This window comes from Cibotium barometz, chromosome 3 (genome assembly GCF_041138505.1).
Source record: "Cibotium barometz isolate CiBa-2024 chromosome 3, ASM4113850v1, whole genome shotgun sequence".
Classification (NCBI taxonomy): Eukaryota; Viridiplantae; Streptophyta; class Polypodiopsida; order Cyatheales; family Cibotiaceae; genus Cibotium; species Cibotium barometz.
This window is the reverse complement of record NC_141048.1, coordinates 44,546,211-44,690,389: the sequence shown is the minus strand read 5'-3', so window position 1 is coordinate 44,690,389 and position 144,179 is coordinate 44,546,211. Positions and strand designations below refer to the sequence as shown.

Below are 144,179 nucleotides of genomic sequence, written 5' to 3'. Positions count from 1 at the left end.
GTAAAGGGAAGCCCATACATAAGAGTGCAACTATTTTTGGCATGAGGGCTATTTTTATGAAGAAAGACATAAATACCCAAGAAGTGGGAGGATGCCGACACTTCTTGGGTGGGGATTGCACTGTGTTGAAGGTGATGTCTACTCTATCTCTTGTTTTTATTTTAATTTGTGCTCTATCTTGTCAATTTGAATTCAATCCTATGGTTTAGTCTTTGTTGTATATGTGAGTTTTGAATTATTCTTCATTGAGGTCCCATGCCATTTTATGATTTCACTTAAACAAAACATGGGTATTTGAGAAAGTTAAGTAAAGGTATTTCAAAATACAGAAGTATCCTTGCATGAATTAAAGCTTTTTGATGATGCAGTAAACCAAAGTGATGAGGTTGATATACTATTTTTATTATTTCACTAATGGGTATTTCATAAAGTTAAGTAAAGGTATTTCAAATGGAGAAGTATCCTTGCATGAATGAATTAAAGCTTTTTGGTGATGCAACCAACATGCGTACCAAGGGGAAAACTCAAAGCTTGTAAAATTAGATCTTTAATTTTATAAAGACAATGCCATCATAGATAGCTCAAAGGAAGATGTTTCATCTATATCATCCAAGGATGTAAGCAAGGATGTTCCAGATATGGTGGTGTTGACACTCATGAAGAGTAGTTGAACCCCAAACCATGAATTTTCTTTTTGAATATGTCAATAGTGACTTTTCGAAAGCATCCAGCTTTGGTCAATGTAAAATTATAGACCAAAATATCAACCTCACTAAGAACTAAAGTAGTAGTTCTAGGAGAGTTCTTCCTGAGGAATTCACTTTCCTTAGAAAGGGGACATCCCCTGTGTGCATGAAACTCATAAAAACCCCCTATTTAAGTTTCTCTAAAAAATAAACTATACCCCTTTCTAAGCACATGAGTCCCAATTATGAAATTCAAGTACCCCCTATTTAAGGTTTAAAAATCAAATAGGAGATATTGATGTTATACATGTGACAAGTTGCAGCCCATGTTAGTAGCATGAATGTAAGTGCTAGAAGCACAAAGACCTATGTGTACTCTCCAAAAATTGTTCCATGTGTGGTTAGCTTAAAAGAGTAGTAAACTACTCAAGTTTTCAAACTACACCACTAATCACATATTGTAGACTACAAGAAGAAACAAAAACCCTACTTTCATTCTCCCCTACTACCTTGTCCTCCCCCCCTCCCAGACCACCATAAATCCCCCTCACTCCACCTAGCTTATAAGCTTAAGCCCTCCCTTCAAAAAACCCACCCCCCTTACACTCACATTGTAAAATCCCTTTTTCTTTGCTCATGTGAGAACCTCTTCTTAGACTTATATATATACCCCACACACACACCTTTGGAGGAGACAAGTAGCCGCCTACCGATCCACCACCTTGGTTCTTTGTTGGCCAATTGGTCCTTCTCCTTATGTGATGGCGAGCTCAACTCAACCCCCTTGTGCTTCAATGTTGGACCCCCTTCGTCACATGGAATTGGCTGGACCCCTCTTGCACGATGTTGTCAAGCCAACCACCACAGCTGCTTTGTTGTTTTTTTTCTCCACCGGCCAACTACCGTGAATGCGAGCCTTATCTTTTTCCTCCCCACCGGCCAGCCATGTTATCCAGCCATGTCTTCTTCCTCTATGTGGGCGTTGACTCTCTCTCATGCATGTTGAGATATCGAGCTCATCTAGTGAGGCGGTGGACACTGATGACCCGCCTGGGGGATAGGCCCTACACTTACACCCACTGGCATGGTTGGTGAGATCTTGGGTGGCCAGTGGGATGACAGGCTGTGTGATAGCCATTCTAGAGACTGACATAGTTATAGCGCCAGCTCATTTTAGTCGAGTTCACACTATAGAGAACCTGTGTATGTATGTGGTTGAGTACCTTTAATATTGTGTGTACTCTTATTCTTGTATATGGGGTGTTGAGTGTTGAGTGAAGAAAGAGAAGAAGATTTTCAGCCTCTCACCTTGTGTGTTCTCTATTAGGGTTTTGTGAGTGTGTGTGTGTGCTTGCAAGAGCTCAATCTCTCTTTCCCCCTGCATATTTTCATGGTATCAGAGCCTGATTCGTGCTAAGGGCTGAGCTGCAAGCAAGAGAACCACAGGAAGCGGTACGAGGGTAAGAGATTCAACTACTCTTCCCTATTTGTGTTGGTGACTACACCCTTGTCGGGAGCTCTATGGGAGGCACCGGCAACGATCTCTGATTGAGGAGCTTTCTTCGCGGGAGTAAAGCTATAGGGCAACTGTGTTGTCCTATTGGACGAAATTTTTGGGCCGAAAACGCGTTTCGGGCGCGTCTAGACCTCCGTTTTTCAGAAAGCATGCGATTTCGAGCACTGCGGGTAAGTCATCGATTCTCTGCAGAACTCTGTTTTAAGAACTGTAGGAAGACAGATTGACTGTGTAGACACTGTGGGTCCTGCAAAGAGGTCTACAGTTGCCATTGGGTGTATGTATGCACATTGAAGTCACTGATTGTGACATTTGAGAGTACTACAGTACAGCTGCAGAAAATACAGCAGTTGTGCAGGAAAACCCAGAGTGCAGTTTCTGGTAAAATTGTGTGTTTGGCAAGATGTCTAATGATGGCATACCACAAATTGTGGCTGAGAAGCTGGATAAGAATAACTTCCATGCTTGGAGGTTCAAGTTGACGAATTTCCTGATGGGAAAAGGCTATTGGGACTGCATAGAAGGTGAGCATGAAGAGGCACCGGAGATACCGGATATAAATCCGACTGCTCTGCAAATGTGAAAGAGTTTAAAGACTGGAACAAAGGAGCCAGGAAAGTCATGTATTGGCTCTCCATTAGTATACAGGACACCATGATTGGGCACATTCAGGATGCTAAGTCCCCCAAGGAGGCGTGGGACACCTTGGTAAAGCTTTATGAAACAAATACCAAGGCACGTAAGATACAGTTGAAGAATGAACTTCATACTGTGGAGAAAAAGAGTATGTCTGTGAATGACTATGCGTTGAAGATAAAGGGCATTGTGGAATCCCTTGCATCTATTGGTGTGTCAGTAGATGATGATGATAAGGTGGAGGTCTGTCTACGTGGTCTCGGGCCACAATACAAGGCGTTCAAGACGTCTATTCAGACTCGGGAAAACATTCCCAACTTTACAGATTTGGTGTCTATGCTAATTATCGAAGAGAAGAACTTGGGTGAAGACCAACAGTCTTCACAAAGCAAAAACAGTTCAGAGCAACAAGCCTTCTACACGAGTTCAGGAAGAGGACGAGGTAGAGGAGGCCGTGGACGCGGTCAAGGAGGTGGCCGAATAGGTAATCAGAATTATGGCCAACAGCAGCAGCAACAACAACAGTCTCAGAATCAACAACAACAACAACAACACGTAGGTGGAAGAGGCAAATTCAGAGGCAGGGGGAGTCAAAGAGGACGTGGAAATTGGCAAAGGCAGTATAATGATGCACGTGAATGCTATTATTATGGTAAGCCTGGACATGTGCAGTCAGAATGTTATAAGAAGCAGGCTCACATGCAAAATGGAAAAGTGCAGAAAAACAACTATGCATCCTCAAGCAGAAATAATGAGGATAATGAAAGGTTGTTTGTTATGCAGCATGTCGTGAATGCCATGTCTGAAAATGTTGATGCAGCACAAAAAGATAATGTATGGTATGTGGATTCAGGTGCTTCGAACCACATGACGAGTCATGGGGAGTGGTTCAAGGAGATGAAAAACCCAGAAAGACCAGGTTTTGTGGAAACAGGGGAGACACTGCTCATCCAATTGCCCATGTTGAAGATGTGCCATTGTCTATGCAGGATGGCAAAGTGAAGTACCTTGCAGCAGATGTACTTCACGTTCTAAACATAACAAAGAATCTGGTTTCAGTTGGCCAGATGATTGAGCAGGGTTTGCAGGTTCGGTTTAACCCTGATGGATGTTATGTTGAAGATTTTAAAGACAAGTGCAGGTTGGTTGCAAAAGGCAACAGAGTGGGCAGAATGTTTACATTAAATGTAGACATGCCTGAAATGAGTGCTGTGATGTTTGCAAATGGTTCAGGAATTGTTGCAGACACAGACATTTGGCATAAAAGGATTGGACATGTAAATGTGCAGAGATTGAAGTCTATGCAGACAAAAGGAATTGTGACAGGGCTGCCAAAATTTAAAGTGGAAGGTATGCAGAAAATATGTGAAGCATGCCAATTTGGGAAGCAAACAAAGCATGTGTTTCCACGTAACAGATATGTGAGCAGAAATGCACTAGATGTTGTGCATTCAGATGTATGGGGTCCTACGAAGACCATATCTATGGGAGGCTGCAAGTATTATGTGACTTTCATTGATGACCACACAAGGAAAGTGTGGGTATATTTCATGAAGGAGAAGAGTGAGGTGTTCACTCATTTTCAGAATTTCAGAGTTTTGGTTGAAAAGCAAACAGGGAAATATGTAAAGTGCCTAAGGTCAGATGGAGGGGGAGAGTACTTCTCCAATGAGTTCTCTGAATTTCTGAAGAAGAATGGTATTCGGAGACAGTTTACATGCAGATACACTCCGTAGCAAAATGGAGTTTTTGAGCGGAAAAACAGGCACATTGCTGAGATTACGCGAGCATTGATGGAAGAGAAGAATATGCCGCATTGCTATTGGGCTGAGGCTGTTTCTACAGCAGTATACATCATGAACAGGACTCCAACTGCAGCCATACATGATGTAACTCCAAAGGAGAGGTTTACTGAAAGAAAACCAGAATTGTCTCATCTGAAAGTCTTTGGATGCCTTGCATATGTGCATGTGCCAGATGAGCTGAGAACTAAGCTGGATCCAAAAGCTGAAAAATGTGAGTTTATTGGATACTCCCTTGAGCAAAAGGGATACAGGTGTTATAACCCTGCTACACGTGAGTTGAGGGTAAGCAGGGATGTTGTCTTTGATGAGATGAGCAGCTAGTATGCTGCTGAAAAAGAAGCTGTTGGGCCTGATGTGAGTGGAAGTGTGGTTGCACAGAATGCAGGTCAGCAATCACAGTCTTTGAGTGGACCAGGAGAGTCCTCATCTAGTGGGTCTATTGATAGACCATGGAGTGGCAGGCTGCATCATAATACCAGTCCTACAAATGTGATTAGTACATCGCGTAAAGGAAAAGAGAAAGTGGTTGAGCCCCTTGGTATTCCTGACATTTCTGCAGGGCATTCTCATGTTGATGGAGAGTCTAGTGGCTCGGATATGAGCCTTGATGAGGAGCTTGGGATCCCAGCTATGAGAACACCTGGTGTAAAGAAGGCTATGGAAGCCATGAATGAAAAGCTACGAAGATCAGGGAGAGTGAAGAACCCTGTGCAGAGATTTACATATGATGGTTATGTGGCACATCACTATGCATATATGGCAAAGGTTGTGCAGGTTGTTGAGCCCACATGCATTGATGAGGCTGTTGGAAATGTGTATTGGGAGAAAGCCATGGATGAGGAGATGGATGCACTATGTGGAAATGAAACTTGGGATTTAGTGCAATTGCCTGAAGGCAAGAAAGCCATTGGATGCAAGTGGGTGTCACATCATATCACATCCATTTCACATCACATCTCATCCATAAACATCTGTCCCGATTCACATCACATTACATCACATCCATTTCACATCACATCACATCACATCCATTCACATCACATCTCATCGATTCACATCTATCCCGATTCACATCACATCACATCACATCTCATTCATTCACATCTACCTCGATCCACATCACATCTCATCACATCCATTTCACATCACATCACATTCATTCACATCACATCTCATCCATTCACATATATCCCGATTCACATCACATCAGATCTCATTCATTCACATCTACCCCGATCCACATCACATGCATTTCACATCACATCACATTCATTCACATCACATCTCATCCATTCACATTTATCCCGATTCTTATCACATTACATCACATCCATTTCACATCACATCACATCACATCCATTCACATCACATCTCATCCATTCACATCTATCCTAATTCACATCACATCACATCACATCTCATTCATTCACATCTACCCCGATCCACATCACATCACATCCTATCACATCCACATCCACATTGACATCCATTTACATCACATCACATCCTTTCACATGTCTTCACATCTCATTCTAATATGTTCATTCACATTCACATCCACATCCATTTACATCACCTCACATCATATCACATCCACTCACATCTTATTACATCGCATTCACATCTTATTCACATTTAGTAAGATTTTCTATTTTTCGATATCGATGGGACTTTTCTAAATTTCTGCCAATTACTTGGCCTAGTTAAAGGTACTTTTTCTCGACGGATATTTTCATATTCTTTCTCAAATTTCTCAAGTGAAATATATTCAATATTTTTCTTTTGAGTAAAAGATTCATGGGATTTACAAAAATCAATTCTACCCATATTTTTCAATAATGCTCAAAATTCCACTTTTGATAAATACTCATAATTTGAATTATGCTAAAAATTCCTCTTTTTTCGATTTAATTTTCTTGGATCTCAATTATCATGGGAATTCCTCTTTTTGCATTTAAATGATTGAATTCAAAATGTCATGGGAATTCTTCTTTTATCATAAAATAAATTTATCTAAAATTTCTCTTTTCTTTAATAAAAATATCCATTATTTTAAATATGTCAAGAATTCCACTTTTACCATTTAAATGATTGAATTCTAAATGTCATGGGAATTCCTCTTTTATCATTTAAAAATTTCTGGATACTTATTCTTAACTGTCAGATGATTCAAACCTCTGCAGTCCACACAAAGTCTAAGCATTCCATCTTTCTTTTTCTGAAAGAGAACTGGTGCACCCCAAGGTGAAACACTGGGTCTTACAAACTCTTGTTCTAACAGCTGCCCTAAGCTATTCCTTGAGTTTGATGGCTTCAGGAACTGGCATTTTGTACGTGCACAGGGCTACTGGCTGAGCTCCGGGGGTTAATTCTATCACATGACCTACTTCCCGAATTGGAGGCATTTCAGTTAGTTCTGCTGGGAATAGATCATCAAATTCACTTAACCATTCTGGTTCTTTAGCCTTAAGCTTTGAGTCTACTGGGTTCATTTTGACAACATAAACTTGCTGCTTCTTCCTAAGTCCTTTCAGCAACCTGGAAGCTTTTACTAACTAAAGGTTTTGGAGATCTGGAAACTCCAGTTCCTTGAACTTTGTTCCCATGAAGGTCATGGAAGGAAATGGTTCCATTATGACAGTGTATGTCAGCTTGATTTTTGTGGAGCCAATCCATCCCAAGGATCCCATCAAAAACTCCCAGAGGTAAGACTTTGAACTGACAGTCAGTTACATTACCATCTAGTTTGAACTGTGGATAAGATCTGTCTCATGGTGAGTGAAAAGAGTCTTCCCACTGGCCAATTCAACTTGCATAGGTTTCCTTGATTTTTGTTCTAGGACTAGCTTATGCAAGCATCCAGGGGAAATGAATGAATGAGAACTACGTGAATCAATCAAAAGCTTAAAAGGCTTACCCTGATATTCTGCTGGAGTATGGATGACTGAGAACTGACAGCGGTTAGGTCCTTGGTTTTCAATTGCAACAAAGATCTACCCTCTTTCCTCTTCTACTACGTCTGAAATTGTGACTGCTCTGGCTACTGCAGTCTGAGGTGGAACTCTATCTCTTTGGTTGCCCTAGTTCTGGGAAGGAGTTCTGAGGTTACTCTAGACAGAGGCAGATGGCTGAGCTGGAGTTCTTCTGGGGTTACCCTAGCTTGGACGAGACGGACCTTGATTGGACTGGTATGAAGGGGTTGGTCTCTAAATTCGGGGTCCTTGACTTCCCTGTCCCCTTGACACGGCAGGAGTCGGGTAGTCTTTCAGTTGGTGACCAAAACCTTGGCATCCAAAACATCGGTTTTCACTTCTGAGTTCATCCTTCTGATTTCTTGAAAGAGGGGGGGCTCTTGAGAAAGTATTCTGGGGGAAGGGTCTTCCTTCACTTCGGAATCTTCCTGCATCCTGATTCTAATTCGGGCCTTACTGCCTCTTCAAAAGTTTGAAGTACTTCCCTGGGCTTGGAATCTTTTAAAGTTAGAGGATGCAAGCTTTGGTGAGACCTTTACTACAAAGGCTTTGGCAAAATCCTTTGCCATTCTTACTGCTTCAGCCATGGACACCAAATTTCTCTAAGGTTTCTCGAAAAGTTCATATTTTGACACAGTTAGAGTTTCTACACCCTAGTTTGCGAGAATCTAGCTATCACTTGCTTCCGAGAGAAACAACGACTTAAACTGCGATTTAAGTACAGTTATTTCAGCTGTTAGAATGGAGGAAAAGCGCGACAAAATGGAAACAAACATCAATCAAAATATATATTCCAGAGTAGGTAGGTGTATTACGCTTTTTCACGTACCTTCTTTAAAGAAATTATTTTAAAATCTTTAGATGCTTTTAGATCTCAAGGAATCCCTGCATGTAGCAGCCATATGACGCGAATAGGTTAATCCTCGATATTTCAAGACAGAATACCTCGTCATTTTGATTCCCAAAACAAATTTAGCTTCGATAGCCAAAAGACGCGATATTCTATTTTGAAATCCCTTACTTTTTCATTTTCGCGTCAAATGGCTACATACACATATATCTGTGTGTGTATATATATATATATATGTGTGTATATATATATATATAAGTGTGTGTGTGTTTGTGTGTTTGTGTGTGTGTGTGTGTGTGTGTGTGTGTGTATTGGTATATCTATGTAGTTGTAAATTTGTGTATATGCATAGATACGCCTCTACAAGATTTCGCATGTGCACATAAACTATATTCAAGTTTGCTTTTGATAGTCAAAAGACACGATATTCTGATTTCAAAGCTCTTATTTTTGTATCTTCGCGTCAAATGGCTACTTGTTTTCTCTCTCTCTCTCTCTCTCTCTCTCTCTCTCTCTCTCTCTCTCTCTCTCTCTCTGTCTCTCTCTCTCTCTCTCTCTCTCTCTCTCTCTCTCTCTCACACACACACACACACACACACACACACACACACACACATAGATCGACACATAGCTATTTTGTAATCGATTTTTATAAATTAATCATGTATCTATTTCTTATAATGCAGGGTATTTAAAAGAAAGTCTTCTGAAATGGATGTAGAGTATTGCTTTAGAAGACGGAAAGATGTATTGGGATAAGCAGCCAAGGGAATCAAATATTTTGAAAAAGAGGTTGATCGATTTTTCATCAAGTTCAGTTGTTTCTTCAAGTGACGCTCCTCTTATAGTACAGAGTGAAGTACTCAACCAATTGCAGCAATGTCTTTCGTATTTGATTTTCGAGCATGTCAAGAGTTTTGCAGGTCTTATACTTTATAGTGTGTATATAGTGAGTCTGCAGAATTAAGAATGGTCTTCCAGTGTTGTTCCAAAAATTTGTGCCTTTAAAGTAGAGGATCCTGATTTCAAGGAACAAATTAAGGCCAGCAGGGATTATGACAATAGTGCCGACAGCTTAGATTCTATGGTAGAAGCTATAATAAGGATATGCCAAACTTGTCCTTGATTCCTGTCATGGAAAGGAAGTCAATAAAAAGGGATGTTGATTTCTCTATAGGAACTCATAAGGAATAGGAGGTTGTAACAAGGATTTTGAAAGATCAGTCCACTATTATTTCATGAGAAATTGTTTGATTTCATCTACGCTTCTAGGGCTATTGGTTGATATTTTCAATAGGCCACTTGACATTTCGTTAATTTTGGTGCAGCATGCAGATTTTCTATAAAAGGAGAGGTTTGAAGCTTTTCTCAGGAAGGGGAGAGTCCCTATTTGTGGGAGAGCTTATGCACATTTAATGGATTTCTCTCCAAGTTCCAAGTACCTGAATCTTCTCCAAAAAAGGTATCCGCAATTTCCTTCTGACTACAAAGCGACATGCTCCGTACACCCCAGGCACTGTAGGCTACTGGAGGAATCGATCGGATTCCTATGCTTCCTTCACTGTCTATACACTATGCTCCCTTCATTAGGGAAAGAGGTGTTCTACGAGGAGAATGTTGATGAGGATGTGCCTGCAGATGAGACCAACCGGCCTAATGACAAAGACATAGAAGTTATTAATGAGGTCCAACTTGAACGGGAGGCAGAAGAAGTGAAGACCCTAGACCTGGTTCTTCTCAGGAGAGAGTCAAGGTTTGAAGATGCCAGATGATCTACAAGAGTTCAATGTTGAAGACAGCCAACTGATCCTGCCTGTACTCTTGGAGTTCAAAATTGGTGGGAATGTGTATCTGCTTTTGAGTGACATATAGAATACATTTAGGATACGTGAAGACTACGCTCTATCTGCCATAGCCTGTTTTTATGATGGAGATGAGGGATTTGTTTCAGAGGACTCTAGTGACAAAGAGGCCCTCGAGTTGAATTTTGATTTGGCAAAGACTGTCTAAGGAAGTGTTTCAATAAGGCAAGGCAATATAGGGATGATGGATTAGTCCTTGATGATGAATCAGTCTTTCAAAAAGTTTCAGGAGGATCACGGTTTTGATAAGCTAGAGGACTCTACACGAGGCTGGGTAGACAAGAAGATGCCGGCAAAAGAGAGCTCAATAGATCTCTAGATCAACAACACGTTTGTAGCAGATGAAAGCGCTCAGGTACTGGAATTCTCTCTCTCTCTCTCTCTCTCTCTCTCTCTCTCTCTCTCTCTCTCATATTTCTATGGTATTCAAATTTCTTGCAGACCTTTATGGAGGAGCCAGAGTAATTTTTACAGAGGCACAATCGGAGCTATCGTGGTAGAGATGCTGCATTATCTTACTACACCTGAAGAGATTATCAACTGCAAAGATTTTAATCTATAATAATTCTATGAGCCAACAGGGTGTCATAGCAAATTTCTTGTTCAAGACACTCTCTCTCTTTCTTGGCAGTACAATAATACCCAAAACATACGATAAGATAATTCTTGTAGAGAAAGTAAGTAAAGTAGATATTTTTGGATACTACCCTGGCTTAAGAGCTTCTAGGAGAGCTTACTTTCTTACATACACTGCTAATGCTTTATCCTTAGGTATAGAGAATCCTGAGGAGTTAGATGAGTATGGAAAACATTTTCTACTTAGATTCAAGCAACCAGCACACCGTGTTAGCAATAAATTACTCAGGGAGACAGAGAATCTTGAGATTGTATTCAAAAATTTCTTGTATCATTACATTTTATTAACCCAACGGTGATTTACATAAATCTTTTTTTCTCTCCATTTGTTTTGTGCTTGGATAGCACTTGAGTTTTTAAAAGCCTCAAATCTTTTCTGTTTCCTCTTTTCTATATCTCTAAGTGTCTGAAGCATCTTAGACGACTTTAAGGTTTCTTTCCTGTGTAGTTGTTGGAGTATTCTATGGTAGAACCATTAGAATACTTCATGCATGCTGTTTGCTTTTCTCCTTCCTCCACCATGTTGTGTATGCCTGAAATATGCATTTCGTTTCATATAGTGTGACTTTTCCATCCCTTGAGTGTTCCAAGTACTAGGGTTTTCATATTTTTGGATAAAAAATGGCATATGGTTGTAGAGAATATGTTGCATATCAACAAAGAGAGAATCAAATGTGCATCAATCAGTTGTGCATGTCAACTAAAAGAACATAATCATGAACCTTACCATGTAGTGTGTTATGTCGGAATCTATCCAAGCTATCTTCTCATGACTCTTTTGAAAGTTTGCAGGTTATCTTAAAAGCTCTTTTTATCTTGTTGTGTCCAGTTAACTTTGTCACACATTCTGAAAAGGACATCAATTGATCACCAAACCTCTGCCTTTACATGCCTTGATTCACTCTCTTGATCTTTCACTGCATTATGGATATTTTTCCATTGTTTGTACTTGATTCTTCTAATGTAGTTTGATTTATATATTTTTCTTGTCTTGGTGCTTTTGTGTTTCTCGCTGTGGAGGGGTTCTGATAGAAATCTTCTTGCTTTAACACCTCCAATTGATGGTTTCATTGGTACATCCTTCTCATTGTTTGACTTCTTAGTGTCTTTCAGAATAATACAAACATTCCCTCCATGTAGTCCACCCAATCTCAGACAGCTTCTTTTCTCTCTAGCACCTTCTTTATCTTCCAAACAAATCCAATGTAGAGAAACACCAATTTCTCAATGATACAGCACAATGCATGAGGGGTACAAATATGTACATTGATGAGAGGAATCTCAAATACAGGGCGAAAGTTCTCATCAATCAAATTTCGGTTTGGTGGTCTTCTCCACCACTTAGAGTCTAGCTCTTTTGCGAAATCCATGCAATAAAGACAGGGTGACCTTGCGTTAGCTCCCTTGTTGCAATTGAATAAGCACTTGAGTGTCATGAGGTCACTGCAAGATGCCATTGTACTTGGAAGTCTCCCTTGTTGTTGTCGACGCTAATGATTTTGTTTCCCTTCATCTGTTTGCTAATCAATTTAGGAATGGGTGTATGATGAAACACCCAAAACAATGTTTCATGGTCTTCTTTCTTGACCTGTAGTACAGATAAATAGATAATGTCAACTTTCTTCCTAAACAAGAGAAAAAAAAGTCTGTAGATAAATGCAATATGATTTACCTCAAATGATCCTAGCCACCATATATTTTTTTTAGATTGCACGTGCTAAAATATTGTGGATTATCATCCTTCATGCATTTATTGAGTGCTCTATTCATTAGTGTCATTGTCACTCTTTCTACCTTTTTCATTTTGATAATCTCACATTCATCAAGCTTGATGACAAATTGAAAGACACCCCCTAAGTGATGTCATAGAACTCTACCATTCTCTTTTGCAAAAGCTCCATATCTAGGAATATATTGTTGAATTGATTGTATTGAATGCTACCACTTTTTTCATTGAACTCCTCTTCAATGTGGTAGGGTTTATTGATTGTATTGAATGCTACCACTTTTTTCATTGAACTCCTCTTCAATGTGGTAGGGTTTATTGATGTATTGCAATACCTCTGCATTCAACTTGTCCCGAAATCTCTAGACATCTATAGGAGTTGGAAGTAGTTTCCCTTTGATTCCCTTGGCATCAAGAACTGAAGATAGTGACTTCTGAATAGCATTGTAAACTCTTTGACTGACTCCATTACTGTCCATAGCATCCTGTATTTTTGTTGTGGAGACTGCATTATTACTGACAAATTGTTCTACTATATCTCTTTTAACCACCTTGAACTTCTTTTCCTGCAACATTTCCTTTGCCATTCTTGATGTAAGTAGAGGTTTAAATTGCTTTGCTGGATGGATATTTGGATTAATATTTTCCTTGTCAGGACGCAGTACAACCCTGTAGTTACAACAATGATAATATTTGACATTAAGAACATAGTCAATGATAATTTCTAACACAATCATACCTTATTGTTTGGATTCTTTTCTTTAAGCCACCTAATGATAATTTCTAACACAATCATACCTTATTGTTTGGATTCTTTTCTTTAAGCCACCTAATGATAAGTTCTAACATCAAGAACACAAAATAAACAGAGCTTTAAATACATCTCGTACCTTATTGCTTGGATTCTTTTCTTTAGCCCACCCGAAACCAGGCTTCAGGTTTTCAAAGTTCTTGAGCTTTCTCTTCCTTTGTCGAAGTCCAACACTTGTTTCCTTTTGCCTCAACTGTTTTCGTAGTCTTGCAAGTTCAATATCATTTTTCTCCATTCTCAATTTTAGTGCCTTGCATTCTTCTGTTGAACAAAGAAGTTAAGCTGCTACTTGGTATTGAGAGTATTGCCTTTCACTATTTGCATAGGCAGCAATGGATTGACAGTATCCTAGCAATCCATTGACTCCATCTCCTATAAAACATAATAGAGTTGTGGGATTAGAGAATGGAGGATGGGAAGCCATTGTAGGGTTGATAGGATAGATTGATCTATCACACCAAAGATCTATGTGCTGCAAATCAGACCCTCTCATGTTTGCCTTATCATTTGATGAGAGCGTTGCAGATTGTTTTCTGTGCTTTTGAATGGGCTCATACTCACTATCAAGACCAATGTGGAGATGATATTTTCTGTTATTATCTACTTCATTAAACACGTTAGCAGAATGGTTGCTTACACTGTTGCTCTCCATGGACTACATGTAAGGGTGAAGATAGGGTGATAATATCTTGCTTATACTATCAAGGGGTTTATTAGAATTTCAATTCTAAGCGCGAAATGCTTCATTAAAGAGCCCTATCTTGGTGTATAAGATACGAAAATAACTACTTTATGACAAGCTGATAAGAATTGTATTAGAATAAGGTTATATTAGGATTCAAATTTATGAAAAGCTTGCAGTTATTCATAAATGCAAGAGTAGAATAATCACATCTTAAAATTCAGTTGTTTTATATTTGTACATTTTTTCTAGAGAGAGAAAATAGGAATTCGTGAATTTCTTAGAAGGCCCTACAAATTATCTCCAAAATGTCCTAATGTGTCCAATGCTCCTCTAGTTGGATTTGGTCAATCATTCATTGATATAGGTTTGGATAATTGTCTAAATCTATATACAATTCATAGCTCACACCTAATGGGGGTTTGTATAATGCTCCTCTCATTAGATTTAACTAATCATTCAATATAGAATTGGATAATTTTTCAAATCTATAGACAATTCAGAGCTCACTCATATTAGGGACTTGCCTAATGCTCTTCTCATAATATTTGGCCAACCATTCAATACATATTTAAATAATTATCTAAATATATCTATAGTTCATAGCTCACTCCTATTAGGGACTTACCTAATGCTCCTTAGACTACACCTCACCCCTATTAGAGACTTTCCTAATGCTAACCCTGACCAAGCACTTGACTAATTTATCCTCTCACTAAATTTGACCAACTGCTCAATGTTGATTTAGATAATTTTCCAAATCTATATAAAATTTATAACTCACTCATATTAGGGACTTGTCTATCCAATTCTCTTCTCATCACATTTGGCCAACCATTAAATGTAGGTTTGGCCAACCATTAAATGTAGGTTTGGCTAACCATTAAATTTAAATTTTGATAATTGTCCAACCCCTATTGGAGAATTACCTATTGCTCATATCTCTACATTTGGCCAACTATTCAAAACAAATTTTGATAATCCAAATCTATCTACAATTCATAGCTTACCCTAATTGGGGACTTGACTAATGCTTATCTCACTAGATTTGGCCAACTATTCAATACATATTTGGACAATTATCCAAAGTTATCTATAATTCATATCTCACTCCTATTGGGGACTTATCTCACTCCTATTGGGGACTTGTCTAATGCTCCTCTAACTACACCCACTAGTTTAGCCAACCATTCAATAAAGATTTCAACAATTGTCCAAATCTAACTACAATTCATAGCTCACTCCTATTGGGGACTCACCTAGATGCTTCTCTCACTAGATTTGACCAACCGTTCAATATAGATTTTAAAAATTTTCTAAATCTATATAGAATTCATAGCTCACTCCTATTAGGGACTTGCCTTGTATTCTTCTCACTAGATTTGGTGAACCGTTTAATACAGATTTGGATAATTGTCCAAATGAATCTAAAGTTCATATCTCAGTCCTATTGGTGGAGAATTGCCTAATGATCCTCTAACTATACCTCACCCCCATCAGAGAATTTTCAAATGATAACTCTAACCACATACTTAGTTATTGCTCCTCTAACTACTATATTCAACAAGCTGCTTAATGTAGATTTGGATAAATACCAGAATATATATAAACTTCATAGCTCACTCCTATAGGGACTTGCCTAATTATCTTCTCAATAAATTTGGCTAACCATTAAATTTAGATTTGGAGAATTGTCCAAATCTACGTACAATCCATACCTCACCCCTTTTGGGGACTTGCCTAATATTGCTATCACCACATTTGGCCAAACATTCAATATAGATTTGAAAAATCCAAATCTATCTACAATTCATAGCTTACTCTTATTGGGGACTTGCCTAATGCTCCTCTCACTAGACCTCACATCCCTATTGGGGGCTTGCCTAATGCTCCTCTCACTAGACCTCACATCCCTATTGGGGGCTTGCCTAATACTAACTATTATTGATGATTTTCCTAATACTTTTCTCACTATTTTCTATTCATAGCTCACCCCAATTGGAGACTTGCATCTCACTAGATGTGGCCAACCATTCAACATAGATTTAGATAAATCTATCTACAATTCATAGCTCACTCCTATATTAGGGACTTTGATAATGCTCCTCTCACTACACATCACCCCTATTGGATACTTGCCTAAGGCTTACCCTTTTTTTGGGACTTGCCTAATGACCATATCACTAGATTTGGCCAACCATTCAATATAGATTTGGACAATTGTCCAAATCTAACTATAATTCATAGGTCACTCCTATTAGGGACTCTCCTCTCACTAGATGTCGCCTCTATTGTAGATACTTACCTAGACTTTCCTAAGGCTAACCATTATTGGGGATTTGTCTAATGCTCCTCTCGCTAGATTTGACCAACTATTCAATACGGATTTGGACAATTGTCCAAATCTATATACAATTCATTGCTCACTCCTACTGGGGCCTCACTTAATGCTCCTCTCAGTAGATTTGACTAGCCATTCAATATAGATTTATACAATTCAAATAATCTATATACAATCCATATCTCAATCCTATTAGAGACTTCCCTAATGCTCTTCTCAATAGATTTGACCAACCATTCAATACACATTTGGTCAATTTTCCAAATCTATCTACAATTCATAGCTTACTCATATTGCCTAATGCTCCTTTGACTAGACCTCACCTCCATTGACCAGAACTTGTCTAATGCTCCTCTCACTAGATTTGACTAACCACTCAATGTAGATTTAGACAATTATCCAAATCTATATACAATTCATAGATCACTCCTATTAGGAACTTGCCTAATTCTCTTCGCAACAATTTTGGCCAGCCACCCATTAAATGTAGATTTGGATAATTGTCAATCTACCTACAATCCATACCTCACCCCTATTAAGGAATTACCTAATTCTCTTATCACTATATTTGGCCAACCATTTAATACAAATTTGGAAACTCCAAATCTATCTACAATTTATAGCTCACTCCTATGGGGGACGTACCTAATTCTCTTCTCACTAGAGCTGACCCCCCTATTGGAGACTTTCCTAATGTTAGCCCTTATTGGGGACTTGCCTAATGCTATCTACAATTTATAGCTCACTCCTATGGGGGACTTACCTAATTCTCTTCTCACTAGAGCTGACCCCCCTATTGGAGACTTTCCTAATGTTAGCCCTTATTGGGGACTTGCCTAATGCTCCTCTCACTAGATTTGACCAACTATTCAATATAGATTTGGACAATTATACAAATATATATACAATTCATAGATCACTCCCTCTCGTATCCCTCTAAACTGTTCAAAACTAAGTCCAATATTTTAACTTTATCACTCTAGAGTACTCAATCATGATTTGATTAATAGATTATTTTTTCTATGTAAATGTTAAATGATTAAAAAGTATAAAAATCTATAAAATTTATGGAACTAAGCAAGTTGACGACATCAAACTTGAATAGGTTCAAAATGTCAAAGAGGAAGACATCATCCACTATTTCTAAAAGGTCCAAGGAAAGCTCAAGGCTTGAGATTTTTGACGGCATTGATGACAAGGCATGGACTTCATATCTTGACTTCTACAATGAAGAGGGGAAACCAATGAAACATGTGTAATTGTTTGCATTGCAGCCCAAGAAAGAGGCATACAAAAAGCTTGGTTTAGCAGGCATTATCTGAGGGGATTGCAAGAAAAGAAGGAGTTCCAGGCATTATCTGAGGGGATTGCAAGAAAAGAAGGAGTTCCATGCATTCGTGTGGATATTAGATGTAACTCCAATAAATAATACTTATTGGATGCATCTTCTTATGATGATGCAAACATGAAGATCGATGGTGCTCAATCTATATTAACAATGGGTTGGTATATAGAGGAGGAGGATGATAAGCCTATGATAAAACAATACATAGATGGATGAATTTTACAAGGTCCAAGCCAATCTTTCAAAGGATGAGGCTAGAGGTGAAAAAACAATAGTGAAACAGAAAACACAAACATCATTTACTTTGGTAGTAAACACAACCAAAGGTTCTAAACACCATATTAGATAATTTGGGAAAAATCCCATTCCCATTTTAAAAATGGGATCATGGTGAACTTGTCCAAAATTTTGTCAAAACCCCCTCATGTGACATATCATTGGAAAGATCTTGAAGAGTAGAATCTAGATCTTCAATATCCGACAAATTTGGAGTTGCAATGTTTAAGATATATACAAAATTAAATGGAGTGATTGATTCCCAAAATATGAGATTTTTTCCAAATTATCTAATATTGAATTTCTGCCATTGTTCCATTCATGGATACTACTATTGTGGTGGAATATGATTAGACAAAAAAGAAGATTGCAAAAAAGAGTAGCGAAGACCATTTTGGGTTGGTCACGACGAGAAATACTACCCATTTGGATTATAAGATACTTTCCACATCTCGATGAGAAATCGTGTAAACTCTCAAAGACCCATGATAGCACCTTGTGTGTCTCCTTTGGGAACCTAAAATACTCCTAACCACCATATATCTTTCTCTGATTGAACATTAAACAATGGTTTAGTGTGTGAAATATTGTCATTCCCTTGCTCTTGAAAATCAATTGTGCTCTCTCCCTCATCATCACGCCCTTCTGCTGCAACAGTGGTAGCAGATGGAGACTTAAAGGCTACTGCCAATTGCGTGGTTCATGCGTGTGACACACATTCTCTCTAGCCTTCTTCCCTTCACAATCTGGCACTCGTCCAACTTCAGCACAAAGGAGACCTTGGAACCTATAAAACACAGAAATCAAACAAAATGTTAAGTTGTTCCTTGTAAATGAGCACAGACCTAATGCGTATAAGGTTACTTGTGTTATTTACATCTAGAAGGCAACCCATAGAACAATATCATTGACTTTTGTAGCTTTTACATTTCAACAAAAATGTTGTTGAATGAATTGAATTTGAATGAAACATTACCATTCACAGTCTTCTTCTTTCCCCATGCTGCAATGGTAAGTGTATCGTTGATGTGGTAGTAATCCCCAATCCTACATTTTACATCTTTGATGTGGTAGTAATCCCCAATCCTGCATTTTACATCTTCATTGCTCACTCCCTTTGCTAGAAGAACCCTCTTTGGTGGTGGGAAAAGGTTGTGCGTGATACCTTTCTTATGAAGGGTGTCTCCTAGAAATTGATGAAGAGCTTTGTAGCCCTTCGTGCTAATTCTTACCTCATCACATGTATTAACAACATCAACACTGCTGCTGATACTTTGAAAAACCTCTTGTATGATTTCATTGGAAACAACCATACGTATCTTCTTGCAATGGGGATACCTAATCATTTTAAGCACATGCTGCCTCGTCTTTGTGTGAAAGAGCACAAGAGCTCATTACAATCCCCAATTTGATCAGAACCTATGGCATCTTGAAGGAATACTCTAAAAACTAGAAAAATTACATTGATATTACACAAGTGCACACATGATTTACATCGGCATTTTGAATTGGAAGTGCTAGAGAATAAGAAAGAGGATCCATACTGTGTTGCTTGAATTCTCCGCTTTTCATGTGGGAGATGGTTTGCGTAAGCTTTTCCACACATGCCGCTCTCTCTTTATTTACACCCTGAAGCTCCTTGGTATTTGCTTGAGCCTGAAGTAGGCCTTGGTGTACACTATTAAGATTAACTTGGAGTGTATGCAACTATGATGACAAGTAGAAGACTCTACTAGTGTCAGTTATTGCTAATCTTGCAGTGGCCGAGCATCCCATTCTCACCATCTCCCACATACTGAATAAATGATGGTAAGTCTTTGAAAGTGGGTGGGTAATGCACTCTTGGGTCAGCTGGGTATAGATTCCCCCATCAAATAGATCCACATTAGTGTGACCCCCTTGTCTATATACCGTATGTTCCTCTCCTATTTTATGAGATGAACCTTGCCCGAAGTTGCATACTCTTCCAACACCCGCACATGCAAATCCACCTTGTGTCAATTCAATGGAACATTAGTGTTAGTTATTTCATGCAATGCCATGCTTAGAAGGAGTTGATAGTGGAAAAGAAGAGGGAGGCCCTAAGATCACAGGAGAGAGAGAGAGAGAGAGAGAGAGAGAGAGAGAGAGAGAGGGATAGGAGTTGAGATTAGAGGGAGTGAGTGCATGCCATAACCTTCCAAGGAGTTGAGATTAGAGAAAGGGAGGATGCAGTCACCTTGTGTCGATTAAATGGCACATTACTGTTAGTGATTGTTGAAATTTGAGCATAATGATGAGCTATGGTGGATCAAACACTAGAATCAACATCATTAACAAAGTGATTAGCAAATGATTAAGACGTAATTAGTGGATAATTAGCAAATAGATTAATGTAGGCATGGATACTCAAAAACCAGCAAATTCTCATTAGGGCTATGCCTCAATTTATAGAGTTTACATCAAGCATCAAATCCCATTGATTTCTCCATGATTCACTCCCAGAATATCTCCACCTCTCTCTCTCTCTCTCTCTCTCTCTCTCTCTCTCTCTCTATTATGAGCTTGGCGTGCATAGCCTTACTCTATCTCTCTCTCTACAATCCTCTCATCTTCTCTTAACTCTCCCAGATAGAGAGAGAGAGAGAGAGAGAGGAGAGAGTGTGTTTGCAAGCCATTAGCTCACAAAATAGAGAGAGAAAGGGAGAGTTAAGAGTAGATGAGAGGATTGTAGAGAGAGGGATAGAGTGAGGCTATGCACACCATGCTCACAATAGAGAGATGAGGAGAGAGAGAGAGAGAGAGAGAGAGAGAGAGAGAGTTGGTTCAATTTTGGGGGGTAAAGAGATTGAAAATTAAATTTTTGACATATATATGGGTTTGTGATAACTTTTAAAGCAAAAAAGTTCAAAAATGAGAGAAAAAAAATCACTATTTTTGGCCCCCCCTTAGTTGCAAGATTGATGATGTGGAAAGTGACAAGATATCTGTGATTTGGTTGATTTGGTGGGGGAAGTGGAGGCATTAAATGAAGGAGAAAAAGGTGGAGGCATTCAGTTGATGAGATAAAGTGGGTTTTAGGATGCAGCACGGGCTCGCAGTTGCTAGGACACCCATGCGTACGTTGAGGAAGATACAGATAAACTGAAAAGAATGACTTATGTGAACTGAATTTTGATATTGAATCTCATTGGTTGACTAGCTGGTCTTCAACGGAGAGTCCGGATGATATATTTTGTAAACAATGGACTCAATATTTTGGAGGATTATGATCAGTAATACTATGATTTCATGGAAAGATTATTTTAAAGACAGCCAAATCTATTATAATGGCAATTTCATATTGGGTGTGTAAGTGGTATGCCTACCTTAAATTTTGCTTGAGGCGTCGGCTAGGGGGCATGGGAACTCTTTTCCTCAGTACCCGGGCAAAACATAACCAAATTATTATAAAGGAATCCCACCAATACAGTGGTTGGGGGTGATTGGCTAACCCATGGGCTAGATCAGGGGATTCCTGCGATACAAATAGTTATTACGATTAAGTTACGTTAGTTAGATTAAGTCCTAGGAAGACCCTTGTTCTGTGGTGGGAAGGAATCAGCGCGGCGGCTGTGCCTTGTTAAAGGAGGAAAAAAGCGATGATTCTATGGACCAAGTGCAAGTTTCTTCTTTGATCTGACAATGTTAGAGTGTTTTAAATCATCTTGGGGTAAATTCTAAGTAGATTTAGAATGTAAAAATTGAGAAATGGTTAGCCATACACAAAGGAGGTTATGGTAAAATTTTCTTAAATTTTATGGAAATAAGTTTTATCTATATGGTATTCAAAAAGAGTAATCCCCTCCGTTTGTGTTATTTCATTTTATGCATAGAAAGATGCATAAAGGAATTTATTTTTATTTCAAAAGAGTTATTCTCATTAAATTTGATTTTATGCATAGAAGGATGCATAAAGGAATTTATTTTTATTTCAAAAGAGTTATTCTCATTAATTTTGATTTTATGCATAGAAGGATGCATAAAGGAATTTATTTTTATTTCAAAAGGGTTATTCTCATTAATTTTGATTTAAATCAGCAAAATTCAGATCAGGGTAGTCACCTTGAATGCCAAAATTTTCCAATTTCATGCAAAACAAATGAAAACAAAGCTAACATGTTTGATGTTGATTGTTTGCAACATTCTATTCCAACTCTCATGGCTGAAAATGACTTTGAAAGTGATCCCATGGATCAAAATGGGGATTCTTTGATAGTTGAGGTGGATCAAAACCAATTTTCCACACTCTTTAATCCATGTTTTAGCATGCAAAAGAATTTTTACAACAAGCAGTGCAAATCTCATTCAAAGAGGCTGCTGTGTCGGATTCTTGGTATGACCAATTATTGACATTTCTATCTGAAGGCATTATTCCAGGTGAGTTTACTGCAGATCAGAGGAGGAAGTTTGCTTTGAAGAGTAGACCTTTTTTGGTGATTAACAGGGACATTATATAGGAAGGGCATTGATCAAGTCATCAGAAAAAGGTGTGTTCCAGATTTTGAACAGAATGCTGTTATTCAAGAAGCACATTCTGGTGCAGCAGGTGGACATTTCTCAGGAGATATAACAGGAAAGAAAATTCTACAGGTTGGATTGTGGCGGCCCACAGTTTTGAAGGATGCACATGAGTATGCTAAGAGGTGTGTCATATGTCAGAAGACTGGTCAGCCAGATAATAAGGATAGAATGTCAGATCATCCTATTCTGCCACTAGAGCCCTTCCTAAAATGGGGGATGGATTTTGTGGGACCTGTTAAGCCTACAACAAGAAAAGGATGCAGGTATATTTTGGTTGCAACAGACTATTGTACTAAATGGGTAGAAGTTGTAGCTTTGAAGGATAATAAAGCTTCAAGTGTTACAAGGTTCTTGTATCACAACATAATGACCAGGTTTGGGTGTCTTGTGGAGCTTGTGAGTGATAGGGGATCTCATTTCTTAAATGAGGTGATAGATGAATTGACTAAAATCCATATGATTATGCACAAAAAGTCTACAGCTTACCATCCTCAGGCTAATGGGCAGGCTGAAAGTACTAACAAAACATTGGTTAGAATTTTGAAGAAGATAGTGGTAGACAATCATAAGGATTGGGATGACAAACTGGACTCAGCATTATGGTCTTTTAGAATAGCCTTTAAGGTAACAACAAGGATGACACCATTTAGATTGGTGTATGGATTAGAAGCTGTGGTGCCTATGGAGTTTGTGGTCCCAAGTCTTAGAATCACAGCTGAGAAGATGTCTCCTAAATTGTCAGTTCAGCACAGGAGTAAATATCTGATACAATTAGAAGAAGACAGGTTGGTCAGTTCATATATCACTGAGGTGATCCAGAAGAGACGACAACACCATATTGGGGAATATGGGAATTTCCCATAAGTTTGGGACATGTGGTCAAATCTTTGGATTAATCATAACTTGAACACCGTTACTCCAAATTGAGCGCTCTATAGCTCACTAGATTCCATTTTCCAAGCGCTTTCCAACAATAGGTCACATGATATGGTTTTGAAAAACTTATAGGCATGTTATCCAGGTCCCACCTTTTTAGCATTCAAAAAATGGGAGTTGGGAAATTCCCAAACTCACGAATATAGTGTTCGACATGCATGGGTAAGTATGAATGTCAAATTTAAAGTGTTTCAAGTTGGTGATGGTGTACAACTCTCAATTGGGACCTCATCCAGGGAAGTTGACGCTTAGATATTGTTTCCATATATATAGGCAGTGATGTGTGTGAACACACTTAGGACCGCCGGGGCACTTTTTCCCTCTTTAGGAGGTTTTTCCCCCCGGCTTGTATATACGCCCATCATTCTAGGGCTAACTTATCTTTTGTACATTGAAACAATCTAATACACTTTGTGTTGTGTGCATTCTTGCTTCTTCTTCTCCAAGCTTTGTGTGCTTTCTTGCAACCCTAATTCCAACAATTGGTATCAGAGTAGGCATCGGCTCCCAGGGCTACGCCGCCGGCACCCTTCGACTCACGTTCTCCGATTGAGGTGAGCTTTCACGAGCGTTGCTGGTCCCTATACTCTGCAAATAAGCCCAAAGGGCTTTGTGTTCTCAAAAATTGCATCTGAGGTCGTTTCAGGCTCCGTTTTTGCATTTCAAGTTCTGCACAGGTGTTTTTGTCATTTTGTGCAAAAATTTTGACAGTGCAGTTTTTTGCAAAATAGGCATACGTATTCTACTGTGGACCATGCTACATAGCACGAGTTGTTTTCTATTCAGTCTTTGCTTCATTACAGGTAGCTTTTGCATCAGTTTCAATCAGTGGCCATGGCTGTTAATAGCAATGATGTATTTCGCATGTTGTCTGCTGTGATGACAAACTGGATGGAGACAGCAACAACCCACGTTGGGCATACATGATGTAGCATGTTTTGGTTGCAAAAGGAGTGTGGAACATTGTGCAGGGTATGGATGTACGACCAGGTTCTGTGGATGTAGGATCTGTTGAGGATGTTGCAGGTTCTGGCAACTCTACTGTTGCTGCTGTTTTACCCACTACTGAACAAGCTCGTTGGGATGGTAAAGATACGCAGGCTCATGCCTTGATTACACTTTTGTCAAACGTAACATCATCCCACATATTCGTTCAGCTAAAACAGCAAAACAGGCTTGGGATATTCTAGCTGGTTTGTATGTAAGTCGTAACGAGGCAAAAATCTCTTACCTGCGTAAAGAGCTAGAATCAAAGATTATGCAAGAAGATGATGACATGAATGTTTTTCTTGCTAAGATTAAAGATCTCAAGGAATAGTTGATTTCTGCAGGTGAGATTATTCTTGATCATTCTCTTGTGCAGACTGTTCTTGATGCTTTACCTGAGTCATATCACACTTTTGCTTCCACGTGGAGACTTGTTACTGAGGACAGACCTGATGTTGTCAAGTATGATAATTTAGTCAACAAGCTCTTGCAAGAAGCGCAGTCCAGGCAAAACAGGGCTAGGCAGCATGTAGTTGATCAGGCATTTATTGCTTCCCAGCAGAGAAGAAGTGGTAAGGCAGCCCCTTCCACTGTTTCTTCTCCTATTAATAGGTCTGCAACTTCTTCTCCTTCCATAGGTAGCAACAATAAGTCTAAGAAGGCTCTTGATAAAGGCAAGAAAAAGATCAGGTGTAACTATTGTAAGGCAAATGATCATGTCATTAAGAATTGCCCTAAGCTAAAGGCTAAAGAGGCAAAGAAGAAAGAGTCAAATACAGCCACAATAGCGGATGCTTCTACAAATGTAGATTCTGCAAATGTTGTGCAGGATACAGAATGGGTGTTTAAGGAACCTTTATTGTGGCAGATGTCTTTGGAACAAGGGTAGAGAAGCCAATCAATGGTTTTAGGCTAAAGAAGTTTCAAGGAAAACCACCACATCTTGATTGGCCAGTTTCAGCTTTGGTGCATGCTGAGGAAGTTAGATCCAACTCACCAAAAGTTAACACAACACAGAGATGGAGGTTCTTAAGGCAGAACATAGGTGTTGAGATGATGCCAAGAAGCTTAATTGTTGGCACAGGGTGTTTTGATCAGTTGTTGTAGAGCTTGAAATTTGTTGAAGCTTTTGTCAGGGTTTGTTTGACTGAATTGTGCTATGTTGGAAGTTGCTTAGTTGGAATTTACTGGCTCGGAGTTTTTAAGTTGGGGATTGCATGCCCACTAAGAGTGATGATCAATACTTTATGGAGAGCACCTTCAATGCAGAAAGTGCAGGACTTGGAGAAGACCAAAGTTTCAAGACACAAGTTGCAGGTTTGCTGGCAGATCAATTGAGATAGTTGCAAACCAAGTGCCTGATGTAGAGATGCATGGTGCAGAGCAGATACAGGTTGCTTGAGCAGTTCAAGGAACCAGTTTCATTACAAAGTGTGGATGTAGCAGCAACAGACAAGCATGTTCAGGTTGCTGAATGTGATGTTATGAAGGAGGTGGACCAGACTATTTGATGAAGCAGTATGATTTTACTTTTGTCTGACATTTTGATCTGATCAAGGGGGGATATGTGGATCCGAGTCAGATTTCTTCGAAATCTACCACCGGGGCGTGCCATGTGTTGAAGGCATAGTTCTCTTAGGTTGAATGTTGCTTAGTCGGATATTTTGTAGTAAGTCATATGTGCTAAGTTGGATATGTAGTAAGTTGGATATGTGCTAAGTCGAAATTATGAGGTGGTAGGAATGTCTGATGAATGTCTTGGGATCTTGGGAGTTAACAATGTCTTGGGATCTTGGGAGTTACAATGTCTTGGGATCTTGGAAGTTAAGATATGTAACGGGTTATTCAAGAATAACGTTTTGGGGGAAAGAGTAACGTTTTTGCACAAGGTAGAAAAGAAGGGAAGCAATGTAATGTGAAGAGGGGAGAATGAAGCAGATTTTTAGGGTTTTATCTCTCTTGTGTGACTTTGCTCTATCGAATTTCTGTCTATGCATTAAGTTTCTGCTATGTCTGAATTTCTGTGTTCGCCCAATCAACATGTTTCTTGTGGAGAAATTGTGTCTGCTTGTTGTATTCGTGTTTGTGCATGATGAACCCCAAAAGTTGTAGTCTCAAAGAAAATTTTAGACCTATGGCTATATGAAGGGAATTTTATCATAGAAAGCCCAAAGGTAGATGCTTTATTTGCTTCATCCAAAGAGGAAAGAAATGATGATATAGTTAGTCATGGTGTGGAAACTATTCAAGAGAATCCAAACACCACTGACAATGTAATTTTTAGATGTAATTTGTATTCATGGACTTTTTTTAAATCTTATGTAGAAGTTTTTAAAATCTACCATGATCAATTGATACTTTGAACCATTGAATTATTGTTTGAAATATGGAATCAAGACTCATTTATTTGTTTGTTATATGATTACTCATACCTGAAATTTTGGGCCACTTCTTAAATTGATTATTTAATTGTTGAAAATGAGTTATTTTAGGCCTTTTAGAAATATGTTTTACTTTATGAGTAGAGGTTTTTCAAACTTACTTAAAAACACCTAATTTTAAAGGGAATATTTTTAAAATGCCAAACTTTTCTCCTTAATAGGTAATATTTTCCATTTGATCTGCATCAGTATCTTTACCTCATATTAAGGAACCTATGGAGTTTTTAACTCTTCTAATGTTTCATTGATTGGAGGAAAAATTATAATGATTTCATCACAACAAACATGCTCCAACACCCAAAATATAAATGATTGTGCAAGTACATGTGCATGCGGTAATAATGCTTTAGAAACTTACACAAGGGATCCTTTTGACAAAAATTGAGTGCATAAAATGAGTAATAGACTCATGTTTGAGACTTTGAAGTGTTTTTGTTAGGATGAAATTTTTAAAGCACAAAGTTTCTTAAAATCTCCCTGAACTTTATTTCAAATCAAGAACCATTTAATAAAAAAGTATTTAAAGAGAGTTAAATTAATGAAGGAATTAGGGGTTCATGACATCAAAGGACATGAAAATACCATGTACCTTTTAAATAACTCCATAATCACAAGTTAAAATCATGGGTTGCTAGCACTTCAAAGTTGTAAGTTTCTAGCACTTTTGAGTGCGGCACTACCAAGGTGGCTACGCACCATGCATGCCCCAAGATTCACTTAGCCCACACTTTGTTTTCATTTTCTTTTCCACCTAAATGCATGATTCCTTGAAAAAGTTAACTTTTTTAGGACACTAAATTGAGATAATTGTATACCCTCTTTCATGCCTACATATAGAAGAGTTCATACTCTATGTCATGTGCATGCATAAATAACACTTATTATGAGTAACATATGGCCTTATGACACATTGGTTCTATGCGTACAAATTATTATATGGATTTCAAGCTTCAGAAAAACTTATCATGTGCCCACATCTTATGTCTCACATGCACTTAAAAAATAAAATTCCATGATTTTTTTGAAATCCTATACTTTGAATGCATGCACACACACACAAAGCCATGCATGAATGCACAAAACGTACACACATATACGTATGCATGTGTAAATGCACACACATATGAATGCATATGTGCACATGCACACATGCACACACATGAAGTTAATAACTAGAATAGGTTAGTTATAAATTTGAAAAAGTAGCATCTAGAAGTGATTAATAGTTCAAGTAACATGTAGAAGGCATGCATGGACAACACAACATGCACACACACACACACACACACACACACACAAACCTATGCTTTTCACACTCACTAATAAATAATATTCCGTTGTCTCTATCTCCCACACACACACACACACACACACACACATGTTGAGAGATATAATCGTGGTGTTGTGTTGTGTGGGAAAGCACCCTAGAGGTGCAAGATATTGTGGTGAGATGGAATGCCACATATAATATTGTATGGTGTGTGAGTGTTGACCAAAAGAGTGGAAAAGGGAGTGCCACATGGATGATGATGTGTAAAGTGGGATAAGGCTAGAAAGCCTATATCATTGTATGGTTCATTGTGATATGCAAGTGAATAGAATTGAGTGTTGAGTGTGCAATCTCCCTCTCTCTCATGGAGTTTTTAGTGTGGTTTAATCCACCTTAATTATGTTGCTTATCCTTCACCATGATCAATCCCATTTTAGGTTTTTTAACATGGTATCAGAGCCAAATGGGCTCTTGGTCATGGTGATTATTATGTATAGTAGCTTATTTATGTGTTTCTTTGATTAAGCATTATTTTCAGCCTATTATATAAAAAAATTATGCACTCATATTATGATTTGGATTTGCATTTGTAAGGATTTGAGAGGAGATTTGTAACAAGGAGGTTGCAAGAAGCTACCCAAGAGAGTTGCAAATGGAGTTTTGCAACATGGAGAGCTTGCACTCATATTATGATTTGGATTTGCATTTGTAAGGATTTGAGAGGAGATTTGTAACAAGGAGGTTGCAAGAAGCTACCCAAGAGAGTTGCACTCATATTATGCACTCATATTATGATTTGGATTTGCATTTGTAAGGATTTGAGAGGAGATTTGTAACAAGGAGGTTGCAAGAAGCTACCCAAGAGAGTTGCAAATGGAGTTTTGCAACATGGAGAGCTTGCTCATCATCAAGGAAGCTGAAAATGGAGATTTCAGCATTATGAAGGCTATGGAGTCTTCATCATCGTCAAGGAGAAGCTGCCAAGGGATTGCTTGATGGGATGGAAGAATCCCAAGGTTCTTTGCTTCCAAGCAAAGAGTGGAGGAGGTGCATGCTTGTCAAGATGATGGCAAGTGAGATGGTGAACTCAATGGAGTTCACATGTGTGTGTATCAAGGAGAGGATGCACTTGTGAATGTTTGCTCAATGAAGGAGAGCAAAGAAGGGGATGGAAACCTTGGCAGTTTCCACATGTTTATGCACCTATGGTTTCATTTGAGAGACCATGTGAAGAAGCACCCTTGAATGGATGCATGCAAGGGAGAAGCATGCAGTTTTTTGGGCTCAATGAGAAGCTTATTATAGCCATATGGATGGCTGTGTAAACCTTAAGGAGGAGGTTTATTCATGTAAAAGGCTGAGGCGAGTTGAGGGCATCTACAATGCAGAGATGCCAATTTGAAAGAGGCATGATTTGCAAGGCAGGAAGCATCGAATGATTCAAAATGATGTGAGGAAGCACTAGCTGCACTAAAAGCGGCTAAGAGGAATCGGCCAGTTGTTGGGCTTTGAATCGACCAGTTGTTGGTCCAATGCACACCACAAGGAAGAAGTTGGTTGGGCAGCAGCAAGGATAACAAGGCACTGCCAGCAGGCGCGCTGGTGCACAGTGTGGAGAAAAAGGCCATAACAAGGCACTGTAGGCGGTGATAGTAGAAACGTTGCAGTAGGTAGTAACATATGGATAGTAGTAGGCACAGAATGAGTTGTGCGTTTCAACATAGCAGAGATCTTGTTGTAGAGCTCAACCTTCACAGGCAGTAGTGGATCAAGACCACAAAGACAGGAGCCAATGAAGATGACGACGACCTGTAGAGGTCACGAATCCCATAAAGCCTGCACGGGGATTTAGCATTGATGCGGCCCACATGCATGCAGTAAATGAGCCGCGCAGAACCGCCAAGTTCATTTTGTTTTTTTTTAAGAAAAAAAAAAGTAAAGCCCATTTTTATTGAGCCTTGACCCTTATTCAATTTAAGGGTTCATTCACACACACACCTCAATTTCTCAAACTTGCTCACATTATTAGCTTTGAAGATGTGAGAAGAAGCATTGAATTTAGTTCACACGCACCCAAAATTTTTCTACTCGGCTTTGGCCAAAAAGGCTTTGTAATTTTTTATTTCACCTAAATATGATGATGGACAATCGTCCACGAGCATGCGTGCTTAAAAACAACAAAATTTTGTAAATCACCCATGGTATGAGGGTAACCATGCCCGAGCTCACCGAGAAGCTCAAAATGGTTATTGTGATGTGTGCATAAGCGATGCACGTGTGAGGTGCATGCGCAGGGGTTGGTTCCCACCCGAACTTCTACGTTCAAATCGGACTCAGTGGTTCCGCTGTGAGCGAGTCGGCTCAAAATGGACTAGGTGTCTAAGATGGTAGACACGGGCACACATGTTTGGTTGATGGACACTCCAATGTCTCATTGAGGGGGAGTGTTGAGAGGTAGCGATTGTGTTTGTGCAATGCTACATTGATATGGGTGATGGATGATAGATGAGTTGTGGAACACCTCGATTAAGAGGGGGTGTTGAAAGAGAAGTAGCGATTGCGTTTGTGCAATGCTACATTGATATGGGTGATGGGTGAGTTGTGGAACACCTCGATTAAGAGGGGGTGTTGAGAGATATAATCGTGGTGTTGTGTTGTGTGGGAAAGCACCCTAGAGGTGCAAGATATTGTGGTGAGATGGAATGCCACATATAATATTGTATGGTGTGTGAGTGTTGACCAAAAGAGTGGAAAAGGGAGTGCCACATGGATGATGATGTGTAAAGTGGGATAAGGCTAGAAAGCCTATATCATTGTATGGTTCATTGTGATATGCAAGTGAATAGAATTGAGTGTTGAGTGTGCAATCTCCCTCTCTCTCTCATGGAGTTTTTAGTGTGGTTTAATCCACCTTAATTATGTTGCTTAATCTTTGTCCTTCACCACCATGATCAATCCCATTTTAGGATTGTTAACAACACACACACACACACACACACACACACACACACATGCAAACACGCAAACACCCTCTCTAGCACATCTTTGGTTAGATGCATCAATTAATGTTTGTAAATTGATTTACACCATGAACCTAAAATTTGGGACGACTGGCATATGATTACTCGTTAGTCTTCTCACCTAACCTCATGCATGTGAGACATTACACGATTGACAAAGGGTTGTTGGAAGATCAGGGTGTCCAGTTTATGCTGGACTGGGACAATGCTTGGAGAGAAAATTTGGGGGGGCAAGGTACTTCAAATGAGATCAAGCAACTAATAGAAAATACACATGTTCTCAAATTAACCCAGTATAACTTAAATTAATATAAATTAGTCTAATTAATCAAAATTAATAAAAAAATATGATGAAATGATTTTAAAAATGATCTTTCCATACTTAGAGCGATCCAAAATTTTTTCCATAAATGCACCATTATAAGTACACTAGTCCCTATAGGTTTTAGATTATTTACATCCAAATTATAATGTTACTAATTAGATTATTAATATTTATAGGCCTTCTGATAGCCTAGAAGAATTTTGAAAAAGAGATCATTATTTACATCCAAATTATAATTTTACTAATTAGATTATTAATATTTATAGGCCTTCTGATAGCCTAGAAGAATTTTGAAAAAGAGACCATTATTTACATCCAAATTATAATTTTACTAATTAGATTATTAATATTTATAGGCCTTCTGATAGCCTAGAAGAATTTTGAAAAAGAGATCATTAAAAATCCAACCATTTGATTTGAAATTTTGACTAACCACCACATTCTACTAATGTCTCACGATTAATGTCTCACGATGTACCACTCTTTTTATCCACAAGACTAAGCATTTTAATTGGTAGTTATTGTGGGTACAAAACGTGGCATGTATTATAACACTTTTAAGACCTTGAAATATTTAAAGAAAATAGACAAATAGCTTAAATTTCTCTCAAAAAAATTAATTTAAGCTCTATATTATGTGAAGATCTAAGGTCCAAAGTGGGAATCTCATATGAGTTTATATGTAAAAGATATTAGGATTTTATGGAATTAGTCCAAATTTGGGATAGGGTGTATACATTGACTTTGTACCTAAGGAAATGAGGACTTTCGACTATCTAATGCTTAATCAAATTATGAAACTATATTACCAACTTTGCATGTGATGTTCCAACAAAGGAACTTGAAAGGAAATTCCTTCATTAGCTAGGAGTGCTTGAGTGGACAAAAATGGGCACCCTAATCTTGCAACCACCCTAAAATGGTTATTTCCAACAAGCCCACTCTGGCCGCATTCTCTTTCTGGCTAGCCGGTGCTATAGGTGGCTCGTGTTCATGGCACTGCATATGTTATGGAGGTAGTTGACGATGAAAAAATCAAGGCTCTGCAGATACACTAGTGCAAGGTCTTAATATCACCTTTGGATACGTCCTCCAAGGTCCACCTATTTAAAGGAGCCAAGTGAGTGCTAAGACACTCACTTAGCCCGTTGATTGTCTTTTGGATGTTTGCCATGTCTCTAGTATTAGCATCGGCTGAGAGTTCCTCTTCTCAGGTAACTCTTGTTGATTTATCTTGCATAGCGATGGTACTCTGTGTCTATGGTAGACCTATGGTTGATGACTACATGGAAAATTGTAGTATGCTGACGCTTGTGTATGACTTGTATTATATTGTAGTATGCTGACGCTTGTGTATGACTTGTATTATATTATAGGATGATGAACCTCGGGAATCCTATACATAATACATATTCGACTCTGGATAATCTACATGCAGGTTTTTGAGATATTTCTCGGATCTTTTACCCCACAATCAATTCTGAATTTATTTTCAGATAAGAATATTGGTGTTTGGATTTTACTGATAATGTTAGGTTATGCACATTTTATGAGTTAACTACGTCGATATAGGAGTTTTGACTATGGTTTTTTTTAAATTTAACATAGATGTAAAGCATGGCTCTTAAATCCGCTTTTCTATGCATATTGATCCTAGATCACCAATGGTTAAGCAGGGCTAATAACACGAATTCGGGATTATAATTTCTGGTTATTTTTGGGTTGCATTAACCATGGAAGTAATATCATATTTTGGAACTATACAAACGGATTTCTATTTTTATTGGCAAGTTGAGGCTTATCGTTAAAAGCTAACTGTGGAACATCACTTTTGGTTGGGTATTATGGTGATAGCCAGGAAATGGACTGTGTACGGGTCTGCATGGTTGTGGCTAACACACTTAGCGGATTTTGAAAATTGGGCCGGTGATAAGCGGCACAATATTTGCATGGTTTAGGCTCTTAAATTTGGTTTTTTGTCTATCTTGATCCTAGATCATCGATGGTTAAGCAGGTTGATAACACGAATTTGGTATTATAATTTTTGGTTTTTCTGGGTTGCCTTAACCATGGAAGTAATATCATATTTTGGAACTATACAAACTGATTTCTGTTTTTATTAGCAAGTTGAGGCTTATCCTCAAAAGCTAATTGTGGAACACCACTTATGATTGGGTATTACGGTGATAACTAGCAAATGGCCTGTATATACGGGTCTGCATGGTTGTAGCTAACACACTCGATGGATTCTGAAAATTTTATCAGAACTTAAAGAAATCGTTACAATAATGTATAATCTCAGAATTTGACCCTCTGGTCTATTAAAAGCTAAATGGTTATTCTAGGATAGCTGTGAGGATTGCATGGTGGCCGCCCCACTAGAATGCATTTCATAAGACTACTGGGAAAAGATTATGTATTTTTACACATGCAATTTTCTGAAATTCTCCTAGGACTAGTCTAACTGGATGAACAATACTTGAACTACTATGATATTGTCTAGGGACTATCCTCTAAAATACCCAAATACTTACATCTTGATAGGATTTTTCCCTAGCATTATTAGTGTTATTCATTGATTCTTTCTAGGAATACTCAGATGATAATCATATTTGATAAGATACAATATTGTACCTCTCTAACTGAGATCACTGGGTGGCATCTTCCATATGGTAGATTACCCCCTTACTTTGGGATAATACTATATTCTAGATATATCAAAGGGAATGCTCCCATCACTACATAAACCATAGGCTATTTTGGGTGACATCTATAACATGTAATAAGACCTTTGACACCTACAAGACACATACGAGCTCTCTTTATTCGTCTGTTTGAATGGATGCAGGTAACATAATTTATTCTCTCAAAATATTTGCATGGTCTCATCAGGTTCTGCTTTTGGTCAAGCAAGCTTACCAGCTTTTGGATCAGGAAATAGTTCTTCCTTTGGGACACTGGAAGCCATTAGGAGACCTTTGGACATCTTTTGGGCCTTGTAAGGATTCCTATTTTTTAGGGATTAACGCTAATTTTGTGCTTTATTAAGGAGATAAGGTTAATCAAGAGGGCTACTTGGAGCCTATAATTTGAGCTTTCTAGCCCATAACTCCCCTACAAAAATAGGGTCTAATGTTGTCATTCTCTCTCCTCTTCTCTTTCTAGCAAACTCACAACTAAGGGGGGGCCCAAAATGGATAAAAAAAATTTCCCATTTTGTAAGTTTTATACTTTGAAACTGACCCCAGACCCATATATATGTAAAACATTCAATTTTTTTTCCCATTTTACAAGTTTTATACTTTGAAACTGACCCCAAACCCATATACGGGTAGTCACGGTCCTTGAAATTTTAAGGTAAATATCATCATGTCTAGGCCTCAAGCAAGTCAGGGATTCCATGTAATTGCGGTACTTCCATCTAAAGACCCAATTACTAATTTATGAATTTTAGTCAGAATATAAATTCGTATAAATTTCATCACGCAATTATAACCTTTTACTGCTACTTCATAAATTTTTGACATTTTTGGCTTCTCGCTTGATCCACATTAGCCAATTTGCTGTGATACCAGTTGTGAGATCCTTGTCCCCACTATGCAACAAATTCAAGGGTGCTAGCAGCGGAAGTAGCACTTCTTGCATGGAGTAGGGTCCCTCACTTGGGGCCTTGCCCACCACGGATATCCGAATAAGAGACTAATCCATCAGCTCTTCCAAAATCAAACCAGGAAAAACTTCCCTTGCTCGGAAAGCATGGGCGATTCCTCCAGGATAATTTTTCTCTAACGTAGTCAAAAGCCTTAACTAACTTAACTGATCTGACCAAGCCCGTAAGTCCCATTATATCACATCACATACTTTCTATTTACATCTTGATTCACATGACATCACATCTCATCTATTCATTCACATTTATCTGTTCACATTACATCTCATCACATCTATTCACCTCACATCTCTTCACCCCTATTCACATCACATCCATCCATCCATTCATGCACATCTATCTGTTCACATCACACATCTCATCACATCTATTTACCTCACATTTCACCACCTCTATTCACATCACATCTATTCATCCCTTCATTCACATCTATCTGATTCACATCTATCTGATTCACATCACACATCTCATCACATCTATTTATCTCACATCTCATCACCTCTATTCACATCATATCTATTCATCCCTTCACTCACATCTATCTGATTCACATCATTTAATAGAATTTAAGAGAATTTAAATTTTGATATAAAAATTCTTTATGCGTCTATTTATACATAAAAATCAACTTTAATGAGAATAACACTTTTGAAATAAAAATAAATCCTTTATGCATCTTTCTATGCATAAAATCAATTTTAATGAGAATAACACTTTTGAAATAAAAATAAATCCTTTATGCATCTTTTTATGCATAAAAATTAAATTCAATGAAAATAACTCTTTTATAATAAAAATTTCCATTATGCATCTTTCTATGCATAGAAATTAAATTCAATGAAAACAACACTTTTATAATAAAAATATTTTCATTATGCATCTTTCTATGCATAGAAATTAAATTCAATGAAAAAAACACTTTTATAATAAAAATATTTCCATTATGCATAGAATTAAATTCAATGAAAACAACATTTTTATAATAAAAATATTTCCATTATGCATCTTTCTATGCATAGAATTTAAATTCAATGAAAACAACACTTTTACAATAAAAATATTTCCATTATGCATGTTTCTATGCATAGAATTTAAATTCAATGAAAACAACACTTTTACAATAAAAATATTTCCATTATGCATGTTTCTATGCATAGAATTAAATTCAATGAAAACAAAACTTTTATAATAAAAATATTTCCATTATGCATCTTTCTATGCATAGAAATTAAAATCAATAAAAATAACACTTTTATAATAAAAATATTTCCATTATGCATCTTTTTATGCATAGAAATTAAATTCAATGAAAATAACACTTTTATAATAATAAAAATTTCTATTATGCATCTTTCCATGCATAGAAATTGAATCTAATGAAAATAACACTTTTATAATAAAAAAATTCAATATGCATCTTTCTATGCATAGAATTTAATTTCAATAATTAATATCAATGATATCCATGTATGTTCATAGGTGAATATGTACATGGAGTAAATAAAAATATTTCTTTTAGAATGCACAAACGCTGTAAATTACTCTATTAGAATAACATAAAGATAAACTTCATTTTCCACAAAATTTAAGAAAATTTTGCCATAACCTCCTTTGTATGGCTGACTATTTCTCAATTTTTACATTCTAATATCAATTTAAAATTAATCTCAATTTGAAGTAAAGTACTCTAATCTACTCAATTTTCACTTTCTAAAGAGTAAACAATAAGAAAAGTTTAAATCAATTTATTTGTTACTCATTTTAGAATAAAGAAAGGTTGAATTCTTAAGGAAGAGAAGGGGGTGGCCTTTACATCAAGGCATAACATCAAGATTCACTTTAATCAACTAGAAAAAGCAAAGTAAAAATTAGAAAACCATAGAATAGAAATTAAAAAAGTAGAATTTTTAGCTTCCATGGAGTTTTGTGAGCTTTCCTTTGGCTTGAGGGATTGAGGATTCTACTCTTGTTTGGATCAAGAGTGGCCACCAATTCTTTTGGAGATGATTTAGTCAAAAACAATTGAATTATCAAATGAATTCAATGTAATTTGGCGCTGGGAAGGAGTAGAGTAACAGTGCATAAACTTAACCTTTTACAAAGGGGGAGGCTTCTATTTATAGGAAAAAGTGAGCCTCTAACCAAGCAAACTGATTCTAGAATTTTCCAGATCAATTTGGTCAATTTTTGACCATTTTTAGGTCAGTTTAGCTTACTTTTTGGATCTAGTTGAAACAAGAGAGAGGCGAGATGAGGATTTTTATATCCAAAAATATCACAATTTTGAATAAACTCTCTCTAGACATTTTCTCTCTCCAGGCCAAAATAGATAGAAACAAGATCTGTTATTATTCTGAAAAGATGATTGATTACAGGGGAAGAAACTGGATATCTTGAGGGGCTGGGGAGGAATCTTACATCCTACCCCACTTAAAAAACGCGAGATGTCCTCATCTCACAGGTGGAGTATGATCTCTTTCATCATCTTCTTCTTCTTCAATCACTTCCAGCGTTACTGCCTTGGAAGTGGACGACCGATTTGGGAACATCTCTCTTTGACTTCCCCTATTATGAGGCGGAGGTCTTGCATTACTTTGGATTGAAACTGCGGGTTGGTTAGAGAGTCTACCTCTGGGATTTCCTTGATTTTGGCAGAAAGAAACCTGATTACTCTCTCAAAGGAAGGAGCTGGAGTCTAGAATCCTTATCCTTGATTTTCGTGCCCCGAAAACCTTGATCCAAAAGGAGTTGGGTAATCCATACTGTGATGTCCAAATTCTTGATAGTTATAGCATTTCACTCCCTTGTTCAAGGGTGGAACTTTTGAAGTTGAATACCAAGGGATTGAGTTTCGAGAAAAGGACATTTCTTCCATTCTGGAACTTCCCATATCCTGGGCTTGCCCCTGATATCTTTTAGGTGGCAGAAGGTTGGAATCACCTTCTGGAATTAAAAACCTTTTGAAAGGTGATGGTGCTAGCTTTGGCGGGACTTTGACATCAAAAGGTGTTGGCGAAATCCTTCGCCATCCGCACTGCTTCAGCCATGGAAATTGGTTTGCCATTCTTCACCAAGATATTCAAAGGTTCGGTCAATCCCCGAATGAACCTGGCCATCAGCTATTCTTCATCCAGCGGTGGTGATTATTTGAGGAGGAGAGCGAATGCTTGGTGATATAATTCAATAGTTCTGCTCCCCAAGGTTAACTCTAAGAATTCGTTCATCTTTGTTTTCAAAAAGCCGGGAGGACAGAACCTCGTCCTTAGGTAAATTTTGAGATCATTCCATGTCTGGGTATTCCGATCTAGACGGTTTGTCTCGCAGTGGTTTCTCCATGCCACTCTAGCTGTTTCTACTATCTTCAGCCTTGCAAGAGCCATTTTTCTCTTCTCATTGTACTCGATGACATCGAAGTACTCTTCCATTGCTTTGATCCACTTTTCCACAGCCTCACCCAAGTTTTTCCCTTCACCCTTGAAAGGTCCAGGCTGTGATCTATGAAGAGTTTTATGAACATCCAAGTTGAGCTCTTCCTCATCGAGTTGGGGATTATCATTTCTACCACGATGATGACCTCGATCCATGTTCTTATCAATACAAAAATTCTTGTTAAGTCCCTTTATTTATGAATCAAATTCGATTTTAGATTTAATTCTCAAGTTCTTTAGATTGGTCAGTTCCTCAGAGAATCATGGGATAAAGATATTCATATAAAACTCATTATCAGATAACAATTCATTCAGAATATATCATTCATATCTTTAACACAATAATGGTCCATTAGACTGAAATTTCCATCTGAACAGTCCTCCATGGGAATTTCAATTATACCGCTTTTAATTTGTCATCTCTTAACTTGATCCACTAGATCAAGTGTTAACAGTAGCAATTTGTCAGCACAATCCACTAATCTCATAGTGATTTGCAGAAGTCATTATCGTCATTCTAGTTACGAACATCATCACAGGGACTCATCCCATTCATCTTTATTGTAGTTTTGCTCAGCTTATTACATTTCAATCAAAATTCAAGAATCATCATTTTTCAATCGCAAATCAACTCATCAGTTCTCAACCAGAATTAATAATCATATCAACCACATTCGAATTCATCATCTGGATAGCATTTATGCTTATAATTTCAAGGTCTTAGATTTACTCGTATATACTGCCAGTAAAGAGCTGTAGTTATACCCTCGATATATATGGGTAGTCACGGTCCTTGAAATTTTAAGGTAAATATCATCATGTCCAGGCCTCAAGCAAGTCAGGGATTCCATGTAATTACAGCATATCTATTTCACATCCACATATATTCATGTCACATTACATCTCTTTTCATCACATCACATTCTTTCGCATACACATCCACATCACAATCTTTTACATACATTCACATCCATTCTGTCACATGCATCCACTCTTATCCTATATCATTCATTTACATCCTGATTCACATGACATCACATCTCATCTATTCATTCTTATTTATCTGATTCACATCACATCTATTCACCTCACATCTCTTCACCCCTATTCACATCACATCCATCCATCCATTCATGCATATCTATCTCATTCACATCACACATCTCATCACATCTATTTACCTCACATCTCATCACCTCTATTCACATCACATCTATTCATCCCTTCATTCACATCTATTTACCTCACATTTTATCACCTCTATTCACATCACATCTATTTACCTCACATTTTATCACCTCTATTCACATCACATCTATTCATCCCTTCATTCACATCATTTCATAGAATTTAAATTTTGATATGAAAATTCTTTATGCATCTATTTATACATAACAATCAACTTTAATGAGAATAACACTTTTGAAATAAAAATAAATCCTTTATGCATCTTTCTATGCATAAAATCAATTTTAATAAGAATAACACTTTTGAAATAAAAATAAATTCCTTATGCATCTTTCTATGCATAAAATCAATTTTAATGAGAATAACACTTTTGAAATAAAAATAAATTCTTTATGCATAAAAATTAAATTCAATGAAAATAACACTTTTATAATAAAAATTTCTATTATGCATCTTTCTATGTATAGAAATTAAATTCAATGAAAATAACACTTTTATAATAAAAATATTTCCATTATGCATCTTTCTATGCATAGAAATTAAATTCAATGAAAACAAAACTTTTATAAAGAAAATATTTCTATTATGCATTTTTCTATGCATAGAAATTAAATTCAATGAAAACAACACTTTTATAATAAAAATTTCCATTATGCATCTTTCCATGCATAGAATTTAAATTCAATGAAAATAACACTTATATAATAAAAATATTTCCATTATGCATCTTTCTATGCATAGAAATTAAATTTAATGAAAACAACACTTTTATAATAAAAATATTTCCATTATGCATCTTTCTATGCATAGAAATTAAATTCAATGAAAACAACACTTTTATAATAAAAATATTTTCATTATGCATCTTTCTATGCATAGAAATTTAATTCAATAAAAATAACACTTTTATAATAATAAAAATATCTTTTATGCATCTTTCCATGCATAGAAATTGAATCTAATGTAAATAACACTTTTACAATAAAATAATTTCCAATATGCATCTTTCTACGCATAGAATTTAATTTCAATAATTAATATCAATGATATCCATGCATATTCATAGGTGAATACGTACATGGAGTAAATAAAAATATTTCTTTTAGAATGCACAAATGGTGGGAATTACTCTTCTAGAATAACATAAAGATAAACTTTATTTTCCACAAAATTCAAGAAAATTTTACCATAACCTCCTTTGTATGGCTGACCATTTCTCAATTTTTACATTCTAATATCAATTTAAAATTAATCCCAATTTGAAGCAAAGTACTCTAATCTACTCAATTTTCACTTTCTAAAGAGTAAACAATAAGAAAATTTTAAATCAATTTATTTGTTACTTATTTTAGGATAAAGAAAGGCTGAATTCTTAAGGAAGAGAAGGGGGTGGCCTTTTGATCAAGGCATAACATCAAGATTCACTTTAATCAACTAGAAAAAGGAAAGAAATTAGAAAACCATAGATTAGAAATTAAAAAAGTAGTTTTTTTAGCTTACATGGAGTTTTGTGAGCTTTCCTTTGGCTTGAGGGATTGAGGGTTCTACTCTTGTTTGGATCAAGAGTGGCCACCAATTCTCTTGGAGAGGATTTAGTCAAAAATAATTGAATTATCAAATAAATTCAATGTAATTGGCTCAGGGAAGGAGTAGAGTAACAGTGCATAAACACTATTAATCTTTTACAAAGGGGGAGGCTTCTATTTATAGGAAAAAGTGAGCCTCTAACCAAGCAAACTGATTCTAGAATTTTCCAGATCAGCTTGGTCAATTTTTGACCATTTTTAGGTCAGTTTAGCTTACTTTTTGGATCTAGTTGAAACAGGAGAGAGGAGAGATGAAAATATCTCATTATTTTTTAGTTTAAAACTCCTCCACACATGTGAAATAGGCACCTCCTTCATGAGGGGAGATCCCCACACTGAGGTGTCAAAAATGCATCATTTCCTCTTAATATCTCTTCTTTTTTAACTAATAAACCTTGTCCTTAGTCAACTCTTCATCTTATGTGAGCATTTACTCATTTTTGGGACATTTTCTTTATTCTTCAATTTATCTTCTCCCTACATTTGGATTAATCTTATTGGTCCATAGAAACCGTAATTGGAGTATAATTAAAAAATTTCTGAAAATCTGGACCCTTAGGCTAAGGTTCTTTATACCTATTTTTAATTAATTCCAATTGCACATTGGATTATTTTTTTTTGAATTTTTATTTCAAGGGAAATCATTTTAGACACTAGGAGGATTTTTATATCCAAAAATATCACAATTTTGAATTACCTCCCTCTAGATATTTTCTCTCTCTAGACCAAAATAAATAGAAACAAGATCTGTTATTGTTCTGAAAAGGGGATTGATTACAGCGGGAGAAACTGGACATCTTGAGGGGCTGGGGAGGAATCTTACATCCTACCCCACTTAAAAAATACGAGATGTCCTCATGTCGCAGGTGGAGTATGATCTCTTTCATCATCTTCTTCTTCTTCAATCACCTCCAGTGTTACTGCCTAGTGGATGGCCGATTTGGGAAAATCTCTCTTTGACTTCCCCTATTATTATGAGGCGGAGGTCTTGCATTACTTTAGATTGAAACTGCGGGTTGGTTAGAGGGTCTACCTCTGGGATTTCCTTGATTTTGGCGGAAAGAAACCTGATTACTCTGGAAGGAAGGAGCTGGATTCTAGAATCTTGATCCTTGATTTCCCTGCCCCGAAAACCTTAATCCAAAAGGAGTTGGGTAATCCATACTATGATATCCAAATCCTTGATAGTTATAGCATTTCACTCCCTTGTTCAAGGGTGGAACTTCTGAAGTTGAATTCCGAGGGATTGAGTTTTGGGAAAAGGCCATTCTAGAACTTTCCATATCCTGGGCTTGCCCCTGATATCTTTTAGGCGTCAAAAGGCCTTGGCGAAATCCTTCGCCATCCGCACTGCTTCAGCCATGGAAACTGGCTTGGCATTCTTCACCAGGATATTCAAAGGTTCGTTCAGTCCCCGAATGAACCTGGCCACCATCAGCTGTTCTTCATCCAGCGGTGGCCGAGTATTTGAGGAGGAGAGCTGTAAGGTTTCCCCCTTCTAAAATAGGAGAAACACTTAAGATAGTTCACTAAGTCTTAACTTGGAGAAAATTTCCTATTTATCGACACCTTGACCATGTAGAGATTCAAGGATACGATTCATAGGTAAGACCTAGTCCTATCCCGCAGGGGAAGCGTGATCTTCTAAAAGTCAAATCACCCATAGGGTAATTTATCATAAATTGGGCAACTACTAGACTTGATTTCTAGAGGCAACGTTTTTTTCCTCATCCATGCAAGGCACAGCCGCCGTTGACCTAGTCTTCTAGAATAGAGTTGCCCAAGAACCTAATTATCTAGTGTAGGGCTTTCACTTAATCAGTTGGAAAGCTACCCGACTAATCAGGTCCACTCGTCCGTAGGATGGTGCCATCGGGGCATTCCATCCTCCCACTTTCCACCCTACTCACGCGTCAATTTGTTTTCTAATTAATCCTACCACACTGTTTGACATAAATAAACATGTTCCTTAATTAAGGCCCTTTTCACAAGGTTTGTTAAAACAACCTTTTTACACGATACAATCATGCCAAAGACAAGATATATATATATAAAGTTTATACATGAATCAATTCCATACAAGCCAAACCGGCTCTCTTATTCTTTTCCTTTATTCTGTCGATGATCTAGAATTCGGCCTTCTAGCCTCTACATGCTGGGCAAAACCCCACGGGACCATACACCTCATCATCGGCCGCTAGTAGTGAGGACTCAAGTCGGCCTGTCGCCCTCTCAGGCTCCATCGCTCGATCCTTCCACCCCTCAGAGGGATGTCTGCACAATAGGGTGGGCTTATTTACTGCACTAGCCTGGGCCCTCAGAACTAGGCAGCATCATAACCTCTCACCTCAATCGGCAAACCTTATTCTCCCACCAATGGTATGAGAGATACCTTGGGCCATTCTCGGGCTTTGCTAACGACGTCACCCGACTACACAAGCACGGAACGGAGTTAGCGTTGAAGCCAGAAAAAACTTGCACTCTTTAAAGATAACAATTTCAATGCAATTTATTGAATACAGCATCACACAATTCGTAACTTCATACAATTTTATGTCATTATTTCAAAAAGGAAAAGATACACCTTTATTAGCACTAATATAAAAAAAACTCTTCTTTAAAATATAATAAAGCTAACCTGGCCACCACCATTTCCTTGAGGAGCTTGAAGAGGGAGGGTTGGAGCCGCATCGGGAGCATCTTCCCTAATCTCGTTGTTACGTGCTCCTCTCGAGGCAACATTATGACGTTTTCGGGATGGGGCCATCTTGGATGTCGACTTGTAGGGCTCGCTACCGCACTCGAAGTGCTTCAGTCGGATCTCAATTCTGAGATCGTTTTGCTCACCGTATGAGCAAAAGACTATAGCGCATGAACCCTTTCTTAAGGCAAAAATCCCTTATTAAAGTCTACACAAATGGGGGGGATTGTGAGATGTCCTTAAGACAAAAACGTTTTTCAAAAGGGGGAGAAGGGTTGAGGGCTGCTATAAGTCTATTCACACCCGACGGGGGGGGAGGGGGGGAGAAGAGTTAAGGACACTGCCTCCTAACAAGAGGGGGATGGAGAAAAAATTGGCTTATCTGAAAAGAGGCAAATGAGGGGGTGTGAGAGGGGTGGCTGCAAGGTACTACAGCAAGTACACTACACAGGGACGGACGACGGTACGGACGACAGTACAACAGGGCATATGCTATGCAGAAATGTGAGCACCCCGGGGGTTTATATAGCTATAGGGTACGGGTACGGGCGCTGCGTAAAGCAAGGACGAAAGGATGGTGCACCAGCGAAGGCTATGGATCAATTGCCTGCATGGGTCTAGGGGGAAGGAGTGGTACGCATGTCAGTTGTCAGGGAAAGGAGTGGTACGCATGTACCTTATCTGGTCTTGGGGCACCATGGGTGTCCACGTAGGGGTACGTGTGGACCACACAGTGGACGACCGTCCTTTGGTTCTTGTGTGGCCATCGTACGGGCACCCTAGTAAGTGTGTATGGTCCAAATTTTGGGATGGGGTCCCCAAATTTAGGATGCCTGCCTCGATTTGCGTGCCAGACCGCCCCGGGGGCGAATTTTTTTTTTGTCCGGGAGGTTCTCCTGGTCGTTGGGGTTCAGACTGTTCGTCAATCGGATGCCTGGTCGTGCATTTATTAAGGTTTAAAGGTCATCACTTTTTAATTAAAATGACTGAAATTTACGTATAAGCTTGATCCGGTGTCCGTTTTGGATGCTATAAAATCCTATATTAGGATAAAATCGCACGCAGATTCGAAATTTGGGATCAAAATTTGAAGATTCTAAATAGAAATGACTCAAATAATAAAATCATTGATTTTTATACCATAAAAACTCATAAATTTATCTATTACATGAACATTTCTTTATTAGTGGAGATGGATATGTTACATCCTTCCCCCCTTAAAGAAATTAAGATGTCCTGATCTCGTCATGAATTGGGGATAATCCTTTAAGAGTGTAGCTTCATCTTCCCAAGTTGCATCCTCTTCAGGGTAATCTTTCCACTGTACTAGATGTTCCACAAGAGTTCTATTTTAGAGTTGCCTTTCCCTAGAATCTATGATGCTACTGGGCTATAATTCAAGGACTCCTTGAGTAGGGATTACACCTTGTTCATCATCAAGAATATGATCGAGATTGGGTACATATGGTTTTAACAAACTTACATGAAATACATTGTGGACTTTGATATGGGCTGGGAGTTGGAGTTTATAGGCACTTTTACCTAGACACTTGATAACTGTATAGGGACCACAATACCTAGGGCTGAGTTTCTTATATTTCCCAAGTGATAGAGAACTTCATTTGGGTCGCACTCATAAGAGAACTCTGTCTCCATCCTTGAAGATCCTTTCAGACCTCTTGGTGTCAGCATAATGCTTTTGTCGATCTTGGGTAGCTTTAATATCCTTTTGGATTACCTTGGTTTGTTCCTCCATCTCTTCGAGCATTTTCCTGGATGCCTCAACTCTTATGGTCAGATCAGAGAAATTTAGAGGAGACAAGCATTCTTGCCCATAGAGTGCTTTGAATGGTGACATTCCTATGCTCTGATGATAAGATGCATTGTAGGCAAATTCTACCAGAGGAAGGTATTGAATCCACCTTCTTGGTTTCCGTCCACAATATGCTCTGAGAATGTCTTCAGTTACTTGATTGACTCTCTCAGTCTGGCCATCGGTCTCTGGATGATAAGCTATGCTAAAGCAAAGTTGAGTTCCCAGGGCTTTGAAATAAGGACTGCCAGAACTTTGAAGTGAAGTCAGAATCCCGATCACTTACTATCCTTTTTGGGAGACCATGAAGTTTGAGGACTTCCTTGATGAATATTCGAGCAACATCAGAAGCTTTGAAGGTCTTCTTTGCTGATATGAGGTGAGCTACTTTGGTAAGTCCACTACTACCAGAATGGAGTCATATCCTCCTTGAACAGTGGGGAGACTTGTAACAAAATCCATACTAATGCACTCCCACTTCATTTGGGGAATATCCAAGGGTTGAAGTTTTCCAGGCATCTTGACCCTTTCATCTTTGATCCTTTGGCATGAGAGACATTGTTTCAAGTACTGAAGGACATCATTTTTCAAGCCTGCCCAATGAAAGCTCCTTCTTATGACATTTAATGTTTTTGCATAGCCTGGGTGTCTTGCAGCAGTAGCAAGACTATCATGAGCTTCATGGAGGATTAGTTTCTTTAAAGCAGGATCCTTAGGGATACATAGCCTGTGAAGTAGAGGCTTCCTTCATGAGTGGAGTATCCCTTGATTAGATTCTTCTCTTTCTCTGGATTACCCCCTTCTTCTACTAACTTCATCATCCTCTGATAATCTGGATCATGAGATGAGACTTCTTCCACTTTGACTAGTATGGGATTATTTGGCATTGAAATTGCCACTCAAGAAACATTTGTGGCTAAGTGCATCTGCTACCACATTATCTTTCCCAGGGCAGAATTTGATGTCGAAGTCATATTCTTGTAGAATTTCAATCCACCTCCTTTGGCGCATGCTGAGGTTAGGCTAGGTGAAGATCCACTTTAGACTTTTGTGGTCAGATACAAGAGATAATGTCTCCATAATTTAAGGCAATGAACAACTGCTAAGAGCTCCAAATCATGGGTGGCATAATTTGCTTCATATTTCTTCAGCTTGCGGGAAGTATAAGCGACTGGTCTTCCTTCTTGGCCTAAGACACTACCTAGTGCTAGACTACTAGCATCAGTTAACCACTTCAAATTCCTTGGCGAAATCAGGAAGTTTCAGGACTGGGACAGAAGTAATAATGACCTTGAGCTGATCAAAACTATTTTGATGGATTGGCAGCCACACTATTTTGCAATCCTTCTTAAGAAGATCCGTCAAAGGTGTAGCTACCAAGGCATAATCTTTGATAAAAATCCTATACCATCCCGTGATTCCCAAAAACCCACGAGCTTCACGAACTGATTTAAGGGGTGGCCACTCTAGAATATCCTTGACCTTGGTGGGGTCTATTGAAATGCCATCTTTGGAGACGATGAATCCAAGATACTCAATTTGATGAGTAAAGAAGGTACATTTTCTCTTCTTGGCATAGAGTTTGTGTTTGCGCAACAATTGCAGAGCCATAGTCCTTAGAAAGAGAGAAGAGTCACATTATGCGTAAGAGGAGATAAAGCTTGATGATCGGATGATTTCAATCGTAAGAGAAGACTCTATTCTCATATGTCAAGTTCTAAAGCTGTTGTTATCGATCAAAGGTAACGATAAATGACAAATTTCTATAAGGTATATACATATTTTGTTTTTCAATTACATATCATTCTTAGGGGTTGAGGTATGGCCCCGGCTTCTATATCAATTGTTAATAGTGATCTATTTTATTGATTTACTAGTTAAAGTTTGTATTCTTTTAAACAATAGCATATGCCTTAAATAAAGAATGTCTTATCGATCTCAAGTTGAAATGCAAAAATCTTTGGGAAAAGGATTGTTTTCTTAAGAAGGTAATATGGATTCTAGTCCTATGGTTTAGTTGAGTAAATGGATTGTTATCTTGGTTAAACTAAGGTACAGGTACAACTTCTCCCTGCCTTGACGCTGCCCTGTTCTTGTGCTTGTGTAGCCAGATGGCGGAGATGTTAGTAAGGCCCAGAGTTGGCCCATGGTATCCCTCATACCATTGGGAGAATGAGGTTCGCCGATTGAGGCGAGTGATTGTGATGCTGCCTAGTTCTGAGGGCCCAGGCTAGTGCGGTGAATTAGCCCACCCTAGTGCGTAGACAACCCTCTGAGGGGCGGGAGGATCGAGCAACGAAGCTTGAGAGGGCGACAGGCCGGCTTGAGTCCTCTGGCCAGTGGCTCACGATGAGGTGTATGGTCCCGTAGGGTTTTGCCCAGCATGTAGAGGCTGGAAGGCCGAATTTTAGATCATCGACAGTATAAAGGAAAAGAATAAGAGAGCCGGTTTGGCTTGTATGGAATTGATTCATGTATAAACTTTTTTTATAAATCTTGTCTTTGGTATTATATTGTACTGTGGAAAAAGGCCGTTTTAACAAACCTTGTGAAAAGGACCTTAATTAAGGAACATGTTTATTTATGTCAAACAGTGTGGTAGGATTAATTAGAAAACAAATTGACGCGTGAGTAGGGTGGAAAGTGGGAGGATGGAATGCCCCAATGGTACCATCCTACTACGAACGGGTGGACCCGATTAGTTGGGTAGCTTTCCAACATATTAATTGAAAGCACTATGTTATATATATAGGTTCTCGGGCAATTCTATTCTAGAAGACTAGGCCAGCGCGGCGGGCTATGCCTTGCATGGATGAGGAAAAAAGCATTGTCTCTAGGAATCAAGACTAGTAGTTGTCCAAATTATGATCAATTACCCTATGGGTGATTTGATTTTTAGAAGACCACGCTCCCCCTGTGGGATAGAACTAGGTCTTACCTATGAATCGTATCCTTGAATCTTTGCATGGTCAAGGTGTCGATGGAGTAGGAAATTTTCTCCAAGATAAGACTTAGTGGACTATATCTTAAGTGTTTTCCCTATTTTTGGAAGGGGGGAACCTTACAAGTACCCATTATGATGAATTGGGATTGTAGCATTAGTGTCGTCACTTTCATAATAACGCCCCAATTGATTAGTTGGTATTTTGACGACTCTGGTTGTTCTTTCTCTTGTGTGTTTTAAGAAGGTTCTTTCTACCACCAGAGGTGACAGAACATCCTCTTTAGTGTCGGCCGGCCTTCTACCCATTCCTTTATGTCTGCCCATAATGTTGGTGAACTACGTAGCAGTTGTCCCAATGGCATTTGCACAGAAGTGGGCAGTGTATGACCGTGAGGTTTCCTATGTCCCTCGGTTCTCTGGCAATTGAGGGTTCCTTCCATGTGTGTGTCTCGTATACATCCCTAGGGAAGGAATGGATGGACTCATCTTGTGCATCTTCCTCAAACATTCTTGACATTGTGTTTCCTTGAGATCCCTCTTCCATCTCTTCTGGAATTGGAGTAGGTACATTCAATTCTCTTTCCCTTGTTGGTTTGTTTCTTAGATACATTGTATCCCTGACTCGGTTAGCCCTTCACTTAGCTTCATGAAGCCATTGACACTCTTCTACTAAGACCTTGGCATCTTTGAGCTTCCTTATCTCTTCTTCGGCATTTGGGTATTCGCTGACTCCCTTGGGGTTTGATGGTGTCTCCCCTTACATCTATAGGTCAGGCTCATTTTCGTTGACCGGTTGATCCCCTTCTTCTCTTGATTGGGTGGATCTGATGGTGTCGATTGTATCTTCTTCAGATCCATCTTAGATTGTGACCCTGGTGTCACCCTTACCCATTTTTTTCACTCTCCTTCTCCGGCTAGTTTTGGAAGTGGTTGCATTTGCTCGTTTCTTCCCCTTGTCGCCCAGGGCTTGTGTCAGGACATTGAGTGGCGTGATATTTCCAGGTTGCACACACTAATGGTACGGACGGTGGCCTCATTTAGAAGTGGAAGTCAAACCACTTGTGCAATATGGACAATCCTTGATCAAATGATCGATGCCACATTTAGTATAAGTAAGTACTTGCATGTCATTGGTGGGTGGAATAGTCAATTGTTGGAATTGGTGCGTATAAACCACATTCTTGTTTGGACACTCAGCAATTCGATGCGGCCCACACAACCAAAACATTGTAGCGGTCCTCTCCTCATGTTTGAGTTTATGTCCTTACCCTTCCACTGTACCATAGTTTGAAACACAGGTACTGGCATGTTATTCTATAGGATAGAATTCTGGTGCGATCTCCACAGCTTCCTCATAGTACTCTCCACTAAGTTCTAATTCACATACCATATCCATATCTTTTGATGGCTCTTCAATTAATACTTGGTTGATTTTAGCTTGTGGTGGTGGTAGAGGTGAAGTGTCCTGTACCCGAAACATCTCCCTAGATAAATAGGAAGAATTGGACTGTCCTACAGCTGCAATGATTTGCATAGGTGGTGCTGGTAAGGCCAATGGAGCTCTAGGAGTTGGTAGTTGTGCAACTATTTAGAACCTTGGATATCGGCACATGGAGGTGTCATGATTCCCTAATTTTACATAGTGTGCACAATAGAGCAGTGGCCTTGCTCTTAAATGTGGACATTCGATGGTAGTGTGATTCAATCTACACATATGGACCACCATACCAATTCCCTACATGGGGGTAAAGATGGGTATGCCCATGCCCAAATGTTTCTCTTCTCTCCTTTACCTTCAATTTTTCCAGTATTTCATTACTGAGCTCGTCCATAGTCATGTTTCCAGCTTGCTTGCTCCGAGTTCCAATCTCTTGGTGACTCGAAACATGCGAAGTCGTTGCTGCTGCAAAGATAGTCTAACATCTTCTGGTTGTGATAATTTCAGCATTGTAAGATTCCTCTCCCCCATCTTTTGAGATGTAAAGGTGTAAGAACCTTCCCTTCAATCTCTTGTAATCATCCCCCTTCAAAAATGGAAAAAGATCTTGTTTTACCCTGTTTTAGCCTTGAGAGAGAAAATGTCTAGAGGGAGGTAATTCAAAAGTGAGATATTTTTTTATACAAAAATTTTCCTGATATCTAAAATGATTTTAGACTCTGAAATAGTTCAAAATGAACTTTCCAGTGTGCATTAGGAATTAATTGAAAATGTGTATAAGAGATCTTAGCCTAAGGGTCCACATTTTCAAAAAAAATGGATTAAAGTCCAAATAAGGTTCCAAAGTGTCAATAAGATTAATCCAAGTGTTGGGATGACAAAAATGCAAAGAATAAAAGAAAATATCCCAAAAATGAGTAAATGCTCACATAAGATGAAGAGTTGACTGAGTACAGGGTTTATTAGTTAAAAATTAAGGTATATTAGTAAAAAAAAATGAGATATTTTGATAATGCTCACAATGATGCATTTTTGACACCTCAGGAAAGCCACTTGAGGTAGGTGTCTTTTTTATCATCATTGCTTGACATTTTTAATTCAAAAAAATCAAGATATTCCATCTCTCCTTTCTCCTGACGCAAAATGGATCATATGGGAGTCAAACTAATCCAAATCTTGTCCAAATTGGGTCAAACTGAAGCTGAAAACCTCTAGAACTCAGTTGGACTTGGTTTGTGGCCTCCCTCACGTATAAATAGACCCCCATTACTTTGTATTTTCATATGGAGTAACTTTATGCTACTGTAATTTTCAGTTTATTATATTTCTATTATCTCTCTACCTTGCCTCTCCATTGTAAAGCTTAGGGCTTCACTAAACCTCTTCTTTCTTGAAGATTACCCTTTCCCCTTGGTGGCCAAGCCTCTTCCATGAGAGCTACACCATTTTTGCAAGGTAAAGAATCAAGCAAACTAAGGGTAAGCCTAAACAATGTTGTTTATACTCTCTTTTTTATGTTATTCTTCTTCCCAACCTCCCTCATGCTTTGGAAGCATTTTATTTTGAGGTTTTTCTCTTAAAATCATGCTTTTTTTATTATGATGAATTAATTTTTATGTTTAAGCTTAGGTTTATACATAAACTAATTCTTAGGTTAAAAGTGTGATTTTAGCCATTCTCAATTCATAGAATTATGAGAAAGTTATGGTAAAATTTTCTTATTAGAAAATGAAGGTTTATACATAAATAATTTTATTCTAAAATAGGAACTTTGAGTAGTATCATTTCATAGAAAATGTGGGAAAGTTATGGCAAAATTTATAGTCTTAGAAAATGAATTTATGCATAATAATTTTTATGCTAAAGGTGGAATTTTAATCATTATCATTTCATAAAAAATGTGAAAAAGTTATGGTTAATTTTATATCATTAGAGAATGAATTTATGCAAAATAAATTTTATGTTAAAAGTGGAGTTTTGGGCATTATTCAATAGTCAAAAAAATAAAGAAGGTTATGCACAAATGTTATAGAATCGTTTAATGGATATGTGAATGGATGTGAATAAATATGAAATGATGTGAATGGATGTGAATGGATGTGAAATGATGTGAAATGATGTGAATGGATGTGAAATGATGTGAATGGATGTGAATGGATGTGAATGCATGTGAATGCATGGGAATGCATGTGAATGGATGTGAAATACTGTGAATGGATGTGAAATGATGTGAATGGATGTGAATGGATGTGAATCGATGTGAGTTGATGTGGGAATAGTGTGATTGGATGTGAGTTGATGTTGGATGATGTGATTAGATGTGAGTTGATGTGGAAATGATGTGATTGGATGTGAGTTGATGTGGGAATGATGTGATTGGATGTGAGTTGATGTGGGCATGATGTGATGTGATGATGATGTGATTGGATGTGAGTTGATGTGGGCAAGATGTGATGTGATACGGATTAATGTAGAAAAATGTGGGAAGATGAGAAATGATGAGGAATGATGTGAAAGGATTTGGAATGATGAGAAAATATGAGGAATAAAATGAAAGGATGTGGAGTGATGAGGAAAGATAGGAATTTTGTTTGGAACTGTATTTATTATGTGAAAGGATTTGGAATGATGAGAAAATATGAGAAATAAAATGAAAGGATGTGGAGTGATGAGGAAAGATATGAATTTTGTTTGGAACTGTATTTATTATGTGAAACCTATTCTTTTAAAGATTGTTTTATGTCAAGAATGCTAGGGAGGCATTTTGACCATCTTGTGAATGAGGTCGTGTGGGGAGGACCTAATGAAAAAGTTGCAACAGTTGACGGAGAGTCGATGAAGGACATCTCGCATGGCAAGGTCGGCCGAGGTCTTGACCAGCCTCGGTTCGATTTAAATGGTGAGCTTCCGGTACGATGGATGAGGGACCAAGGAAGCGGCCTATGAGTGAAGCGCTAGGTCACCTGCGAAGGAAGCTAGAGGGTGTTGACCATACGGTGCTCGGGCTCTGGGTCGCCTAGGATACCCACGCATGCATCGAGGAAAAAAATGAGTTGGAGTTTGTTTTCTGAACACGGGCATAGATCTGGCTGATTGACCTTGCTGGTCTTCAACGGATGAGTTCATGGCTCTTTTACATAGATCTTGTTGGTTGATCTTGCTGATCTTCAACTGAGAGTCCATATGATTTTTATGTGATTATATTCCTAGGTACTATGGGCTAGGAACTATTGAAAAGGCCCCTGAGTGAGCATGTGGTGAGAGCATTCTGGTTGCCAATGATGTCATAGGTACGCTGAGGAAGGGATGAATGGAATACTTGATTATATTCTTGGGTACTAAGGGCTAGAAACTATCGAAAAGGCCCTTGAGTGAGCAGAGGGTGAGTGTTCTGGTTGCCAATGATGCCATAGGTATGCCGAGGAAGGAATGGCTGAAATTGGATTTTTTGATTGGGAAGTGAAAAAGTTGGAAATTGGATCTGGATATTTTGGAGGATATTGATCAGTAATACTATGGTTTCATTTCAAGTTTGCTTTAAAGACAGCTGAATTTGTAAAGGCAATTTCATATTGGGTGTGTAAGTGGTGTGTCTAAATTGTACTTTGCATGAGTGCCGACTAGGGGGCCTGTGAACTCTGTTCCCTGGTACCCGCCAAGACAAAACATAACCAAATTTCTAAATGAATCCTATCAATACAGTGGTTGGGTGGTTGGCTAACGCATGGGACTGGATGGGGTTAGGATGGACTGATGGATCCCTATAATTAAAATTCAATTCTGTTCAAGTTATGATAGTTGAAGTAAATCACGGATAATCCTTGTTCTATGGAAAAGAATCAACGGCTGCGCCTCTTGACAGGGAAAAAAGCGTTGGTCTCTATGATCCAAGTGCAAGTGTCTCCCTTGATCTGGCCATGTGTCCTGCGAGTTCGATCGGAATGAAAAAAGGATAAATTAAGGCTCTTGACCACGTTAGAATAAAATTCTCTTGGAGGAATCGTCGTTTGCTTTTGGGAGAACCGAAAGATTAGTCTCTTGTCCGGACATCCGTGGGCGAGGCCCCGAGTGGGAAACCCCGCCCTGCGCATGAGGTTGCTACTTCTGCTATTGCTAGCTTCCCAGATTTTGATGCGTGGAGGGGCAGGGGTCTCACAAGCATATTATCTTCATATTCAATTGCCAGTTTGCAACATGCATCTAGAGTAGCTGGTCGGGCTAATACCAGATAATCATGCATCTTGTGGTCTCCACCGGAAGTAAGGCAAACTGATCATCAGTTAGCCTTTCTCGTAGTTTACACCTTGAATTTAAGTGCTTTAGTCAAGATTAGTCTCTTGTCCGGACGAGGCCCCGAGTGGGAAACCCTGCCCTGCACGTGAGGTTGCTACTTCTGCTGCTACTAGCTTCCCAGATTTTGATGTGTGGAGGGGCAGGGGTCTCACAAGCATATTATCTTCATATTCAATTGCCAGTTTGCAACATGCATCTAGAGTAGCTGGTCAGGCTAATACCAGATAATCATGCATCTTGTGGTCTCCAACTCCTCTCCGGAAGTAAGGCTAACTGATCATCAGTTAGCCTTTCTCGTAGTTTACACCTTGAATTTAAGTGCTTTAGTCGAGACACATAGTCTCTCATCGACTCCATTTCCTTTTGTTTAATGTTGTGCAGCTGTGCCACAAGACTCCATCTGTTGCCACTTCTGGCAAAGATGGGCACAAACATATTCTTGAGTCATGTGAAGTTAACCTTATCCTCGCGTTTGAGGGTTCAGAACCATTGATGCGTTTTTCCTTCTAGGATCAATGAAAAAGCATGAATCTTTGTTACATCACTGACTGGCAGGTTTCGCATATGGATTCAAAAATCTCTACATGTTGAATAGGATCCCCATCCCTAGAGAATTTTTTAACGAGCTTGGAAATTATGTGTGGCTTCATTTGGGAGGGTCGGGATTCTAGAGTAGTGCCTAGTTCGCTAACCATTCCTCGGCCCATTTTCGCATCCATATTCAATAGATCCATCCTTGTGGCTGCATTAAGATTGATGGTTGGATCCACCCTTGGTCTTTGAGGAATTTCTCCACCCTACCTAGACCTCTTCCTCTTCCTATGTTGGCTCTTCTAGGCATCTCCGGTCTATGGGATGGTCCGGCCACTTCATTCTAGAATGGCTCATCATTAGCCGCCTCTGTACGCCTTTGCAGAATTAAGAGTTCCATGTCTTGTAGGAATGTGGGATGATTGATCATGTGCTCGATGTCCTTTTTGGTGTACATGCAATCTTCCCCTTTGCCCGTCGCTCTCGGTAAATTATCCTCTTCATCTAGGGTTACAAACCCTTCCTCCGCTCTAGGCTCTTCATTAATGGGTTCTAAGTTTGGAATTTTTCCCTCACTTCTTTCCATGACTATTTTCGGCTCTTTACCTCGTGATTGGAGTAAGTTTACACTTCCCATCTCCTTTTGTTCTCAGCTCTAGCCCTTCGAGTAATGAGCTCTTATTTCCTTAAGCTCAATTCTCGTAGCTGTCGTTCCACCTCGATCCTTTTCAGATTTAACTCTACTTCCTATGAGGTTGGGAAGAATACTTGACCCGTCTTGGCCGCACTTTCCATGTCTCTTCTCATTTGGGGGGTGCCAGTGTTGCTTGACAGCCTCTTGAATTTGAAAAGTCTAGCACGCGATGGTTGACGGACCCATGCCCGCAGATTGCGCTTCTTTGTCATTGCTGGTTTGGAGACCAAAAAAGGCTATATCAATGATACCCACTGGATCTGGTAGGGGAGGGTGGTTTTTCCTCTTCCCCAAACCTAGAGTATCGCAGCCCTTCTTCCATGAATTCTTCACTACTAGTTTCAACAGTGATCAGAATCCTTAAGACACTCAATTGAGTGCTTACTGAGTGGCCTGAATCCACACTCTTTTGATAGGAAGATCCTGGGTGATTTGATGCACTATCGTCAGGAGTGAGGTCATCTTCGATGAGCTTTCTAGACCTCCAACTGTGCATGTGAATATGATTTGATAAGCTATTTTGTTGCCCCAATTAAATTTTGGTCAGATTCTGTTGACTTGTTTTTGAGGCCGTGAGATTGCAGAGAACAGTTCACGGTGTGAAGTGTCAAAAAACAGTTCACGTCATAAACGATTTTCTGCACTTTCACGTGTTTAAAATTTTTGCTTTTGGACTTAGAATTCCATGTTACCTTATTATAATTTTCAATGTTCTCAAGACTTCCTTGGCCTTAATCCGACAATACCATGTTCGTGAGTTGGAAGCGATTAAGGCGTGAAATTGCATAAAAAGTTCACGTCATGAAGAGAAAAGGTTTCACATCGTTGAAAAGTAATTAGTTCAGGTTGTGAACTAAAAATGGTTCACGCCGTAAACGGTTCTAAAATGGTTCACGTCATGAAATGAAAATGTTTCACGCCATGAAGTGCTCTGAAATAGTTCACATCATGAATGATTTTCTACGCGTTCATGAATCTTAATTTTGTCAGACCTCGTGGTGTCATAGGTGTCAAGATAAGGCTACCTATTTTTAGCAAGGTAATCTCTGAATTGCAGCGTTAATCATGGCATTGATGCCGAGAGTGGTTCACGGTGTGAAGTTGTAGAAAATGGTTCGTCGTGAACGATTTTCCTGCAGTTTCACGTGGGAACTTCCCACATCGACTAAGATGATTTTGGGTACAAAATCCTTATCCGACTGCTTCCAAAATGATTGCGCCACACCTAAGGAATGTAATACAAACTCAAGACACAATCAATGGCTCCTTATTTTTTTTATTTTTGTAATTTTTTGAAAAGAGAGAAAAATAGAACACCAACCTACTCATTCACGTTGATGATTCCGGTGATGCAAACATCAAAATTAACTAGAAAAAACAGTGAAGCTCTCTTCCAAGACCACTCCACCAGACAATTACACAACAACAAATTTCTCATGATTTTTCACTTCCATACAAATCTTATACATTCATTTCCTACACAATGCACTACCAGAATGCAAAGGCAATCATGAATCTTATGTAATAGGAGCTGAAACTCCAAGAGGATGGAAGAAACTGTTGGAATTAGGGTTGCAATAAAGCACACAAAGCTTGGAGAAGAAGAAGCAAGAATGCACACAACACAAAGTGTATTAGATTGTGTCAATGTACAAAAGATAAGTTAGTCCTAGAATGATGGGCGTATATACAAGCCGGGGGAAAAAACCTCCTAAAGAGGGAAAAAGTGCCCCGACGGTCCTAAGTGTGTTCACACACATCACTGCCTATATATATGGCAACAAATCCCCCCGGGGAGTGATGGTGTGAACGAGAGCTGGCACTCATGTATAGGGGAGTGCCATGCCCAAAGTAGATCAATCCACAAAGGGGAGCAAGCCCAAAGCTTTGCGGAAAGCTTCGAACTTCTCACGAGGAAGCGCCTTTGTGAAAAGATCGGCGAGGTTGTCCTGTGTTGGCACATAGGCCAAGCTGATCTCTCCTGCTGAGAGTCTCTCCCTGACATAGTGATAATGCACCTCAATGTGCTTTGTGCGAGCATGAAAAACTGGGGCAGACTCTTGTCCAACACCCAAGTCAGCCATAAGCCGTCTGAGCCACACACACTCAATCATAGCTGTGAAAGCTGCCCTATACTCAGCTTCACAACTCGAAGTGGCCACATTAGGTTGCTTCTTGCTCAACCAAGATATGCATGAGCTACCGAGCATGAAACAAAAACCACTTGTGGACACTCTTGTGTCATAGCAACCAGCCCAATCTGAGTCCGAAAAAGCATGCAAATCTGGCGGCAACGATCCCCCCTTGGGATAAAACAACCCAAGATGTATGGTGCCACTCAAGTAGCGACACTCAAGTAGCGAAAGATCAGCCTTAAAATCAGCAATATGACTCTCATTTGGTCCTGTGAGCAGCATGTCATCGACATAGAGAGCAATGATTAGATGTACATCATCCACATGTTTAGCATACAAAGTCCTTTCTGTTGGACTTTTCTGAAAACCATGTGCAGTCAAATATGCATGTATCTTTTCATACCAAGCTCGTGGACCTTGCTTTAAACCATATAAAGCCTTTTTCAACCTGCACACTTTGTTTTCCTGCCCTCTTTGAACAAAACCACGAGGCTGTGATACATACACCTCCTCATGCAAATCGCCATTCAAGAACGCAGTCTTTATGTCCAACTGATGTACATTCCAACCATTATGAGCTGCCAATGCACAAATGCTACGAATGGTAGTCATATGACAAGTGGGAGCAAAGGTCTCATCAAAATCAATGCCCTTTTCTTGAGCATAACCCTTTGCAACAAGTCTAGCTTTATGGCGATCAACACTGCCATCTGGCTTTCGTTTCAACTTAAAAACCCACTTACATCCAATGGCCTTTTTACCAATAGGCAAATCACACAAAGACCATGTACCATTCTTCATTATAGCATCATATTCACTTTGCATTGCAACCAACCAATTTTCTGATTTTTGTGCCTCATCAAATGAAAGAGGTTCTTCCTCTTCACACATACTAGACACAGCCAAAGCATAACAATCTGATGCATAAGAGGCATGTTGAAAACCTGAACGAGTACGACTAGACATAGGTGCATCAATTTTACTATCACGCAAGGTTTGCACCAGCCATTTAGGCATACCTTTAGCCTGCCCATTTTCAGCCCTATCCTCATAGATTACATCCTGTAAATCTACATCAGAAATAGGCTGATCTATGATGTCGTTTGAAATCTGCATAGGCTGAATATTTGCCTCATTAGGACTTACATTTGAATTCCCACCTGTAAATAGAGGCAACAACGTATCAAATACATCCTGTGAGCTCACACCTGTCTCTTTGGTACATGATAACAAAGGCTGCACAGCATCTTCCACAAAAACAATATCTCGACTAATCAAGATACGCTTTGACTGCGGATGATACAATCTGTAACCCTTGCTCTCAGCACTGTAACCAACAAAAATGCATTTGACAGCCTTATCATCCAATTTTCTACGTTGTTGCATAGGTACTAAAGCATAGGCCAAGCAACCAAAGACACGCAAGTGACCAGTAGAAGGCTTCCTGCCATGCCAAGCTTCGTATGGAGTAATAGACTGCAAGGCCTTAGTGGGACACCTGTTGAGTACATATGCAGCACACATGATAGCCTCAAGCCAAAATGCATGTGGCAAAGCTTGGCTCTTAACCATACGTCGTGCCATCTCCATAAGTGACCTGTTTTATCTCTCAGCAACACCATTTTGCTGAGGGGTATACGACACTGTACATTGGTGTTTTATCCCACGACTAGCCAGAAATGCATCAAACTCTTTAGACATGTACTCCCTCCCTCGATCAAAACAACAGAGGGTGCCCACATTATAATTGGATACATTTTCAACCATAAGCAAAAACTGTTTGAAGCACAAAAACACTTCGGACTTTACCTTCAGTGGATATACCCATGCATGCCTTAAGTAATCATCAATGAAAGTCACGAAGTACAAGTGTTTACCAAATGATGGAGTTTGCATAGGCCCACATACATCACTATGTACAAGTTGCAATTTGCGAGTGGCCTGCACAGAACCATCCTTTGGAAATGCAGAACGCTGCATTTTGCCCAAAATACAGCCTTCACAAACATGTTTCAATGGTGCCTCAAGAGGGGGCAATGAAGCAACCATATCAAATTTCTGCAAACGCAGCAAACTAGCAAAGTTTAGATGACCAAAACGAGCATGCCATAGTTTTGCATCTGAAACTGCCTTTTCATCAGAAACTACATCTGCTGAATCTTCCACACACTTGTCATAAGAATTGAGCCTATACAGCCCACGAAACAAGGTGTCAGATATAATAATCGTATCACCAGAAGTCAAATCATGAACAGTATATCTGTCATCCACAAATTTGACTACAAGTCCAAGTCTAGCAAGCGCAGAGACAGACAATAGATTCTTCTTTATCCCTGGCACATACAAAGCATCTGAAAGTGTGAAAGCGCTGCCATTTGCAGCAGTATAAGCATAATTTTACCAATGCCCTTCACTGGGTAAGAAGCATTATTGGCACATGTGACAGTATTTCCATTAAGGACAGCCTCAAGACAAGTGAACATATCATGATGCGAGGTAATGTGCTTTGTAGCACCACTGTCAAAATACTATACATGAGAGTCAACAAAAACTGCCAAACATGCATCATGTACAGATGGGTCATACTGGCAATACACGCTAAACGCCCATTCTGTATCCTGCACAACATTTGTAAAATGTACATTTGTAGAAGCATCCGCTATTGTGGCTGCATTTGACTCTTTCTTCTTTACCTCTTTAGCCTGTAGCTTAGGGCAATTCTTAATGACATGATCATTTACCTTACAATAGTTGCACTTGATCTTTTTCTTGCCTTTATCAAGAGCCTTCTCAGACTTATTGTTGCTACCTGTGGAAGGAGAAGAAGTTGCAGACCTATTAATAGGAGAAGAAACAGTGGAAGGGGCTGCCTTACCACTTCTTCTCTGCTGGGCAGCAATAAATGTCTGATCAACTGCACGTTGCCTAGCCCTATTTTGCCTAGAATGCGCTTCTTGCAAGAGCTTGTTGACTAAATTATCATACTTGACAACATCAGGTCTGTCCTCAGTAACAAGTCTCCACGTGGAAGCAAAAGTCTGATATGACTCAGGTAAGTATCAAGTACAGTCTGCACAAGAGAATAATCGGGAATAATCTCACCTGCAGAAATCAACTGTTCCTTGAGATCTTTAATCTCAGCAAGAAAAACATTCATGTCATCATCTTCCTGCATAATCTTCGATTCTAGCTCTTTACGCAGGTAAGAGATTTTTGCCTCGTTTACGACCTGCATATAAACCAACTAGAATATCCCAAGCCTGTTTTGCTGTTTTAGCTAAACGAATATGTGGGGTGATATTACGTTTGACAGAAAGTGCAATCAAGGCATGAGCCTGCGCATCTTTACCATCCCAACGAGCTTGTTCAACAGTGGTGAGTAAAACAGTAGCAACACTAGAGCTGCTAGAACCTGCAACATCCTCAATAGATCCTACATCCACATAGAACCTGGACGTACATCCATACCTACACAATGTTCCACACTCCTTTTGCAACCAAAACATGCTGCATCATGTATGCCCAAAGTGGGTAGTTGTTGTCTCCATCCAGTTTGTCATCAACAGACAACATGCGAAATACATCATTGCTGTTATCAGCCATGGCCACTGACTGAAACTGATGCAAAAGCTACCTATAATGAAGCAAAGACTGAACAGAAAATAACTCGTGTTATGTAGCACGGTCCACAATAGAATACGTATGCCTGTTTTGCAAAAAATTACATTGTCAAAATTTCTGCACAAAATGACGAAAACACATGTGCAGAACTTGAAATGCAAAAACGTAGCCCGAAACGACCTCAGATGCAATTTTTGAGAACACTAAGCCCTATGGGCTTATTTGCAGAGGCGGCATAGCCTTGGGAGCCGATGCCTACTCTGATACCAATTGTTGGAATTAGGGTTGCAGGAAAGCACACAAAGCTTGGAGAAGAAGAAGCAAGAATGCACACAACACAAAGTGTATTAGATTGTGTCAATGTACAAAAGATAAGTTAGCCCTAGAATGATGGGCGTATATACAAGCCGGGGGAAAAAACCTCCTAAAGAGGGAAAAAGTGCCCCGGCGGTCCTAAGTGTGTTCACACACATCACTCCCTATATATATGGCAACAGAAACAAAGGTGTTTCCTCGGCAACGATACCAAAAATGTTATGGGCTACCACACCTCCAAGAGGGAACTCAATGCATTCCCTTAAGGGAAGAGCAATCAAACACAACTGTCATAGGGCACTTACCAATGCTTTGAGCTTGAGTCTCTTAAGGCCTCCAAACTCACTTGAGAAGCTCCACCTCCACACTATCACCATAGAGTCGCTCGCACCATAACATAAGGCAATCACTCTCTCTCACTCTCCAACACAAGCATGCAACATACAAGCATAGAAGAGGCACAAATGCTAGAATGCTCTCTCCCAATCTCTCTCAAGACACAAAGAAGAGCTCTCAATAGCACAAAGGGGGATTGTGTCCATTCATTATAAGAAAATTCCTTATATACAATTGGCCCATTCTCTCACTTCACTAAGGCCTTGGGTGGCCAATATCTCATAATGTACAACTTTTATAGTGCCTTTGCATGACACTTATTAATGTTTTCATATGGAGGAGCGTACTTGTTAATCCAAAATGGTATGCAAGATATGGCTAGCTTTTGGGACAACCTAAATTGAAAATTTGGACATGAGCATGTTGGTCTCAAACCTAAATCTCATACTTACTACCACTTTCTACACCATATCCTATAGTTTTAATGTGAACAATTTTGTGCACACCTTTCTTTATTACCTTCTCCATTTTGACACTTCATCCACCTCCATTGTAGGCTTAATTCTTTGTTATGCTGCCTTGGACACCTTTGACCTATAATGGGTACATGTAACATTTTGCATTTGTTGAACTTATTACACTTAAATATCCACAGTGTGGGTTGGGATGGTCTCCAAGTTGAACCCAACCAAATTCAAGTTGAACCCAACTAAATTCAAATCATTCATCTCTTCCCATGTCACATTAGTGCCGAATGTAAACTCTATAAATTGAGGCATTGGCCTAATGAGAATTTGTTGGTTTTTTATTATCCATGCCTACATTAAGCTATTAGTTAATTACTCACTAATCACATCTTAATTATCATCTAATCACTTTGTTAATGATGTTGATTCTAGCATTTGATCCACCATAGCTCATCACATTGCTATAATTTTAACATAGTCCTGATCTAGTAATATCCTGATTTGAGATCTATCTTTGTGAAGATCTGGGCTCCATTAAGCCTATCCAGAAGCTCATCAATTCTAGGGATAGGATACTTATTCTTAACTATCAGCTGATTGAGACCTCTGTAATCCACACAGAGTCTTAACGTTCCATTCTTCTTTTTCTGAAAGAGAACTGGTGCTCCCCAACGGTGAAACACTGGGTCTTACAAACCCTTGTTCTAACAACTGCCTAAGTTGTTCCTTGAGTTTGATGGCTTCAAGGACTAGCATTTTGTACGTGCGCTGGGCTACTGGCTGAGCTCCATGGGTCAATTCTATCTCATGATCTACTTCTTGAATCGGAGGCATCTCAGCTAGCTCTGCTGGGAATAAATCATCATACTCACTTAACCATTCTGGTTCTTTAGCCTTTAACTTTGTGTCTACCAGATTCATTTTGACAACATAAATGAGCTGCTTCTTTCTAAGTCCTTTTACTAACCTAGAAGCTTTTACTAATTGGCAGATCTGGGGATCCGAAAATTCTAGTTCCTTGAACTTTGTTCCTGTGAAGGTCACAGAAGGAAATGGTTCCATTGTGATAGTGAATGTCAGCTTGATTTTTGTGGAGCTAATCCATTCCAAGGATTCTGTCAAAAACTCCCAAAGGTAAGACTCTGAACTGGCAGTCAGTTACATTCCCATCTAGATTAAACTGAATACGATCTGTCTCATTGTGAGTGAAAAGAATCTAGCCAATTCAACTTGCATAGGTTTCCCTGATTTCTGTTCTAAGACTAGCTTACGCAAGCATCCTAGGGAAATAAATGAATGAGTACTGCCTGAATCAATCAAAAGCTTAAATGGCTTACCCTTATACTCAGCTGGAGCTGGATGACACAGAATTGACGATTTGGCCCTTGGTTTTCAATTGCGACATAAATCTAGCCTCTTTCCTCTTCCACTACTTCTGCTATCATAACTACTCTAGCTACTGCAGATTGGGGTGGAACTCTTTCTCTTTGGTTACCCCAGTTCTGGGGGGAGGGAGTTCTGAGACTACTCTGAACAAAGGCAGATGGCTGAGCTGGAGTCCTCCTGGGATTGCCCTGATTTTGGTGAGACTGATACGAAGGGGCTGGTCTCTGCACTCTGGGTCCTTAACTTCCCTGTTCTCTTGACATGACAGGAGTCGGGCAGTCTTTAAGCTGGTGACCGAAAACCTAACACCTAAACACCTGTTTTCACTTCTAAGCTCATCCCTTTGAATCCTTGAAAGAGGTGGGGCTCTTGAGAAAGTGTTATGATGAGGAAAGGGTCTTCCTTCACTTCTGAATCTCCCAGCATCTTGATTCTGATTAGGGCCTTGCTGCCTCTTTGGGGGTAGAAAGTTTGAAGCACTTCCCAGGGTTTGGAACCTTTTAAAGTTTGAGGGTGCAGGCTTCGCCGGGACCTTAACAACAAATGCTTTGGCAAAGTGCTTTGCCATTCTGACAGCTTCTGCCATTGAGACTGGTTTGGCATTTTTCATTAAAGTGTCTAATGGCTCGTTCATCCCTTGAATGAATATGGCCATCAGCTGCTCTTCATCCAAAAGTGGAGAATATTTGAGGAGAAGGGCAAATGCCTGATGGTATTCTTTAATTGTCTAGCTATCCTGCTTCAATTCCAAGAACTCATTCATTTTAGTTTCTAGGAAGCCTGAAGGATAGAACCTCGTCCTAAGATAAGCTTTAAGATCTGACCAGGTCTGGGTATTTCGATCGAGACGGTTTGTCTCGCAATGGTTCCTCCATGCGACCCTGGTTGTTTCCACAATTTTCAATCTGGAGCCATCTTGCTCCTCTCGTTATAACCGGTTACATCAAAATACTCTTCCATTGCCTCGATCCATTTTCCACTACTTCTCCTATTTCCCTTCACCCTTGAAGGGACTAGGTTGGGATCGGTGTAGGGCTTTACGAACATCCGGATCTAACTCTTCATCATCTCGGCGGTAAGAGGATCCGCTACCATCGGTAAGAGGATCCAACTGCCTGTCATCTTGCTCCTCTCGTTACATCAAAACACTCTTCCATGGCCTTGATCCACTACTTCTCCTAATTGTTCACCTTCACCCTTGAAGGGACCAAGTTGGGATCGTTGTAGGGCTGTACGAACGTCCGGATCTAACTCTTCATCATTGGTAAAAGGATCCGGCTGCCTAGCACGGGCCGCGCGCCTCATGATTGTGACAAAATGATATTTTTGTCAACTTAACTTTGTCTCATCACATTTATGACTTTAATTTTTGAGATTATTTCTTAAAAAAAATAAATATTCCATCATAATTCTTGAAAACAAGATTCACTTTGATAATTTTGTTAACAAATATTCACAACCACGAAAACAATTTGGAATCTTTTGCAAAACATCATTTATTATCAAAAGTTTTTGATATATACATAGAGCGTCTCGGCTCCAAAAGTCACCGCCTCAATCGCGTACACATAAAAAGGTGATATTACGATGGAGACATGCTATGATATACACGATTCATTCACTGATAATGGTGCTGTAATTCTACTCCTAGGAATAAAGTGGCTAAGAAGTCTAAAAATATGGCATGAAATTTTAAAATTCCAAAGTGAATGATTATAGAGTTATACATAATAAACAACTCCTAGCCTTATCAAGATCATGGCTAGCGAGATATTCTGTCTAAGTCTCTGCCATTGATTGGTATTGACATTAATACTTCACCCTCCAGAGAACCACATATGCTGACGTCGCTCTACTGGATCAGGAAAGTATAGATCCTCAAAGTGACGAACGAGTCTCACTCTACTTTCTCGGGTTGTAGCATAGTTGATGAGATTTTTGAAGGCAAAGGCGATCATATCCTGACTCTGGGGGAGAGTCCAGGAATGCTAGACAGATTTGGGGTATCCATCTAAAAATCCAGTTCAATTTATGAAGTTCATTTCAAACATAATCTTAACAAGTGAAAACATTATTTCCTAGATTTACTTTAAAATTTTAGGCAATTTTTGCTGCTGTTTTGTAAGTTTACAACAGCGCTCTGATACCAGTTTGTGAGACCCCTCTGCCCCCTGCGCGCACCGGATTCCCAGTTGCTAGCAGCAGCGGAAGTAGCTTCCTCTTGTGTGGGGCAGGGTTTCCCACTCGGGGCCTCGCCCTTGAATGTCTGGACACGAGACTAATCTGGTGGTCATTCCGAAACCGAAATCGAAACCGGGAAAATTTCCCTTGCTCGAAAAACGGGGACGGTTCCACCTTTTTGATTTTCTTAACGAATTTTCTAACGGGATCAAGAGACTACTATCCTTCTTCTCCTGATTAAACCAGATAGAAGGAAAACTATCATTGCCTTAATTTGAAGAAATCAACGCTTTTTCCTAACCAAAATCAGGCACAGCCGTTGATCTAATCATTTGAGGAAATCAACGCTTTTTTCCTAACCGAAATCAGGCAGCACAGCCATTGATCCACTCATTTGAGAAATTCTTCAGGGTTTTATTTAACTACTCGAATTCTAAGTGTAATCCTATTATCTCAATTTAATTATTAAAACTCCACTGATTCCAGCCTATTATCTCAATTTAATTATTAAAACTCCACTGATTCCAGCCTACGGCCCATGGGCATGGGCCCATGGGTTGGGCCCATGGGTTAGCCACCACCCAACCACTAGAATCGGTAGAACCAGATGCATTTCTCTGCCTTTGGATCCAACTTTTTTCTCACTTCATTATGAACATGTACATATGCAATACACCCAAACACTTCCAAGTGAGACACATCCGGTCTTATGCCTGTAAACTTATGTTCAGGAGTCATAGCATGAACAGCTGCAATGAGTGTCTTGTTCATAATGTACACAGTAGTTGCTACTACTTCTACCCAAAAGTAATGTGGCATATTCTTTTCAGCCATCAAGGCACGTGCCACTTCTGCAACACCATTCTGTAGCGGAGTGTACATGCACATAAACTGCCTCTTGATTCCCTGCTTTCTCAGAAAATCACTGAACTCATTGCAGAAATATTCTCCCCCACCATTTGATCTTAGGCATTTTATTTGCATGCCTTTTTCATTCTCGACCAAGGCTTTAAATCCCTAAAAGTGAGCAAAAACCTCACTTTTCTCCTTCATGAGAAATAAACCCACACTTTCCTAGTGTGGTCATCATCAATGAGTGTAACATAGTACCTGCAACCTGCAATTGTTGTAGTATTGGTCAGTCCCCATACATCTGAATGTATGACATCCAATGGCCTTGCACTGACATGCTTTTCATGTGGGAAAGCATGTTTGGCCTGCTTACCAAGTTGGCATGCTTGACATACCTTATGCATACCTTCAACCTTAAACTTTGGCAAACCTGCAATAATATTTTGGGCCTGCATAGACTTCAGTTGCTGTACATTCACATGACCAATGCGCTTGTGCCATATGTCAATATCTGCAATGACACCTGTTCCATGCGCTTGTGCCATATGTCAATATCTGCAAACAATGACACCTGTTCCATGCGCAAACATGGCTGCTTTTATCTTAGGCATGTTCACATCCAAAGTAAACATCCTGTCATTTCTATTACCCTTTGCAACCAAGCGACACTTATTTTTTAAGTCTTCCCACAAAACATCCTTAAGAATTAAATCTCACTTGCAGAACCTGCTCAACCATCTGTCCAATAGAAACAAGGTTCTTTGTAATATTTGGAACATGAAGTACATCATCCAAGTACTTCATTTTGCCAACCTGCATAGACAATGGCACTTTACCAACATGCGCAATGGGATGCACAGTATCATCACCTGTTTCTACATAACTTGGTTTTTTCATTTTCTGCATATCTCTAAACCACTCAGCATGACTGGTCATGTGGTTAGAGGCGCTATAATCCACATACCATATATCTTGAGATCCTGACACATCCCCTGTTATGGAACTAAGCATGTGCTACATCACAAACAGCTGCTCACTTCTGTCATCACCTCCATGTTTGCTAGATGATGCATAGTTGCCTTGTTGCAACTTTCCACTTTTAATGTCATTCTGCTTTTTGTAGTCCTTTGCCATGTGTCCTGGTTTGCCATAGTAATAGCACTCTATGCTATTTGCATTTTGATTTCTTTGCCAACCACCTTGGCCTCTTTGACTCTCCCCCTGGCTTTAGACTGGCCTCTTTCACCTATGTATGATATCATTGGACTGTTGTTGTCCAGAATTCTCATTTCTTTCTCGGCCACCACCTTGGCCTCTACCTGAATTAGAGTAGAAGGCCTGTTCCGATGTGTTATTACTTTGTGAAGAAGAATCCTCACCTAAAGCCTTTTCTTCTATGATAATCATAGATATCAAGTCTCGAAAGGTGGGAATATTCTCCCTAACTGTTAATCCAATTCTAGGATTAACAAGAGCTACCGCCATTATCTTACATCAAGGAGTCATGGTAGATACACCAAAGGGTCATACATTCAAAGATATAAAGCAATAGTGTCCAAAGCTACAACTTGGACGGGCGCCCGTAATGGTGTGACGAAGTATTTATGGCGATTCCCGCTTCAAGAGCATGTGGTAGCAAGTTAGGCCCTAAGTGATGTACTTCTTCATGGATATATTATGAGAGTAGTCATTGTAATAGCATTAGGCCTCTTATGAGCCTAAAGTGCTCGACCAGCCATAGTTTAAGTGAGTGTGAACACTTATGGCCACGTATATAAGTGAATTTCTCTCATAATACAACATACTCTCCCATTGTGCAATTGAGTCTTGCTCTTGCTAATCCTCTTGCTAATCTCTCTCCCTAATGTATGCTAGTGAGTGCGTGTGAGTGAAGTGAGGTGAGAGGAAGGACGAGGACCCATAGTGCAATGCGGCGGTGTGACAACGCTCGCGGGAGACGCGGTGGAATTGCTTCTCAAGGAGTTGTAGAGCTTGGAGACCTTAAGGGTTACGAGCTCGGCCATTGTAAAGATCCTCATGAGACAGTTGCAGTTCAGCAGGTAAGCTCTTTTTGGATGTGTTTCAAAGAGGGTTAGGGTAAGCCATAACATTTTTGGCACCGTTACCGGGGAGCCATCTCTTGGCCTTTTCCATCGTTTTGCCTCTAATCTATGCATAACCCATTGCCCATTATCTTGATTAATGGTTTCCCATAAAAAAGATGTGGATTTGATGGTGATTTGTGTGAGATTTGGTGTTGAATAGCTCTCTTTTTTGTTTTTGAAAAGAATTTTTTGCTTAATTTTTAGATTAATTTGTTGATTTTATTGTTGTTTTTATGGTTTTTCATGATCTTAGGGCTTGCACATAGTTTTTATTAGGCTAGTTTGCATCCATTGCATCCATCCATTGCACAAAGTTTTTATTAGGCTAGTTTGCATCCATTGCATCAAACAATGCAATAGAATGCAATTTTCAGTGAATGTTAGCTCTCTTTAGTTTAAACATAGATCTAAGATCATTAATTCTAGTTTAATTGTGTGCTTTTTGTTGAAATTTTTGGATTAGAGTGTTAACAAATATTAGGAGTGTTAACAAATATTAGGATTGTGTGCTTTTTGTTGAAAGTTTTGGATTAGAGTGTTAACAAATATTAGGAGTACCTTAATCTTTCAAAAAATTTCTTAAAACCATCAAAAAATTGTTGAATTTAACTAATTTCTCTTAATGGACTGGTTTTTGTCATTAAGGGTGATTAATCTTGTTTAAGAGGCTAAAAATTTAGAAAATGTATTAAATGGGGTCTAAATTGATCATATGAGTAGTCGAAATTGGGATTTTTGAGAGTTTTGAGAGCATCTAGATGCATCAAAACACCTAATCACATCAATTTGTTGATCAATTGGAGAAACTTAACTCTCTGCTTAATTTTGTCTTAAAGAGGAGACTATAATTAAGAGTCTAATTAATTCTCTAATTTACATTAATTGACACTATGATTGATGCACAAAGATTAGTTTTTCCTTGCTCTATCCAATGGTGTGCTCAATTGTGTGAATTAATTACGGATTAATGGATAATTAGGATCTTTGATTAGTGTAAAAGAGAAAAAGATTAGTGAAAGAATTAATTTTGGATTAATACTTAATCATTTTTTTACATAACTCATTAAAGCTAATGAGCATTCAATGAGAAGATGCTCATGAGTTGTCAATTTGTCCATTTTGGGGGTCGTTTATGAAGGGTGTAAGGGGTGACATTGAAAGGTTGACTTTTTCGATTCCACTTACCTTTTTTTGGGAAAATGCCCATATCCCTTTCATTTTAAATTCAAAAAATGCCCATATCTCTTTCATTTTAAATTCAAAAAATATTTTCTCCAAAAGGGAAATTCGTATTTCCCACTAGACAAAAAAAAAATTAAAATTTAATTTCCACGTGAAGTCAGGTTCACGTGTGAAAACCGTTTCACGATGTGAAACACCAGTTCACGCAGGGGCCAAAAAAAAAAAGACAACGTGAATGGAAATCCAACGTGAACGAAAATCCGGCGTGAAAAAAAATCAAAATTTAATTTCCACGTGAAGTCTGGTTCACGCATGAAAACCGTTTCACGGAGTGAAACACCAGTTAACGCGGCAAAAAAAAAACAAAATTTGATTTTTCGTGAACCCCCGCGTGAACCATTTCACGGCGTGACGGGAAAAAAACACCCCTGTTTGGAGGCTTGTATCTCTTAAACCGTGTATCCGATGAAGGCACTCTAGGGCTCATCAGAAAGCTAACATCGAGCTCTTCGACTTTGGACTGGTCATCCGAAGTCAAAATTGACCTTTTTGGCTTTCGACCAGCAGCCTCAAAATTTGATCCAAAAATCGAGGAAAAAAACAGCCCAAAAACCACAAAATCGTAAAGAGCCATATTCAGGCTACTTTTTGAGGGTCTAAACGACAAAATCACGGACGACTCGAGGAAACAAAGTTGTAGTACTCCAAAAATACTACAACTCCCTCATATAGAGTTTTTCAAATTCCTTTTGGAACACCCTCAAAAACGTGCTGCGAAACAGGGAAAAATTTCTTAGATTTTTTTTGTCTTGAGACAGTGATGGAAAATAGGCTTTAGGACCTCCTCTTCCATCTGGGAAGTTCCTAGCATATGCTTTTTCAGAAAAATATCTCGGATCGTTCACGTGCATATAGCACCTAAGCTAATTAGGGCAAACGGACACCCGTGTGATCCAATGAAGAGTACCAAGTCTCTTGAGGCTGTAAAACAGGCTATGGGAAAGTATAAAAAGCAAAATAAAAATAAAAAAATGTGATTTCTCATTTAAGAAGCATTTAGGCACTCAAACATGGCCACAATAGCGGGATTGCCAAGGATCACCCAAGGACAAGCCAATGTCATCGGGTTTTACACCCCCTGTTACTTTGATTCCATCGAGCTTTGCCATGCCTAACATTCTCGCAAATCCTATAAGTACAAACCCTTTCCTGAATGCCCACACCTTGGACATACTGACTAGTCTAGGAAGGGGGTGGCCCAAGGACTCACTAAGTCTCTTCCAACAAGAGCACTCACATACGGTCTCAATGACTCATACAGAAATACGGCCGTACAAACTTTCAAAATTATGGACAAATATGACGGAACAACAGACCCTATTCAATTCATTCAAATGTTTGAGCAGAGATGTGAAGCCTTTGGAAATCCCAATTGCCCCACTAAGGTACATGCGTTGAACTTATGCTTAGAGGGAAAAGCTAGTTGATGGTTCATCGCATTGATGTCGGCGATCAAGACCAACTTCAAAACCTTGAAATCAGCCTTTATACATGGCTTTTCTAGACAAGGTGATCAGTGGAGTGCAGAAACATAACTCTATTCAATTGAGCGTCAACCCAATGAATCCATTAGAGATTTTATCCTTCGGTTAAAACTCTTGGACTCACATTGTGAGTCATGGGAAAAATTAAACAATGTTCAATTGAGGAGATGTTTCATGATGGGCTTGAAGAATAACAGCTTACACAACTCGATCATTGTATCCAATCTGGAAACATTCGATCAATGTTGTAAAGAAGCAATACGTTTAGATGACAACTTCCTAGAAGATAATCATGCTACGAGATGTTCCTCATCTAAACCAAGTGAAGCAATGATAAAAGAAAGATCGATCTCGGAATTGACATTCCTAGAATTTTATGTGGCCTTGTTTAAAACCTTACAACCAACATCTATAAGAGAGGATGAAAACCTTCAAAACCAAACATCCTTATTAATGCCTATAAAAATGAGCAGCGAAATGCCTTGTGTTGAGTGCAATCACTATGACCATCCTAATCCTCATTGTGCATACAAGGCACCTATCCTTCTATAGTGCATATATTGTAAAATCTATCCTTCTATCCTTCTATACTGCATATATTGTAAAACCTTTGACCATGATACTAGAAAGTGTCCAGCTTCATCCTCCACAATGGACTCAAAACCTCCATCTCCCGTGCACCAAACAAAAACAGTCCAAAGGTTAGAAACTACTCAAGAAGCAGTTAATCGGACACTTCAGTGTTTCTATTATCGTGGACCTCACAAGGTGGCAAACTGCACAGTTTGAAATACTTCCATGCCCATAGTCATTGACACCTTACGCCCAATATGTGAACGATGTGGCATTGATCACATGTTCTAAGATTGCCCAAGACGAGTTGCTTCAATGCAACTTGCCTCACAAAATACAACTCTTAACATCTTAAGTGTACAAAACGGGCAATTGTCCACGATACCCTTGAATGTGCTTACACGTTTACAAGCCAAGGTGTGACAAATAGTCAAAAAGAACGTAAAAGACAATACCTCAACATGGGTAGAAGAACATGTTTTAAAACAGAACCCAAAAGAGAAAATAAAACCTTCTAAACCCAAGAAAAACAAAAGATAAAATTATCGAAACCAAGGTCGAGTTAAAAGACAGGGAAAAGGAGTCTGTAGAGGACATAAACCCAAAAGGGGACATAAACACCAAAGAACCAAAAGCTATACAGGATGTAGAAGCATCCACATAAAAGACCACCACACAAACCTCAACACCCATATGTACGACACCCAAAAGAAAATTCGATCTCGTTGTATGGAAAAACTGACAAACCAAAGAAATTCAGAGAATGAAACAAGTTCTTGTACATCACTAAATGAGGATGAAACAAGTTCTTGCTCTTCGCTCAATGCACCACATAGACCAAGCAAGAAACTAGAACCCACCCAACCACCCCAAATGGATAATAATGATCACATGACATATGCAGAATGCAAAAAGCAAGCTCAGGAGAGCATGCTTAGCTTGGTTGAATGTCTTACAAGGTCACCGATTGTGATTGAGCCTCATAATGCCACACTTAAAACAACAACCAAGATACAAAGCCAAGAGGAGTACTGCTTTCCCTTTCAACAAGAAGAAGACATACTCTCTACAGAAGAGTCATTTAAAACAGACTGTATGAACTATAGGCTTGAGAGAAAGCATGTGAGGAATTCGATAATTCCCTTGCAAGATTAAAACAGTCTATCAAAACATCATTCGGAGGAATGCTCGTCTCTCGATAAAGCCAGCATCACAATAACACTTACAACATTAATGACTCAACCACTTGAGTTATACAAGGACATAACGAAGTACATAAAACAGGAATGTCACGATTCGCAGGTTTTCAAACAGTCCTCATTAAGAATTGTCAGAGGGCCAAGTGTGCCATTATACGCATTGGGTACTCTTGAAAAAGCTGAGACCCAAACAGAGGATGAAAGTGAATGGGAATATTGAAATAGACACAAGATTTGAAGCTGAAACAATAACCGAAACACCCATGGTTCCGTTGGAAGATTCTATCATGATATGGTTGGATTTTCCTACAGGCAATGATCAATGTTCAGCGCAAACGCACATTGATTAGCCCTAGAGCAAGTCATAACATTATGACAATAGACACGGGTGTCATTGGGACAACCTAAACTCACCCCGGCAAGCAATAGTCTTGCAAAAGGAACCAATGAACAAAACATTGAAGTTCCAGGTTACTTTAGATACACTACTCGAACAATCGATAAGGAATTTACATTTCATGTCACCCTAGATTCCCTTGAGTTATGATGTCATTATTGGCGGGCCTTCGATAAGTGAATCGTTGTATTCACTTATGTCACCCTAGATTCCCTTGAGTTATGATGTCATTATTGGCGGGCCTTTGATAAGTGAATCGTTGTATTCACTAGATGAATCCATGCAAATAGTCACCTTTTTTGAACACTCATGCATACAATGTACAATTGCTATTAATGGGAGGAAGAAACCTTGCAGGAGCTGGAACTTCCAACATATCTTACTGAAAAATATCCCTAGGATTTTGGTTGGATTGGAAATTTCAAATGAAATCACCACAGCTCAAGCACAACTTTATCCAACACGAGAACACAATCTCATGACCCTTGAGCTATGGGATTTGTTAGGTCAACCAACACTCAGGACACATCCTGAAAGAATTACCTTTACACAAGACTTGAACATGCCATGTCTGGGGTACTTTGAGCATACAATGTATATTGAAACTAACCTCTTCACTTGCAAGTGTTTTGTGGTTGAGTATGTATTGGAAGCAGATTTAATCTTGGGGCATAAATGGACTGTTGCTGCCCAAGCACCTGTGCTTTGCTAGGAATAGAGCCATGATGATGGTCAATGACAAAAAGCTGATAATATCATACTGCAAAGAAGAGGATCCAACTTTAATGGATATCTATGATGCCGAACGTAAAAGGATACAAGCCGCTTCCACAAAAGTCCCTCTACACAATGACCTACAATTTGCGTCCAACAACCAACTCCGATAAAGCCTCTACTCCTTCAACCCCATCCTCACTTATGAAGTTTAATGCCAAAACCTCGTAATCAGCAACTGTTCCTGAAGAAGTTCCCAGAGCCCCAACCATCTAACTCTAACAGGGAACTCAAAGGAAAGGCCCTAGCTCTTATGCATCTTCATCACAACAAACCTCAACAAAGGAGACAACCACATGCTCAAAGGCCTCGTCGTCGACAGCCACTTCACAAGAGACTCTAACCTAGTCGTCGAGACAGCCACTCCACAAGAGACTCTAACCTCATCATCAACAATGCCAATGAGTCTCAAACCTGCAGCCTCAATGCCAACCCAAGTCACGGAGGGCCCCAAACCTTCCTCACCAACCCAAAAGAAAACTCGACCAAGATTCCCACAATCACGATATCTTAATAGTATCAAAATGTGGGTGGAGAAGCAACTACTTGTAGCTCAAGGCTACCATGAAGGTGCTAATCAAATTTGGGTGCCTCGATAGTCAAAACCTCCTCCTCAACGCAGCACTTTAAAAGCGAAGGAAGAAGAAGGGTACTCCACAACACCGTCCACCACCATAAGAGCCTATGCGAGTTCCTCAAAGAACTCCACCAATGCACTAAGTGTGGATACGAAAAACATTGCTACAAGCACAAGGGTACTACCAAAGAAATACCAAAGCTTGGGTCCCCAAGCGCATCACAAAGTCCCCTAATCTTGCACAAAGAAGAAAGCCTCAACACCAAGCACATCGGCAACCAAATTATAGTGTTCATGGGTGCCTATGCATGTACTTCAACAACAGGGATACTATGATGGTAATTCCATCATATGGTTGCCAAAATCGAACAATGTGAAGAAAACCTCACCACTGACTTTCACCCCAACAACTTCACCGATAGTTCGACACAAGAATGAATCCCAAGCAACAGCAAGCAAATCCCTCCACCACTCTTGCGCATTCAGCACCAACATAAGAGCTTGTCTGTTCAAGCAAACAATTAGCAGTCTTCCCTCTACTGCCTTGACATCATTTTAGCAACAAATTTAAGATCAAATACGGAGACTTAGGAGAACATTAAGAACAAAATAACAATGCTTTTGTCACCCCTCCGGTAGTGAGAAATGAGCGCACAAGAAGATGTTGCTTATTACAAGTCATGACCTAGAAGACCAAAAAAAAACACCTCCATGTCAAAACCTACAAATTCACAGAATTTCATATCATAGAATTACAATTCACAGAGTTCCATCTCACAGCTTAAGAACCTGCACTTTCACATTTAAGCCTCATCATGGATTAAGTCATATCACACAATAGCCACTATATATTTGTTAAGCTTATTGCTTACTATTCTTTTGGCTAAATTAGTGTAGCAGCTGCTCCATGAGTACATATCCATACTCATGCACTGGAGAAAATTTGCACCAGAGTCTCACCATCATCGACGACTTCTAGGTACATCTCTGGATGGGGGGGCCATGGTGGGCGAAAGCCTGGTCAATGGTACAACCCATCACCTATAATTTTCCTTCAAATTACAAATCTCTCCAAAACGACGCCACCATCTTCACAAGTAAATGATCTTCAATCCTTAGTGAAGATATCTATATTAGCCTCGCAAGCTGACGTAATTCTTTCAATCCTCACCAACAAGTGGCTACTTCAATACATAGCAGTTCAATAAGAGTCTATATGACTCTATTCTTGCACTTCATAAAAATCTGCTTCTAAGAGCACTTAATTATGCATAAAAACATAAAAAGCACATGGGCAAAAGAAGACAGGATTAGGTCCTAATCAACAACATTTGATAAGAATCCTGCCACATAAAGGGACATCATCACAAGCCAATTACTTCAAATGATAAATGTCGCTTCAATGAATCAAATGAGGAATTGAGAATCATGATCTTTTTCTGATGATTAAGTCTATGTTCTTCCGGATCCTTCTCTCTCTTCTCTCCCATATTTAACATCTCTGTGTCCCCACTAACAAAAATCACATGTAACTTTGCCGATGATTCCCAAAAACAAAGTGGGCCCAAAAAAAGAGAGGTTCACACAAATATAAAAATGCAATCATTCGCAAAAACCCCCACCCCGTTAGGAATTTCCAATACACAACTAACCTCTTCATTCATTAACTAGCTTTTCTAATTTCCTCCGGAGGAACAAAGACCATTGAACATCATTGAGCATCAATGCCATCGACAAGCTTGTTCATTCTCCCCACACAAAGGTCTTCAATGTGATCACGCGGACGCGATTACCATCAGGAAGGGGGGAATGTTAATCCAATTCTAGGATTAACAAGAGCTACCGCCATTATCTTATATCAAGGAGTCATGGTAGATACACCAAAGGGTCATACATTCAAAGATATAAAGCAATAGTGTCCAAAGCTACAACTTGGATGGGTGCCCGTAATGGTGTGACGGAGTATTTATGGCGATTCCCGCTTCAAGAGCGTGTGGTAGCAAGTTAGGACATTCCCGCTTCAAGAGCGTATGGTAGCAAGTTAGGATGAAGTCCTAAGTGATGTACTTCATGGATATATTATGAGAGTAGCCATTATCATAGCATTAGGCCTCTTATAAGCCTAAAGTGCCCGGCCGGCCATAGTTTGAGTGTGAACACTTATGGCCATGTATATAAGTGAATTTCTCTCATAATACAACATACTCTCCCATTGTGCAATTGAGTCTTGCTCTTGCTAATCCTCTTGCTAATCTCTCTCCCTAATGCATGCTATTGAGTGTGTGTGAGTGAAGTGAGTTGAGTGAGAGGAGGGACGAGGACCCATAGTGCAACGCGATGGTGTGACAACGCTCGCGAGAGACGCGGTGGAATTGCTTCTCAAGGAGTTGTAGAGCTTGGAGACCTCAAGGGTCACAAGCTCGGCCATTGGAAAGAGCTCACGTTAGTTGCGGTTCACGAGGTAAGCTCTTTTTGGATGTGTTTCAAGGAGGGTTAGGGTGAGTGTTGAAATATACAAGTGAATAGGGTGTGTGCGGGAACAAGCCCTTGTTTAGAGGCTGTAAAAGATAATGTGTAAATGTGAAAGAACCTGTGAAAAGCTGAGAAGAATCTACTGGGAGAGAATAAAGGGTAGCATGAGAAGATTTAGGAAGTGTGGAGATATTCTGGGAAAAGTGAAGAGGTGGAGAGAATCAGGGAAAAGAGGTGGAGTGAATCAAGGAGAAATCAGTGGGATTAGATGCTTGGATGTAAACTCTATAAATTGAGGCATTGCCCTAATGAGAATTTGCTTGTTTTTTATTATCCATGCCTACATTAAGCTATTTAATTACTCACTAATTATATCTTAATTATTTGCTAATCACTTTGTTAATGATGGTTTTTGATTATCCATGCTTACATTAAGCTATTTACTAATTACTCACTAATTACTCACTAATTACGTCTTAATTATTTGCTAATGACTTTGTTAATGATGTTGATTCTAGTGTTTCATCCACCATAGCTCATCACATTACTCTAATTTCAACATGGTATCAGAGCCATGCCTAGAATCCATCATTTTGTGAGCTCATTATCTTGCTAATTAGGATTAGTAGAAAATTATAAATTTTCCTCTTTTTTCAACTAGCCTCATCACCCCCAGCTGGTGGAGGAGCTCTAGCTCCTTGCACACATCACATTAGGCCAAATCCTTCTAGCCATAGGTTACCAACCTCCTTGTGCTCCAGCCAAGTGAATCCACGTAGCAAACCGCCGCCTACAGCTGTCGATTTTCGCTGATTTGCTAGCGCCATTTTTCTGGAGAAGAATGGAGATGTTGTCTTGCTCAGCTACAATGGGTCTAATTTCTCTTAGCCCCAGGGGTTTTCAAGCATGCTCTACAAGCCAGTGAAGACAGAATTCAATTTCATCAAGTCTACAGTGAGATCCAAGCTCTTCATCAAATCTGCAGGTGACTTTGGTAAAATAGAGATTAAGCTTTCAATATTTGGTCAAATCTTGTGTTTATTGGCTTAATCCTCTACTAGACTCATTGCTATTGATGTCTTTTTGAAAGCATTTGAGCTCATTTGAAGTCTAAGGCACCAGATCTGGACTCCCCGCATACTCTGTTTTCTACACACAAAACAGTGGATCAATTTGATAATCAGTGATTAATCAGTGCTAATCACTATATTTTGGTACAATTGAGGGTTCAAATTAACCATTAGGTATCTGATAGATTCCTATAACTTCAGATTGCAATTTGGAGTTGGTTTGATAGTCCAACCATTCTGTACAAATTGGTTACCCTTGATTTAATGTAATTTGTGGTAAAATTGTGCTGATAAAATTGTGATAATCATCATTTTGCATTTAACCCTTGGTTAATGCCTGTAAATCTCACTCAAAACCAAGATTATTCACAGCCAGAGTTGCATTTGGGAATGTGCATAAGAATGAATGCTATATGCATTATGTATTGGGCACATTGCATGAGTGTAAATATGGGATCAAACACTATCCTTGTCCAGAATAAGGCAAGAGGTAAGACCTCCCGCATAGATTTGGGTTTGCATTGCATAATGACACAAGATAAACAGAAAAAGCCCAAAAGAACTATAAACAAAATGTTTAAACATGTTACTCACATGGAGCAAGAAGACCTGACGGACAAGCTCATGGCCCCAGCCATGAAAGAAGAAGAACATCTCCTTCCAAGAGGAAGATCCACACCAAGAAGAAAAGCTGAAGGAAGACATGGACACGAGAAGAGAAGCTGCCACAAGAAGAGAAGCTACCACAAGAAGACTACAAGAAGAGACGAATGCGTGGAGAGAAGCTGCCACGGCAAAAAGAATGAAGAAAAGAGAAGATGTGAGGCTCCAAAGAGTGAGGAGCCATGTGAAAATCTCTGAGAGAGAGAGAGAGAGAGAGAGAGAGAGAGAGAGAGACCCCACAACCCAATGTAACCTGTCCCAACAAAGTAAAACCACCTCTGAGCCACTGATGATGTAGGCCACGTGGTAGATAGATGTATGTGTGAGCACTTTAGTCAAGGTCGTCGGGCAACTATAGTAAGCCTTGGACAGAGAGAGAGAGAGAGAGAGTGTGTGTGTCAAGGACTATGAGTTTAGGGACTTGAGGCACTGGTCGCGGGCTATCAAGTAAGAGAGAAACTTGGTACAGGGTCCAGGTATGCTAGAGAGTATTCACTTGAGGGGAGGTGTTGAAATATACAAGTGAATAGGGTGTGTGTGGGAACAAGCCCTTGGTTAGAGGCTGTAAAAGAGAATGTGTAAATGTGAAAGAACCTGTGAAAAGGTGAGAAGAATCTACTGCGAGAGAATAAAGGGTAGCATGAGAAGATTTAGGAAGTGTGGAGATATTCTGGGAAGTGTGGAGATATTCTGGGAGATATTCTGGGAAAAGTGAAGAGGTGGAGAGAATCAGGGAAAAGAGGTGGAGTGAATCAAGGAGAAATCAGTGGGATTAGATGCTTGGATGTAAACTCTATAAATTGAGACATTGCCCTAATGAGAATCTGCTAGTTTTTGATTATCCATGCCTACAATAAGCTATTTGCTAATTACTCACTAATTACATATTAATTACTCACTAATTACATCTTAATTACTCACTAATTATATCTTAATTACTCACTATTTATGTCTTAATTATTCACTAACTACTCACTAATTACGTCTTAATTATCTGCTAATCACTTTGTTAATGATGTTTATTCTAGTGTTTGATCCACCATAGCTCATCACATTGCTCTAATTTCAATAGAGAGCCATAACAATTTTGGCGCCGCTCTAGGGAATGATCCCTTGGCTTTTTCCCCGACAGTGGCGCCAAAAATGTTATGGCTCACCCTAACCCTCCTTGAAACACATCCAAAAAGAGCTTACCTGGTGAACCGCAACTGTCGTGAGATGAGGATCTTTCCAATGGGGCCGAGCTCGTAACCCTTGAGGTCTCCAAGCTCTACAACTCCTTGAGAAGAACTTTCTTAGATATGGACAAAATAAATCATTCATCATCTGGCTAGAGAGTTTCCAATGCATTCGTAAGTCCGAATGGTAAAACTAAGAACTCATAATGCCCATATCTAGTTCTAAACCACATCACACTTAAATATCATAATCTATTGATAACCTATCCTTCGATCAATCTTTGTAAAGTATCGCACTTCATAAAGCCGATCAATAAGGTTATCCATCCTTGGAAATGGATATATATTCTTAATAGTAAACTTGTTTACGACCCTTGTAATCAACACACATTCTATTGGTCTTATCTTTCATAATCCACTAAAAGAATAAGTGCATCCCATAGCGACTTACTAGGTCTTACATGCCCTATAAGAAGGTATTCTTGAAGTTGTCTGGTAATTTCATCTTCCTTAATTTGGCTTAAGTTATAAGGTTTCCTAAATATCAACAGAGCAGACTGAGCCCAGGTCAATCTTGTGCTCTACACCCCTTCTCAGAGGTAAACCTAGAGGTAGTTCTTTTGGAAACATGTATGAAAACTCAGACATAATCTCTCGAAAGAGGTTTCCCTCAGGAGAATCCACACTTCGGTGAAGGTCCACTCCCTTAGAGCCTACCATATCAATAGCACCAGGGCTCGAACTAGTCTACTAGTCTCCCACAACCAATCTCTCTTAGGAAGAACAGAATCACTCTTTCTCCCTTCCCTATAGCTAAACTCATATCCCTAGCAGTTGATATTTGTAAAGCATCAACTTTACGCTAAGGAAAACAACTAGAATAAAAAGAACTCTATTCTAGTTTTTTTTCCTCAACTATCACCTGAGAAATTGAACTTGTATAAGTTTCGAAGCTCATTTAGGACCATTTGTGGTTACAGTTGGGTAGCACCCCCCACACCCACTGTAACTTGAGAAACTGCTAGAAGAGGACCATTAGTGTGTCCTATCCCATTATAGTAGGTTTATGACCAAACCGGTGAGAAGAAGGAGCTTCCATGCTTTCTACCAAACATTTTCAAAAGTTTAGATTTGGTTTATGCGTAAATCATCTTTTTTTAACCACCAAGAAAAACAAACAAAGAAGTTTCTTCACTAGTTTTCTAAAATTGTATGCATCAATTTTTTGGAAAATTTTTGACATAATTTTCCCATATTTCCAAGCATAACAATATTTACAAAAATTAACCAAACACATGTGCTTCTCATGGCACAAACCAAATAAAAATTTAAATATTAACTACTAATTATGCATATACAAATGCTTAATTTCTTCCTACATATAAATATAAATATAAATATCAAATTCAAATATATGTTTAAGTAACAAATCACTTGCCTCTAACACACAATTCACCAAAAAATATGCAGGTAAAAATATACATTTTTGCCCTTGCAAAAATATGTATTTTTAGGTGTTGAAAAATTATGAATAATGTTGTTTATTATTGGATTTTTTATGCTTTTTGAAATAAAAATTTTGGAAAATTCACGTTTAGAGGATGGCAAGAGGTGTGTTGATGATGGTTTCTGGTTTTAGACACGAAAGAGTGAAAGTTTTTTTTTTTGGATCACTCTGCCTTTACAAATGTGAGAGAAAATGAATATTTTATATGCTTCTTTGTTTTAAAGAGAGATGTCATTTACTAGACATAATGCCTTTTCGATACGCCAGTTGGTAAGTGCCGCAAAGGTTGGTGCTCTCCAAGTAGTATAATCAACACGTGTCAATATCCAAAGTTTCCACTGCATGAAAGATAACACATGTCAATTAGTAGCAAAGCAGTGGTCAATGATGACTAATTAATGAAATTCTAATTTTCCACTCACGTTATGGGCCCTATTTGGTGACAGCACCAAGGGGGTGTTTGGTCACACCACCGTCAATATGATAATAATCATTATCTACCATGCGCATCCTATACCATGCACCCCTAGCCACACGACTATCCTTGGCACTGCCCCCCACCAGTGGGCTAACCACTAGCTAGGACTCTTGGGATGTTCCAATCCCAAGGTAGAGCTTCATAACTAGAACTACTCACAAATGAGCTATAATCCCAAATGTTTAGCCACTTAAGTAGTTCACACTGCTATAAGAACTATCCGATCGGCCTCTAACAATAGCCACATTATGTCCACACCACTATGGGACACAATAGGGCAGCTATCTGATAAAGCTACCAAAGTTGGGCTACAACTAAATGTAGTTTGCCACTCTTAATGGAATGTGATATAGGGATTTTTAATGGAAGACACAACTAGCATCAAGAAGGACCCACACAAGTGATAAATAGCATCAAGGAGGACCCTCACAAGTGGCATCACGAAGGAGTAATGGGCACTTCTAAGTGATGGTAGAGCATATTCCTATTTACATATATTTTATTTGCATTGACTATGCCTGTTTAATTAATACAAAGGCATGACCTTAGGTTAATTTTTTCTGTGGTCCACACTTTGATCTCTACCGTTCATGATAGCATGTAGTCATGTGTGGTGTAAACAAGTGTAAACATGCTTGGACAACATAATCCCTTCATGACATGGAAAAGGGCATTTGGATGGTTTACTTTTTTTGTCCTCACACCCTCCATGGGGAAGGTTATAGTGTAGACCACCACCATAGTGTAGTCTCACGGTGAAGTTTCATCAAAAACTTGTCCAGCATGGACATGAGGAAAATTGGAGCAAAAGTGGGGTTAGGGAGAGTTGAACCGCAAAGTTGTGCCATCATTCAAACCAAGCCCTACAAGTAGTTAGTCATCTCTTTCCATTGGGGAGGAGGATTTATGAGTGGAGAGAGGAGGGTTTATGAGTGGGACACATAGGGACTTTCTTGTGTGTTTTTGGAGAGGGGAGACTTGCGAATGAAGCCTTAGTAAGTGAAGGACTTATTGTGTTGTGTGTTTAGTAAACTTTGGAGGGTTTTTTTGTGGAGGAAACAAAATATGGGCCATGTGTAGTTGAAAATTTGAGAGAGAGAGAGAGAGAGGATGGGGTGGGCGGAGGGCATTCACCTACATGGCATCAGCTCTTATCCACATCATAGGGGCCGCACATGGGCTATCCAAGAATTGTGTGGTGAGAGAATAAAAGTCTTATCATCTGCTCTTCTATTTATCAACAGCCAGTTTCCATTCCATCCCCCTCCCATACTCATCCACCACTGCCAATCTACCTAGGTTACCATGGCTTCTACCATCACCTCCTCCTTGGCCATAGCCGCGCCCAGCTGCGCCCCAGCTGAGGCCTCTGTCTCCAAGAGCTTCTCCGGCCTCAAGGCCAACACTTTCTTTGCGCCCAAGTCTGCGAATCCCTTGAGCATATCCAATGGGAGCCGCGTGAGCTGCATGCTTGTAAGTGCCTCCTCGTCTCGATACCTTTGGTAGGGTCTTTCTGTGGTTTGAGTGAGTACTCTAAGCCTGCGTTTCCTTCTCGTGTTTCAAACCAGGTGTGGGAGCCGTATAACAACAAGAGGTTCGAGACTCTGTCCTACTTGCCGGCTCTCACACCCGAGCAGGTAGCCAAGCAGGTGGACTACATCACCAAGAAGGGGTGGATCCCTTGTCTGGAGTTCGACAAGGTGAGGGACATTCTTTTTTACAGTTTTAGGGTAAAGTCTAAGCGGATGGGTTTGTAAGGGGCGTTTTCTATGCCCGTAGATTGGGAGCGTCTACCGCGAGCACTTCAAGGGGGGCGGCTACTACGACGGGCGCTACTGGACCATGTGGAAGCTGCCCATGTTCGGCTGCAACGACTCTGCCGCCGTCCTGAATGAGATTAACGAGTGCAAGAAGGCTTACCCCGACGCCTTTATCCGTGTTCTTGGTTTTGATGCCAAGCGACAGGTCCAAGTCAGTGGTTTCCTCGTCCAGAGGCCTGCTTAATTGAGCTTTCACGCTGCAATTTTTTTTTGTGAATCATGTCGTAACTCGACGAAAATACCCCTTTTTTGCCCTTCATTAGTGCCTTTGCGGCCGTTCACCTTGTCTTCCGTTGTGGATTGATTTGGAGTTTCACTGTTTCTTCTACTGTGGGATTTAGTTTCTTGATCTAATGGGCAAGATATGCGATGCTTAAATTTTCTGTCTCTGGCTGCGTAATTTTACACTAATTGGTCACTCTGGAAGAAAAACGTCTGTAATCTTAACCTTGGACTGATATGTCTCCCTCCGACGATTTTATCTTGGTTGTTTCACGAATGTCGAACAACATGTAGAACTCTGATAACCTTTTCTTTTCTGTGATTGTGAAATACGGGCGTTATTGGATGTGTGCCGTACTATATAGGAAAGGCACATACACGGTATGTTTTCATGCTGGTCGACTAGCCTCTTCATGATATATAAGAAAAGGCTATTTGCCACATATTTCACTTATCGTTCTGTTCAACTGTGGAATCATTACCAGCTGTTTAAATCTTTGAAACTGGTTGTGTTTCAAATCTATCCTCTGCCTCTTGCCTGGCGCCTTCATGTATTCTCATGATTGTAAGAGTGTTGAGTTTAGATTTTTGCTTGTACACTTTAATTGAAAGTCTATCAACTTTTCTTTTTCAACCCTCCCTTCATCCTTTATGTTGGATTTTGCTTATCACAACTTGTTTTGAGTTGTGTATTGTTTCTCGGGCTAGTTGTAGCACCTTGCGCTTTTCCCATTAGTCTCTCCCGCCCTTGCTTTATTGTGGATTATAGCTGCTCTATTCAATGGTGTTCTTGGTGCTTTTTCACTCCTTTGAATGTTTATTAGCTACCGCTCTTCCCCTATCCCTTTAGGATGAAAGCCACTTTGTTTTGCATTTCGTACTGTCTTCGTCAGAAGAGTGGTAGCACCTTGCACTGTTTTATTAGTGTCTCCCTCCCTAATTCACCAGGCATTGTGTCACCCCTTTTCACCTGTGTGTCTTAATCTTAGGCATGAGTTTAACTCCATCTCTCTTTCACCTCCCTTTCATGAGAACTCTACATCTTTCTTTCACCTCACCTATTATCTTGAGAGAAGTTGGCAGCCCACGAGTACCCACTTGCTAAATCTGTTGTAATTTATTCCCTCAGACTAACTAGTTCTTACATCTCACGTCTCATAGATTGGTGTGATCTACTCACACGACTTGTTAAGAGTGCATTTTGCATTTTGCTCATGGGCGACTAAGATTTTGTTCATGGGCTCCTGGCCAAACTGCTCAATACTCTTAACTCTGGTAATATTTACTTCTTTCCTCTTACTACCAACCGTTCCTTAGACTAACTTGTTCTTGCCACCTCATGTCCTATGGATTGGGTGGTTTTGACAGTGGGTGCTCTACTCATACGACTCGGATAGGTCCATTTTGCATTTTGTTCATGGGCAATGAAGATTTTGTGCATGGGATCCCTGCCAAACTGCCAGATGCTCTCAACTCTTTGTGATAGTCTATGTGTACTACCAACCAATTCCCTCAGACTAACTTGTTCTTGCCACTATGTCTTATGGATTGGGTGGTTTGACAATGGGTGCTCTATTCACGTGACTCTTGATATGTCCATTTTGCATGATACTAAGCCTAGTTCTTCCAAAGTGTCCATTGATGATGCTTCCAACATTGACTCTTGTGTGGATAACGTGCGTTTACAACTCTCCTAGTTAGCCTTCTACTATCCAAGGTGTGTTTTGTGTTCTCAAGCTCTCTAACAACTCTCCTAGTTAGCCTTCTACTATCCAAGGTGTGCTTTGTGTTCTCAAGCTCTCTAGCTGTTTGCTAGCATTGTTTTGAATTATAGAGAAAGGTAACTATACATTGTTGAGTTTTTGTAATAATTCACACTATCATTCTTGAGATTGTGCCTTCGTTTCAACCAATTATGTGCCCTACAACAAATAACGTGCCCAACAACCAATTCAACAGTAACTTTGTCAAACAACCTATCTCCAACAACTAATATAACTTGCTCCAAGGCATCCTCAAACTAAATCATATAGTCTACACCTACCTTGAGAAATCCATCACCCCAGAGATACCACCATTCACTTTCCACGATTTGGTTTACCTTCTACAAGACATCTCCATAAATGAGGCACATGAGGCCTATGCATTTTTCCAAAGCCACAATCCTAAAGATGAAGAGGATGATCCTAAGATCTTTCAAAAGGTAAGTAGGGCAAGAACCTTGCTTCCAGAGAAGACGAATCACACACCAATAAGGCACTTTTTTGGGAGTTTGGGGATAAAGCAAAATACCTAGGAGTGAAACCCATCCCTGTCCAGAGTGATTCCAAAGATAATCAACATTCCACTCCACCCAGTCCAACTCTACACCCCACCCACAATCGTCCTATCATTCCACATCATCATCCACAGAATTACCTGCTTCATCCACATTCAACTATTGAGCCTAGTCTCCTCAACCTAACCACTTTACCATATCCCCACGATCCACCCATCATTGAGTCATTCCATGAGGGGCTGTGTATCTCATCGAGGGACTGCCACCAACCACTCAGGAAGTAGCCAATAAATACAATGGAAGGACCTAGGGGTGTGCTTTCTATCCATGAATAACAACTCACGTACCCAATGTGTGGGATCTCACATTCTAAGGAATCTAATACGGCTGTAATGCATTTGGTGAATTAACACATAGCTCACCTAATTTCCTAGTGAAGGATTGATGAGATCACCTCATGATACACAATGGAGGAGGTTGGCACTTTGTTAATCCTAGTGTGACTACCTAGATTTTAGGTCACATGGGAGTCCAATTTGAGTAGTGTGCACATACTTACTCCTTAATGACAACCAAATGAGGCAAATTTGGTGTGATGCTGCACCCTGAGAAGCCCATAGCAACCACATGTTTATGCCCATCAAAAGAAGGTGGCCTTGGTGCACATACTTGTGTGCATGGAAGGAACGGGACTTTCTACAACTTTCTATCAAAAGAACGTGATGTTGGTCCAAGTTCTTGCACATGGAAGGAAAAGAGACTGCATAACTTCATATATATTTTTTATGGTCCCACACCACTCTCACCACCACTAGAAGATACAACTTCTAATGAAGATTTTTAATGACCTCTAGGTCCTCCCCAAACCCACTATATTGGCCATATTCTAGTTCTTCTAGCTCATCATCATAAGCCTTGACGAGGTGCCCAAGAACCACTAAGTAAAGAGAAATTTATCTTTACCCTCAATGAAGGTACCAACTGTCTATATATAGATTTGTAGGGTCTAAAGCCAATACAAAGCTCTTGTCTTGATGCCACAAAAATAAGTTTCATGGAAAGATTTGAAGAAAGCAAAAAAGAAAGTGTCAAAGAATGCAAGTGTTGGAGTTTTCACTTGAAGGAGATTGTACACAAGCAAATCTTTTGCCCCATGTCCATGCACGACATTTACAACAATATACACATGGGCTTTGCATTTACTAGACATTATTGTATACACATGGGCTTTGCATTTACTACACACATCTAACAAGAATTGGAACCACTAGTTGTTTTTGATGACAACTATCCATGAATATTTTTAGATGGGGGGACCATGGAGGGCACAAGCCTGGCCCATGGCATAATCCATCAACTGAATCCTTTCGTGGCCTCTTCTTTGATCACACCAAGCGTTATTGCAAATAGGTTATATCCTTAGTCCTCGACAATGCCAAAACTCCCAACCATGAGAGCCCACCCAACTCCATTGTTGCTATGGCCAAAGTCCCCTCCTGCCACACATAAACATGTCACTGCTATACTTCCACATAAGTAGTACCTTTTAGGGATATTTGTCATATGTCATGATCCCATTGTGAGCCTTAGTCTAGTGACATGTCCCTATTCTAGGCATGAGCTACATAGGTCATTCCAAGCTATAAGTGTTAGAGTTCTCTTAACCCACTTGGCGAATAATCCAGCATTTAAAGTGACCCTAGCATAACATGCATTTAGGAACATGATTCGTAATGGGATTAAGCTTTAAGCCAACCCTTGGGGCCATCCTATGAGCCTTGCCTTATGGGGCATGGGCCACACTAATAAGGCACATGCAAGGGACCTAAGACCTAGTGTGAAAGTAATGAGAAGAATTGAAGCATTTAATGCTAATATTCAATAGTCGCGTGAGCTTTTTCTATTGGCCCCGATAATAGCCTATTGCTATTGATTGTTGGTAGCATAGGTGCATATATAAGAGAGCCCCTCATCCCTTGGTAAAATTATTTTATCATTCATCATATTCAGTAGGATAAAAGTGCAAAATTATGTGTGCTTAAGACTCATGCCTTGTGCATACATTATTCTTAGCCAACGCACCCTAGTGCTTCAATCCCAAGGAAACTTGAAGCTTTCATCCTAGCATTCAACTTGCAATGGTGCATCTCCCGCAACAGAACTGGGTATGTATAAGTCTCTTTGAAATGGCATTACAATTATCTTCAACCCGTTGAGGTCGAGCAGTCTACAACGTCCATATGTTTGGCATTCCTCTGTCAATCATTCTCACTAAGTTTGGTGAAATTGAGGCCGAGAAAAACCATGATGGCATGGTGGGGGCCCTTAAGTGGGTAGATTGAGATTCAATTTGGTGTCGTCTCTATATTCTCTCTCTCTTGAGCTCAAGTCCATGAATGGTAAAATTGAATTCACCATGTCAGGAGAAGAAGAACGAAGCTTCAAGAAAGGCATCATTCTAGAAGAAAGTATCCATGTAGCCATTCACTATGTTAGGAGAAGACGAAAGAAGCTTCAAGAAAGCTATCATTGCAGATGGAAGTATCCACGAAGACACTACTACAGAAGAAATTCTTGATGAATACACAACAAAAGAAGAAACGCTTTTGCAAAGCACTAATATATTCCTTGAAGAGCTAATGTTGGAGAAGAACATGCTACTCAGGGTACAATTACAATTGGCAAAAGAAGTAGAAGAAAAGAAACCTAAAGTTCAACCTACAAAGTAGGGTCCCTAAAATTTTCAACACATGCTTCTTCTCATGCAGCAACAAAGAGAACGAGAACTTGTTGAGGAATGATAGATAGAGGAAGAAAAATGCAGGGGGAGGCCAAAGATTGATGCCATGTAGAATGCGTGGCATTGGAGTGTCAACATAAGCTCGATCGGGAAGCCATGCAACTCTAGCATCAACAGTTGCTAGCAACCCTATAGGAAAGTCTTGTGGCAACCCACCTGGTCCTATTTCCTCAACCACTCCATCAATAATTGTCATATGAGCTTAATCGAACTTCGATAAGTATGATGGTCATACAAGCTTAACTGAACATAAATATGATGGTAAGTGTGATTATTTTATAGTCACACAATTTATACATCAATGTCTTACATATTTTCCATTGGCTAAAGTTATAGATCCTCAACCAAACTTCAGTATGATGGTAAATGTGATTATTCTACAATCACCCAATTTATACATCAATTTGTTACATATTTTCCATTGGCTAAAGTTGTAAATCCTCAAGACAAATTCCACCTAGTGGCTCCACCCCTCACTGGGGAAGTTGTTACTTGGTGGCAGCATTGGTCAGTGGGATACTTTTGTGTCTGCCCTAAAAGCCAGCTTCCTTCCACCCAATATTTGACCAATTTGGAGGATGTGTTTTAGAAACTCTCCCAGAATGGGTCTCATGTGCTAACCTATTCAAACAAGGTCATAACCATGGCACAATAGTTGGGGAAGTTGGGAGACGAGAAGTTGAAATAGTGTCTCAAGGGGTTGGATATAAACAGAAGAAATGCTTTTGCAAAACACATATATTCCTTCAAGAGATGATGGTGGAAAAGAAAAGGCTACTTAGGCTACAATTACAACAACAGGCAAAAGTAGAAGAAAAGAAAGAGCTGCCTAAAGAACAACCTAAAGAGCAGCCTAAAGTTCAACTTACTGAGTAGGGTCCTTAAAATTTTCAACACATGCTTCTTCTCATGGAGCAACAAAGAGAACGATAACTTGCCGAGCGACGAGGAACGATAGATAAAGGAAGCCAAATGCATGGGGAGGCTAAAGACTAATGCTTGGTAGAATGTGTGACATTGGAGTATCAACATAAGCTCGATCAGGAAGCCATGCAACTCTAGCATCAACAGTTGGCTAGTAACCCTATAGGCCAGTCTTATGGCAACCATTCCCAAGTGGATGCAACTCTAGCATCAACAGTTGGCTAGTAACCCTATAGGCCAGTCTTATGGCAACCCTTCCCAAATTGGCACCTGGTCCTAATTCCTCAACCACTCCATCAATAACTATCATATGAGCTCAATCAAACTTCAGTAAGTATGATGGCCATACAAGCTCAGCTGAACTTAAATATGATGGAAAGTGTGATTATTTTGTAGTCACACAATTTATACATCAATGTGTTGCATATTTTCCATTGTCTGAAGTTATATATCCTCAACCAAACTTCAGTATGATGGTAAGTGTGATTATTCTATAGTCACCCAATTTATAGTGGATTCACACCTCACTGGGGAAGTCATTACTTGGTGGCAACATTGGTCGGTGTTCATTGCACCCATATTACTCATGCAAAAGAAAGATAAGACTGCATGTTTAAGCTCACCAAAAATAAGTTCCCAATGCCCATGATTGAGTACATTCTGGAGCGTCTTCATGGTGCTAAGTATTTTTCAAAAATAGACCTCAAGAGTGGCTATCATCAGGTTTGGATTTTTACAACCAACATTCCAAAGGCAACTTTCTAGACCAAGCATGGCCATTACGAGTTTCTGGTGATGCCATTTGGCCTCACTAATGCACCATTGGAGTTCAATAAAATGATGCCTTGGGTATTCAGCTTTAGGATGAAGGATGCCAAGAAGAATTATTTAGTGTATGACAAAAAGCTTTTAGGGGTGATCTTAAGAATTGAAAACCTTTTGTTTACAACACGAGGGAATTCACAACCAAAGATTGATCATCAGAGGCACTTAAATGGTGGTAAAAACTATGTTGAGTGCCCACTGGGGTGGAGTGATAGGCAAGCCAGGTGAAGTAAAATCTTTCAACAGTTTGAAGGTATGATTGAATATGTCCCTAGCAAGAATAACCCTATTATTGCTGATGCTCTTAGTCAGTAGTCCACCATTCAAACTTTCCATGGGTCGATTGTCTCATTCTTCATCATATTCAATAGTAGAAAAGTGAAAAATTATACGTGCTTAGGACTCCTATCTTGTAGAAAAGTGTAAAATTATATGTGCTTAACACTAGTCTTGTAAAAAAAAAGCCACTTTGTGGCTTTTGAAGGGTTTTTTAAAAATTCAAATCTCTTAAGTTATTGAGTTTCAAACAAAATCCTCTTAGGAAACTCTTCTTAACACATATACAGAGAGTTGAAAAAAAGAAATAGAGCTGCAAAGAATGAATCAAAAATACTATTTTTCAATAGTCATAAACTAGGCGAAACTTGCCAAGTAGCGCGCTAAATGTTAATATATCTTATTAAAACCCAATCAAATAATTTTTACACATGCCAAAAATCCCATAAAAATGTATCAACATGTACACAATGTATGTATTCACTTAAAATGATGATAGAATCAAAGTTGACAACATTTTTTGGCCCTCTAATTAGAGCGAGGTGCTGAATATTTTAGCCACTTTTGTGGCTTTTTACTATTTTTAGCAAAGTCTTAGTTTTGAAATTTCACTTTTTTGGGTAAAATAAAATTCCCATATGATGCACTTTGTTAGTAGCGGAGCTCATCTATGTGCTACAATATGGTTACCTATTCCTACTTTTAATAGCCTAAATGAGACCCTGAGCCACTTTAGTGGCTCAATTACAAGACTAGTGTTAAGACTCCTATCCTGTGCATACATTATTCTCAACTAAGCACCCTAGTGCTTTAGTGCCAAGGTAGCCCGAAGCTTGTATGCATAAGGCTCTCCAAAGTGGCTTCACAATTGTCTTTGGTTTGATGGTTTAGCAGTAGCGTTGTAGACGTTTGGTCTACAACAATCATTATCATTAAGTTTTCTACATTGTAACAGAAGTTTTCTAAAGTAATCAAGCAAATACTCTTGCTTGGTTGTGGGAGGGGCCCTTTAAGTGGGTAGATTAGGACCCAATATGGTGTCATCTCTGCATTCTCTTTCTCTTCAGCTCTATCTCCTATTAGTAAAGATTGAAGTGGATTACTTCATGCTCACTAACATAAAGGTATAAAGAACTTTCTTGATGTGTGTTATGTAATCATACCAATAGTAGCATGTCAACCTTGCCCTAGCCGACATAATAACCATAAAGTGCCCACTCTCTATGCATCATGCTGTTAGGCCTGGGTATACTATCCATTTGTGCCAAGAAGGTCTAGACTGTCATCTACCTATGTAAATCCTTCATTGGTGGTCCAGGTCCTAGTAATCTTCCAATCAAAGGGAGTAGGCCACCTCAATTTGAAGGGCCTAAACAAGCCATTTCTAGAATAGAAGGAGGCCTCACATATGAAAAACTTCTACTTTGCATCTACCTTATGCATCTTCAATAAGTTGCCTACCACCACAACTATCCAAAACCAATCACCAATATCCCATGCATTCGATTTTGCAGATCCTAAACCATACCACTTAACCTTGTGCATGCCAACTTTTCATACTGTATATTGGAACATCCATACTTCTTTGCCCTGGCAACAACGGCTTCACTTAGGGTGATGTAAGGACATGGTCACAATTAGGGACGTATGTTAACCACTTTGTAGGTTAAGATGGTTTCACCCACTTGATCTATTGTAAGATGCTTTGCCATCTTACCCACTCAAATGGGCACGTGTCTTTTTAAGATGGCACTGGAACATATAAAGTGGTCGTTGAGTTTAATGTCAAATAGGGGAAGTCTAAGGACTTTGTGAACATACTTGTTTGGGATTAGTAATATTGGTTGGACCATTTTCAAGTTTGGCCAGCCTAATGTGAAAATTCGTCAGCCTAGTGTGAAAATTAGCCTAGTGGTCATATCATTTTTAAGTTTGGCTAGCTGTTACATTCCCGTAACGCCGCTACGGGCGTTACCACAAGAGGGGACGACCTCTGGCTCACCACCCAGCCATAGAGGAAGAATGAGGATTGCCCCTCATCCCCCCAGGCTATATAGTGTGTGGCCTGCCGTCCACACTAGCCTGGCCGCCCATGACTCCGCATGGGCGTCCTCTCCCACTGAACCCCGGATATGGCCATCCGGTCTGCCGTCGGTCACAGGCGTTACAGCCTACGTGACATTACCCCCCCCTTAAGAAGAGTTTTCGTCCTCGAAAACAAACTGGGGAAATCTTTTGGAAATTGCACTACGGCGTTCACAGGTTGCTACCTCCTCATCCCTATCTGTCCATTTAACAAGTACCTTCTGGTACACTTTATGTCGGGTTTGTCTGTCTCGATACCCAAGAATCCTTTCCGGTTCATGTGGTATCTTTGGTGGCTCTATCAAGTCCACCAAAATCTTTGGAGAAACTGCGTTCTCTAACCCGTGAACTGATTTCTTCAGTTTAATGACATGGAAGATAGGATGGACTTGAGAACTCTCCGGTAACTCAAGTTTGTAGGCTACGTCCCCAATCTTCTTAAGGACCTTGAAAGGACCGCAATATCTAGGAGAAAGTTTATCACACATTCCCGTTTTCATGGTTGCTGACTGCGCAGGAACCTTTAAAAATACAAAGTCACCTTCTGCAAAGGTCATTTGTCTGCGTCCTTTATAGGCAAATGTTTTAGCGCGATCCTGTGCGCTACGGATGCTCTCGTGTGCAGCTCTGAGCATATCATTCATATCTTCAAGGAAAACCTTGACAGATTGAATCTTCTCCTTTTCTAGGCCTACAGCCATCGGAGATCTCGGCTGGAATCCATACATTAACATGAATGGTGTAAATCCAGTCGCTGAGTGTTTGGAGCTGTTATAGGCAAACTCCAATAAGGGCAAGTACTCTTCCCAATTAGATTGCTTCTTACTAACATAAGAACGCAACATATCCTCTAGAATTTGGTTAACTCTTTCAGTTTGACCATCAAACTCCGGATGATCTACCATACTCATACTCAGAGTAGTATCCAATTTTTGAAGACTTTTCTCCAAAAATGACTGCTGAACTTTCTATCTCTATTTGACACTATATCTGCGGGCAGGCCATATAGCTTGTAGAGATGTTCAATAAAGAGTTTTGCCAACTCTGGCGTTTTAACAGTTTTCTCGTGGTAATAAACTTTGCCAGTTTAGTTCACCTGTCCACTACCACCCACACCGAGTCATTCCTTCGACTCGTCTTGGGTAAACCGGTAATGAAATCCATGGAAATGCTTTCCCATTTCCCTTGAGGAATCTCCAGCGGATGGAGTAGTCCTCCAACCTTAAGACGTTCATGTTTTCTGAATCCCAGGATGACCCGCACTTGGACTATCAAAACTATACCCCGAAGGCTCGGCTAGCCTCTCCGGACTAACTCTCGCCTCGCTACCCGCCGCACCTACGGCCAGTCTCTCCGGACTAGCATTACGTGCCGGCGAGGAAGGTGGGCGCGGCTGTAACAAAGTGCGTACGCGTACAGCACGCCAGACCTCTGTAAAGACAGGATCATGCTCACACAAGCCATGATTTGGTATTTCAACCAAAACCTTAAGGTAAATTTCATGCCTTATTTTGCATCATGTCATTAGCACAGAAGCTAATGTACTGGAGAGCACTCTAGTAGCGCAAGTTCTTAGACTATGCTACTAGATATTTGTAGACTACGCTACCATGTTGCATTACCAACTTGTTAAAATTTCTCGTTGGAAAGCTCTACGGCCAATCTAATCATGCATCACAAGGATTAGTTCCAAAGCTGAGAGATACTTTTCTCTTAGAGTAACATCTTTGCACAAGCATATGCTCTAGAATTTTGTTGAGTTTCTAACTACCATCAATCTACGGATGGTTAAACTCCACTCTAACTCAGAGTAAATGTAACTTTTGAAAATTTCCTTTCAAATATAACAATCAAACTTCCTATCTCTTATGCCATACTATATCTGCGGAGGCAGATCATATAGTATGTGGAGATGTTTGATAAAGATTCTTGCACCACTACGGGTGTCTGGAATTACATCCATTCACTTACAACTCTTTGTTGCTATTACCAGACATATCCCTTCAAGTATTGTCTGGACTCACACAACTATTCGAGTTTATGTGATATTTGAGGATATCCCTCCTTTCCCTCAAGAAAGGTTTTTGTCCTCAAAAACTCTACTCTCAAGCGGACTACGCGCTAGTGTCATAGGTCCAAGAACAAATCTAGACCGTGTTAAATATCATATGTTATATTCTTGATTCCTTCCAAGAAACTTTTAAACATCTTGCAACGAAGATGCGGTATCGTGTCTACGCACATATGGTGGTACTATTTTGCAACAGATCAGTGGTTTCACACTTGTAACAAAGTGCTTCATTGTTGCATATTATTACCCTTCATAAGCGGTTACACACTTATGAATCATTTGGGTGGGTCGTACCATCTATCAAGAAAAATTTCAAACTACTAATAACCACATTATCAATCCACAGATAATGACTGAGCTGGCTGCGAAGCCATAGGTTGCTAGATAATTGATGGTAATTACACAAGCTCAATGTCTCATTACATCATACATTCAATATAAATGCAAACATCACAGTACTTAGTGATGATGAATTTAGGAATTTCATCCTATCCCTGTTTGGTGTTGGTATGAAGTATAACTATGAGAACATTATTTGCTGCCTCCTCATTATAGCGGCAAAGCTACCTACCCATCACAGGTGGCAATCTCTACCAAGCTATAACCAATGACAAGCAAATAAATGAGTACTCTTGTAAGTTCTTCATAACCATATCTCGCACCAAACTCATAATCACTACGGATTAAATGCCAGGGCTTGCAAAATTGAATGTTATCTGATAGGTAGAGGGGATCATCAAACTACGGATGACCTTGACAACTCACTAAGACTAGTGATGTGTAACTTTTAAGTTACTCCGCTCTCCTTGCTTATTCCATACCATCGAACAAATCGGTCCCTCGATTTGAGCAACGTCAACATATTTATGAGTACCTCGATACTCATGGATTGTGGTTCGGTAATTTAAAATGTTGATCTAGAGTATCTTTCACTCAAGGATCTTAATGTTATTAGCAGTTATGTATTAGTAGTGAGTAACTACGTACCCACTATCATCACACTAGTAGCTCCATACTAGTCTGTGAGTAACTCCGTACCCAATGTCGTACCTCCCCCGAGTGGGAGTACCATATACAACCATCTATAACAAGATGCTTAAGTCACTTGCTGCTAAGAAGTGACTACACAAATTGATTCCTCCATTGCACATTGCAGTACAATATCTGGTATTACAACCCGAATTTTTGGACGTCCTTATCATAGAGGTCAACTTAAAAACTAGTGCATAGGTCTTGTGGAGTCTCGGCTGACCTAACCACACCACTGGTGACTTCCTACAAAAAATGTGGCGCCAAAGTCACCACCTATGTACTTTAACTCCGTAAAGTACATGGTCTTCATCTATCATCTATGGAAAGTTGTAAAACATTCCTGCGAGATGGATTTTTATCACCCTAAAATTATTGTGCACTATTTTAGTGTGAAGAGCTTTTTTCCTGGGTACCATGGTTCACCCTAAGCTCATCTTTTGCTAAATTCTCTGATTTAACAAAAGATATGTCTGCCTCCGAACACTCCAGTTCAGCCCCAGACTTTGAGTTTACTTCTTAACACTCCGGTTAAGTCAAAACTCACCAGATACAGTAGGATTTACCACTAAGCTCTCCGGCTTAGCCTTCTATCCTAACTCAGCCCGAATTTATGTACACTACATATGTCGGATCCGATACTAACAACAACCAGGCTCATCTGGAGTGAGATACTACTCACTATTGCCATGTAAAACCTTATTAAATCCATGGAATGCTCCACTCATTCCCAAGGGGTCTTACGACTTATAGGGTTTACATGCACATGAACTTTGTAAGCAAAATAGCCTGTCATGCAATATTACAATTGCTTATGTAGGAAAGTAATATATTTCCCAAAATCATATGGTAGCAACTAAAATGTGCTCACAATCGCACACTTATGTTGAACATAGGCAAGACTACGCTTGCAAAATGCTATAGGGCGTCCCCCATGCATGAAACTGTCCAACCAAACTAGTCTTACTGCTAACCTCTAGATTTAGATCACTCCGGAACTAAATCACTCTGTTAGCACTAGTACACCATCATGGTCTTGCTACCTAGAGCTTCTCCGAACTCGTAACTAGGTTTTATCCCAACTTATGGCTATATTTGGTAATTTTCAAAGTTTAAATTTTATCTTGCACACTTTATCACTACAGACAAGTGTACATACAGACCTGCCAAAGAGTCAAGTTACATGCACAAGCCTTGGCGTCCCATTCCACCCAGACTACAATTGATTCCGTGAGAATTTGATGTCCCATACCATCAAATTACCACCCAACCAATTGATGTGACATATAAAAAGGCTCTTTCCCCCCTCGAAAGATCACTCCGAACTCTCGAGCAGTGGGATGTCAACGCATGGCAATAAAAAGAAGAGAAAACCATGCTTAGTAAGTTTAAGAACAGTTCTCTTCGATCAACTTCTATAAGGGCATTGAGCATTACATCTCAAGATTATACCCCTTCAGATTTGTTTGTCACTACAAAACAAACACAAATTTGTCCGAACGAAACTTTAACTCTAGCAAGACGACGCTCGCAAAAGTGGAAATTGAAACCTGGCGAGGCTACGCTCCCAGAGTCTAACACTAGTCATGTCTAGAGAGTACGTTGCTAATGGGGTCATGTGATCAAGGCTACTAGCAGAAAACGCGACCTCAATCCCAGCTATCTTAAATGCCATTGACCAATTTTAGAAGTCATGACCATGGCAAGACTGCGCTTGCAAAAGTGTCTCTACGGACTACATTTGTTCGTCACAATGGACCACATCCAAGTAGACATTTTTCATTGGGTCTAAGCACATTGGAGTCACGAACTCCTTCTTGTGGACTTTCAACAAGAACAATGTGTCTGATCTGCTCTCATATTACTTTGTGGTAAACCACATGGTTAAACCACTAACAGAGAGAATTTATATCATGTATTTATGTATTGTTAACGAATACTTCTCGAACTACGCGAGAACATTACCATCGATTTTTCTCTTGCCACCTTAAAAAAAATTCTAGTGCACTACGGCACAATGTGGGTATGAGTGCACTTACGACGTGACACCAACATGTGCACGCCATGACATGACGTGTGTGCAAGACTGTCAATGGTTCAGCAGACATGGGCACGCTACGGCACCCTTAGACGTACATGCACCGCACGAGCAAGTGCGTTATGCCACAAATGGCCAGGGTGCACTACGGCACGACTGTGCCACACTTCTCCCAAAGATATAATTCCAAGTGTTGGTGGGGGGTTAGTGTGTTACGGCACATATATTCGTCTACTACACCATGAATGCAAAGCATGTGCACTACGGCACGATTGGGTTGGACTCTACCAATGCGTCCACAACTGGTACCAAACATTGGAGGATGCAGGCATTGCGCATATTCTCGCGGGCTACGGTCATAGACGTGTTCACTAGGCACAACGGCCATAGAACGGCTTTGTCTTGAAGGACTCGACACTACGGCCGTGGGATTTGTCTCTCTCTTAGCACGCGGCGCTACGGCCGTGTGCGGTGGGTCTCTCTCGTTGAAAACAGGCACTACGGCCACACGGCACGACGGCCGTGTGGGTTGGTTTCGTGGGGTGTGCCATTGTTTTTTGTTTTTTGTTTTTTTTTTTCAAAAAATAAAATAAAATAAAATAATAACGGGCCGGGCCGGCCTTCGCCGCTTCGGGCGTGGCCACCCGCCCGCCCGTGAGGAGCCTGGCCACCGCCGTTTGGCATGGCCGCCCGCTGGCCGACCGCCTACTTCATTTTTAATTTAAAAAAATGAACAAATAAGCTTCATTTTTAATTTAAAAAAATGAACAAATAAAATATTTGTTTTTTTTTTTGGGGGGGCTCGTGGCGTTTGCTGGGCTGGTGGCTGCCCGCCGCCGCCCCTGGCCGGCGTTGGTGGCTGGCCACCGCCGCCGCCGCCTGGCTGGCTTGCTGGCCGGCCTGGCTGGCCGCCGCCGCCGCCGCCTGGCTGGCTGGCCGGCCTGGCTGGCTACGCAGCACAGCGCAGCCCTCAGAGCGCCTGGGCTCTACGCCCCCCCTTTCAAACGAGGTCTTCGCACATTGGTGGGCTGCTATTCGCCTGGGCTCTACTCAGACGTGCTCTTCGCAATTATTCAAGCCTTTCGCAGCATTCAACGCATTTCTTCAACGCCTTTTGCTGGTTTTCGCCCCACCACTCCCACACACGGTGTGGTCTGCGCCTTTGCTGACAACGGGGCTGGTGTCGCTCCCCACACACAATGCAAGTCGCCCCCCCCCAGGCTCTTCCACGCAGCCGTGGGGCTCGTGGGTTAGTGGTCTTCGCCCCCCCCCACACACTCGCCTTTTTTGTGGTGATCTTTCGTGGGGTTGGTCTGCGCCCCCCCCACCTCTACAGGTTTCAATTCGCAAGCATTCACAGGAGACGTTTTCGCAGCATTCGTAGCCATTCAACGCGAAAACAAAAAGAAAGCAAACAAAAATTGAGCTTACCTGCGATGCTCCTTCGTGTGTGTGACGGGGAGAGAGAGAGAGAGAGAGTTCTTCTTCCTCTCCATTCTTCCATGGCTGCCTCCCTCCACACCTTCCATTCGAGATAAGGATAAGGAGACGAATGGTCGAAAACCATCGAGTGGGCTCCGGTCCCCCGGTCACGCGCGGGCTCTGACAATCCCATCGAACCACGCTCTGATACCAGTGTTACATTCCCGTAACGCCGCTACGGGCGTTACCACAAGAGGGGACGGCCTCTGGCTCACCACCCAGCCATAGAGGAAGAATGAGGATTGCCCCTCATCCCCCAGGCTATATAGTGTGTGGCCTGCCGTCCACACTAGCCTGGCCGCCCATGACTCCGCATGGGCGTCCTCTCCCACTGAACCCCGGATATGGCCATCCGGTCTGCCGTCGGTCACAGGCGTTACAGCCTACGTGACACTAGCCTAATGTGAAAACTAGTCACTTGTATATGAGTCAATTTTGACACTAAGAACTACACGTTCATTCTCTTGCAATAGAAAATTGCAATAGAGTACTTGTGATCTCCCCTTCTTCTCTACTCTTGCGCTTGCTTGTGTTCTATTGGATTCTTGCATTCTAGGATGGTTTTCCTACTTTTTGAATAAGATTGCTTGTAGGTTGCTCCCTGCCATTAGCTTCTTCTTCATCACACCTTTTGCGAGCGAGAACCACCGTGAAGGACATTCTCTTTTTGCCTCCATCTAGGCATGGAGAGCTCTATCTTCACCCCTTAGCAAAGGAGAATTTAGGTGTGATAGAGCCAGCACAACGACATCAAGGAGTTGGATTGTGGATTGAAGGCAAGACCCAACAAAACATGATTTGATAAGTCTAAGGTAAGCTCTTGACCTAAATAATTCTTCTCTTCCAATGTTTTATTACATATGTAGATCACATTAACTATTGTACATCTTGTAATCATAACTTTGGTGCAAAGAGACCTTTGCTCATGGGATGTGTCTTCCATGTTCATAGATTTACCTTTACCTTCAAGGTGTGGTCCCTTTTCTAATAATATAGATATGGTTCATGTCTAATCATGGATCTAATCTTGCTTCCCTTATCATGTAGGGGACTGCCTAGAATGTAGTCATAAGAGTTTTGTTGTTGTATAAACTTCACCATAAGCAAGTGGAATAAATTGGCCAAGTGTCTTGTTTTTTATGTCCCGCAAAAGTCTCATTGGCTTTGGAGGCATTGTCAATCTATCTTTATAATTAGACTTGTACTAATGTAGGCTCTCCCCTTCTCCCAATATAGCTTGGTGATGATGTTGATTCCTACATGCCCATCCAAGATGGCCTCCCTTATAGTATCTTGTATAGTAGGGAGTCTATAGTAGGGAGTTCCACGTTCATGTTGCCACTTTCAAAGTAGGTAGTGTGTAGTAGGGAGTATATAATAGGGAGTTCCACATTCATATCGCAACTTTCAAAGCAGTGACCCAATTTATTCACTTGCACTTTCACTATCATCTTTAGTCTTTTAACCTCTCGAGTTGGTTCTTTAGCTAGGGACTCATCTGAGGAGTTGGGTGGTTCTTTCGTGCCTACTCTTAGTCTCCCATATCCATCCAGTCTTTCCATAAGCTCAGGCTACCTTGAAGAAAGGAGACAAAGCCAAAGGAACTAGGATAATTGAAGTGATTCGTGTTATGAAAGAAACAATTGTAGGAATGCCAATGTACACTCATCGAAGCCATCTGGAGGGAGAGAGAGATACTCTCAAAACACGAAGAAGGCCTAGAAAAGTGGTTGGTATGGAAGAAGATAGCAGTCATCTTCCAGAGTATAACTAAACAACAAGAGCTCGTGTGCCAAAAAAGCCTAGAAGGATCAACCTAGATATTGTAGACTATGTTGCTAAAATGAAGACACAGTAACAAACCTTAACACCATAAGTACTAGGATTATTATAATGCAAGATGGTCAACTTGTGATGGAGAGGGAAGTGACTCAAACCTTCTAGGCTGTTCAAAGAACTCCACTTGGGAGTCATGTGAAATGTGGGTCGAGAACAGATGGTCGAAAGTGCAATAAGCCACTTGTCAATTCAAGGAAGCGATGCATATTCCCTAGTTTCTTTACAATAAGGAAGTATCATGATGGAATACAAAATCACAAGTGATGTGGTTTTGTAATACAGATTGTACACACACTTTGAGAAGGACATTTTTCTAGCGCTAGCAACCATGCCACAAAACTGGCCATTTTGAAGGGCACTAATGTGACATGGGAAGAGGTGAATGATTTGAATTTGGTTGGGTTCAACTTGGAGACCATCCCAACCCACACTGTGGATATTTAAGTGTAACAAGTTCAATAAATGCAAAATGTTACATGTACCCATTATAGGTCAAGGTGTCCAAGGCAGCATAACAAAGAATTAAGCCTACAATGGAGATGGATGAAGTGTCAAAATGGAGAAGGTAATAAAGAAAGGTGTGCACGAAATTGTTCACATTAAAACTATAGGATATGGTGTAGAAAAACTATAGGATATGGTGTAGAAAGTGGTGTAGAAAGTGGTGGTAAGTATGAGATTTAGGTTTGAGACCAACATGCTCATGTCCAAGTTTTCAATTTAGGCTGTCCCAAAAGCTAGCCATATCTTGCATGTAAACATTTATACTTTGTATTCTTGAGGGTGTTAATCCCATTTTGGATTAACAAGTACGCTCCTCCATATGAAAACATTAATAAGTGTCATGCAAAGGCACTATAAAAGTTGTACATTATGAGATATTGGCCACCCAAGGCCTTAGTGAAGTGAGAGAATGGGCCAATTGTATATAAGGAATTTTCTTATAATGAATGGACACCATCCCCCTTTGTGCTATTGAGAGCTCTTCTTTGTGTCTTGAGAGAGATTGGGAGAGAGCATTCTAGCATTTGTGCCTCTTCTATGCTTGTATGTTGCATGCTTGTGTTGGAGAGTGAGAGAGAGTGATTGCCTTATGTTATGGTGCGAGCGACTCTATGGTGATAGTGTGGAGGTGGAGCTTCTCAAGTGAGTTTGGAGGCCTTAAGAGACTCAAGTTCGAAGCATTGGTGAGTGCCCTACGAGAGTTATGTTTGATTGCTCTTCCCTAAGGGAATGCATTGAGTTCCCTCTTGGAGGTGTGGTAGCCCATAACATTTTTGGTACCGTTGCCGAGGAAACCCCTTTGTTTCTTCCATCCTCTTGGAGTTTCAGCTCCTATTACATAAGATTCATGATTGCCTTTGCATATTCTGGTAGTGCATTGTGTAGGAAATGAATGTATAAGATTTGTATGGAAGTGAAAAATCATGAGAAATTGGTTGTGTTTGTTGTGTAATTGTCTGGTGGAGTGGTTGGAAGAGAGCTTCACTGTTTTTTCTAGTTAATTTTGATGTTTGCATCACCGGAATCATCAACGTGAATGAGTAGGTTGGTGTTCTGTTTTTCTTTCTTTTCAAAAAATTACAAAAATCAAAAAAATAAGGAGCCATTGATTGTGTCTCGAGTTTGTATTACATTCCTTAGCCGTGGCGCAATCATTTTGGAAGCAGTGAGATAAGGATTTTGGAAGCAGTGAGATAAGGATTTTGTACCCAAAATCATCTTAGTCGATGTGCGAAGTTCCCACGTGAAACTGCAAGAAAATCATTCACGACATGAACCATTTTCTACAACTTCACACCGTGAACCGCTCTCGGAATCAATGCCACGATTAACGCTGCAATTCATGGGATTACCTTGCCAAAAATAGGTAGCCTTATCTTGACACCTATGACACCACGAGGTCTGACAAAATTAAGATTCATGAACGCGTAAAAAATCGTTCATGACATGAACTATTTCAGAGCACTTCACGGCGTGAAACATTTTCATTTCATGACGTGAACCATTTTAGAACCCTTTACGGTGTGAACCATTTTTAATTCACAACCTGAACCAATTGCTTTTCAACGATGTGAAACCTTTTCTCTTCACGGCGTGAACTTTTTATGCAATTTTACGCCTTAATCACTTCCAACTCACGAACCTGGTATTGTCGGATTAAGGCCAAGGAAGTCTTGAGAACGTTGAAAATTATAACAAGGTAACATGGAATTCTAAGTCCAAAAGCAAAAATTTTAAACATGTGAAAGTGCAGAAAATTATTCATGACATGAACTGTTTTTTGACACTTCACGCCGTGAACTGTTCTCTGCAATCTCACAGTCTCAGAAACAAGTCAACAAAATCTGACCAAAATTTAATTGGGGCAACAAAATAGCTTATCAAATCATATTCACATGCACTGGAGGTCTGGAAAGCTCATCGAAGACGACCTCACTCCTGAGACGATGGTGCATCAAATCACCCAGGATCTTCCTATCAAAAGAGTGTGGATTCAGGCCACTCAGTAAGCACTCAATTGAGTGTCTTAAAAAAAGGAATTTGATCACCGTTGAAACTAGTAGTGAAGAATCCATGGAAGAAGGGCTGCGATACTCTAGGTTTGGGGAAGAGGACAAACCACCCTCCCCTACCAGATCCAGTGGTATCATTGATATAGCCTTTTTTGGTCTCCAAACCAGCAATGACGAAGAAGTGCAATCTGCGGGCATGGGTCCGTCAACCAGCGCACGTTGGGACTTGGTCCAAGGCAAGAAGTACCTATCCAAACTTCAAATTCGAGAGGGTGTCAAACAACAGTAGCACCCCCCAAATGAGAAGAGACATGGAAAGTGCTGCCAAGACGGATCAAGTATTCTTCCCAACCTCATAGGAAGTAGAGTTAAATCTAAAAAGGATCGAGGTGGAACGACAGCTATGAGAATTGAGCTTAAGGAAACAAGAGCTCATTACTCGAAGGGCTAGAGCCGAGAACAAAAGGAGATGGGAAGTGTAAACTTACTCCAATCACGAGGTAAAGAGCCCAAAATAGTCATGGAAAGAAGTGAGGGAAAAATTCCAAACTTAGAACCCACCATTAATGAAGAGCCTAGAGCAGGGGAAGGGTTTGTAACCCTAGATGAAGAGGATAATTTACCGAGAGCGACAGGCAAAGGGGAAGACTGCCTGTACACCAAAAAGGACATCGAGCACATGATCAATCATCCCACGTTCCTACAAGACATGGAACTCTTAATTCTACAAAGGCATACAGAGGCGGCTAATGATGAGCCATTCTAGAATGAAGTGGCCGGACCATCCCATAGACCGGAGATGCCGAGAAGAGCCAACATAGGAAGAGGTCTAGATAGGGGGGAGAAATTCCTTAAAGACCAAGGGTGGATCCAACCACCATCGATCTTAATGTAGCCACAAGGATGGATCTATTGAATATGGATGCGAAAATGGGCCGAGGAATGGTTAGGGAACTAGGCAACGTCCTAATGATCAAAACCTATTTACCGATTAAAAGCATACCCCAATTGCGTACAAAGACTAGACTAGTATTGAATTTAGAATCCCGACCCTCCCACACATAATTTCCAAGCTTGTTAAAAAATTCTCTAGGGATGGGGATCCTATTCAACATGTAGAGATTTTTGAATCCATATGCAAAACCTGTGGGGGCCAGTCAGTGATGTAACAGAGATTCATGCTTTTTCATTGACCCTAGAAGGGAAAACGCATCAATGGTTCTGAACCCTCAAACGCGAGAGGATAAGGTTAACTTCACATGACTCAAGAATATGTTTGTGCCCATCTTTGCCAGAAGTGGCAACAGATGGCATAGTTGCACAACATCAAACAAAAGGAAACGGAGTCGATGAGAGACTGTGTGTCTCAACTAAAGCACTTAAATTCAAGGTGTAAACTACAAGAAAGGCTAACTGACGATCAGTTATTGCCTTACTTCCGGAGAGGAGTTAGAGACCACAAGATGCATGATTATCTGGTATTAGTCCGACCAGCTACTCTAGATGCATGTTGCAAACTAGTAATTGAATATGAAGATAATATGCTTGTGAGACCCTTGCCCCTCCGCGCATCGAAATCTGGGAAGCTAGCAGCAGCAGCGTAGAAGTAGCAACCTCACGCGCAGGGTAGGGTTTTCCACTCGTCGGGGCCTCGCCCATGGATGTCCGGACAAGAGACTAATCCCTCAGTTCTCCTAAAAGCAAACCCCAAAAAAAACTTCCCTCGCCCAGAAAGCATAGGCGATTCCTCCAAGAGAATTTTATTCTAACGTGGTCAAGAGCCTTAATTTACCCTTTTTTCATTCCGACCGAACCCACAGGTCACATGGCCGGATCAAGGGAGACACTTGCACTTGGATCATAGAGACCAACGCTTTTTTTCCCATCAAGAGGCACATCCGTTGATTCTTTTCTATAGAACAAGGATTATCCGTGATTTACTTCAACTATCATAACTTGAACAGAATTGAATTTTAATTATAGGGATCCATCAGTCCAGCCTAACCCCATCCAGTCCCATACGTTAGCCAATTGCCCAAGCCAACCGCCCAACCACTGTATTGATAGGATCCATTTAGAAATTTGGTTATGTTTTGTCTTGGCGGGTACTTGGGAAAAGAGTTCACAGGCCCCCTAGTCGGCACTCATGCAAAGTATAATTTAGACACCACTTACGCACCTAATATGAAATTGCCTTTTACATATTCAGTTGTCTTTAAAGCAAACTTGAAATGATACCATAGTATTACTGATCATAATCCTCCAAAATATCCAGATCCAATTTCTAACTTTTCCACTTCCCAATCAAAAAATCCAATTTCAGCCATTCCTTTCTTCGCATATCTATGGCATCATTGGGAACCAGAACGCTCACCCTTTGCTCACTTAGGGGCCTTTTCGATAGTTCCTAGCCCATAGTACCCAGGAATATAATCAAGTATTCCTTTCATCCCTTCCTCAACGTACCTATGACATCATTGGCAACCAGAACACTCACCATCTGCTCACTCAGGGGCCTTTTCAATAGTTTGCCCATAGTACCTAGGAATATAATCACATAAAAATCATATGGACTCTCAGTTGAAGATCAGCAAGATCAACCAACAAGATCCATGTAAAAGAGCCATGAACTTATCCATTGAAGACCAGCAAGGTCAATCAACCAGATTCATGCCCGTGTTTAGAAAACAAACTCCAACTCATTTTTTTCCTCGATGCACGCGTGGGTATCCTAGGCGACCTAGAGCCCGAGCACTGTATGGTCAGCACCCTCTAGCTTCCTTCACAGGTGACCTGGCGCTTCACTCATAGGCTGCTTCCTTAGTCCCTCATCCACCGTACCGGCGGAAGCTCACCATTTAAATCGAACCGAGGCTGGTCAAGACCTCGGCCGACCTTGCCATGCAAGACGTCCTTCATCGACTCGCCGTCAGCTGTTGCAACTTTTTCATTAGGTCCCCCCACACGACCTCATTCACAAGATGGTCAAAATGCTTCCCCAGCATTCTTGACATAAAACAATCTTTAAAAGAATAGGTTTCACATAATAAATACAATTCCAATCAAAATTCTTATCTTTCCTCATCACTCCACATCCTTTCATATTATTCCTCATATTTTCTCATCATTCCACATCCTTTCATATTATTCCTCATCATTTCTCATCTTCCCACATTTTTCTACATTAATCCGTATCACATCACATCATGCCCACATAACCTCACATCCAATCACATTATTTTTTACATCAACTCACATCCAATCACATCATCCCAAATCAATTCACATCCAATCACATCATTACTCCGTATCACATCCAATCACATCATTACTCCGTATCACATCACATCATGTCCACATCAACTCACATCCAATCACATCATCCCAAATCAATTCACATCCAATCACATCATTACTCCGTATCACATCACATCATGTCCACATCAACTCACATCCAATCACATCATCCCAAATCAATTCACATCCAATCACATCATTCCCACATCAACTCACATCCAATCACATCATTTCCACATCAACTCACATCCAATCACATCATCCTACATCAACTCACATCCAATCACATTATTCCCACATCAACTCACATCCATTCACATCTATTCACATCATTTCACATCCATTCATATCATTTCACATCCATTCACATCCATTCACATGCATTCACATCCATTCACATCATTCACATCCATTCACATCATCACATCCATTTACATCATTTCACATCCATTTACATCCATTCACATCATTTCATATCCATTCACATCATTTCACAATCCATTCACATCCATTCACATCATTTCACATCCATTCACATCATTTCATATTTATTCACATCCATTCACATATCCATTAAATGATTCTATAAAATTTGTGCATAACCTTCTTTATTTTTTTGTTGACTATTGAATAATGCCCAAAACTCCACTTTTAACATAAAATTTATTTTGCATAAATTCATTCTCTAATGATATAAAATTTACCATAACTTTTTCACATTTTCTATGAAATGATAATGATTAAAATTCTACCTTTAGCATAAAAATTATTATGCATAAATTCATTTTCTAAGACTATAAATTTTTCCATATTTTTTCCACATTTTCTATGAAATGATAATACTCAAAGTTCCTATTTTAGAATAAAATTATTTATGTATAAACGTTCATTTTATAATAAGAAAATTTTACCATAACTTTCTCATAATTCTATGAATTGAGAATGGTTAAAATCACACTTTTAACCTAAGAATTAGTTTATGTATAAACCTAAGCTTAAACATAAACATTAATTCATCATAATCAAGAAAAGCATGGTTTTAAGAGAAAAACCTCAAAATAAAATGATTCCCAAGCATGAGGGAGGTTGGGAAGAAGAATAACATAAAAAAGAGAGTATAAACAACATTGTTTAGGCTTACCCTTGGTTTGCTTGATTCTTTACCTTGCAAAAATGGTGTAGCTCTCATGGAAGAGGCTTGGCCACCAAGGGGAAAGGGTAATCTTCAAGAAAGAAGAGGTTTAGTGAAGCCCTAAGCTTTACAATGGAGAGGCAAGGTAGAGAGATAATAGAAATATAATAAACTAAAATTTACACTAGCATAAAGTTACTCCATATGAAAATACAAAAGAATGGGCGTCTATTTATAGGTGGGAGAGGCCACAAACCAAGTCCAATTGGGTTCTAGAGGTTTTCAGCTTTAGTTTGTTCCAATTTGGACAAGATTTGGATTAGTTTGGCTCCCTTTTTGATCTATTTTGCATCAGGAGAAAGGAGAGATGAAAATCTTGATTTTTTTAAATTAAAAATGTCAAGCAATGATGATAAAAAAGACACCTACCTCAAATGGCTTTCCCTCCTTATTATTACTGAGGTGTCAAAAATGCATCATTTTATCAAAATATCTCATTTTTTTACTAATATACCTTAACTTTTAACTAATAAACCCTGTACTCAGTCAACTCTTCATCTTATGTGAGCATTTACTCATTTTTGGGATATTTTCTTTTATTCTTTGCATTTTTGTCATCTCAACACTTGGATTAATCTTATTGACCCTTTGGAACCTTATTTGGACTTTAATCCAATTTTTTTTGAAAATGTGGATCCTTAGGCTAAGATCTCTTATACACATGTTCAATTAATTCCTAATGCACATTGGAAAGTTCATTTTGAACTATTTCAGAGAAATTCATTTTAGATATCAGGAGAATTTTTGTATAAAAAAATATCTCACTTTTGAATTAGTGGATGTAACTTCCCAAGCATTTTTACTCTCTCGGCTTTGACTTTATGACATATCAGGCATTGACGTACATGTTTAAGTACATCCTTTTTTAGTCCAGGCCAAAAGAAGCTTTTCTTTATAGACCTGTAGGTCTTGATGAAACCTGGATGTCCTGCTATAAGGCTATCATGGGCTTCATTCAGAATTTGACCCTTAGTTCCCTCATCATTGGGAATGCATAGCCTGTTATTATAATACATAATTCCTTCATCTAGGCTGTACCCTTGAACTCGGTTCAACTCCTGAGGAGTTTTGCTTTCTTGCATAAGTAGGGTAGCAATAGAGCCAAAGAATCTATCCTGCATGATCTTCTCTCTTGCTTCATTAATCAATGGATTTGACACCACAATGATTGCAAGCAAGGAGGCTTTTCTACTGAGGGCATCTGCTACCACATTTTCTTTGCCTAGGCGGTACTTGATTTCAAAATCCAATTCCTGCAGGGTCTACATCCACCTTCTTTGGCACATATTGAGATCCTTCTGAGTGAAGATCCACTTTAAGCTCTGATGATCTGTCTCAAAGTGAATCTTTGACCTAGTAAGTAATGTCTCAACTTCAGGGCATAGACTACTGAAAGTCACTCCAGGTCGTGGACATCATAATTTCTCTCATGCGTTCTAAGTTTTCGAGATTCATAGGCCATTGCATGACCTTCCTACATGAGCGCACCTTCTAGGGGGCAAAACCACTAGCATCAGTTTACTACCTCAAAGGGTAGAGAGAAATTTGGCAACTTCAGAACGGGATTGGTTACCAAGGCGGTCTTCAGCTTATCAAAAGCGCTCTGACACCTGGCAGACCATTGAAACGGGGTATTCTTATTGAGAAGATTAGTAAGAGGGGAAGCTATGAGAGCATACTTAGGTATAAAAATTCTATACCAACCAGTTAATCCAAGAATCCCCTGACTTCTTTCACTGTCTTTGGTTCAGGCCAATCTATGACTGCTTGGACTTTTGTGGAATCTGGAGAAATTCCATCTTTGGATACCAGAAAGCCCAAGTATTCAACATGGTCGACAGAGAAAGTGCATTTGCTCTTTTTTGTAAAGAGTTGGTGCTTCCTTAGAATCTCAAGAACTTTATGGATTTGAGCTTCATGGTCAGCTGCATTCTTTGAGTAAATCAGAATATCATCAAAGAAAACAAGAATAAAATTATCCAAGTATTCTCTGAGAATGTCCTGCATTAGGTGATTGAATGTAGCTGGGGCATTTGTCAATCCAAACAGCATGACAGTAAATTCATAGTGCGTCCATAGCGAGTATTGATGGCTGTCTTCGAGATATCTTGATTGTTAATCATCATGATCTGGTAATACCCTGATTTGAGATCTATCTTTGTGAAGATCTGGGCTCCATTTAGCATGTCTAGAAGCTCATCAATTCTGGGGATAGGATACTTATTCTTAACTGTTTGATTGAGACCTCTATAATCCACACAGAGTCTTAACGTTCCATTCTTCTTTTTCTGAAAGAGAACTGGCGCTCCCCACACGGTGAAACACTGGGTCTTACAAACCCTTGTTCTAACAGCTACCTAAGCTATTCCTTAAGTTCAATGGCTTCAGGGACTAGCATTTTGTACGTGCGCTGGGCTACTGGCTGAGCTTAGGGGGTCAATTCTATCTCATGATCTACTTCTTGAGAATTGGAGGCATCTCAGTTAGCTCTGCTGGGAATAAATCATCATACTCACTTAACCATTCTGGTTCTTTAGTCTTTAACTTTGTGTCTACCGGATTCATTTTGACAACATAAATGAGCTGCTTCCTTCTAAGTCCTTTTAGTAACCTAGAAGCTTTTACTAATTGTAGATCTGGGGATCCGAAAATTCCATTTCCTTGAACTTTGTTCCCGTGAAGGTCACGGAAGGAAATGGTTCCATTGTGACAGTGAATGTCAGCTTGATTTTTGTGGAGCCAATCCATTCCAAGGATTCCGTTGAAAACTCCCAAGGGTAAGACTCTGAACTGGTAGCCAGTTACATTCCCATCTAGATTAAACTAAATACGATCTGTCTCATGGTGAGTGAAAAGAATCTTCTCACTGGCCGACTCAACTTGCATAGGTTTCCCTGATTTCTATTCTAAGACTAGCTTACGCAAGCATCCTGGGAAAATAAACGAATGAGTATTGCCTAAATCAATCAAAAGCTTAAATGGCTTACCCTTATACTCAGCTAGAGCATGGATGACAAAATTGATGATTTGGCCCTTGGTTTTCAATTGCGGCATAAATCTGACCTCTTTCCTTTTCCACTACTTCTGCTATCGTAACTACTCTAGTTGCTGCAGATTAGGGTGGAACTCTTTCTCTTTGGTTACCCCAGTTCTGGGAGGGAGTTCTGAGACTACTCTGAACAAAGGTAGATGGCTGAGAGCTGGAATCCTCCTAGGATTGCCCTGATTTTGGCGAGACAGCGGACCCTAATTTGACTGATACGAAGGGGTGGTCTCTGCACTTTGGGTCCTTGACTTCCTTGTCCTCTTTAAGTTGGTGACCGAAACCCTGACACCCAAAACACCTGTTCTCACTTCTAAGCTCATCTTTTGAATCCTTGAAAGAGGTGGGGCTCTTGAGAAAGTGTGCTGAGGGAAGGGTCTTCCTTCACTTTTGAATCTCCCAGCATCTTGATTCTTATTAGGGCCTTGCTGCCTCTTTGGGGGTGGAAAGTTTAAAGCACTTCCCGGGGTTTGGAACCTTTTAAAGTTTGAGGGTGCAAGCTTCGGCAGGACCTTAACAAAAAATGCTTTGGCAAAGTCCTTTGCCATTCTGACAGCTTTTGCCATTGAGACTGGTTTGGCATTTTTTACATTAAAGTGTCCAATGGCTCATTCATCCCTCGAATGAATCTGGCCATCAACTGCTCTTCATCCAAAAGTGGAGAATATTTGAGGAGAAGGGTAAATGCCTGATGGTATTCTTTAATCGTCATCCTTCTTCAATTCTAAGAACTCATTTATTTTAATTTCCAGGAAGCTCGGAGAACAGAACCTCTTCCTGAGGTAAGCTTTAAGATATCTGACTAGGTTTGGGTATTTCGATCGAGACCGTGTGTCTCGCAATGGTTCCTCCATGCGACCCTAGCTGTTTCCACAATTTTCAATTTGGCAAGAGCCATCTTGCTCCTCTCGTTATATAACTGGTTACATCAAAATACTCTTCCATTGTCTCGATCCATTTTTCAAGTACTTCTCCTAATTGTTCCACTTCACCCTTGAAGGGACCAGGTTGGGATCGGTGCACGGCTTTACGAACGTCCCGATCTAACTCTTCATCATCGGTAAGAGGATCCGGCTGCCTAGCACAGGCCGCGTGCCTCATGATTCAGACAAAATGATATTTTTGTCAACTTAAATTTGTCAACAGATTTATGACTATTTAACTTTTGAGATTATTTCTTAAACAAATAAATATTCCATCATAATTCTTGAAAACAAGATTCACTCTTTTATTTTGTTAACCCATATTCACAACCACGAAAATAATATAGAATCTTTTGCAAAATATCATTTATTATCAAAAGTTTTTAATATATACATAGAGTGTCTCAGAGCAAGACTAGTAGTTGCCCAAATTATGATCAATTACCCTATGGGTGATTTGATTTTTAGAAGACCATGCTCCCCCTGTGGGATAGAACTAGGTCTTACCTATGAATCGTATCCTTGAATCTCTGCATGGTCAAGGTGTCGATGAGTAGAAAATTTTCTCCAAGATAAGACTTAGTGGACTATCTTAAGTGTTTCCCCTATTTTTGGAAGGGGGGAACCTTACAAGTGGTATCAGAGCCGATCTTAGTTCCTAGGATTTGTTTTTCAAAGGTTAATTGTCAAGGGATTAAAACAAGTGATTGTTTATCATATGAGGACGAATCAATCATCTCTACTGGCCATAGAAGTGGTTTGAATATCCTCACATGTCGAGACAATCATCCTATGAAATTGTTCTTGTATCTTGGGGGGTGCACATGCAAGATATTTGTACAATAAATTTGAGAAATAAGATTGGGGAGAAATGAGGAAAAACATAGAGCGATCAAATTAAGAAACTAGTGAGAGACTGAATGACTAGAAGGATAGACCGAAACTTTGTTTAGAGAAATTTTCGAGATATATCTCATTAACTTGCATATTATAAATTATTAAGATTATAAATCCATTAAGGTTTGAATAGTTGACGTGTGAATGCCACATCCATTGGATGCTTTACACTAGGACAATCATCCAAGATCTTGAACCCATCTTAGACAAACATGGATCTAACTTTGGATGTGTAATTCCCAGAGGATCATGCTATTAGATGTGTTGATCCCAAGATACTGGATGTGTAATTTTTGAGAAAACTAATCATCTCAGATGTGTTAATCCTGGTAATCTTTGGATGTGTCAATACCAAGGCACAAGATGTGTAATTCTTAAAAAAATGAAGATCTCAGATGTATTAAATCCTGACTGCCTTTAAATGTGGTACTATGATAAGTATTTGATAGTTTTAAACTTTTAATGGATACAATGAAAGAAGCAAGTTCACCCTTGCTTGTCTAAAAATCGTAAGAAATGCAAATTAGTTGGAAGCACTGTTGTCAATCTAACCACTGGAACTAGAATCAGTTATGAGATGCCATGAAACTACACCTTCATGAAAGGTTTTGTCCTCCAGGATTTTGAGAGGATAAAATGAACGAATTTTTGGAGCTAACCCAAGAAAGAAAGACCCTAAAAGAATACCACCAAACTTTTGTTAAACTTCTCCGATTTGCTCTACAGATGGATGAGGTAACTCTTCTCCATCGATTCATTTGGAAGCTTAATCTACCATTGAATAACCTCCTTAAGAATGCAAAACCATCCTCTATTTCAGAAGCCATAATTATAGCCAGAGACTGTGATAAAGTTTTTTTTTTAAGAAAGTGTCAAGAAGGACATGAGTCCTTCCATGTTAATCAAGAAGAGGTCCCCTAATTCAAGAGGAACGTTAAGCCCACCCTTGGCTACAAGGAATCATGAGCTAGAGCAAAAATTAGGTGAAGAAATAGGGATAGCAGGGTTAAAGATAATCGAATTCAACAAGTATTTTTATGAGTAAATAGAAGAGGATTGGTATAAGATTCATGTGAAGTAATGTGCATGATGAATACAGGTATTCTACAAGACGATACTAAGATTATGAAATTACTATCATAGGTTAGATTACGTAAAGGATTGATTCCCTTACATTTTTCCATGACAATTTGTTAAGTACCATATTACATGGGGGTATAGAATAAGGAATTCAAAGGTTCATATCATATGAGAGGTATATGGATGCATGAACTTAGGATAATAAGGCCAATTATCTTTAGAATAATAGAACTTTTGGAGGCACAACAAATAAAGCCAAATACATGAAATAAGGGACTCAGAACAATGTTTAGATAAAAGAAGATTTCTACTACCTAGTGGGGACACCACTTTGAAAGAGACAGGAGGATTTACTTAGATACTACCCTAGCTCGCGAGATGAGGATATCTCGAATGTTTTAAGTGGGGGAGATCGTAAGGTCCCTCCCAAGCCATGTATGTATGTGTCTCTTTTAATATAGATTTCAATAAGGAAAGAGAGTGTAATTAGAGAAGAGTGAGCCAATAAGGCTAGAAACATTAGAAAAGTGTTAGAATAAAAATATTAGCTCCAAAAATCCTAAAAGAAATAAGAAGACAAGAATAGTTCTATTAAGAGATAAGTATCTCCAAAAATAGAAATTCGAATTTAGGTGATAAGAGGTCATATTTAGAGTACTTTTACATATTTAGAGTCCATGCATACTAAAAATACAGAAAAGCAACGCGTTTCTAAAGATGGCGCGTTTGTGGCTACATACAGATGTTTTTGCCTATTCTACCTATGCTGGCTTGTAGACTAGAAGCCTTCCAGTTCTTTTGCTTGGTTATATGACCATATTCTGAGTTTTTATCAGAGAGTTATGGCTGAAACAATTTGCTGATTCTGTCTGGGTCTCTACACAGGAAAAACTGTAAGAAGACAGCAAGTAGCCTCAAGGTAATCTTAGAGCTTGAGATGTATATATCCCTTCATTCTTATCTAATATCTTAGAAGAGAAGGTTAGATTGCTATGGACTTTCGGAGGAAGAGACCAAAACTCCATAGCTTTTCTTTTAGAGAAAGAATAGTATGCCGTAGCCCTGTAAGAGAAGGCTATTTTGCCATAGACCTTAGAAAGAGAGAAGAGTCACAGTACGAGTAAGAGGAGATAAAGCTTGGGGATGATCGGATGATTTCAATTGTAAGAGAAGACTCTATTCTCATATGTCAAGTTCTAAAGCTCTTGTTATCGATCAAAGGTAACGATAAATGATAAATTTCTATAAGGTATATACATATTTTGTTTTTCAATTACATATCATCCTTAGGGGTTGAGGTATGGCCCCGACTTCTCTATTAATTGTTAATAGTGATCTATTTGATTGATTTACTAGTTAAAGTTTGTATTCTTTTAAACAATAGCATATGTCTTAAATAAAGAATGTCTTATCGCAATCTTGTGTAGCCGGACGATGGAGACGTTAGTAAGGCCCGAAGTTGGCCTAATTTTTGCTCTAGCTCATGATTCCTTGTAGCCAAGGGTGGGCTTGACGTTCCTCTTGAATTAGGGGACCTCTTCTTGATTAACATGGAAGGACTCATGTCCTTCTCGACACTTTCTATAAAAAAAGAACTTTATCACAGTCTCTGGCTATAATTATGGATTCTGAAATAGAGGATGGGTTTGCATTCTTAAGGAGGTTATTCAATGGTAGATTAAGCTTCCAAATGAATCGATGGAGAAGAGTTACCTCATCCATCTGTAGAGCAAATCGGAGAAGTTTTAGAAAAGTTTGGTGGTATTCTTTTAGGGTCTTTCTTTCTTGGGTTAGCTCCAAAAATTCATTCATTTTATCCTCTCAAAATCCTTGAGGACAAAACCTTTCACGAAGGTGTAGTTTCATGGCATCTCATAACTGATTCTAGTTCTAGTGGTTAGATTGACAACACTGCTTTCAACTAATTTGGCATTTCTTACGATTTTTAGAGGAGCAAGGGTGAACTTGCTTCTTTCATTGTATCCATTAAAAGTTTAAAACTATCAAATACTTATCATAGCACCATATTTGAAGGCAGTCAGGATTAATACATTTGAAGGCAGTCAGGATTAATACATTTGAAAGCAGTCAGGGTTAATACATTTGAAGGCAGTCAGGATTAATACATTTGAAGGCAGTCAGGATTAATACATCTAAGATCTTCAATTTTTAATTACACATTTGGTGCCTTGGGATTGACACATCCAAAGATTATCAGGATTAACACATCTAAGATGATTAGTTTTCTCAAAAATGGCACATCCAGTATCTTGGAATTAACAGATCTAATAGCATGTTCATCTGGGAATTACACATCCAAAGTTAGACCCATGTTTATCTGAGATGGGTTCAAGACCTTGGATGATTGTCCTAGTGTAAAGCATCCATGGATGGCATTCACACGTTAACTATTTAAACCTTAATGGAGTAATAATCTTAATAATTTATAATATGCAAGTTAATGAGATATATCCTAAAAATTTCTCTAAACAAAGTTTCGGTCTATCCTTCAAGTCATTCAGTCTCTCACTAGTTTCTTAATTTGATCGCCCCATGTTTTTCCTCAAAAGGTTTTTTCCCCAATCTTATTTCTCAAATTTATTGTACAAATATCTTACCTGTGCACCCCCAAGATACAAGAACAATTTCACAGGATGATTGTCTCAACATGTGAGGATATTCAAACAAACTTTTATGGCCAGTAGAGATGATTACAATCGAATTCAACAAGTATTTCTATGAGTAAATAGAAGAGGATTGGTGCAAGATTCATGTGAAGTAATGTGCATGATGAATAAAGGTATTCTATAAGACGATACTAAGATTATGAAATTACTATCATAGGTTAGATTACGTAAAGGATTGATTCCCTTATGTTTTTCCATGACAATTTGTTAAGTACCATATTACATGGAGGTATAGAATAAGGAATTCAAAGGTTCATATAATATGAGAGGTATATGGATGCATGAACTTAGGATAATAAGGCCAATTATCTTTAGAATAATAGAACTTTTAGAGGCACAACAAAACAAGCCAAACACATGAAATAAGGGACTCGGAACAAGCCAAACACATGAAATAAGAGACTCGGAACAATGTTTAGAAAAAAGAAGATTTCTACTACCTAGTGGGGACACCACTTTGAAAGAGAGAGGAGGATTTACTTAGATACTACCCCAGCTCGTGAGATGAGGATATCTCGAATCTTTTAAGTGAGGGAGTTTGTAAGGTCCCTCCCAAGCCATGTATGTATGTGTCTCTTTTAATATAGATTTTAATAAGGAAAGAGAGTGTAATTAGAGAAGAGTGAGACAATAAGGCTAGAAACATTAGGAAAGTGTTAGAATAAAAATATTAGCTCCAAAAATCCTAAAAGAAATAAGAAGACAAGAAAGTTCTATTAAGAGATAAGTATCTCCAAAAATAAAAATTCGAATTTAGGTGATAAGAAGTCATATTTAGAGTACTTTTACATATTTAGAGTCCATGCATACTAAAAATGTGGAAAAGCAATGCGTTTCTAAAGATAGCGTGTTTGTGGCTATATTCAGACATTTTGGCCTATTCTACCTATGTTGGCTTGTAGACTAGATGCCTTCCGGTTCTTTTGACTGGTTATACGACCATATTATGAGTTTTTATCAACAGAGAGTTATGGCCGAAACAATTTGCTGATTCTGTCAGGGTCTCTACACAGGAAAAACTGTAAGAAGACAGCAAGTAGCCTCAAGGTAATCCTAGAGCTTAAGATGTATATCCCTTCATTCTTATCTAATATCTTAGAAGAGAAGGCTAGATTGCTATGGTCTTTCAGAGGAAGAGACCAAAACTCCATAGCTTTTCTTTTAGAGAAAGAATAGTATGCCGTAGCCCTGTAAGAGAAGGCTATTTTGCCATAGACCTTAGAAAGAGAGAAGAGTCACAGTACGAGAAAAAGGAGATAAAGCTTGGGGATGATCGGATGATTTCAATCGTAAGAGAAGACTCTATTCTCATATGTCAAGTTCTAAAGCTCTTGTTATCGATCAAAGGTAACGATAAACGATAAATTTCTATAAGGTATATACATATTTTGTTTTTCAATTACATATCATTCTTAGGGGTTGAGGTATGGCCCTAGCTTCTCTATTAATTATTAATAGTGATCTATTTGATTGATTTACTAGTTAAAGTTTATATTCTTTTAAACAATAGCATATGCCTTAAATAAGGAATGTCTTATCACAATCTCAAGTTGAAATGCAAAAATCTTTGTGAAAAGGATTGTTTTCTTACGAAGGTAATATGGATTCTAGTCCTATGGTTTAGTTGAGTAAATGGATTGTTATCTTGGTTAAATTAAGGTACAGGTACAACTTCTCGCTGCCTTGACATTGCCCCCTTCTTGTGCTTGGGTAGCCAGATGGCGGAGACGTTAGTAAGGCCCAGAGTTGGCCCATGGTATCCCTCATACCATTGGAAGAATGAGGTTCGTCGATTGAGGCGAGTGATTGTGATGCTACCTAGTTATGAGGGCCCAGGCTAGTGCAGTGAACTAGCCCACCCTAGTGCATAGACAACCCTTTGAGGGGTGAGAGGATCAAGCGATAGAGCCTGAGAGGGTGACAGGCCGGGTGATAGCCAGTTTGAGTCCTCCCCAGCAGCCAACGATGAGGTGTATGGTCCCATAGGGTTTTGCCCAGCATGTAGAGGCTGGAAGGCCGAATTCTAGATCATTGGCAGTATAAAGGAAAAGAATAAGAGAGTCAGTTTGGCTTGTAATAAGGAATTGATTCATGTATAAACGTTTTTTATAAATCTTGTCTTTGGCATTATATTGTACTGTGGAAAAAGGCCGTTATAACAAACCTTATGAAAAGGACCTTAATTAAGGAACATGTTTATTTATGTGAAATAGTGTGGTAGGATTAATTAGAAAACAAATTCACGCGTGAGTAGGGTGGAAAGTGGGAGGATGGAATGCCCCAACGGTACCATCCTACTACTACGGACGGGTGGACCCAATTAGTCGCGTAGCTTTCCAACATATTAAGTGAAAGCCCTACGTTAGATAAATAGGTTCTCGGGCAATTCTATTCTAGAAGACTAGGCCAACGGTGGTTGTGCCTTGCATGGATAAGGAAAAAAGCATTGTCTCTAGGAATCAAGACTAGTAGTTGCCCAAATTATGATCAATTACCCTATGGGTGATTTGATTTTTAGAATACCACGCTCCCCCTGCTGAGGGATAGAACTAGGTCTTACCTATGAATTGTATCCTTGAATCGTTGCATGGTCAAGGTGTCGATGAGTAGAAAATTTTCTCCAAGAGAAGACTTAGTGGACTATCTTAAGTGTTTCCCCTATTTTTGGAAGGGGGGAACCTTACAAGTGGTATCAAAGCCGATCTTAGTTCCGAGGATTTGTTTTTCAAAGGTTAACTGTTAAGGGATTAAAACAAGTGATTGTTTATCATATGAGGGCGAATCAATCATCTCTACTGGCCATAAAAGTGGTTTGAATATCCTCACATGTTGAGACAATCATCCTATGAAATTGTTCTTATATCTTAGGGGTGCACACGCAAGATATTTGTACAATAAATTTGAGAAATAATATTGGGGAGAAAACCTTTTGAGGAAAAACATAAGGCGATCAAATTAAGAAACTAGTGAGAGACTGAATGACTAGAAGGATAGACCGAAACTTTGTTTAGAGAAATTTTTGGGATATATCTCATTAACTTGCATATTATAAATTATTAAGATTATAACTCCATTAAGGTTTGAATAGTTGACGTGTGAATGCCATCCATTGGATGCTTTACACTAGGACAATCATCCAAGATCTTGAACCCATCTCAGACAAACATGGGTCTAACTTTGGATGTGTAATTCCCAGAGGATCATGCTATTAGATATGTTAATCCCAAGATACTGAATGTGTAATTTTTCAGAAAACTAATAATCTCAGACGTGTTAATCCTGATAATCTTTGGATGTGTCAATCCCAAGGCACCAGATGTGTAATTCTTAAAAAATTGAAGATCTCAGATGTATTAATCTTGACTGCCTTCAAATGTGGTGCTATGATAAGTATTTGATAATTTTGAACTTTTAATGGATACAATGAAAGAAGCAAGTTCACCCTTGCTCCTCTAAAAATCGTAAGAAATGCAAAATTAGTTGGAAGCACTGTTGTCAATCTAACCACTGGAACTAGAATCAGTTTTATGAGATGCCATGAAACTACACCTTCGTGAAAGGTTTTGTCCTCGAGGATTTTGAGAGGATAAAATTAATGAATTTTTGGAGCTAACCCAAGAAAGAAAGACCCTAAAAAAATACCACCAAACTTTTGTTAAACTTCTCCGATTCGCTCTACAGATGGATGAGGTAACTCTTCTCCATCGATTCATTTGGAAGCTTAATCTACCATTGAATAACCTCCTTAGAATGCAAAACCATCCTCTATTTCAGAAGCCATAATTATAGCCAGAGACTGTGAGATAAAGTTTTTTTAATAGAAAGTGTCGACGAGAAGGACATGAGTCCTTCCATGTTAATCAAGAAGAGGTCCCCTAATTCAAGAGGGACGTCAAGCCCACCCTTGGCTACAAGGAATCATGAGCTAGAGCAAAAATTAGTTTAAGAAATAGGGATAGCAAGGTTAAAGATAATCAAATTCAACAAGTATTTCTATGAGTAAATAGAAGAGGATTGGTACAAGATTCATGTGAAGTAATGTGCATGATGAATAGAGGTATTCTACAAGACAATACTAAGATTATGAAATTACTATCATAGGTTAGATTACGTAAAGGATTGATTCACTTACGTTTTTCCATGACAATTTGTTAAGTACCATATTACATGGGGCTATAGAATAAGGAATTCGAAGGTTCATATCATATGAGAGGTATATGGATGCATGAACTTAGGATAATAAGGCCAATTATCTTTAGAATAATAGAACTTTTGGAGGCACAACAAAACAAGTCAAACACATGAAATAAGGGACTCGGAACAATGTTTAGATAAAAGAAGATTTCTACTACCTAGTGGGGACACCACTTTGAAAGAGACAGGAGGATGAGGATATCTCGAATCTTTTAAGTGGGGGAGATCGTAAGGTCCCTCCCAAGCCATGTATGTATGCGTCTCTTTTAATATAGATTTCAATAAGGAAAGAGAGTGTAACTAGAGAAGAGTGAGGCAATAAGGCTAGAAACATTAGGAAAGTGTTAGAATAAAAATATTAGCTTTAAAAATCCTAAAAGAAATAAGAAGACAAGAATAGTTCTATTAAAAGAAATAAGTATCTCCAAAAATAGAAATTTGAATTTAGGTGATAAGGGGTCATATTTAGAGTACTTTTACATATTTAGAGTCCATGCATACTAAAAATGTGAAAAAAAATCGTCTTTCTAAAGATGGCGCGTTTGTGGCTATATACAGACGTTTTTGCCTTTCCTACCCATGCTAGCTTATAGACTTGATGCCTTCCGATTCTTTTGACTGGTTATACGACCATATTCTGAGTTTTATTAGAGAGTTATGGCCGAAATAATTTGCTGGTTCTGTCAGGGTCTCTACACAGAAAAAACTATAAGAAGGCAGCAAGTAGCCTCAAGGTAATCCTAGAGCTTGAGATGTATATATCCCTTCATTCTTATCTAATATCTTAGAAGAGAAGGTTAGATTGCTATGGTCTTTTGGAGGAAGAGACCAAAACTCCATAGCTTTTCTTTTAGAGAAAGAATAGTACGCCGTAGCCCTATAAGAGAAGGCTATTTTGCCATAGACCTTATAAAGCGAGAAGAGTCATAGTACGAGTAAGAGGAGATAAAGCTTGCAGATGATCGCATGATTTTAATTGTAAGAGAAGACTCTATTCTCATATGTCAAGTTCTAAAGCTCTTGTTATCGATCAAAGGTAACGATAAACGATAAATTTCTATAAGGTATATACATATTTTATTTTTCAATTACATATCATTCTTAGGGGTTGAGGTATGGCTGCCCCGGCTTCTCTATTAATTGTTAATAGTGATCTCTTTGATTGATTTACTCGTTAAAGTTTGTATTCTTTTAAACAATAGCATATGCCTTAAATAAAGAATGTCTTATCGCAATCTCAAGTTGAAATGCAAAAATCTTTGTGAAAAGGATTGTTTTCTTAAGAAGGTAATATGGATTCTAGTCCTATGGTTTAGTTGAGTAAATGGATTGTTATCTTGGTTAAATTAAGGTACATGTACAACTTCTCCCTGCCTTGACGTTGCCCTGTTCTTGTGCTTGTGTAGCCGAACGGCGGAGACGTTAGTAAGGCCCGGAGTTGGCCCATGGTATCCCTCATACCATCGGGAGAATAAGGTTTGCCGATTGAGGTGCGTGATTGTGATGCTGCCTAGTTCTGAGGGCCCAGGCTAGTGTAGTGAATTAGCCCACCCTAGTGCATAGACAACACTTTGAGGGGCGGGAGGATAGAGCGATGGAGCCTGAGAGGGTGACAGGCCAACTTGAGTCCTTGCCAGCGGCCAACGATGAGGTGTATGGTCCGAAAGGGTTTTGCCCAGCATGTAGAGGTTGGAAGGCCGAATTCTAGATCATCGCCAGTATATAGGAAAAGAATAAGAGAGACAGTTTGGCTTGTATGGAATTGATTCATGTATAAACTTTTTTTATAAATCTTGTCTTTGGTATTATATTGTACTGTGCAAAAAGGCCGTTTTAATAAACCTTGTGAAAAGGACCTTAATTAAGGAACATGTTTATTTATGTCAAACAGTGTAGTAGGAGTAATTCGAAAACAAATTCACGCGTGAGTAGGGTGGAAAGTGGGAGGATGGAATGCCCCAACGGTACCATCCTACTACGGATGGGTGGACCCGATTAGTTGGGTAGCTTTCCAACATATTAAGTGAAAGCCCTACGTTAGATAAATAGGTTCTCTGGCAATTCTATTCTAGAAGACTAGGCCAACGACTGTGCCTTGCATGGATGAGGAAAAAAACATTGTCTCTAGGAATCAAGACTAGTAGTTGCCCAAATTATGATCAATTACCCTACGGGTGATTTGATTTTTAGAAGACCACGCTCCCCCTGCGGGATAGAACTAGGTCTTACCTATGAATCGTATCCTTGAATCTCTCCATGGTCAAGGTGTCGATGAGTAGAAAATTTTCTCCAAGATAAGACTTAGTGGATTATCTTAAGTGTTTCCCCTATTTTTGGAAGGGGGGAACCTTATAAGTGGTATTAGAGCCGATCTTAGTTCATAGGATTTGTTTTTCAAAGGTTAACTATCAAGGGATTAAAACAAGTGATTGTTTATCATATGAGGGCGAATCAATCATCTCTACTAGCCATAGAAGTGGTTTGAATATCCTCACATGTTGAGACAATCATCCTATGAAATTGTTCTTGTATCTTGGGGGGGTGCACAAGCAAGATATTTATACAATAAATTTGAGAAATAAGATTGGGGAGAAAAACTTTTGAGGAAAAACATAGGGCGATCAAATTAAGAAACTAGTGAGATACTGAATGACTAGAAGGATAGACCGAAACTTTGTTTAGAGAAATTTTTGGAATATATCCCATTAACTTGCATATTATAAATTATTAAGATTATAACTCCATTAAGGTTTAAATAGTTGACGTGTGAATGCCATCCATTGGATACTTTACACTAGGATAATCATCCAAGATCTTGAACCCATCTCAGACAAACATGGGTCTAACTTTGGATGTGTAATTCCCAGAGGATCATGCTATTAGATGTGTTAATCCCAAGATATTGGATGTGTAATTTTTGAGAAAACTAATCATCTCAGACGTGTTAATCCTGATAATCTTTGGATGTGTCAATCCCAAGGCACCAGATGTGTAATTCTTAAAAAATTGAAGATCTCAGATGTATTAATCTTGACTGCCTTCAAATGTAAGAAGACCACGCTCCCCCTATGGGATAGAACTAGGTCTTACCTATGAATCGTATCCTTGAATCTCTGCATGGTCAAGGTGTCGATGAGTAGAAAATTTTCTCCAAGATAAGACTTAGTGAACTATCTTAAGTGTTTCCCCTATTTTTGGAAGGGGGGAACCTTACAAGTGGTATCAAAGCCGATCTTAGTTTCTAGGATTTGTTTTTCAAAGGTTAACTATCAAGGGATTAAAACAAGTGATTGTTTATTATATGAGGGCGAATCAATCATCTCTACTGGCCATAGAAGTGGTTTGAATATCCTCACATGTTGAGACAATCATCCTATGAAATTGTTCTTGTATCTTGGGGATGCACACGCAAGATATTTGTACAATAAATTTGAGAAATAAGATTGGGGAGAAAACCTTTTGAGGAAAAACATACGGCGATCAAATTAAGAAACTAGTGAGAGACTGAATGACTAGAAGGATAGACCGAAACTTTGTTTAGAGAAATTTTTGGGATATATCTCATTAACTTGCATATTATAAATTATTAAGATTATAACTCCATTAAGGTTGAATAGTTGACGTGTTAATGCCATCCATTGGATGCTTTACCTAGGACAATCATCCAAGATCTTGAACCCATCTCAGACAAACATCCAAGATTATAACTCCATTAAGGTTGAATAGTTGACATGTTAATGCCATCCATTGGATGCTTTACCTAGGACAATCATCCAAGATCTTGAACCCATCTCAGACAAACATGGGTCTAATTTTGGATGTGTAATTCCCAGAGGATCATACTTGTAGATGTGTTAATCCCAAGATACTGGGGGATAAGTAATTTTTGAGAAAACTAATCATCTCAGACGTGTTAATCCTAATAATCTTTGGATGTGTCAATCCCAAGGCACCAGATGTGTAATTCTTAAAAAATTGAAGATCTCCGATGTATTAATCCTGACTGCCTTCAAATGTATTAATCCTCACTGCCTTCAAATGTATTAATCGTGACTGCCTTCAAATGTATTAATCCTGACTGCCTTCAAATGTGGTGTATTCGTAAGAAATGCCAAGTTAGTTGGAAGCACTATTGTCAATCTACCACCACTCGAACTAGAATGAGTTATGAGATGCCATGAAACTACACCTTCGTGAAAGATTTTGTCCTCGAGGATTTTGAGAGGATAAAGTGAATGAATTTTTGGAGCTAACCCAAGAAAGAAAGACCCTAAAAGAATACCACCAAACTTTTGTTAAACTTCTCCGATTTGCTCTATAGATGGATGAGGTAACTCTTCTCCATCGATTCATTTGGAAGCTTAATCTACCATTGAATAACCTCCTTAAAAATGCAAAACCATCCTCTATTTCAGAAGCCATAATTATAGCCAGAGACTGTGATAAAGTTTTTTTTTTAATAGAAAGTGTCGAGAAGGACATGAGTCCTTCCATGTTAATCAAGAAGAGGTCCCCTAATTCAAGAGGAACGTCAAGCCCACCCTTGGCTACAAGGAATCATGAGCTAGAGCAAAAGTTAGGTCAAGAAATAGGGATAGCAGGGTTAAAGATAATCGAATTCAACAAGTATTTCTATAAGCAAATAGAAGAGGATTGGTACAAGATTCATGTGCATGATGTGAATAGAGGTATTCTACAAGACGATACTAAGATTATGAAATTACTATCATAGGTTAGATTACGTAAAGGATTGATTCCCTTACGTTTTTTCCATGACAATTTGTTAAGTACCATATTACATGGGGGTATAGAATAAGGAATTCGAAGGTTCATATTTAATGAGAGGTATATGGATGCATGAACTTAGGATAATAAGGCCAATTATCTTTAGAATAATAGAACTTTTGGAGGCACAAAAAAACAAGCCAAACACATGAAATAAGGGACTCGGAACAATGTTTAGATAAAAGAAGATTTCTACTATACCTAGAAATAAGGGACTCGGAACAATGTCTAGATAAAAGAAGATTTCAAAGTGGGGACACCACTTTGAAATAGACAGGAGGATTTACTTAGATACTACCCCAGCTCGCATACTTGTAAGGTTCCCCCTTCCAAAAATAGGGGAAACACTTAAGATATAGTCCACTAAGTCTTATCTTGGAGAAAATTTTCTACTCATCGACACCTTGACCATGCAGAGATTCAAGGATATGATTCATAGGTAAGACCTAGCTCTATCCCGCAGGGGGAGCGTGGTCTTCTAAAAATCAAATCATCCATAGGGTAATTGATCATAATTTGGGCAACTACTAGTCTTGATTCCTAGAGACAATGCTTTTTTCCTCATCCATGCAAGGCACAGCCGCCGCTGGCCTAGTCTTCTAGAATAGAATTGCCCGAGAACCTATATATCTAACGTAGGGCTTTCACTTAATATGTTGGAAAGCTACCAGACTAATCGGGTCCAACCGTTCGTAGTAGGATGCTACGGTTGGGGCATTCCATCCTCCCACTTTCCACCCTACTCACGCGTGAATTTGTTTTCTAATTAATCCTACCACACTATTTGACATAAATAAACATGTTCCTTAATTAAGGTCCTTTTCACAAGGTTTGTTAAAACGGCCTTTTTCCACAGTACAATATAATGCCGAAGACAAGATTTATAAAAAAAGTTTATACATGAATCAATTCCATACAAGCCAAACTAGCTTTCTTATTCTTTTCCTTTATACTGTCGATGATCTAGAATTCGGTCTTCCAGCCTCTACATGCTGGGCAAAACCCTACGGGACCATACACCTCATCGTCGGCCGCTAGCGAGGACTAAAGCGAGCCTGTCACCCTCTCCCTATGCATAATTAGATGCATATAGAATCTTTATAATTAAATAAGGGTTCTCCTGAATCCTCTATTTAATTTTCGCAAAAATTAGAAAAATGAATAAGTAGATAATTTGTGAGAAGAAATGCTACCATTTCATATTCACTAAGATGGTAATGAGAAAATTCAATTAAACTATCGAAGTCGGAGATTGAGATAAATGATTATTTTATTCCTCATAAGAAATTCATGTTTTAGAAATTTGTAAGCAAATATTCGTCGAACGAAATTTAGAAAAAGAGAAATTGAAATAGTACCTTTCGAGAAAGATAGTTTAGGAAGAACCTTTTCAGACCCAAACTCTTATTCTGACTATTGACCAAGACCTAATTCCTTCGTCAATGACGATGTGTTCAGTTCAGGAAAAATGCACTCAAAACACCCACCGAATGTGAAACTAAGCTAAGACTTTTGATTTTGATCTGAGGATCAAGTTGACAGAATTCGAGGAATTCTGTCAACAATTCAGACCTGGATCTAGAAGTATTGAGATACGGATTTAAGATTATTCATGGTTTTCAAACAAAAATCAAAACTGAAAAATTGCATAGAAACCCTGTTTTCTTAAAGGACTGTCTTATGCCAAAATGTTGGAGGGAGCATTTGGCATATATGTTTATCTAAGGGAAGTTCGGTTGCAACAGCTAGCGGGGAGTGTTCGAGGGACAGCTCACGCGACAAAGCCTGCCGAGGTCTTGACCAGCCTCGGTATGGTTAAAATGGTGCGCTTCCGGTACGATGGACGAGGGTCGACAAAGCGGTCCCTGAGTGAAGTGCCAGGACACCTAAGGAGGATCTTGGAGGGTTCTGACTAGGCGATGCACGGGCTCGCGGTGCCGAGGACACCCATGCGTATGTCGAGGAAGATATTGTATGACAGACCAATGTTATTGTAATCTATTACTGGATCTCGTTGTTGACTCGCTGGTCTCAAAACGGAGAGTCCAGAGTGATACTGTTTTGTGAGAAACAAAGACTCAATGGAAATTTTGAAGTATAACATGTGTAACCAGTAAATTGTTTGTCAATGGATTGTTTTCTTTTATTAAAGTTTTAAAGAGGAGTGTGTGCGTATCTGTTTTCTAAAGCTAAAGTTAAGAAAGGCATTTAAATTATGGGTGGGTGAGTACTTGTTTGGATCTACCGATTCTAGTGGTGGGAGGATGGTGGCTAACCCATGGGCCCCCATGGGCCGGATGGGGTTAGGCTGGAATCAGTGGAGTTTTAATAATCAAATTGAAAAATCTTAGAATTACGCTAGGATTCGAGTAGCTAGTTAATTCCCTGATAAATTTCTCAATTAAGTGGATCAACGGCTGTGCCTGATCTTGATTAGGAAAAAAGCGTCAGAATGATCAAATTATATCAGTGATAGTTTCCTTCTATCTGATTTATTCAGGTGAAGGATAGTTTAGAATTGATCTCGTTAGAAAAATTCGTTAAGAAAAATCAAAAAGGTAGAATCGTCCCCGCTTTTCGGGCTTGGGAAATTTTCTCGGTTTCGGTTTTGGGAGTGACCACCAACCTAGTCTCGTGCCCGGACATTCGTGGGCGAGGGCCCAAGTGAGAAACCCTGCCCCGCGCATGAGGGGGCTGCTTCCGCTGTCAACTACTACTACTACTGGGAGTCCGGTGCACGGAGAGGGTAGAAGAATCTCATAATCTAGATGCATCAAAACACCTAATCATATCAAATGTTTTTATCAATTGGAGAAATTTGACTCTCTTTGCTTAATTTTTCCTTAAAGAGAAGATTATAATTAAGAAACTAATTAATCTTCTAATTTAGATTAATTTACACAATTGTTGATGCACAAAGATTAGTTTTCCCTTGCTCTATTGATGTGCTCAATTGTGTGAATTACTTAGGGATTAATGGTTAATTAGAGTCCTTGATTAGTGTAAAAGAGAAAAACATTAGTGAAAGGATTAATCTTGGATTAATTCTTAATCACGTTTTTACATAACTCATTAAGGCTAATGAGCATTCAATGAGTAGATACTCAGTTGTCAAAATTGTCCATTTTGGGGGTCATTTGTGAAAGGGTGTAAGGTGTGTCATTAAAAGGGCGTAAGGTGTGTCATTAAAAGGTTGAATTTTTTGATTCCCACTTACCTTTTGGGAAAATGCCCATACCCTTTTTATTTTAAATTAAAAAATATTCCCTCCCAAAAAGAAAAATTCGTATTTCCCACCACTAGACTCAAAAAAAAAGTGAAAGACCAGGCCGTGGCATGAACAGCTGGGACGTGAACGGCTTGGGGCATGAACAGCTTGGGACGTGAACGGCTTGGGGGTGAACGGCTTGGGTGTGAACGGCTGGGGCGTGAATGGCTTCAACACGTGAAAGGCTTGGCATATGAATGGCTTGGATGTGAACGGCTTGGATGTGAATAGCTTGGACGTGAAGGGCGTGAACAGCTTGGCACGTGAACGGTTGAGACGTGAACGGTTGGGACGTGAACGGTTGAGACGTGAACGGTTGGGACGTGAATGGCTTAGGCATGAACAGCTTGGCATATGAATGGCTGGCATGTGAACGGCTGGGACGTGAATAGCCTGAGACGTGAATGGCTTGGCACGTGAACGGCTGGGATGTGAATGGCTGGGACGTGAACAACTTGGACATGAACGGTTGGGACATGAAAGGCTTGGACGTGAATGGTTGGGACATGAACGGCTTGGACGTGAACGACTTAGCCTAGAAAAGGTTCGTCCGTGAAAAGGTTCGCTAAAAAAAAATAATTTTAATATTTTTATTTAAAAAAACTCTCGAAAACACCCCTGTTTCGAGGCCCGTATCTCCTGAATTATATATCCGATGAAGGCGGTATAGGGCTCATCAAAAAGCTCACATCGAGCTCTTCGACTTTGGACGTGGTCGTCCCCAAAGTCAAAATTGACCATTTTGGCCTCCGACCAGCAACCTCAAAATTCACCCGGAAATCGAGGCAAAAATAAAACCACCCAAAAACCATAAAAAATCATAAAAATTAGCACAAAAACGACAACAAGCCATATTCGGGCTACTTTTTGAGGGTCTAAACGATAAAATCACAAATGACTCAGGGAAACCAAGTTGTAGTACTCCAAAAATACTACAACTTCCTCATACAGAGTTTTTGGAACACCCTCAAAAACATGCTGCGAAACAAGGCAAAAATTCTCGAGAAAATTTTTCGTCTTGAGACAGTGATGGAAAATAGGTTTTAGGACATCCTCTTCCAGTTGGAAAATTCCTAGCATATGCTTTTTCTGAAAAAATATCAAGCATTCACGTGCGTATAGTGCCTAAGCTAATTAGGGCAAACGAACACCCGTTTGATCCAACGAAGAGTATGCCAAGCCTCTTGAGGCTGTAACGGGCTATGGGAGAGTATAAAAAGCCAAAAATAAAAAAATAAAAAAATAAACTGATTGTAATTGCTCATTAAGGAGCATCTAGGCACTCCAACATGGCCACGATAGAGGGAGTGCCAGGGATCACACAAGGACTAAACCCAATGGCTGTCATCTTCGAGCCATTGAAATCTATGCCGCAAATTCACCTCCCAATGCCATTAGCCATGCCTATAACAAGCGTGTTATCAGGTTTTACATCCCCTATGACTTCAATCCCACCGAGCTTTGGTCCCTTGCTTAACATTCCCGCAAGTCCTATAAGTACCAACCCTTTCCTGGATGCCCACACCTTGGACATACTAACTAGTCTAGGAAGGGGGTGGCCTAAGGACTCACTGCTGAGGCTCTTCCAACACAAGAGCACTCGCATACGACCTCAATGATTCCTACAAAAATACGGCCGTACAGATTCCCAAAATTATGGGCAAATATGACACAGAACAACATACCTATTCAATTTATTCAAATGTTTGAATAGAGATGTGAAGCCTTTGGAAATCCCAACTGCCCCACTAAGGTACATGCGTTGAACTTATGCTTGAAAAGATGCAGGGGGGAAGAGAGCTTGAGCTCTTGCAAGCACACACACACACTCACAAAACCCTAATAGAGAACACACAAGGTGAGAGGCTGAAAATCTTCTTCTTCTCTACTCAACACTCAACACACCATATACAAGATAAGAGTACACACAATATGAAAGGTACTCAACCAATACATACACGGGTTCTCTATAATGTGAACCCGACTAAATGAGCTGGCGCTATAACTATGCCAGTCTCTAGAGTGGCTGTCACACAGCCTGTCATCCCACTGGCCGCATATCACCCAAGATCTCACCAACCATGCCAGTGGTGTAAGTGTGGGGCCTATCCCCCAGGCGGATCATCAGTGTCCACCGCCTCACTAGAGCTCGATATCTCAACACTCCCCCTCGAGCTCAACTCCATCTCATGTACACCAAGCGAAGCTCTGAATCTGCGGAGCTTCTCTGTACCCAATGCTTTGGTGAAGATGTCAGCTACCTGATCCTCTGTGCTGACATAAACGAGGTCAAGGTCTCCTACCAAGACCTTCTCTCTGACAAAGTGGTAGTGGACCTCTATGTGCTTTGTACGAGCATGAAAGACTGGGTTCCTGGCCAACTGTATACTGCTAATGTTGTCACAGAAAATGACAACTTGTCTATCCAGTGATAGACCCAAATCTACAAGTAGCTTTCTCAACCAAGCTACCTCACATGCTGCCATAGCAGCTCCTCTGTACTCGGCCTCTGTACTCGATAGAGCAACCGTAGGCTGCTTCTTGCTGCTCCAAGTCACAGCAGCACTCCCCAAAGAAAACATGAATCCACTGGTAGATCTTCTGTCCGAGATACTACCAGCCCAATCAGCATCTGTGTACCCATGTACACATATCTCTGTCCCAGTCTCATAGAATAGTCCACAATGCAAAGTAGACCTCACATACCTCAGTATGCGTCTCACTGCATCCAAATGCGGTTTCCGTGGAACCTGCATAAACTGACTCACCAACCCAACAGCATAGCTCAAATCTGGTCTGGTGATCGTCATGTAGATCAAACTTCCTACTATGCTCCTGTACATAGTAGGATCCTCCAAGATCTCTCCTGAATCTGCACTCAACTTGCCATTCTGATCCAATGGCACAGAAATAGGCTTACAGCCTGTCATACCATACTTGGACAACATGTCCAAGCCATACTGTCTCTGCAGTAATCCAATACCATGTGGTGACCTAATCACCTCAATGCCCAAGAAATATCTGAGCTCCCCCAGATCCTTCATCTCGAACTTCTGTCTAAGCAAGATCTTTACATCAAAGATCTCTGCATCATGGTCCCCCGTAATGATCAAGTCATCTACATAGATGACAACAAGCACAACTCCTCTATCACCATGTCTCACATACAATGAGAAATCTGCATTGGCTACATGAAAGCCAATAGTGACAAGATATTCAGAAATCTTGTCAGACCATGCTCTTGGTGCTTGCTTTAAGCCATACAAGGCTTTCTTCAACCTGCAAACATGCTCGGGGTGACCCACATCCTCATAACCAGGTGGCTGCAACATATACACCTCTTCTTGCAAATCCCCATGCAAGAATGCATTCTTTACATCCATCTGATGTAAAGACCATTTCTTTGACGCAGCCACTGCTATCACAACTCTCACCGTTGCCATCTTGGCAACTGGGCTGAAAGTTTCCTCATAATCAATCCCATATGTCTGCGCATATCCTTTGGCTACCAATCTAGCCTTGTACCTGTTTATGCTTCCATCACTGTTATGTTTAACTTTGTACACCCACTTGCATCCAATGGCTTTCTTGCCTTCAGGCAATTGCACTAAATCCCAAGTTTCATTTCCATATAGTGCATCCATCTCCTCATCCATAGCTTTCTCCCAATTCACATTTCCAACAGCCTCATCAATGCATGTGGGCTCAACAACCTGCACAACCTTTGCCATATATGCATAGTGATGTGCCACATAACCATCATATGTAAATCTCTGCACAGGGTTCTTCACTCTCCCTGATCTTCGCAGCTTTTCATTCATGGCTTCCATAGCCTTCTTTACACCAGGTGTTCTCATAGCTGGGATCCCAAGCTCCTCATCAAGGCTCATATCCGAGCCACTAGACTCTCCATCAACATGAGAATGTCCTGCAGAAATGTCAGGCATACCAAGGGGCTCAACCACTTTCTCTTTTCCTTTACGTGATGTACTAACCACATTTGCAGGACTGGTATTATGACGCAGCCTGCCACTCCATGGTCTATCAACAGACCCACTAGATGAGGACTCTCCTGGTCCACTCAAAGACTGTGATTGCTGACCTGCATTCTGTGCAACCACACTTCCACTCACATCAGCCCCAACAGCTTCTTTTTCAGCAGCATACCAGCTGCTCATCTCATCAAACACAACATCCCTGCTTACCCTCAACTCACGTGTAGTAGGGTTATAACACCTGTATCCCTTTTGCTCAAGGGAGTATCCAATAAACACACATTTTTCAGCTTTCGGATCCAGCTTAGTTCTCAGCTCATCTGGCACATGCACATATGCAATGCATCCAAAAACTTTCAGATGAGACAAATCTGGTTTTCTGCCAGTAAACCTCTCCTCTGGAGTTACATCATGTATGGCTGCAGTTGGAGTTCTGTTCATGATGTATACTGCTGTAGAAACAGCCTCAGCCCAATAGCTATGCGGCATATTCTTCTCTTCCATCAATGCTCGCGCAATCTCAGCAATGTGCCTGTTTTTCCGCTCAGCAACTCCATTTTGCTATGGAGTGTATCTGCATGTATACTGTCTCCGAATACCATTCTTCTTCAAGAATTCAGAGAACTCATTGGAGAAGTATTCTCCCCCTCCATCTGACCTTAGGCACTTGACATATTTCCCTGTTTGCTTTTCAACCAAAACTCTGAAATTCTGAAAGTGAGTGAACACCTCACTCTTCTCTTTCATGAAATATACCCACACTTTCCTTGTGTGGTCATCAATGAAAGTGACATAGTACCTGCAGCCTCCCATAGACACGGTCTTCGTAGGACCCCATACATCTGAATGCACAACATCTAGTGCATTTCTGCTCACATATCTGTTACGTGGAAACACATGCTTTGTTTGTTTCCCAAATTGGCATGCTTCACAGATTTTATGCATACCTTCCACTTTAAATTTTGGCAGCCCTGTCACAATTCCTTTTGTCTGCATAGACTTCAATCTCTGCACATTTACATGTCCTATTCTTTTATGCCATATGTCTGTGTCTGCAACAACTCCTGAACCATTTGCAAACATTGCAGCACTCATTTCAGGCATGTCTACATCCAACGTAAACATTCTGCCCACTCTGTTGCCTTTTGCAACCAACCTGCACTTGTCTTTAAAATCTTCAACATAACACCCATCGGGGTTAAACCGAACCTGCAAACCCTGCTCAATCATCTGGCCAACTGAAATCAGATTCTTTGTTATGTTCGGTACATGAAGTACATCTGCAAGGTACTTCACTTTGCCATCCTGCATAGACAATGGCACATCTCCAACGTGGGCAATTGGATGAGCAGTGTCATCCCCTGTTTCCACAAAACCTGGTCTTTCCGGGTTTTTCATCTCCTTGAACCACTCTCCATGACTCGTCATGTGGTTCGAAGCGCCTGAATCCACATACCATACATTATCTTTTTGTGCTGCATCAACATTTTCAGACATGGCATTCACAACATGCTGCATAACAAACAACCTTTCATTATCCTCATTATTTCTGCTTGAGGATGCATAGTTGTTTTGCTGCACTTTCCCATTTTGCATGTCAGCCTGCTTCTTATAACATTCTGACTGCACATGTCCTGGCTTACCACAATAGTAGCATTCACGTGCATCATTGTATTGCCTTTGCCAATTTCCACGGCCTCTTTGACTCCCCCTGCCTCTGAATTTGCCTCTTCCACCTGCGTGTTGTTGTTGTTGTTGTTGATTCTGGGACTGTTGTTGTTGCTGCTGCTGACCATAATTCTGATTACCTATTCGGCCACCTCCTTGACCGCGTCCACGGCCTCCTCTACCTCGTCCTCTTCCTGAACTCGTGTAGAAGGCCTGTTGCTCTGAACTGTTTTTACTTTGTGAAGACTGTTGGTCTTCACCCAAGCTCTTCTCTTCGATAATCAGCATAGACACCAAATCTGTAAAGTTGGGAATGTTTTCCCGAGTCTGAATGGACGTCTTGAACGCCTTGTATTGTGGCCCGAGACCACGTAGACAGACTTCCACCTTGTCATCATCATCTACTGACACACCAATAGATGCAAGGGATTCCACAATACCCTTTATCTTCAGCGCATAGTCATTCACAGACATGCTCTTTTTCTCCACAGTATGAAGTTCATTCTTCAACTGTATCTTACGTGCCTTGGTATTTGTTTCATACAGCTTTACCAAGGTGTCCCACGCCTCCTTGGGGGACTTGGCATCCTGAATGTGCCCAATCATAGTGTCCTGTATACTAATGGAAAGCCAATACATAACCTTCCTGGCTCCTTGGTTCCAGTCTTTAAACTCTTTCACATCTGCAGCAGTCGGATTTATATCCGGTATCTCCGGTGCCTCTTCATGCTCACCTTCTATGTAGTCCCAATAGCCTTTTCCCATCAGGAAATTCGTTAACCTGAACCTCCAAGCATGGAAGTTATTCTTGTCCAGCTTCTCAGCCACAATCTGAGTTATCCCATCATTTGACATCTTGCCAAATACACAATTTCACCAGAAACTGCACTCTGGTTTTTTTCTGCACAACCTATAGTATTTTCTGCACAGCGGTACTGTAGTACTCAAATGTCACAACCAGTGACTTCAATGTGCATACATACACCCAATGGCAACTGTAGACCTCTTGCAGCACCCACAGTGTCTGCACAGTCAATTTGTCTTCCTGCAGTTCTTAAAACAGAGTTCTGCAGAGAATCGATGACTTACCCGCAGTGCTTGAAATCGCCTGCTTTCTGAAAAACGGAGGTCCAGACGCGCCCGAAATGCGTTTTCGGCCCGAAAATTTTAGTCCGTAGGACTGTATAGTTGCCCTATAGCTTCACTCCCGCGAAGAAAGCTCCTCAATCGGAGATCGTTTGCCGGTGCCTCCCGTAGAGCTCCCGACAAGGGTGTAGTCACCAACACAATAGGGAAGAGTAGTTGAAGCTCTTACCCTCGTACCGCTTCCTGTGGTTCTCTTGCTTGCAGCTCAGCCCTTAGCACGAACCAGGCTCTGATACCATGAAAAGATGCAGGGGGGAAGAGAGCTTGAGCTCTTGCAAGCACACACACACACTCACAAAACCCTAATAGAGAACACACAAGGTGAGAGGCTGAAAATCTTCTTCTTCTCTACTCAACACTCAACACACCATATACAAGATAAGAGTACACACAATATGAAAGGTACTCAACCAATACATACACGGGTTCTCTATAATGTGAACCCGACTAAATGAGCTGGCGCTATAACTATGCCAGTCTCTAGAGTGGCTGTCACACAGCCTGTCATCCCACTGGCCGCATATCACCCAAGATCTCACCAACCATGCCAGTGGTGTAAGTGTGGGGCCTATCCCCCAGGCGGATCATCAGTGTCCACCGCCTCACTAGAGCTCGATATCTCAACAATGCTTAGAGGGAAAAGCTAGTTGATGGTTCATCGCATTGATGCCAGCGATCAAGACCAACTTCAAAACCTTGAAATCAACCTTTATACATGGCTTTTCCAGACAAGGTGATCGATGGAGTGCAGTAACAGAGCTCTATTCAATTGAGCATCAACCAAATGAATCCATTAGAGATTTTATCCTTTAGATAAAACTCTTGGACTCACGTTGTGAGTCATAGGAAAAATTAAACGATGTTCAATTGAAGAGATGTTTCATGATGGGCTTAGAGAATAACAACTTACACAACTTGATTATTGTATCCAATCCGGAAACATTCGATCAATGTTGTAAAGAAGCAATACGTTAGATGACAACATGCTAGAAGATGATCATGCTACGAGGTGTTCCTCATCTAAACTAAGTGAAGCAATGGCAAAAGAAAGATCAATCTCGGAATTGACATTCCCTGAATTTTATGCAGCCTTGCTTAAAACATTACTGCAAACATATATAAGATAGGATGAAAACCTTCAAAACCAGAATTTTTTAATGCCTCTAATAGTGAGGAGCGAAATGCCTTGTGTTGAATGCAATCACTACAACCATCCCAATCCTCATTATGCATACAAGGCACCTGTTCTTCTATACTGCATATATTCTAAAACCTTTGACCATGATACTAAAAAGTGACCCGCTTCATCCGTAATGGACTCAAAACCTCCATCTCCCGCCGTGCACCAAACAGAAATAGTCCAAAGGGTAGAAACTGCTCAGGAAGCAGTTAATCGGACACTTCAGTGTTTCTATTGTCGTGGACCTCACAAGGTGGCAGACTATACAGTTTGGAATACTTCCATGCCCATAGTCACTGTGTCACCTTGTGACCAATGTGTGAACGATGGGGCATTTATCACATATTTTAAGATTGCCCAAGACGAGTTGCTTCAATGCAACTTGTCTCACAAAATACAGCTCTTAACATCTTAAGTGTATAAAACGGGCAATTGTCCACGATACCCTTGAATGTGCTTACACCCTTACAATCCAAGGCACGAGAAATAGTCAAAAGGAAAGCAAAATACAATATCTTAACATGGGTAGAAGAACATGCTTTAAAACAAAAGCCAAAAGAGAAAACAAAACCTTCTAAACCCAAGAAAGACAAGGGACAAAAAACTATCGAAGCCAAGGTCCAAACTGATCCAAATCTTGTCCAAATTGGATCAAACTGAAGCTGGAAAATTCTAGAACCCAGTTGGACTTGATTAGTGGCCTCCCTCACCTATAAATAGACCCTCATTCCTTTGTATTTTCATATTGGAGCAACACCATGCTAGTTTTATCTCTAAATTAGCTTGTTTCTATTATCTCTCTAATTCGCCTCTTCTCTTGAGAGCTTTGGAGCTTCTCTCTCCTCCATCCTCTCTTGGAGAATACCCTCCCTCTCTTGGTGGCCAAGGACTTGCTTGCAGGCTTCACTTCTAGCCAAAGAAACAAGCCTAAATCAAAGGTAAACCTATTTTAATGGTTTATTTTCAATTCTCTCATTGACTTTCTTCTTCTCAACTCCTCTCAAGCTTGAGAAGCTTTCAAAATGATGGTTTTTATTCAAATCAAGCTTTCTCTAAGATTCTTAATTTCTAATTAAAATTAAGTTAATCTTTACGCTTAATTGTAATGCTTTCCTTAAGTAAATCTCTCTCTTAAAAAGAGTAGTCATCTTTATGGCTAAATCTTTAGCAAAAGAATGTTTCTCAATGATGATCTCTTATTTCAAAACTAAACTCTAGGCTTGATGAGCTAGAGATTAAGAATTGATATTTTCATGATTTTGTGTTAGTAAAAATAATGGTTATTTATTTTTAGATTGTTTATGAGTAGATAAAAATTACTTTAACTCATTCTAAATGAGAAAAGGATTATCCTAATAAATTGGAAAAAGAGGAATGTTTAATTTAGCTTAATCAAGAAAAATAATCATAATTATGCTTATAATTATGGTTAAAATTATGATATGTATACATAGTTTAATTTTAAGCTTAAAAGAAGAACTTCTATCATATTTTCATTACAAATGTGAATGGATGTGGATGGATGTAAATAGATGCGAATGTGATGTGATGAGAATGGATGTGGATGGATGTAAATAGATGTGATGAGATGTGAATGAGATGTGGATGGATATAAATAGATGTTAATGAGTTGTGGAAGGATATAAATAGATGTGAATGTGATTTGATGAGATGTGAATGGATGTGATGTGATGTGAATCTGGGTAGATGTAAATGGATGAGATGTGATGTGGATCGATGTGATGTGGACCTGGATAGATGTAAACGGATGAGATGTGATGTGGATCTGAATGGATGTAGATGGATGTGGATGAATGTGATGTGATGTGGATAGATGTGATGAGATGTAATATGTTGTGAATGGATGAAGGACAATGGGAATAGATATGAATGGATGTGGAATAAGCAATGTGAATTGATGTAGAAGAATGTGGAATAACGAGAAATGATGTGGAACAATGTGGAAAGATAAGAGTTCGTTAGAAACTGTATTTATGAAACCTGTTTTTAAAAAACTGTTTTATGTCAAGAATGCTGGGAAGAATTTTGACTATCTTGTCGATTATGGTCATGATGACGACCTAAGTGAAAGTTGCAACAGTTGACAAAGAGTCAATGGAGGGACGTCTCGCATGGCAAGGTCGCTAAGGTCTTGACCAGCCTCGGTTCGATTGAAAATGGTGAGCTTCCGGTACGGTGGATGAGGGACCAAGGAAGCGGCCTATGAGTGAAGCGCTAGGTGACCTGCGAAGGAGCCTAGAGAGTGCTGACCATAGGTGCTCGGGATCTGGGTCACCGAAGATACCCACGCGTGTGTCGAGGAAGAAAATGGAGCAATGAGTTGGAGTTGTTTTCTAAACACACGGGCATGGATCTGGTTGGTCTTCAAACGGATGAGTCCATGGCTCTTTTATATGGATCTTGTTGGTTGATCTTGTTGGTCTTCAACGGAGAGTCCATCTGGATCTTCTTATGTTGAGCTAGGAACTATCGAAAAGGCCCCTGAGTGAGCAGGTGGTGAGCGTTCTGGTTGGTTGCCAATGATGCTATAGGTACACCGATGAAGGAATGACTAGAAATTGGAATTCAAGCTAGATATTTTGGAGGATTATGATCAGTGATACTATGGTTTCATTAAAAGATTGTTTTAAAGACAGCCGAATCTATGAAAAAGGCAATTTCATATTGGGTGTAAGTGGTGTGACTATCTTGAATTTTGTATGAAGCGCCAGCTAGGGGGGCTGGGAACTCTTTTCCCTAGTACCCGGGACAAAACATAACCAAATTTTTAAATGGATCCTATCAATACTGTGGTTGGCTAACCCATGGGATTGGACGGGGTTAAGCTGCACTGATGGATCCCTAAAATAATACTCAATTCTGCTACGTTACGATAGTTGAAGTCAATCATGGATAGTTGAAGTCAATCATGGATAAACCTTGTTCTATGGAAAAGAATCAACGGGGGCAGCTGTGCCTCTTAACGGGGAAAAAAGCGTTATTCTCTATGATCCAAGTATAAGTTCCTCCCTTGACCCGGCCATGTGACCTTGGGTTCGGTTGGAATGAAAAAGGGTAATTTAAGGCTCTTGACTACGTTAGAATAATTTTTCCTAGAGGAATCACCTATGCCTTCTGGGCGAGGGAAGTTTTCTGAGTTCGGTTTTGGAAGAAAAGAGAGATTAGTCTCTTGTCCAGACATCCGTGGTGGTGGGCGAGGCCTCGAGTGAGAGTCTTTGCCCTGTGTAAGAAGGGCTACTTCCGCTGCTAGCACCCCCGAATTCGTTGCGCGGAGGGGGCAAGGATCTCTCACAAAATCCTTGGCAACAAAAAGAAAGGGATCAAAGCTATAGCTCTAATACCAGTGTAGTGATGGAGAAAGAGAGAAAGAAAGATGCACTCATAATGGAGTACCACATGCACTCAAGGGAGTACCACCATAGCCATGGAAAGCTTGAAGCTCCAAGAAAGTATAATTTGATGAGTAAAAATGATTAGCTATCCCTAATTACAATTAGATCACTTATATACCTCGCCTTCGGGCCTTCCTTAACTTAGGATATCCTCAACTTCGTACATCCAGAACTTGGGATGTCCTCAACTTCAAACGATCCTCAACTTTGGATGTCCTCATCATCGGGCTATCCTCAACTCAGGCTATCCTCAACTTCGAACCATTGCCACCTATACGAATTTCCTCAACCTCGGCACATCTTAATGACCGGATGTCCTGGCCAAGGGGACATCCTTGCTTCAGGACACCCTCCAAGCCTCACTAGTGGATGTCCTCTCACCATAAAGGATGTCATTTGATTACTCTCTCCTACCCATCGGGGCAGCCATAAGTCAATGCTACTCTTTTGTCATGCTGCGCGACTAGTGGCCTTCTCTTCATTGTTCCCCACACCGCCTCCATCAATTGTACACTCCCCTCAATGTCTTCATGGTAATCCCTCCACCCCTATAGGCCACATCCTGACCCCCTATTAGCCTTTCCCCATCCTAGCAAGCAGCCCCCCTGTCGTCAATACCTTCCCCCATGCCCTCCCTCCACGTAGCACCACCTATTCTCTTCCTCTCTTCCCATCCTCTCTTCACAGGTGCCCCCCCCATCTGACTCTCTCACCATGACCCGCCTCCATGTGCCCCCCCCTTCTTCTATCTTTGCCAGCCCCCCCCTTCATCTCTCTTTGCCGTAGACCCTCCCGCTTTTCTCTATCTTCGCCCGTAGCCCTCCCGCTTTTCTACATGCGCCCCCCACCTTTTCTTCTTCTATCTTTGCTAGCCCACCCTACACACGGCCCCCCTACCTTTTCTTCTTCTATCTTTGCTAGTACCCCTACATGCAATCACCTTCTATCTTCACTAGCCCCCATCTTCGCCTTCCCCCCCTTTCTCCATCATTGCACGATAGATGCCCCCTCATCAATATCTCCCACACGTGCCCCCCCACCCACCTGTCCTCTCCACCTTCACACACACACACCCCCCTCATTCTTCTATCTTTGCTAGTACCCCTACATGCAATCACCTTCTATCTTCACTAGCCCCCATCTTCGCCTTCCCCCCCTTTCTCCATCATTGCACGATAGATGCCCCCTCATCAATATCTCCCTCACACGTGCCCCCCCACCCACCTGTCCTCTCCACCTTCACACACACCCCCCTCACATGTGCCCCCCCCCTTTTTTTTCAATCTTTGCTCTCTTCCCACCCCTCCCTCACATGCTACCCTTCCATTCCCTCCTCGCCAAGCAGGCCTTGGTCTCATCAACCCAAAAAAAAAAACAACAAAAAGAAAAAAGCACAAAAAGGACTAATGCCTCCTTCATTCCTTCTTGTTCGCTCTCTGAAACGATGGCCTGACGATTTACCTCACCAACCAGTACCTTACAACACTCCATTTCTTGCTGCATCCGGCTGCTGCATCTGGTCCTATATCCACTGCCCAATACTCTACGTTCACCATCTTCCTTGGCCATCCACGGCAACTCTGCACAACGGTGGAGCATCCTATCGGGCGACGAAAACTTTGCAGAGATGCAAAACTGTCTCAACGGAAATTCTTCAGCAGTGGAGAATCCTGGGGTTCTTCTTCTCCACCACCCATCCGTCTTCCCTCTACTTCTCTAGTCTCCACCCAACCTTTCCACCTTGCTGTGACTCCCTCCCGTTCACACACCTTCACCATAAACTTCATTGATCCCCATTCGTTCCAACTTCCCAAGGTTACCCACTTATTTACTCCCACCCAACTTGCCACTTTGGGTTTGTAGGGTCTCACTTCTTTACCACCTTTGCCTCCCCTTGATGCGTCTCTCTACGCCTCTTTCCTCCGCACCTTTCCACTCCTGCCTAATGGGCAATGCTTCACCTCTGCTTAAGTTGCACATCTATTGGGGCCTCCTGACCATTTGGTTTTTCACCGCCGCCGCTTCGACGCTCACATCCTAGATATTCTCCCGGTTGAGCTTTCTGCCACCACCGTTGCACTACTAGCTCCCACCTCTTTACTCCCAAGCTGATCCACCTTTATGTTTTATTTCACTATTTTTTCTCATTCATGAAATTACCACTACCCCACTTCCATTCCTCTCTATCCATCACACCGAAGCCTTTTATTGTTTTTGCATGGGACACGCTTTTTCATTCCATC

General features: G+C 39.8%; 1 protein-coding gene across 1 annotated transcript; it reads left to right on the top strand.

Annotated features, from left to right (window-relative positions):
- The first annotated feature begins 84,140 nt into the window (after positions 1 to 84,140).
- On the top strand, positions 84,141 to 85,170 carry LOC147640115 (ribulose bisphosphate carboxylase small subunit, chloroplastic 2-like). The gene is made up of 3 exons (XM_086777288.1): positions 84,141 to 84,436; positions 84,532 to 84,663; positions 84,743 to 85,170. Exons 1-3 carry the CDS (start codon positions 84,269 to 84,271, stop codon positions 84,965 to 84,967), a joined length of 525 nt encoding a protein of 174 aa, XP_086633414.1. The 5' UTR covers positions 84,141 to 84,268; the 3' UTR covers positions 84,968 to 85,170.
- The last annotated feature ends 59,009 nt before the right edge of the window (positions 85,171 to 144,179 follow it).

Coding starts and splice junctions, on each gene's coding strand:
- LOC147640115 (XM_086777288.1), top strand. CDS start 84,269: ATGGCTTCTACCATCACCTCCTCCTTGGCCATAGCCGCGCCCAGCTGC. Junction 84,437..84,531: donor GCCGCGTGAGCTGCATGCTT/GTAAGTGCCTCC, acceptor GTTTCAAACCAG/GTGTGGGAGCCGTATAACAA. Junction 84,664..84,742: donor CTTGTCTGGAGTTCGACAAG/GTGAGGGACATT, acceptor CTATGCCCGTAG/ATTGGGAGCGTCTACCGCGA.